This window comes from Aplidium turbinatum, chromosome 2, assembly GCF_918807975.1.
Source record: "Aplidium turbinatum chromosome 2, kaAplTurb1.1, whole genome shotgun sequence".
Classification (NCBI taxonomy): Eukaryota; Metazoa; Chordata; class Ascidiacea; order Aplousobranchia; family Polyclinidae; genus Aplidium; species Aplidium turbinatum.
This window is the reverse complement of record NC_137473.1, coordinates 7,419,503-7,563,681: the sequence shown is the minus strand read 5'-3', so window position 1 is coordinate 7,563,681 and position 144,179 is coordinate 7,419,503. Positions and strand designations below refer to the sequence as shown.

Genomic DNA, 144,179 nt, shown 5'->3' with positions numbered 1-144,179 from the left:
AAAAACCATATATACTGCATGATTGATTAAGGAAATGGTATCATACAGTAAGCTTTAAATGCTTTTATATAGTTACATGCATTGGCTGTTAATAAAAGAAAAGCTATGTTTGAAGTGTGTTACCATCACACCTAAACTTGATGTATCTGTTTATAATCATTTTATACCTAAAGACGTTTAGACAACTTTTCCCGAGTTATTTCTGAAGCCTGGTTATCTTTTAGCTTTAGATATACAACACAAGCCTACCAGAACTTTGCATTTACAATACTGTATTAGTTTTTTTACATAAGGAATTCAAGGCGGATATTACTTGCTATTGGAATTGTTCATTTATTTAGAGAACTCTCAATAAAGACAAACAGATAGCCTATTTTACAAAATCTGTGAAACCAAATTTCAGAATTACCTAAATGTAGTAGAGGAGCACGTGAGAGACAAAAGTTTTTGGGGAAAATAACACATCAAATAACTTTTTAGAATTGAAAATAATTTCATGATCGACAGCATACTTGTGGTAAACATCTAACAACTTTTGTAAGCCATGCAAACTGGGCGAGATGCAGCAAATATCTTCAGTAAACATAACATGATTTAAACAAGAGTTTATAAGAATTTGGCCGAAAAGTATTAAAAATCTTGAAAAGTGAAGATGCAAATGCTACCAGACAGCAAACACCTAATAAGAAATTGGTTCTCAAAATAGCGATAACTTGGTTTGCAAAATATTGAAACCTTGAAAAGTGAAAATGCCAATGTTACCAGAAAGCAAACACTTAATAAGAATATAATTTGTAGAATATTGACATCTTGTGTAATTTCAACTGTTTGTGCATTTTGACCAATTCATATGCTTATGCAATATGCATATATTATGATGTATTTACACTTGCACCACTTACAACAACTATTATTTTTGAAATAGAAGTTAACACCGATAAAACTAGAACACTTAACCAAACGCCACCCGATCACACCTTCCCGGAGATCAATATCAACAAAAGATCTCTAGGTGATATAGATTAATTCTATCTTGGTGGCATACTATCAACAGCACCAACATATGCAAAGGGTATTAAACACCGCATAAAAGCAGCACATTGTGCCTATGGAAGACTTAACCGTTGCGTTTTCAACAACCACGTTATATCTATCCGCAGAAAACAAATTGTTCAAAGAAAATAGGAAACAAAAAGCTCAGGAACAACAAAACATTAGAAAAAAAAAGCTCTAACAACCACGTTCCCTACCCTCCATACAATGGAACTTTTTTCCACGTCTTTTCTATTATAGACTGGGACTCCAAAGCCACATCCGACATCACTATTTAAAGCCAAATCCGACTTGAAGACAAAGCAATGCTCGGACACGAGCTGGAGGCTACGACAAGATAATGTATTTAGATGGCAGTCTAATAATGAAAAAAATAAACATTCTCACTCATGGGTATACTCTGGTATGTGGTTCCAGCTGTTATTTGCAGTTCATTTGTAATTGCATTGTAAACCAGATGTGAATTAGAAATGGATACGAATAAAAATGACTGGTTTTATTACATTTTTAAAAATTTTATCCATATTTCATTAATCGTGAACTTTGTTTTGTGACGTTGCATAGGAATACATTCTGGAATGGAATGAATGCACGTGACATCAGACTAAGAAACATCAAATTTCGGAATCCTTGAATTTGCCTGTTTTAGTAGTTTACAATTTTGCATGATTTTAACCACTGGTTGATCGAAGTTATGAACGCAAAAGTTGGGCTATACTCTCATAAAGCCGGATTTAAACACCCCAATCCTTCTAATTCCCGGATCCATGGTTGATCATTTGATTTCAGACTGTCCGTGGACTGCACTACTCTGTGGTTTTAACACAGTTTACCAATGAGATAATATATTTAAAAACTAGCTGAAAGACAACGGGCTTCAAGTGTGAAAACGCCAAACAAAACTACTACTAGCTCAATGTCGTCATTTCTGGTTAAACCAGTGGTTCTTAACCGAAGGAGCACGCCCCCTTGCGGGCGTCAACCACTTTTAATGGGAAGGCAAAGGTTTACAACGATATTGAATCTTTTTGCAGTGATTTCAATGCAGTAAACTTTTTTTTGCAATTTCTATAATATAAAAAAAAACTGAGAATCACAGGTAGAGCTAATCAATGAGATAATATAAAAAATGGATAAAAACAATAAGCTTCAAGTGCGGAAACGTCAAACAAAATTACTACTTCTGTTGTCCTACGCCGGGGCTACTCAACTGGCGGACAGCGGTCCGACTCCGGACCTTCTGGGTGTTGATGGTGGACCTTGAGCTTTAGGAAGAATAACCTCATTGCCACGTTTCAGGGCTTCTTTAAACAGATTTCTACTGGGAGGAAGCAATTGTTACTGTGATTATCCTAGTTGCTGGGGGACTTCGACTCTCAGACTCCCAAACACTTTCTCAGAAATCCACTTCGAGTTACATTTTACCTAAAAAAGTGGTTTGGTAGAGATAGTTTAACTTTCGTGGTTGCTTGTGAAATAACTTATTCACCGGCCGCTAAAAATATTCAACTTGTCAAACTGGACCTTTGTTATGATTAGTTGAGTAACCCTGTCCTACGCTATAGTTTGGTCAGTGAAGATTTAGATTAAGTTGACAGAAGGGGGAAAGCTTAAAAAAGTGTCCACTGTCAAGTGTGTTTATAAGTGCCTTGCCAAATACACATCCGCAAACTTTTTATAAGTGTTCAACTTACGTCCCTCCAAAACATCGGACCAATGCCTTCACAGCTCACCAAAGACATTAGCTAAAAAAAAACATGGCTACGGGGATTAACTTTTTTGCAAGATCAAATTCGTTTGATGTAATTTGTCTACCTGGGTGCCTGTCAGGAAGTTAATTGCAGTATGTGGTTGATATAAAAACCGATTTTATTTCGTAACATGGATCAAATCATAGACACTGGTGTTTTGCGGGACATGTGGCACGAACAACAAATCACTAACCTTAAAACTGAGGTTTGTTTAATCCTAATTTTGCTTGAAGATATGTTTAACGGCATCTGTTTTAATAATTGTGTGTTCTAGCATGCAATTTTCAGTTCTACAAAACTTTTACGTTCTTGATAATTTTTATATAGCCGTTTTGCATTTCCTTTTTTGTGCAAAAGTTCAGTAATGAACTTAGCTTGAAGATAACCTCTACTGTATTGCAACACAACTGGCCATAGGCATTTATCAGAAAAATCTATCTTTATCTTAAAACGTGTGGGATATAACCTCAATACGCAAAGCCTGATATTATAATGACGCCGATAATAGAAATACTTTATACCTGGCCTGCCCGAAAAAGACAACCAAAACGTTTTGCAACAAGTTAATCAAACAAGGAACTCAATAAAAAAAAAGCTTGCCCCGATAGCTCTGTTGATTAGCGCGTGTCTTCGTGAACGAAGAAGCTTCAAGATCAAGCGGCGCTGGTTCGACTCTCGGGGTGTGCGCTTGAGTAACGCACGTTAAGGACTGCTCTCCATTCAGCGGCATCGAATGGATGAAATAATTCCCCGGCAACAAAACTTCAACAATCGGAAACCTCACTCTGTCAATCTGACCGGGCCTGTGTCAGTGCTTCAAAGCCTCTAAAAGTATGCGAAACTGCCAGGATCAAGCTCTGCAGGAAACTTTGTCAGTCCGAGGATAAAGATTCAATCAATCAAATTAACTCAGTTTCTTCGACACGTGTTTCGAAAAAGAAAATTTGAACACCTTTACTCGCAGGCAACATGAAAGGGAAGCGTGTCCCAGATAAGGAGCAAAGGTACATGTGATCTCGAGTCAGCTGCTCTTATTTTGGCTTGGCTTTTGGCCAATTAAGTGTCTTTGCCGAAACACAGTCTCGTGCTCTCGAGCGGTGTCAAACCCACGTCGTTTCGAACGTTACGACGTTCTCACCACACAACTCTGCATCCCATGCACAATTGAAAATACTAACAAAAGAGTTCCAGATGTCACAAAACACACTGAAAGAATGAGATGTAAACAACTCAAGTAAATGTATATCTTGACAACAGAGGTGGGCACCCGCTACTTTCAAAGTAGCGCGCTACCCGCTACCGCTACTTGGACCAAAATAGCGCACGCTACCGCTATCCGCTACCAATTTACAAAAGTAGCGCGCCACCCGCTACCGCTACTCGGACCAAAGTAGCGCGCGCTACCGCTACTTCTTCCGCTACTTTTGTCTAAAATGACACTAAGTTAGGAAACACTCTTCAAGTCCCTAGTGACGCAAAATGACCTTGAAAACGAATGTTATCATTGGTTTACAATGTCATTTTAACGTCGTTATAGAAAACACATTCTAAGGGAAATGTGTTGTTACGTATCTTTCAAAAACACGAGCATTTCAAAATGAGAGTCACTTAGTCCTGCCCGCTTTGGCTTAAGCACATCTTTTCCAACAGAGAAAAGTCTCTCCACCGCAGCACTGGAAGGAATGGGAGTGTTGTATTTAACGAACAGATGTTTTAACTCGGTATTCGAAAAGCTCAAGGACTTGCTTCCGTCCGAAGAAAAGGCGTCCACAATTGCTGTTTCCTTCTGCATCGACCTTTCACGGGATGGCGCCAACACACCAAAAAATTCATCCTCGGAGTCGCGACTGGTGTTGGTGTCACTCTTCTCAGTATCAACCTGGCTTGATGTCTCCCGCAACAGTCGAATTACATCTGTCTTGACTTTTTCTCGCAGTGCGTCAGCATCATCCGTGGAAACGTAGTGCAGAAATTGTAGCCACGAAGTCTTGAAGGAGGGATGAAGACATGATGCCATAACGCATTTCATGTCGTTGAAGCACTTGTTGAATCGTTTCTTCACCCCTTCAAAGACTTTCACTCTCAACTCCTCACAGCTCACAAGATCACTGATCTCGGTCAACTTCTTCGCGCAAATTGTAATGGTTGGAACTTGGAAGCAAGACTCCGTAATACGCCTTACTCGCCCTGGAGAATGTCTAAAGCCTGGCAGATTGGCTTCATCACACGGAGATATTCGCCGAGGAAGTTGACGTCAGCTAGAAATAAACGAGCTGTTTAGAAATAAGACAAACTATGTTGTAACTTCAAAGTTGTAAGAAAAACAAATCACACAAAATTGCCCTGTATTGATTTCTTTTAACAAAAACTATCGTGTAAGAAAATTTTATCAGCAACAAATATCTTAGCTAACCATTTGTCAACAGTTTTACTTTAACCAATACGATAAAACCTTATTTTTGGACATCTTAGCATATAGGTGATGACTGATGAGGCAATGCTCACTGCATGTAGTCTATATTCTATCAACCATATACAACTTTACTTCGGCTATTATTAAAATGAACAATTGAACATTATCGATTTCATACCTTGATCGCAGCTCCAGACCAGAAAACGAGATTCCCAAAAGACCGAAACTTTGCAACCAAACCGATCATATAAGATTATAGGCTATATAATATAACTGTTTGACTACGCCAGTGTTGCGAAAAAAAACGAGTATTATTTTTACTTTAAATTAAAAAGTAGCGGGTAGCGGGAGTGCGACTGAAAAAAAGTAGCGCCTCTCCCGCTACCGCTACTTTGGAAAAAAATAGCGCCGCTACTGCAGCCGCTACTCCAACTAAAAAGTAGCGCCGCTACCGCTACTTTTACCAAAATAGTAGCGCCGCTAGTAGCGGCGTTACTGCCCACCTCTGCTTGACAACGACACACATAAAGCGTCATGTAACGAATCGCAACCTCATCTAGAAATTTCAAATGTTCAAGTTTTTCTGGTTTAATTCAAATACACCTAATGGTTTATTTAAACCGACAGTTCATTATTGAAACATATTTTGATGAGTAGGCTACAGATGATCTATTACAGCAGGCATGCACAACTCAAAACAGTACACGAGCCGTTTTAGGAAAAAAATATTTTTCGCGGGCCGCGTGCTAACGTTGTTGTAACTAGCGTGTAGCCTATTTTATATAATGTGACCGATTAACCGTCGAATAAGAGAAAATGCTGACACCTCAACCAACAGTAAAATTCTGATGTGCACTGACACCTACGGTACCAGACACTACGTTTTGAAAATATTCATCCGCGCATTTTGTGCGGAAACAAGCAACAAAGGTTGGATTGTTGTTGTAAAATTTTTCAGCCAAAATGAGCAAAATCACGGAATATCTCGCGGGCCGCATGCGGCCCGCGGGCCGTATGTTGTGCATGCCTGTATTACAGGGTTAAACTTCTCCACTTGAGATACTGTCGCTTTTACATGAGCTTGACTTTGTTAATCTTAACGTCGTCCCGCAAATCTGACAGTCCATCTTTCGTGATTTTCTTTTTGATTGCGTTTTTTGTTGAATAACAAAAATTTGTTTTTAAACCATAAAAGCTTTTGAAGCAAAACGAGTCTTATTTGCAAACAATTAGGCCAACAGAGAAGTATGTCATATATTTTTTCCCTAATTCTGGATTCATTGTTTACTTTCTACTGCTGCACGACAGACGCTTACGGCTGCACGACAACACGACAGACTGCCCGGTGCTTAAAGGGACGTCGGTTCGACACCGCTCCAGAGCACACGGCTGTTTCTCTGCAAGACACTTAAAGGCATGCAAAAAGAATGGGAGCAGCGGACTCGAAGACTATAATTTCCTTCGCTGTTTCCTGTTTTTTGTGATGTCGCATCTGTAATTGCAGTGTATTGTATATTGTCGTAATGAACGCAAAATAAAGCATTACAGTATTATTATGATTTGCATTATCTACGCATTCATTTCAATTCTCAAAATTCATTTCAAATGTTTTTGTGGCTAAAGCCTTGAAACAAAAACAACGAAAGACTGAGGTATTACGTGACTTCATCCCACTCAACATCCATGTGCTTTTTTGTTCGAAAAACTCACCTAAACGGAGCATCGGAAAGAGATACGTGTTGAGACTCTAAAAACCTAATGAACGAAATTAAATCAGCAAAGTCACGCATGTTTTTCTTCCAAAATAAAAAGATAAAAGTATAAAATATTTAAAAGCAAAACGTCTTTGTCTTGTTTTGATTAAGTTTTTTATTTTTCATTTAACTAAATTCTTTCTAATAGTTTTGAGAGAGGTCGAATATGTAATGTTGCAACTTTTTACAGTAGCTTAATATCATGGGCCTCATTTCTGGGTAAAGCAGAAAATAATTAGGTTTTAAGAGCACAATGCCGTGCGCTCAATTGAATTTGCAAGGTTATGGTATATAGGCTATCTGAGTTAGCACCGGTAGAGATAAGCTTAGCGTCACTTGGATTGTGAACTGGTTGAATTGATGATAGCAAAGTCTCTAGAGGCGTTATTCAAAAGAGAAACAGGCATGGGTGCGCCTCAACCGTCTTCGTACGGGCGTCGGGCTATTTCGCTCAACCATGCACCAATGGGGAATGGCCTCTTCCTCCTCTTGTGAACGTGGTGCCGAGGAACAGACCGCAGACCACATCATCAATGACTGTACCATCTTCAAGCCACCTAACGGAGTGGAAGGTCTGCGCGTCATGGATGATGAAACCAAAGACTGGCTGCTCTCTAGTAGCCTTCCAGTGTAGTCCGGGAACATGGGGTGGTAAAAGGATAGACCCTCGGCCCCAGAGGCTCACACGACGACGACAATCATAAAGAACTCCGCAAAAAAATTATTGAAATCAGCTGTAACGTTTAGTCTAAGGAACAACAAATTTGCTTCAAGTCTTAAAAATCTTTTGGAATGCAATAAAAATAACAACCTAATAGTATTTATATAGCTCTAATGCTCTGTCGGCTACACAAAAATAGCAAAGAAATCTATTTCACAAATACTCATAATGGCCCGTAATATAAAATGTTTTCGGTCAAGTTTTAGATTTATTTCCATTGTTATTTAGCGTTTTTTACATCAATTGATGAATGATTCTAATAACTAGCAACAATAAAGCACAAAAGAAAATAGGCAAAATTAGAACAATATGACAAACGCAACAAAAGACTGCTCAATTCAAAGTATGATTTTACTTGAATATAGATTTTCTAACAATCTTGTCAAGCGTGGAACAGACTTAAAAACTAAAAGTCAAGAAAAATCAGCTTTTTGGAGCAAAATTTCTTTTATGTAATATTTCAAACTAATTTAAGACATTTTTCATCCGTCCAAATGCCAGGTGGGTGAAAGTAACTACAGTTTATATACAGTAACTGCAGATAGTTTTCGCCTAAATCCTCATTTGTGCAATACAATGGAGTGGGTCCTTTGTGCAGAGAAAAACGGTGGCATGAAATGTCATGTTGGATTAGAGTGAAGAATGAAAGAAAATAGTGGCAATGTTTTGGAGGTAATTTTGAAATGCTGTTGTACCATCATGATACTCGAATATCTTCAAATGATCCATTGAATCTATTGATATATAAGCTAGTTGGGCTGTTGGAAACAAAAATAGTTTAAAAATATTTTAAAATTTCGAAATGATTTGTTTCGTTTCGAAGCGATACTCTTTATCGTATTTCCTCTTTATCTTACCTTATTTCGTTTCGCAATAATTTCTAAGTGAAGAACTTCATTTCGTATCATTTCGAAATCCAAGCCATTTTATTTCGATCTGCGTTCAAAACAAAACGAAACATACAAGAAGTTGGAAATTTAACAAGTGTCGAATACCCATACTTTAAAGTGGATTCCATCACGTTTTTCAAAGGTTAGATCAAAATTGCAACTCACAAAGTGAGAAAATCTAAGCTTACGACGTGCTCCTTTTTTCTCTTTATTATATTGACCTCAGCCCGGGTTCAATTTTCCATTAGTGTTGCAAAATAAGGAATGTTATTCCCAATTTAGCAAAATTTGCAAAAGAAAAACTTTAGCGTCATTTGAAAGAAAAATTGTAGAATGAAGAAATTTTCAAATCTACAGTAGAAAGTTTTATCCAATAAACGTTTGAATATTTGAATAAATCAATTAAAATGCTCAAATATCCTTGTACAGACAAACGGCCTCAAGCTGCCACTGCTGTCAACCCAACATTTAAGTTGATTTTGTTTGATAAAGAGTTCATCAACGTGTCTAAAAAACACTTTTAGAACTACGTCACAAAATGGAAGGATATGTATCGGACTACTATAGCGATCTTCAAAAACCCTTTATTTTGTTGTAAGATGCATGAAAATATAGACTTTACGGTTTGGTAAAGTGAGTCTAAAATACAATGTCACAACACTTGATGTGAGCTGTAGACACCAATTTGCATTTTCAAGCTTTACATTTCCAGTAAATTTTTTAAACTTGTTTAATTTGAAAATGTGAATTTAAGAACTACTTCTGGAAAAAAAAGAGTTTTTAGTTTTTGAGAAAAAGGGAAGTTAGAGTTTGCAAAATTGAAAGACATCACAATTTATACAATGTTGTAGGTTACGGATTTATGCGACGGATTAAGACGTTGGCGAATAAAACTTTAACATGACAAGATACTTTGGCCATTAGTTGTCCATTTTTGGTTTCAATGTTGACTTAAGTCGTTTTCAACCTCAAGCTTTTCTTCTTTTTGTTTATGGCAAAATGCAGAACTGCAATTCGTTTGAAATGTAACAACATGGTACCAAAATATATTTCGCACTGGTCTAAGCGTTTCCACGAAACATATTTAAGCCTTAAAGCGTGAGGAGCCTGCACGATTATATCCAGACGAGCGATATTGCAACGTTATCATCAACATAATCTGCAATACTTTCACTTCCGTTTCTGCATTTCAATGCAGAGTTGAAAATATTAGCAAGCTAGTCAAAGATATTGCAACAATATTCAATCAGTGAATTATAGAAGGCCATGTCCTTTTAAATTTATCACTTTATTGCCAGAATAAGTAGGTTAATTGATTGGAAAAGTATCTGCTCTTGAACTAAACAAAGTGTGTTTTAAATTTCGAAGAAATTCGAAAGTGTAATCGTTTTTTTAAAAGAATGCTAAAATATAACAACGACAGTTTCTTGAACATATTTTTGTTTTTGTACCTTTTTGTACAGTTCCTATAAATCTTTGTAGGAACATTACATTTTTTATGGATGTGTTGTTTTATGCATTATTGAACTGTTTTTCAACCATTAGACATTATGAGTTGCCCATTTTCTTAATAAATGTCAAGGCAAATCTCAAATACAGCTTTTTTTTCTGTTTATATTAATCGCAACTTTGTCTTTGCAAAAAGCTTATTCAAAAAGATGATTTAGATGATGATCAGTTTAATGGATGATCAGTTTATGATGATTTGAACTAAATATTGAATTATGCTTCTGAGCTTAATTCTTTATTGTGTTCAACCAAATACAACAGGAAATTTGCTAGACAAGTAAAATTTGAACAATAAACTGAGTTCATTCAAATATCTAAGCGAGTGATTTTGAAAATTTGCAGAGAAATTAAACCAACCACAAGTTATAGACTGTCGTTCGATTTTGGTGAAAGATAAGTTAAAATAAACATATCGAGAATTTTTTTTCTTTTATGCAAATGCGCAAGCTAACTTGACACATAAAACCTTTCTTCGATTTTTTTTCTGGTTTGTCTTTAAAGTTCCAGCGTTTGTCTTTAAAGTATCATTTTTGCTCTCACGCCGGATTGAAGATGGAAGGGTAAGACATATTTTACTCGTTTAATATCAACTACACAACGCTTCAGTAATTAAGCAGCATTTATTTACAATCTAAAGTATTCATTTAGAATTTTCTATTTCATTTGTTATATGTTGCTTGCACTACTACAAAATTCTAGAATTGAAGACACGGAATCATAGAATCGATTGTAGCAAGTTCTGACCTACATTCCCTAAATCTTGTACCTAATGATGAAATGATGAAGAAGCTTGCTTGCTGCTTTCAGTCATTTAAAAAGTTTTATTTTTGCTACATACACACTCATTATTTGGGTGTTATATGTTATATAATATCTGTTATTCAGATTTTGTTATATAATATAACGCTCTTTTGCTGCTCTATCATGGAGGGTATTTTTTATTTATTTTTTCCCATTTAGTTTTTTTTTTTCATTTAAATCTTTTTTTTTCAGGTCAAAGGTTTTCATCAACAGAATGGGGTTTGGTGAGTACTGCATATTGTATTTTTATTAATACAAAACAACATATCTAATCGTAACATAAAATAAGTATATTTCAAAATACTTTGTCTATCAGTTGTATAAAAGTTGCTAGTATCTGACGGCTTTTAACAAAGAGACGAAACTATTGGTTTATCCCTCATGACTTTTCAGTGCAGTTCCTCTTGAAATTGTAAACATTTGCCTGGGCTAATAAAATGATAAACGTTCAACCTGTGTGTACACAAAATCAAATTTAAAACAGAACATAATAAACACAAACTTTGCCACTAAAAATGCAATCTCATAAAGGTCTGAGAAGTAATTGTAAGAACGGAAAGCGAATAAAAAAGTAATGAACTCAGAATTTACTGTTTTATCTTTAGCGCTTTTGAACCAATCGTAAAATGAATACCGTCTAATTTTTAAAACATTTGCTGAACATGAGCTTAGTATATTTTACGTTTTGGACTTTTTGCTTTTTGATTAGATTGACCAAGCGTTCCAATCATTATGGAACCAAATGGTGAACTATTCTAACGAGTAATTATCTATTTCAATCAGTATCAATTACTTATCTATAGGCACTATTTTTAAATATATATCATATCACACTTCAGACTCTACTTATTTTGATTCGTTTTTTATCGCAATAGGTTTTTGCAATATTATTGAAAAAATATAAATTGAACAAACCAAAATTTTTCACCGTAGTTAAATATTTTTAACACAGTCACTAATTTCGCGCAATGTTCAGCTTGCTTATGACGCCATAGTTGGAAAAGGGGCTAGAAGTATTTTCAAGAGTTAGCAACACTGATTTTGGCCATGTGTTTTTGAAAAAAGAAACACCCCAGTAGGAAATAAAATAAAGACAAAGACACTGATCACACTGACACACAAATGCATCGTATCGGTAAATCTGGGAAATACTGATTTTAAATAATATCGTCCTTATAGCCTGTCATACCAATGCTGTCGGCTGCATAGCTGAGTGGTGACAACCCTGGAACGGCAATCACAAGGGCGCCGGTTTAACACCGCTGAAGAGCATGTGTCTTTGGTAAGACACGGCAAGAAGATTGGCTTCCTTTCCGTCAACTTAATCTAAATCTTCAACCACCGTGTGTAAGCCTGGATACGACAAAAAATGCCAATGCTGGCAGATGGCCTCCACATACATTTCTATACTATAGTATGTTTTTCGCTGTTCTTATCCTAGTTATGCCAGCATTTAATGTAGTGTCATCCGCTATCTTCTTTTTGGTCTTCCCCTAATTGTTCTCGCATGTCTTGGTGTCCATTTTGTGGTTTATTTTTACCGTCTATTATCTGTCATTCTTCTTACATGTCCGCCTATAGCCACTTTTGATTTGATTTTGTTGTAATGACATCTTTTATACCTGTATGTTTTCGTTTCTTATAACTTAATTTCTAATCTTGTTATTTCCATTTCTATTTAATACTAGTCTTTCCATGTTTCTAAAGCATCACACTGACACACCAACGCGTTGTATCGCTGATGCTGGAAACAGTTGATCTTGGGTGGAATCGTCAATAAAAATCATAAAAAAATAAAAATGCAACAAAACAATTTGTTTCTCCACTTGGCATTACAATATAATGTAAGCCTACGACCGATGTTATTTACTAGATAACACTATTAAACTCATGTGCATAAACTGCATATACAATTTTTCAAAAATATTTAATAGCAGTTAATTAATATTAATATGATTATTATTATTTACCGACTTAATTTGAAACAAAGTAATATTTATATATTTATTGAAATAATAATTATTATATAATAAAAAGTTTTATTAATTAATAACTTTGAATAATTTTGTAATAAGCATAGAATGAAATTAAGTCAGGCTATAGAATATAGTAAATATTCGCAATGACAGTAGCATAAAAATAATCACCCACGTTATTTTTAAATATGTCATACTTAGGAAATATGTTTTGAGAACTGAAATATTGAAAATAGATTTCAATCGATTGTTTTCAAATCTAAACACGCAGAATGTATTTAAAATCGAAAATACTTGAACTAATGCAATTCAAATTGTGGTCTATTGAATAATATACAACTTCACAAATGTGTTTTCCTATTATTATACAGTATTTTGAATTCTTTCTAACAAAATTAAAAAAAAAATTTTGAACTCATTAAATTACCAACATTGTTGTAGTATTTTATTATTTATATGAGTCCTTAATAGCTCATTTTCTATCTAAAAAAAAAATTTTGAAAAGTCTATTTTTTCATTGCTGATATAATCCCGTTCAATGTTTTCTTTGATAAAACCACGAAAAGATCTAATAGTAATTTATATTCTTTTGGTTCATCGGTGACAAAATATCATAAATAAACAAGACAATGTCTCGTTCTTTCCATATTTGTCGCAAATGTTGTTTCCAAATATTCATGACTTTTTATTAATAATATCGAAAGGATAAACGGCCGCAATATCTGGGAAACACAATTCGTGTTTCCCATAAATTTATTGTATAATCATTAAAACCGCAAACTAGCAACCAATCTGGTTAACACATTTCAGTGCACAGTGTGTCACAACCACCATTTTAGTTTTGTAAAATAGCAGCAGCCATAAGAAGGTTTATTTGAACTGTATAAAATTTTGCCATTATATCCCTCTGTAAAAAGTGACTTGGTAGATAATTAATTCGGTCATTATGTACTTTTAGGAAAATTTTTAGTTTATATTTTTTGAAGTTATTGATTAGACTATTTTATTTTCATCGTAGAACTATTACAGTACCTTTGGTGGCTGCTTAATTAATTATTAGTAAACAATCGAGATATTTTTTTTTGAGAGCCTAACCCTAATGCATCCACTTATAGTTGTAAGCCTATAAGCTTTGAACCAGTTCTGCTGCCAGTTCGCCGGGATTGACAAAGTACAGTTTCCGCTTATTGTTGAAGTATCGTTGTATATGATACTGTAAATTTTTTCATTTATCAAGTGCCGCTGAACGGAGAGTTATCCTTGCATGGGTTTGTTTAAGTTCCTACCAGTAACCTTAACATCTCTAGGCTCTTATTTCAACCGAATTCCCAAGTGGTGCTGATTCAGCACCAAGTTGAAGCGCTTATATTATTACATTACATTATTTTATTACAAATCACATCATTGTCATTTTTTGACAAAAGATAGAAAATTTATTTGAAGTTGTGAAAATTGCAAAGTTGTCATTGTTTAACAAAACTCTTGCTTTGAAGCAATACACAAACAGTGTTTTTTTTCAAAATATTTATAATATAGTTTCGGGAGAGAGTTTGCTTTTTTATACTAAAGACAGGCAAGACACAACAATAGCACAGGGTTGAGCATTACAACAGTATATTACATATTTACAAATAGTTCAACATTCAAACGTTTTCGGCTTTACTTAAGCCCTCATCAGGAATCTGCAAATATTTATAAACTAGAATAAATTTCACTTCTTGACAGTAACTACCGTAACTAACTAACTAAACAACTAACTAAAAGCATCGAGAAATTTTTTTCACTGCCTTGCGTCATCAGGGTTTGCGGTTTTCTACAGTATACTCTTGAAAGATTGAAAGCTGACAATGATTTTAGGATTTCAGTGTCTGCGGTTTTTCTTGCTGGCGTTTTAACAGTAACTCACAAAATCAGAAAAAGCTGTTGATTTTATAAAGTATCAACGTTCAAAAACGTTAATCCGATTTAGAAGAACGCAATTGTACATATTGCATTTTCCGATAATATTTCACTATTCCTTTTTACGATAGTCAATGAACGGGTGTCTTGTTTAAAACTGTTTTGGCTATAGACCTATGTGGTTCACAATTTTGTATTGCAAAAACATACATTATTTTTTGCAAATAAAACGAGTCTTCAAAATTCAGAACATTTTTTTACTAAAATGAGCCTTTTGTTCAACTTACCAGAATGAGAATTTTTTGTTTTTTTATATGACTATTTTGACGACGGCAATACTTGGTTTGATGTGCATTGTGCAGTCAGTCATTGATTGGTACAAGTCTTGTTCTATGGTGTATTCTGAACTCTTTATTCGGTGATATTCTTATTTCATTCTGTTGTCTTAAGTTTTGTTTCATTTGTTAAAAAATGTTGCATTGGGTAGGACCGTTTGTTACAAAACAGATTGCCAAAGCAAAAAAAAATATAAGTTTCTATACTCCACCTACAGCATCACAAAAAAATGTATTGTCAAACTCAAATAGGTTTTGAAGTCTAGGCATGCCTGCCTTGCAATCTCCAGAGACTAAAATTCGTCCTTTTTGCATTGATTCAACGTCTGGAGACTTTTTCTTAGTGCAAAAAGACAAATTTTACTAGTTGTGAAAATGCTTATAAAAAACTGTAACAGCATTAATTTCATAATTCAGCCACTTCATGTCTTCAATCAGGAACAAGATCAGAAAATTATTAAATTTCTTTTTGGAATACGGTTTATTTACAAGTTTAGCTGAAATCGCTCCCCCCTATGACTACTTGCTGGATTCGCCCCTGTATTGGAATACAGTACAAGTTGTTTATAAATATTCTGTAGTTCAACATTTCTATTTTAGTTAGTGGTATCTTGTATTGCAAAGAATTGCTCCTTGTCGACAAAAGAATACTTGTTTATTCAAAAATGCTTATTGTCAACTTTGCTCATGCTAATCCGTTTTTATTACATTAGTTAAACGTCTACAAGCGTTAAATCGGTACAAAAAGTAACAAATTTGCTGACTGAGGAACGCCAACAAGCGCAAAGATGCAAAGCCAACAGCAAACAGAAAAATCGCTCACTTGATGGACTGACAAATTTAGCGTTTGCGTTGAAACGATGAAACGCCGAAACCCAGCTTTCTGGTTATTAAATCAATAATAGAATCCTTTCTTGCAGCAATTACACCTACCCAATTTATTACATTCTGCAAAGAAGAGAAAGCTTTTTTTCAAATCCCATCATTTTACACTATTCCCAAGTCTATAAACAATATAAACATCTGTCTACAAACTTTAACTTGATGAAAAGAAGGAAATATTTGCTGGCTAGGGAACGGGTGACAAGCGAATTGTGACTAACAGCAAACCACAAAAATATTTCACTTGGTAAATTGAGGGGATTATGGTTTGCACTGAAACGATGAAATTAGTATCAAAAATTTTGATCAAAAAACATCGACAACTACGGAGAGAGTTTGGTTTCGTTTTGCAAGCGGCCTTTAAAGGTTTGCTGGGGAAAATTTAAGCTTGCAGCAATATGATGTTTTTGGATAAAAGCTTTATGTATAATTTTGGTAAAGAGGTCACTTTCTTCAACCACAGACATATACAACCAAGCAACCACACGGCATTTAACATAATCCATTAAAATTGAACATAAACTATAAGCTACAAAGGTTTTCGGCCATACACACGTTAGCCCTTATCAAGTAACAAAAAAAATAACTGCTTATCATATCTACAATGAAAATGAATAACTGATCTAAACACTGAATTGAAAAACGAAATGCGTAAAATGAAACGGCAGAGCATAGGAGAAAGGCACATCACATGGCGTTTAAATTACGCGAGGCAAAGGCGCATCATATGACGCATCAAGAAAAGACGTTGAGTAAATAAGAAGCGCTTGAGGCAAACAATTGTGTATTGAGGCGAGGATTGTATGATTTTATTAGCAAAGCTTTATGTATGACGTAAAATTTTTCTTTACCACAAACCTTTGATTGATAGCGCTATTAAATTTCAAGGAGAAAACTGGAAATAACAGAACGAGTCACACCCCAGACAACAAAATTAGTCATTTTCACATTGATTCAACGTCTGCAAATATTGAATCAATGTAAAAATGACGGAACTGAAACTGAAACTTCAGCTCCAAGTAAGTACAGTACAATCTCAGACAAACTCCTTCAAAATTGTTTTAATGTTTTTTAAGCAGAAATTAATTATTCGACTGAATTCAAACATTCTTTGCCCTATCATATTTTTCGAGTCACGCCAAACTTCGTTGAAAAGAAGTTTCATTGGCTCAAATTTTCAAAGAAAAAATTCAAGGTTTTTGTTGACCTCTTATTTCTTATCGCTGCTTGTTTTTTTGCAGTTATGCTTTTGTGTCTTCTTTCGATGGTAGAAGGTCACCGTATTTCTGCGGAATATTGCGATGATTATGACCAAATTTTAACCTTTGGACGTCAACTAAAAAAAACCTTGAATACCTTGGAATGCTACCAGGTAAGAGTTGCAATTCAATCAATCATTCCTCATCTAGAAAAAGTTTTATTTTTCATCACGTTTCAACATCGCCAGACGTCAACGTCTCAACGTCGCCAGACGTCAATGTTTCAACGTCGCCAGACGTCAATGTTTCAACGTCGCCAGACGTGAACGTTTCAAGGTAGCCAGACGTCAGGCGACAACTTTTGCGAATTGGGTAATAATTACTTTAACAATTCAACGTCTTACACCTCTGTTACGAACAATCGTTCCCCAGATCAAACGTCACATAAAACCGTTCAACCGTTAAAATCTAATTAACCTGGCGTCTTACGTCATAAAACATTGCTGAACATGATGAAATGTTGCATCATTCCGATTCACCTCATGTGGAATTATGCGACAATATGTTGACTGTTTCGTCATAGATTCAAGTTACTTGTGGGTTGAAATATTCCATTACTTTCGTTATTTTTCGATTGTCGCTTGAGAAGGTTGGTTGAATATTAAACTGCTCTGCTTTGTGCGTACCAACTGGACCAAATTTCCGTCCTTTATCCAGAAATCGGTTCTGCGGTGTCAAGTTTTTTTTTAGTATACCATGTTTCGCCCTCTTTTTAACAGCCTGTGCAGCGCTGTCGTTTTTTGAAATACAATTCGTGAAAAAGAGGCTTCAGAAGAGTGTTTCGCTCGGTGTCATCGCATACAGATAAAAGATTTGGGAATAAAAGATAAAAAATTTGAAATAACATCTTTAAAATTTTGGAATCATGTCAAATTGTTTGCACCCTAAAACATTTAGTTCTAACCGAGTGTAAGAACAATTTTGTAATTTAAAATTTTTTTGGCAAAATTTTTATTCTTTTTATTATCATAATTTGAGGTTTTTCACATATTTAAGAAAAACATTAGAACCAAAAACAACTAGTTACACTCAATATTGAAATTATTTTTGCATATATTCTCTCATTATGGGCTTATTATAAGATTGTATTCTGTTTTTTTAGCAATCTAAACTTGTGTTTAGTGGTTAAATGTTTAGCTTGAGTGAATGGGAAGGCAAAGGAATCGAACAGGATGAAGCTCTTTTTAAGCAAAACGATATTTGTCAATATAGTTTATTGATTTGCGCATAGAAATCCAAAAGTATGTGATATAGAGATATAAGATTATTAAACTGACATATCCCAGCATAACATATGAGAAGCAAGACAGAACGAAACCCGAAACTCCGCTTTTTCTGCAAAACTAGAAGACTCAAAACTCAATTTAACATTTTTATGCCTCGCTACAAGCTTGCTTCCAACAAGAATCGTTACATAGTTTTAAAAATAACTTCACCACTTCTGCATAACCTATAAAAAATGTAATACAACTTCTAAATGAGACAAAAAAACTTCTATAGTGCAAAGAAAATGATAAAAATGGTTATAGTTTTGAATTTCCTACATCTAAAATATCAACATACTAATATCGTTAAATAACATGATGCGTTCTACTGGTGCAAAATTAAGGTAATTTATCACACGATCTATAAAGTGACATAAAGTGTATCCAGTAGAACGCTTCATGTTATTTAACTAAATGCCTGGTGAACAGCTTCATTCAATTTTCAATACTAACATCGTGGTGCAACTGCACAGTGCACAACTCTTTAAAAAATAACTAATTGCTTACAAAAAGTATTATCTAGTGTAGTGTTACTGACAACCAACACCAAATGGATGGAATAAATCCTCGGTAACAACACTACAACAATCGAAAACTTCACTTTTCCAATCTTGTTAACCGGCCCTGCGTCAAAAGCTTCTACAAGTATGCGAAACTACCAGGAACATCTTATCAAGGCTTTGTCAGACCGAGGATAAAGATTTAAAGCCAAAGCAACCGAAGAAATGGCATCATAGATAAAACGTAGCAATTGTTTAATGCTGTGCGTTTGTAAACAATAGGCTACATTCATGCTATCCATGGAGAAAAAAAAACTGCTCAAGTTGACAACGTCCACCAGATTATCGAAACTGCTCGAAACATTGTAATCAATAAAAAAATATATGTATCGGTCAAAGTTTTTGATTTGGGAAAAAAAAAACAATTATTGAGACATGTGTTTTGGTGAAACGTGGATTTCAAAACTGACAGTTTTATGCAGTGTATAGTATATTTTAGCAGACTTTTTATCATGCTTTTTATTAACGTTCCACTTCGTTATTTTGAATCGCCTCTCAGTAGGTTCACTAAGATTTATATTTAGGTTCCACAATTTTATTCAGTACTTATCAGTATGAAATACAATAAGTAAACAACATATTTAAACAAGATGACAAAGTTTTCATTCAAAAATTTTGATTGCATGTCTACTGTACCTAAGTGCCTATAGTAAAGTAGTAATTATTGTATTATGATTGTGATTGTTTAATGTGTTTAATAAAGCCGCTAAGAGGATAGATTTGACCCGTTATCAACCATATCTTTGGGCTCAAAATTACGACACTTCTAAACAATACGCACTGTATTCAAAATGAGCTGTTTCTTGGAGACCCTCTGCTCTTTGGATAGATTACGCGCCCATAAAATCATCCAGATCCGGGTCCAAAAGTACCGTCTATACCCTGACCCTAACCATAGACCTCCTTGTCAATGCTATTATGTGCTTAAGTATTTAATTGTTTATATAACTGATGTTTTTACAGTATACTGTGGATTGTGAGGGAATTCATACTCCGCCTTCCAACATTGTGGTAAACTTGAGGCTTATCTATATCTATAGACAAGTTTGTGAAACAAAAGTATTTTTGTGTAAATTGCAAAACATACATAAAGTTTAGAAAGTATTCGTTTGATTATATTAAACACATTTCATTTCTTGAAGCCTTTAAGGTTGAACACCTTTTAGGTTGATTTTTAGTAGTTAAATTGCGCATTTGAAGTTTTAATATCAATTTTCAAACTATCCAACACATCCAAACTATCTAATACTATTCAATGCAGTACATTTTATTTTATTTTAACGTTTTGACGTATTTTATTTAACACTCTGTTTCAGACAAGTGATGACATTTTCCGTCGTTTTGAAGAAAATGCTACTGGACTTTGTAATGCAATGCGAAAAGAATGTCACTGTGTAAAATTTGAAAAGTAAATTAGTTTACTTTTTTTGTTTGGTAAATTGCAAGGCTACTATTACAATAGGCTACTATTACAATACGCATTAATTCAACTAGTCATACCATTTGGCAGGTCTGTTGAAGAAGATATTTTGGGCCTTGTACCAATGAAATCCTTAGATCCTAAATCAAGATATTTATAAGAAAAACACACTACTGTACATCCATGGAATACGTTGTGGTTTCTTAATGTTTTCGAACCCTTTGCAAATGTTCTTGGTCCATTAAATTATCCCTGGCCAGATCCAGAAGTACTCTCAGGACCCGCTTGTCAACGCCACAACTTTTTAGTCATAAGATCCATAAGATAATCATATTAAAGAAGATTTCCATAAAGTCATTTTGTCATTGTTTTTTGTAATGAATCTTTGTAACTGAGTTTTTGTGAAAATGTTTTAGGTACTATGGCCGAAAGTTTACGAAACTTAATTTGTTTACAAGTTTTGAATCAAACAGAAAATATTGTGCTGTTCAAAAGAAAGCTTGTTTAGTAATGCTGTTACATCAAAATCCTATATAATTTACCAAATGATAAATCTTTGGTAGAGAGTATGCTTTATTGAACCGTAGCCAAACAAAACAAAGTAAAGTTAGCGGGTTTAACAAGTTTTATTACCAAGAGATATAGGCTAAGCTAACATAATTTAAAAAAATCAACTCAACGTTTTCGACACATAGCTGTGCCCTCATCAGAAATTACTTAAATCTGCAATATACATAAAATGAAAATTGTAAGATAAATCTGACTATGCGCTATAACTGTAACGATACCCCGGACTGAAAAGTGAAAACTGAATAAGTGATACAAGCATGATTACGAGTAATTTTTACGGCGGAAAACTTTGAGTAAATTTATGTTTGTGATTACGTTTGCTGATGTAAAAAAAATCACTCATAATCATTCTAGTATCATTTGTTCAGTTTGTGCTTTTCAGTCCGGAGTGTCGTTACAGTTATTAGTGCATAGTCAGATTTATCTTATAATTTTCATTTTATGTATATTGCAGATTTAAGTAATTCCTGATGAGGACACACGTACGTAGCCTACGTGTCGAAAACATTTACGAAATCTGTTCAAAAAATTTAAAATTGTTATCATTTAGGGCTGACAACAGAAGATTTTGCCACGTAACAAAAAAGGCTTGCTCAAAACACTATGACGACTTGCGAAATGAAACCCAAAGACAAAGAAAAGTAAGAAAAGCTTTTTATGTTTGCAACTAGTAAACTAGTTTGGTATGTTCAATCTAAGCCTATTGCTGCAAAATATAGAGGAAATAGATGGTATGAGAATTTATGACAGTGAGATTTATAAGAATTCATTCGTGATTATGTTTTAAAATCTTACTCGTGGTCAAAAAATGGTTACAAAATTAGTGATTATCAAAATTATTTTAGCCAACCCAGTTTAAATAAACAAACAATCTTATCACTCAATATAAGATCATCTTAAATATGACTGATGGATATAGTTACTGTATGCAGATGTTTGTCAAAAAAGTGAAGGTCTGGAACATTTTAAAATTATTCTATGCGCACGTGGTCTGCAATTTTTTTGTATTTGACAAATGCGCATATGGATAGGCTACTCGAAACTCGATGTATCCGAGTTTATCCCACTTGGATATGGTATTGTTTGGGATGCCGTCACCACGAAGTCTCACAAAGCTTTACTAATCTTCTTTCGTATGAGAGGTTGTTTTTGGACTACATTTCATTGGGGTAAATGTCCGGGCATTCTTCGAGCAGCCACTTGATTGTAGAGTCCTCCAGCGTTGACAGGCCAACTGCCCGTGGAAGAGTAAACGTCGGGCAGTGGTATAGGATGTGATCTGCTGTCTGTTCCTCTGCACCACAATTGCATACCGCAGATGTTGATAGGCCCCATTTGTGCATCAAGTAAGCGAAGCGCCCAACACCCGTGCGGAGGCGATTCAACCGTACCCAGGCAGGTCGGCTAAGCTCCTTTCCTGGTGGCATGGGTCCAGCGTCGGGAACAAAGGTGTGGAGTCTGGAGGTGTTGTCTGTCCACTCCTCTTGCCAGGTATTGGCGATCCAGGATGAGGCACTGGTGTTGTGCTCCAGCAAGGATTGTGCTTGAGCGACAAAGGGGCTTCTCGATTTGAGGCGTTTCTTTATTACCGATCTGGTGATGTAGCTGTGGAGCGCGTGGTGTGGCTCCAGTGACCGGCGAGCCAAGGAGAGTGTGGCAGCTTTGCGGCGAAGCTCAGCAGGGGCGATGCCTGAAAGAACTGGTAAAAATTCAGTAAGTGTATGTTTCAGGCATCCCGATACAATACGCAAGGCGTCGTTGATGGGTTTGTCGAGCAAGTGAGTATGAGCACTACGACACCATACAGGGGCGCAGTACTCCGCGGTGGAATGGACAAGAGCCAGGGTAGTGGTGCTCAGAGTTGTTGCTATCGCTTTACTAATGTTCACACATTTTAGTAAATTTATTTTTAAATAATTTTTGGAAATGTAAAAAAGTACACCAATAAATTTTATTTGTTAAGCATTAAGTTTTGACCCCATTAACTACTGTATGCGCGTAAGCCTTATGACATATTAGCAAATAGTTCCAACCAGCCTTCGCTTTCGCCTACTCATCAGCAAAGTACCATATCCCACTATTCCTTCTTGGTGCCACACTTCTCGCTGTCACAACATTGGCATCACCAGCGCCCTGCGTACTGCGACTGATGCCTGCTGCTTTTCACACCAATACACAATCTGTTCTTTGCTGGCTTCCAGCCCACTAAGCTTTTTGAAGAAGCCACTCTGCCCTAGGTCGTCGAGCTTTGGAGGCAATACATAACTCCAAGATCTTTGCTTCTTTTAACAAGAAACAGCTTCGTTTGAAACCAAGGCACACATCTATGCCTACGGCTTGGCTTCTGTTTAATGAAGGTGACAAACCAAATATTCCCGAAACTAATTTGCTGGACTATAATGGAAATTTGATTAGAAGTCTAATTCTACCGGGGTTCGTTCTTTTATCGAGCCAAAAAGTCGTCCCATCGACCTGTGGTGAGCGCCATCTTTGCATGTGACTTCTGGACCCGGTAAACATAATATCAGCTGAATCAAGTATCCTCTTGTTCTTGCAATTTTGATACTACAGTAAGTAACAAACTGCAGACCATACTGCATCATCAATATTTTTAACCGACCACATGAAACTGAAAATACTGTAGGCGATGTGTGCCTAAGATGAGGAGACCGAAGATAAGACTGGCTGCTCTCTAAGTAACTTTTCAATGTACACCACATGAAACTGAAAGTACTGTATATATTATGTCTTGGACAATGAAACTAAAGACCGGCTGCTCTTTAAGCAGCCTTTCAGTGTAGTCCGAGACACTACGTCAACCTACAAGAGTAAAAGGACAAAATGTGGGCACCAGAAGCTCAAACGAAGAAAAAATTAGTTATCAGTATTTTGTTATGTTGTATCTTAGTCAACTTGCACAAAAATGGACTTGCAAAATTGCCACTAAAACTTTTGATTTTTTCCTACCTTATAGTAATTTACCCACAATTGCTGACCACTGCTCTACATGTGGCTTTGCCGTTCATATTTTATTCTCAATTCAATTCGTCAGATAGTTTTGAGAGTTAGGTGAGGCTTCTCGTGGCAAGATTGAGTTTTGAACTCTGGTCGACGGAGTGAGGGACTACTCCTTAAAATTTTGTTGATAATGTTTTCGAATTTTAAAACTAACTAGACATGTAATGAAAAATTTGCTTTTAAAATTAAGATGTTTTTTAATTTCTTTATTCACTAATTGCTTTGACGACAACATCCAGGCATGAATCGAACTCAGTTTAATGACACTGGGCGAGCCAATTCAAAATCGTGACTCATGGAAACAGATAACGCATGTTGATGCGCAATCTGCTTCAGGCGGAGATGGCGACTGAATATATTGTTCAAGAGCTTTGTTGTTGATGTTTTTAGGCTAACACTATGTAATATTAAATGTTTTATCAGAATACAAGTGGGCAGCTTCTTTTACCCTGGAATATAGAAGAGAATTGTGAAAGAAAGAAAATTTTCACTTTAAACAATGTGAGTTTTATGATGTCACAATAGTTTGTAAACTAAGTAAACATTTTGATGTCTAAATAGCAAAAATAATTAGCTAGGCAATATGACATCACAGAACAACTGCACGCCACAACATAAACAGTAATTTTTTCAGGAGTTCAGTTCAAAAGATACAGCAGTTTAGTTACTGTACTTAATTACTGTACCTGTTATAAAGTTGTACTGAGGAGAATTTGATATCCAAAATCGAGATACTGTATGCAACATGTCAACTTGGTGTAATTTGGACTCGTCGTAAATTTTCCTTAAATTTTGATGTCTGATGGTTTTTTTCACCTCGTTAGAGAAAGTGACAACATAGAATAAAATGTTTTAAAAAAGAATACAGTGCAATGAAAGCCCTTGTCAGAATTGATAAAATTGAATAATTTTTGCTTTAATACAGTAGATTAAGATCATCTTCAAAGAAATATAGTTTCTGGACAGATAAAAAACAAAATATCGCCACTACTCTTTTCTGTGAAGTACACAAACAAGAAATACATTCTTTTGGAACATTTTATCGGTTAAATCTTATATCAACCAAAATTCAACAAGATACCCACAAAACTTCTGCAATTTATAATCAGCATTTTGGCTTATTGTTTTAAAACTAAACACATTCCTAGACAGAAATTGCCAATTTTTTTGCCCACTATTTAATTGTCGTCGTCGTGTGAGCCTCTGGGGCCGAAGGTCTATCCTTTTACCACTCCAGATTCTGTGAAAACTAAATAATAAAGGCTACTTAATAATGAGGGTAAAACATTTGATGAAAGTAGCAAGCCAACGATTTCCATTCAAGTTATTCAGGTTACAATTATTTTCGTCTGCCAAATCCTCATCTGTCATATCCCTCGCTTTTGGTAATAAAAAGTGAAATTTTGCCATACTCTCTTTATCAAGCCCACTATATCATTTAGAATAAAGTATATGAATAAGTGTATATAAGAAGAACTAGAATTTGTGTAGACATCCGCTATGTTGGCATGTGTTACTATTATTATAATGGTCAGCTTTTTCGCCTTTCAATTCTTCTCATAATAAAAACAAAGTATGATCTATTTGTATATTAACCCAATAATTAAAAAAAAGTTTCATGGTGTAATTATGAGGTTATTGCATCATTCACCAAAGTTCACGAAGTTGAAAATGCATTGTCATATGAAAATTTTGGGAGCAAATTTCAGCGGCATGCTTGAAGATAGACACAAAAATTAGCTCTCTTGCCTTCTAATTTAGTTAGTCTGACATTTTTTAACTTCTCTCTTTTAAATGACATAAACAATTTTCCAAATTGTTTTCAGGTGATTTACATCATGGAAACCCTAGTGAAATTGAAGGAAGAGATTAGAATTATGAACGAGTTTGTTGCAACCAAAGGAAAACGAAACTGCCATCACCCAAAGTGGGGCCAGGATTAACAATGTAGCTACAATACATGACAATTACACTGAAACTTTGTGTCTAAGAGTAACAAACTTTGCAAAAACAACACTGAAAACAAGTTACACATTAAAACATTTCCATTTTAGGCTATATTTTGAAATTATACTGCACCGACAATAGCCTACTTTGTTTTTTCCACGTTTTTTTTTCACAAAACAAATCAATAGTTTATTTGAACCTTCCTTATTCTAACTCTTTCAAGCTTATTTGAACTCTGATAAAGCAACATGCGTGAAAGCATGTGAGCAGGGATGGGTAATCTTTTCACATGCGTTGGCCAAATGAAGTAGTGATAATGCTGAGGTCGGCCGCAACGATGCTTATTCAATAACATAATATCAGGCAAACTAGTCTTAAAGTTTTTAATGTCGTCGCAGGCCTCACAAATACTCCACGTATGTTGGGCCGTAGGTTGCCCACCTTTGGATTAGATCATCAACGAAGGAGAAAAAAAATTCCGCAAAACTAAAAAATCATAGATTAGCCTACAATCAGTAACGAATACAAGAGAGGGTTGAAGGAGCAATCGCCTTGCTCAAATTTAAATTAAAAATGTGTATCAATAAAGTTCGATTGAAGTAAAACCGTTTAGAGCAACAGCACGGATATAGACCATATGTAATTAGAAACAAAAAAGCAACACTGTTTCAATTTTTTAAAGTTGCTGTTCGATTTTTTTTTATGTTGTAGAAAGTATTTTCAGTCGAAGAAAATGAGACACAGTGAAGGGCTTAATCAGACCAAGGCCTATCACAAAGTGTTTGTTTTGGAATTAAACTCCAAAAAAGCTGAACATCCACTAAACTTTATTGTGTAGTTTAACGTTAACGTTTAACGTTAGTTAACACATTTAACGCAGGTCAAGTCAAAGTTTTGCTATAAACCAGCACTCTAATTTGGAGGCGGTTACATGCCATTTCTTGCCCATACCGAATGTTAATCCGAGAAGATGTGACAATAAATGTTGAAAATAGCTCATAGTTTTAATTCAGTCCAATTTATGTGAAAATGTACCCTGGATTGGTAACAAGTAGAAATGTTTTTTTCAATGTAATGTTAAGTATTTACAACGTTTCACGGTCAAAGTATTCATCACAGAAAATCTGTAAACTAATTTTGAAGCTCTAATCGTTACAAATCCCATTGTTTATTGTTTACGTTTGGAAACACATTAAAAACTCCTCGATTAACTGAATGTTACATTTTGATGTATGGTAATATTGTGAAATATATTCCATGTCACATGTTTTCTCTGCTTGAAACACGTTGATGTAATTATACAGGAACATCCAAAATCGGTTTCGCCAAACAGCGCAAACCAGATTTTATTGGACACTTGTGTTACCTATCGAAAAATTACGCAGCCAGTGCATTGAATGACCAAAAGCATGCTCAATAAGTTGATTATGGTAGTTTGATTATGTTGTTTATGTTATTTCTATGTAAATGAAAAAAGACGTAGTGTAAGTCAGTACCAGCTTAATTGTCCAAACTCCTAAAGTCGTCTGAAGAACACAGGCAGCTTTAGGTTGCAAATTTTGCCAATGCATTGATCACTCTTACTACAAGAATTGCTTTGTGTCTGTCTTTGCTGGTGTGTTGAAAATTGTAGCCTATACATTCTCACAGAATTGACGTCATTGTATAATCTTAACGAATAAAATTCATCTTTTTCATGCTGCAAATAATGCTCTGGTGGTGTTGGAAATGTCAGTGTTTGTTGTTGTAGGTTTATAATACAGCTTAAAGTTTGAGGTTTTCTTGGTTATATGCTAAATCTTGGAAAATCCCAAACGGTCAATCCACTGTGCATACGTAGACTGATCAGACCTTTGGATTAAAAAGGTGTGTTTTGTAGTTATCCAGACTGAAGTAGCCTACTTTGTGGCTCTACGTAAAATAAGAAATAAGGCCCTTTATCAGAACTGACGATGCACTAGCAAGTGCGAAATATATTTTCTGTTACATCTACTGACAACTGATCCCTGTTCCTTAGCAATTGAGGTTTTAGCTTAAAATAAGAATTATTATTATTATTTATTTGAGTCAGACAAAGCTGTCCATATCCAAAAAAAAAAAAACGAAATAATACATCAACTGCAAATAATACACTTTAGATGTCATCCGTTTAAGAGCTCACTAATTATTTATGTTACAAATTTACATACAAAGAGCGTTGAAAGAGTTGAAAGTATTCAGAATAATAAAAACAATCAGATGACTTGAAACTTGCATTGAAACTTCAAATTTCAAAATTGCAACCAAGACAAGTAAAGCCCTGTTTCAAACATGTTCGCCATTTTGTGACTACCAAGGAATTGAAACCTTATCGCTTGCTAAATCTTTGTAAAATATAGTACTTGAGTGAGAACTCAGCTTTTTACTCGTGACCCTACTATGTTCATCACGTGATCTCACATTCATCACAAGATTTTACATTTATCACGTGATCTCAGATTCATCAAGTGAACTCACAATCATCAAGTGACCTCACATTTGTCAAGAAAGTAATGAAAATAGTAAGAAAATGAAAGCCCTTATTTGGTGTTGATAGGCCTGCGTGATCGTGACGAAACAAGTATTAAAATACTTTGTGGTTAAAGATTTGAATCAAGCCACCGGGAAAGCGAAAACAAATCTTTTTAATCACACCTGAAGAATTCTCTAAAGAGTTTTACCCAGACATACAAAATTTGCATTTGCTTGTGGTTTTAACAACAACACAAGTTCTAGTCATGTTCAAATAAAATCAACCGAGTTCAGAAACTTGTATGATTTATTGATAAAGCTTTAGCCACAGTGATGCAGGGGCGTTGACAGGGGGGTCTAGGTGGTACTTTTGGACCCAGGCCCGGAATATTTAAGGGGCCCGGATTTAAAAGATTCCCCGCGACTTCAAACATTATCAAGATCTTAATATAATCAGATCTAAAGGAATTGCCATCAGAGGTTAAAACAGCCACTTCAGCCGTCAGATGGTAAAGTACCGGGCCCCCTTCCGGGTATATAGTGATTTCCCTAACCACGATTTTTTTTTCAAAAACACGAAATATTTTTCTGCACCTACTCTTTAATTCTGAATATATATATTTTTTGGTGGTAATCACTTCTAGCTACTTGCAAATCATAGCCCTAGGAGGTGGGTGGGCAGGGGGGTGGGGGCGGTTGCTCCCCCGCTGAAAAAAAATGTCGCAAATTTGGGCAAAAATGTCAAGTTATTTGGGCAAATCAATCTTATCACAATGTTTCGATGTCTCACCAGTTAAAAAACTTTACATAATTGTTGAAATTTATGAGATACCAATACATTAATATTTTCCAATGAATGTAAATGTATTATCACCGACTTTGAAAACTGTTGCATGTGGTATTGCAATCTGGGCAGAATAAGTTTCGATTCGACAACTGAAAAATAGAACACTCTGTAAAAATACAGTTGGGAAACAGAGGTAAGCTTATTACTGATATTCACAAACATGTAAGGCTGTAGGCTGCATTTCTTCATGGGTAAGATTTAAAAGCCTTGGCTACTGTGTACTGGTAACTTTACGAGGTTTTTTGTTTTTTCTCAATATCCTACTAATGTAGTTGATTATAAAAATCATTTGGGCAAAAATGTCTAGTTATTTGGACAAACCAATTTTTACCATAAGTTTTCAACATTCTACCAGTTTAGTAACTTTATAGTGTTGCATTTGGTATAAAAAATATTTTGCTTTGAATGTAAAACAGAGTATCAACAATTTAAAAACTTTTATATTTGGTATTAAAATTTGGACAGAATAAGTTTCGATTCAGTATTTGCCAAAAAAAATGCAAAATAATGCTTCGACAAGCTGAGATAAGCTTATTACAGATATTCATTAGAATGTCACACTAGCCTACATTCTTTCATTGGTAGAATTTTGAAACCTTGCTGGGTTCTGGTGAACTTATGAAGTTTTTGTTTTTTCTCTATATCCCACTAATGTAGTTGTTTGTAAAAATATTTGGGCAAAAATATCCAATTATTTGGATAAGTCAATTTTACCATGAGTTATGCTATGCTCGCAAAACTTGACTTAAATACTACAAAGATAGCTTATCATTTTTAGATATGGTCAAACAAAATAAGCATTTGTTATAAACTTTAATAAACAACAGTTGTGAGGCCACATACTGTATACAACACTTTTGTGAGCATTGATCCCGGCCACTAACTGTAGTTATGTACAAAGTGAAAAAGTATATTAAATGAAAACAACTTGTGAATTTTCCTGGATTTAATTTCATGTTTTTGTGAGCTATATTTTAACTGTTTTCTGTATTGAATTTTTTTGTATAAACTGCTGTTTGTCTTTGCCAGTCCCAGGGTTGATATGCTCAGCTATTTACTATCTATGACACAGTAGGCTATTAGAGCAACAACAATCAAATATAAAGACACATGTTATGTTGTTTTGTCATCCAATTCATGCAGTTAATATATCAGGCAATGTAAACAGTGCTATTTTTGTGTCATGTTTTGGTAATGTGGTCTGTATTTTGTGGCAACGATTGAGTTTGAAGCTATTATCTGGGAGTCATTTTTCTTCAGTGCTTGTGATTTGAGTAGGCCTAGCAGCTTCATTGTGAAGTAAGATTATCTTTGTAATGATCTTCTGAAAAAACATTGACTATGATTATATTGTAATATAATATCAATATTTTTGGTATCAAAACTAGTTTTGTTCAAAGGTGGAAGTTTGATGCACATAGCATGGTAAACTGTCCAATTCTTTTCAGGCTGTAGGATTTGAAGCAGCATGGATTAAGTAATGTTACTGGTTTGATACGTAGGCCTAAGCGGATTGTCATTTTAGTATTTTTCAATGCAAATTTACAAATATTGAGTCTTTGGACTATCTTTGAATTGAAAAGATTGAGCTACTTTTGGTCAGGCCTTTTATTGAAGTTGGGCTGGAGATTTTCATATAATCTGGTGACATGAATATTCAGCAATTATTGTTATCCAGTTATTGCTGAAGTCTCAGTTCAAATTTTTTTGAATCCAGTTAGGCTTAATATACTGTATATTTTTTGTGATACATAAGAATGTTTTAATTTGATGGTTCATTTAATTGGGACACAGGCAGGTCTATGAACGTAGATTAAAGTAAGTTCAGCCTTGTTTTGCTGTTGTACGTATTTTTTTTGCTTGTATTTCGTACACGGCCAAGTTGATGACTCTCAGAGGTTGTGAATAATTTTGTATTTTTGAAAATATATATGCAAAGACAAAATTTGGGAAAATTATTTTCGCCCCCGAAAAATGTTTTACTCTCCTACGGCTACTCTACTTTACAAAGAATTAATTTCAGTCGAAAACTCCAACAATTTTAAACATATCGACGAAGATCGTGATTGAGAGCAAGGATTTTGCGGTTTATGGAGAAATCCCTAATGCCTAATTGCACAGTTGGGGAAATTCGTGGATACAACAAATCTTTGAGAATAATTATATAAATGATATTCCTTTTAATTTTCTACATTGAACGGCATGTGTCATCCTCATTTTAACAGCACATCAATAAAATTTTGTACACAACCTTTATATTCATAACATTGTCAATGAAGGGGGCCCGAAAATAAATGGGTGCCGGGCCCGAGAAATCCTGTCAACGGCCCTGCTGTGATGGTGGGGTATTTAGTATCTTGTTCTGATAGAATAAATTTGAATAAAATACGAAAGGTGAAACAAGCCGTTTTCAATTAATTATACAAGTTTTTTGGCTGAGCTTTGCCTGGCTGATTTTATTTACTTGGTATGTTCAATCTTTTCGTTGCATTATAAATGGTGTTTGATAAATTACCGAGCGGCGAGAGCTCTGGTTCAACAGTTATTGTAAAATGGCGCTTGTTCGACACTACTCAGGAGCATGCCACTCTGTCTGTGGCAGGAAATTTTGAAGCAGTGGTTCCCAACCGGGGTGTTCTTTACAATACTTCTCATACTTATCGTTTATCTGTCTTCTAAAGGACAGCTGGGATTATGGTTGAAAATCGAGTGAGGCTGTTCACCAAGCATTTAGTTGTTGATAAGAATTTTCATGCATGATTGTTTTCGTTACATCATAAAGGGAAAGTTTTTGTCATCCCGTAACCTATGTGATGTTTCGTGGTCATAAATTCTTAGTGTAGCACTTTAATATGGCTGTGGCTTTGTAATGTCAATGTCTGTACAAGTTGTACTGGTTTATCAATTGTAGTTCAGTAGGTGAATGCTATGCATGGAAAGGTTTTTGCCGATTTGGTATATTTCCCACTGACCAATTAGAAGTAAACTATCTATTTTTTATCTTCAATTTTCAAGTAAAATTAAGTATTACTATTATTATGCTGATTTCTGAAGGTGTTATTTTCAATTGGTTTTTCCGATGGCACGCACAAAAGACGAACTTGCCTACTTTTCTCCACACTGCTTTGGATCTGAAAGTCAAGCAGAGGAGCTATGAATACCACTAGTTCCAACAACTTGCTGTATAGCCAACAAAAGTTAGTTTCAACAACTTGCTGCATTCGAGGTAAAAAATCGTAGGTTTATCACGGGTTGCCACAAACTATATTTCTTTTCTGGAGGGTGCTGTAAGACTAAAACGATTGGAGAACACTGTGGCACGCCTGAAGGTAGACACAAAGTTGGCTTCTTTGTCTTTCAGTCCACTTAACCTAAATTTTAAACTACTTGGCGTAAGCCTGGATAAGATAGATTAAAAAAAGGATAGATTAATTGTAGCCTATCAATTCTCCGTAACATCGAGGAACCTGAACTAAAATTGCGAGATTGAAAGTCAAAGACGGAACAAAACGCTCCTAAAATTGTTGAGTCAATCCCGAATGTATTTGATCAGAAATTACGCTAATACCCCGTTTGTAAAGAACAAAATAAGTGCCATTATTGAGCTAACAAAAATTGAAGCATGGGTAAAAAAACGAAAGAGGTTATGGATGGAAGACTCAAATACAAACTATTCTGAACGGCTGTTCTAGTGAGTACTCAACTAAGTGCTGTCATCCAGGAATAACACTCCTTTCTACATACTGCATTCTGATATTATTATATTTTTTGGAGAATGTGAGGAATTTTATTTGTTGTTAAAATAATAGAAGTGACTTTTTTAATTTCCTTACATTGAAATAAATTGCGACTTTAACCTACTGCTTCCTTTCCGACCCATTTTTCAACAGGCTCTTGGAAACGCCAATGCAATATATTTTAGACGCCAGCACTAAAAATATGTACAGACTAACACATTTCTGGGGGAAAAGAAAATGGTTGTCACAATCAATGTGCAAGGCCTCGCGTCGGGCTGCTTTGCGTCTTGACGGAATGTGCTGTTTTCATTATAAAATTCTTGAGCGGTATGTTATTATCGGTCAATGACCGGTAGTAACCTCTAATTGTGAAGTCGTTGTTCTGCAACGTAATTCTAGATTATTCTGTATCTGGAACGTTCTGTTGTTTTCACAATTGCCAATATCGTTTGTCATGATGTCACAAGGTTGTTTACGAATGGACCTCTGATTACGAAATCTGTATTATGTAACAGTCTTCTACTCCTACGTGACATTCTTTAGACTTCTTTAAACTTGCTTGTTTATGCCGCTCAATGCTACGTGACCGACGATGAGTTCGTGTGATGCAACACTACGTAACCTCCTCGAAGTTACTAGACCAAACAAACCTTTTATAAATAGTGGTGTAATTTGCGTATGGATTATTATGATGATTATTATGAGTTGATTATGAGAGTTGTGCTATGAGTTGTGGATTGGTAGTTGATGCAGAAATTATTGGTGATTGAGACTTGAAGTAATTGAATACAAGTAGATGAGAATTGGTGCTGATATAAATTGTGTTCGAATTTAGAGTTATTGAGAAGCCGTTCGTTAAAGTTCTTCAAAAAGTCAGATTATCATTTCACTAGTAGAATTATTCGACATTTAATTGACTGCTTTTCGGTTTGACCCATTAAACTACGTCATTGAATCTTTCCAAGTCTTTTTCCTGGTAAGAGATGGAAAGAAATCGTGACAATGGTACTCACACGGCACTGGATGCAGGAAAGACAAAGGAATTTGAAGGACTCATTGACTGAGATCTTTTTCTTCTATCGAGTCTTCTAAAGTTCGTTGATACACCACAAATTGACACATTCTTCCGCAACGGAACTATACACTGACAGGTCCCACCTACTGCACCGGGTGGCAAGCCGAGGACAAACAAGAAGGTGGTCCGCTGTTTGGGGCTCGGTGCCACACATACATGCAAATGGGCCCGTGTCGTAGCCCCACTCCACCATTGCAGACTTAGTGCGTAGAACACCGGTTCGGAGTCGATTTAATGTTTTCCACTTTGCCCAAGGAGCGTTTGCTCCTGGGTGGCTCCTAGGGGATCATAGTAGAAGCGTTCACGTCGCGATCCTTGTCAGCACACTACACAGTAGTAGCTGCGAATTCTAGTAAAACTTCTAAAGAGTGATTGACTGAGATTAAAACACTTTACACAGAATTTTTTTTTATGTTCATTGCACACTTTGTTTTCTGTGCAATTGATTGAGTTTCGCTTTTAGCAGCATGATCGTAGCTTACTTCACAAGGTACATTTAAACGATCTGTCTTAGCCTGATGCTGCGAGTTTGCTAGTTCAGGTTTGTTTTCTGTGTTCTTATTTTTCTTTATTTTAAATAAACATATTGTATCTCCATAGTCCAATGGGAAAATATATCATTCAAATTTTGATTTTTTTACTCTAATTTGCAACAGTAGAAATGTATTTCTTTTAATTAAAGTATTTTTTTTAAATAATTGCTTAATTAAAATGTGAAAAGTGATTAAAGAAAAAACACAATGAAAAGTGCTTTTCAATTTTTCTTTATATAATTTTTTCCACCAACTATACGTAAAGTAATTTTTTTTTAATTTTGAAACATCAAAACAGTTTAAGGCTTTGGAAATAGCCACACAACCACAATGTTCTGTTATAACTTAAAACAAAGAACTTTACAGAAAATCGAAGCTTTGCAAGTTGACTGTGTGGCAAGTAGCTCGACATTTTGATTACGTACATCGTTCAAGTTTGAGATAAGGTGATGATAAATGACAACAATTGTAGCTTATGCAAGAAATACAGCACATGTCAAAGCTATAAATTCAATAAAATCAACAATGAAAATGTGTTTTCCAATGCGCAAACAAACCTTTAGATCATGTACTTCAACTCACACAATGCATCAAATCTTCTATTGGAGTCTCTGACGCTTAGCCGGAAGCTAGACGTGTAGGGGGGCAGAAACTCCCCGCTGTCATAACACGTTGCAAAAATAGCAAGAAATGTACAATTATTTGGGAAAAGTGTGTTAAATAAAAAGCCGTACTTTGCCTTTATAAAAAGTAAAACTTGCACAAAATGTGTACACATTTAGCATAGTCACATTGATAAGCTGATTGCTTGGTTACAAAGTAAATTTGTTTATTTGTACTACTGCAACATATTGATTTGGGCGCCATAAAATATGACAGTATTTCAACCTGACCAATTCTTCTATGAAACTGCTCAAATCAATATCACGCGTTGTCTCATAATTTAGTTTGTTTCTTGATACAACTGTAACCTAACGTGTTGATTTGGACAACCAACAAATACGAAATTATTTGAATCTGGTTATTCGTTCTATGAATCGATCCATATTAACATGCAGTTGTCTCAAATCTAACAAAATCTTATTAATTTTGCTTGTTCATACAAATGTAGCCTGACATGTTGCTTTGAGTAAATACAAAATATAAAATTGTTTGAATCTGATTAATGCTTTTGCTGTACAGTATAAAATTGTCCAAATCAATATCATGCAGTTGTCCTGAAACTGAGAAAACCTTATGAGTTTGCTTTCTTCATATAAATGTAGCCCATCATGTTAACTCGGAAAACCAACAAATATAAAATTATTTAACTATATCCTAGCATGTCAATTTGGGTAACCACAAAATGTGAACTTTATTGATCTTTCTACAAAAGCATCTTTTATACCAAAATGTTAAAATCTTTGGCATGTGTTCTTCAGTTGTGTCTATACTTAGCTCATTGCATACTGCAGTTATTTTGTTAATTTATTATCAGTCTTTACAATCATTGTTTTGGTTTTGTTTAGATGTATTGTGTCAATTCCTGACGAGGACAGAAAGTCTTGCCAAAAACGTTCAAATTTCGCCTGTGGCTCATCGTTCCTTTTGTGTGTGTTCTAATTGTTTGTCCAATGCCCGTAATTTACACCTCATGTCATCTGTTTCCCACGGTAGTCAAATTTATCTTAACGAATTTTTCATTTTATGTATATTTGCAGATTTAATTCCTGATGAGGACACACGTAGGCTAAGTATCGAAAACGTTTGAATGATTAGGCCTATGTTAAATATTTTTAAAGGATGTCAACAAGTAAATAAAACAATGAGGTTTGGAAACTAAATAAAATCTATTAGTAGAGCTTTGATATTTTAAGGAGCTGAATGGAATAGCTTGATGATGAACAGCAATCATTATAAGCACATTTATACCGATTTTAAGTTTTTCCATTTTAAGGTTGATTTCTTGTGATTATTTTAAACCCAAATAGTGAGTTGTGAAAAAACTGGTTGTTTTAGTTATTATTATTCTTTCGCTAAAAGTGGTTTTATCAATGAGAATACAATGTTTTCAATATACAATACAAAAATATACAGTTGACCATTGCTAGTATCCAGTATCATGAGATTGTAGGTACATCACTAATACTCAATTACAAATTGATTGCATTTTCAACTTTCCTTTTGGAAACGTTCCCTTGAAATATGAAATTAAACAATAAGGCTTTGTTCGGAGTAATCACTGAATGATATCAGTGATTGCTCCTGCATTAATGAAAACAATGCACATTGGAAAGTGCAAAATTGCATATTACTAAATGACTAAAATTCACTAATGAGGAAGTACAGTATTATCCAACTTGTACTCTTAACAAAATCCTGTTATAAATTGTCAAAAGAAGAAATTGAAATATTTGAAACACATAGTACGGAAAAATGTATCCCAAAGATCATGATCAATAGAATAAAAAAAGAATCAAAGATAGACTAAGAATGATTTAGAAATCAAATATTTAAAATTGGACAAAAACAAAATTACAAAAAGTGCTGTACGTAGAGCTCAAGGTCGTAAACAATGGCGCATTTTTTCCAACTCGCACCACAAAGTAAGAACATAATGATGTTGAATGCTGATGTGTATATATACAGTATATGTACCGGCATGTCAAAACAGTGCCATGCCTACGATTATGAATAACGTTCTCCACTCATGCCAATTGAGCACTTTGCTGAAAGCACATTGTTTCATTGTTGTTGACTCATAGCCGAGTAGGCTGCCCACTAAACCAGCGGAGCGAATCAGAAGATACTGAATAATCTTTACAAACCTGTTAAAATCTTCGACCACTGCTCCAGTTGTTATGCAACAAGAGAGGTTTAAGAACTACCACAATGACCAGCACTTTTTGTTTTTTGCACAATTTTCGATTAAGTCCTGTAATTTAATTTTCTAATAACTATAAACATTAATAACAGTTTAACGGTGAAGACAATTGTCAAAATATCAGACAACCACAATGTTCTCGTTCTGCGTGGTACAAAAAACTTTGTTAAAAACCAAAATTAGGATTACTGTAGTGGTGTGGCTAGAACGTTAGTATTTTAGTTTTGTAACTTATTTGCATTGAGATAAGCTGTGACGACAATAATTACGTTTGAACTTAATTCAAAGTTAATTAAAGCTGCGGAAAGCATAAAAGTAGGCTAATTGATGAAAAACATTCTCAAAAAGTATATTGCTACAAAACAATTTTGCAACTAGCTTGCATACAGTTCATTCGGTTGTTGCGATGTTGTATCTAGGGCGAGCGTCGAAACTTTCTACTGGTACTTAATACTACGAATGCTTTATTGGGAAGAAATGAGCGTTCTTCACGGCTATCAGCACAAGGCTGAGCACTCACTAGTACAACGAGCAGTTGCGATTCGCTAACCATAACGGTATAGCTTCCACGCTAGCCATTAAGACCATCCAATCAACTATATATTTCTCGGCAGCCGACCACAGCAAGAATAGCGGCGGTCGAATACCCTTGTGGGAAGAATACGGTGCGATACTGACGAGCCCAGCCTCATGGGCGGGGCGTGGTGTCTGTTGCTGTCGATTCTTGCTGCGGTCGGCTGCCGAGAAACAAATGCTTTATTGTTTTTGAAACTTTTGAAAAGGACAATGCTTTAGTAAGTTTCAAAATATTAAAGCACTGCTAAAAATATTTCTGCTTTGCTAACTTGGAAAAGATACTTTTCACATCAAAATGCCATAAATATGTTTGTATAAAAATGTAATTCAAATTCTAAATTTCCAACTTTATTTGCAATGAATATAGAGTAAAGAGCAAAGTTTGATCAACTACAATCGTAACTGCAATCGAATGTAATTAATTACACATTTTCATGTAATTGTAATTGAGACTTTTTGCTGTTGTGTGTATTGTAATGTAATTATAATTACTAAAAATTTTTTGATAAATTTACAATTAGGCTACAATTACCTTCAGGGCTAACTGCAACAACATCCCTATCAGAAAAAACTTACTTCAATCGCGAGTTACTCTTATAACGCAAAAGAAGGTTACTATGGGTCCGGACAATTTTCGCATTCTACAGTATATTTCATCAAATAAAATTTTACTGTTTTTGATATAATCAAATTAAAAAAATCATTGATGAACATAAATGTTGTAACATTTATTTTTTTAATTGAACTTTGTAATTATTTATGTTTGGAAGTAATTGTAGTATGAAAATATCACAACAATGAAATTATTGCAACACAAGATAAATGAAAATTTTAATGATGCAATTGCAATGTACTTGAATTGAGACTATGTAATTGTAGTTTAATTGATCCAATTCTGAAAGCGAGAAATTTGAAGGGACGGGAAACGAAGTTGAAGGGGAGGTAATTAATAGTTTTTTTTCAAATCCAACTTTGGCCCTAGTTTTAGAATACAACAGAGCATTTTAAGACCTCAGGAGAATAAAATTGAAATTTCCGTCCAACCTCCCCTCCCCTGCTCTGAAAATTACTTTTTGCGTTTAATTGCCTAATATTGTATGGACGTCACTTTTTGTTTATTGCATTTAAAGTTCAAATATTATTTGTTACTCCACTAAAACACATTAAATGTGTTGCAAGACTGCTGTAAACATTTTTCTGGTCTTGGTTTCATCGTAAAACACAATAAAGTGGTCATTTTGATTTTTGCGCATGACTACGCGCATGCGCATTAATGCCAACAGCTTGTATGAAGCTGGTGATAGTTGAGCCGATGTAAATTGACCAAAGCCTACCTTCAAAAACTACTTTTAAAAAATACGGTTGCTTTTAGCTTGTTTTGTTATGGTAACTGATTTAATTGTTAAAACGTCTTTGGCTTCTGTCTACAAAATTTACTTTGTATTTTAGCTTCAAGCCCTCATTCTGCGACTCCGCTCCCTCAGACTGACAACAGCTGCTCAAGATGCTTCTCAACAGCAAGTTGTTGTAGGCTAATAAGATGTGTTTGTCGACGCGATGTGATTGTTGAGAGAGCTCTATCTAAACGACACTAGACATTGCGCTGATGCTGTGAAGTGAAGTTTCAGAAGTTTTTTCCTTAAATTTTCTTACAGGCATTGCACTCCAGGCAAGAAAAGGCAACATTAATGAATGAACTGTTTTTTTCTTGAAACCTACCGTGTTTCCCCGATTGTTTTTTGACCCAAAAGCCAAATAGGCCTATGAAGAGTTTTGGCACCACGGCTTTTGATAAACCTGCACACCGGTAGAAGCCCAGCCAGCTGGACCTTATATCTAGTCCTATTTTCCACCGAGCCTTGGATATTGACCCTATATCCGTAGATGCACAATCCATTTGTTTCATAATGACAAGTAGACGATTGACATCACTATCTGTTCTAGTAATAGTAGCAACCATCACTAATTTACTTACATTAGGCCTACTCCTGGACATGGCTAATAAAAGATCTTGTCATTAAACTTTTCACTGTGTCTAAAAAGTAATTTTATGATGCAACATGATTGAACAGCTGTAGTGTTTTTTTTTGAAAAATCCTAGTAAATACTTCCATGCAAAATCCAATGTTCTTGTAGGCTACGAAAAATTATTTTTGTAGGAAGGCTATTTCTATCGTGGGAGAAAAATATGCATAGGCTAGGCCAATTATAAACGTTGTACCGTCAGGGACTTTAATCTGGAGTAGATTTTTACATGTAGTCTATTTGCACAAAAATAATATAAGCCTACAGAAATATTCATGTAGCCTACTATACGAAAGTAGAAAAGTCTTGTGAAAGTTTTGAAATAGATTTTAAGTGGATATGGTTATACTTATTTTATTTGTTAATTTGGCCGGCTCAATACAAAATTCAAAATAAAACTTCATGAATGAACTTTTCAACCTTTTTTTGAATTTACCAATGATCCAAATGGACGCGTAGTGCGATCAATCCTAATCAAAGAAGTAGAGAGTAGGCCACCACAGTAAATTGATAAATTCAAGTATATTGTGAGGCTTTCGCCACACACTTCATCAATGACTACATTATTTATCGTTTCTAGCACTAGTTGCAACGTTCATCTGATGAAATTGAAAGTAAAAACAACAACAAACAGGATGGTTTATTGCTTCACTGACGTTTCGCGCACCATGACAATGCTCATCCTCAGAGCGAATAACCTACAAAATAAAATTTCACAAGGTTATGCGCATTGTCATGGTGCGCGAAACGTCAATGAAGCAATAAACCATCCTGTTTGTTGTTATTTTTACTTTCAATTTCATCAGATGAACGTTGCAACTAGTGCTAGAAACGATAATTGTCCTGATGAACACCCAAATTTTTCAGTATACATTATTTATCATGTTCAAGAAAGCTTAAAGTTTTACTTTTGTAAGAGTGATATGTGTAGTAGGCTGTGCCAAAAAATGGCGAGGTTCATGGATTTTTCTTTAACTTTCTGAAAATTTGTAGTGGACTTTTACAAATACAAACGTAAAAAAAAATGAAAATAATGACGTCACACGGTCGCGTTGGGCGTTTCTATGGTTACCAGTGCCCATTTTCATAAAAAATGTCATATTTCGAAAACCACTGGAGATAAAAAGATGAACGCTAAATCAGAAGCTGCAGAAGTGGCATGTTTATATCTGCTCTAAGAACACTTTTTATTCTAGGACTACTTGAAAAATATTTATAAGTAAAAAACTCGATTTTATTATTTTTTTGTAGTAGGCTAGGGGAGATACAGCACCTATTAGACATTTTTTTCTTTTTTGCTCTCATTTCTTCAGCTTATATCAAAATAATACAAATTTTTTAGAGAACACGGTCATGGTCAATGTTTATTGACTGTGTAAATATCTTGACAATCGAATTTATTTTTATGAGGTTAAAGCTTATACAAACTTTTTTAAAAAGTGTATAATCGGTCCTGCCCGTGAAGGACCTAGCAATTTTGAATATTCTCGATTGCTTGAACCTTGAACTGCAGCTAAGGTTAAACCAAACCTTGCCTAAGTCGATCACAGTCAATATCGTTTTCTTTGTCAAGTTTTCATTCTGATGAAATTATAGATTACCATATAGGCTATTGCTGCTCATTGAGCTCGTCACTCATTGCAGCAAAACCGTGATAAAGTCTTACTTCAGGACAATTTGCTGCAAATATTTACAGTTTCAGTCTATCACCCATTTACATAACTTAGAATAACTGTTCCTCTGGGAACATCATTCATTGAAGCAATGTGATCATAAATACACTTTAGTCAATATGCTGTATAGTGCTTTTGCTCAATTCGTCATTAGTTTACAACTCTAATTTTAAAATGGATAAAATTCGTGATTTCACACATGTCTCAAATGGCGATATCAATTTCCAATTTTCGCTTTTAGTTATTCCATGATCGCTGTGCAAAATCAAGTTTGGTACTGTAGATTAAAAGATGAGATTGGATTTATTGCTAAACAATATTGAAGTATTTTTGCAATAACTTTTGTGGCACGTATTTCACAACGCTCTGTCAATAACGTGTTTTTCTCACAAGCCAACGAACACCAATTAAACTCAAATTCACCTTGTTTTTATCAAGCTAAAGCGGCTTGCCTGACCACAGTGTATGAAAATAGCTTGATCGTGACTGATACTTTCATTTTAAGAATGTCCACAAGACAAACGAGGTTAAACTCACCCATGAATTGAAAGCGGCCGAGGAATGTTTATCTTCGATTAAGTGTAACCATTTAAAAAATCCGCTTGCTGATGCTATTGCTTGTCGTTCCATACCAGTGTCGACGAAAACGTTTTTTTGGCGTAATGCAAATTGCTGTTCCTCTGTAGTATATAGTGGTCAGGTACGTTTATTTGTGCATGAGCTTACAATAGAGTGGTTTAAACCTATCAGGCAAAACATAATACCCACTTGGTGAAAGTGTTAAAATATTCTTTTTGTTAGAGCTAATTTTTCTTGCACCCTCAAAATGTTTTGTTCTGTTACACCTATGTATTTTAATATGATAGGTAAGTAAAATTTAGTATAATTGTAATTTTACGGAAAAATGGCCTTTAAATGCAGGTAACCAAATTAAAATTCATCTAATTTGCAGTTTTAGTCCAATTAAAAAAAATTAAGTCAATTTAATGAGCACACTAAATTTTCATGCTAGCTTCTACTATGTGATGTAGGCTAAGTTCTTGGTTGAATGACCCCATTGTTCATGACCATTGCCAGTATTTTTTGATGAAAAATCTTTAATGCTTTTGGCTTTCATTCCGAGCAAAGTACGTGTAGCTATAACATTATAGACTTGTGTTTGCTATCAATTAGCCTAGCCTACATTTGTGTTGTTTTTCAAACTCGTAAAAAAGTCTACTGAAGTGAATCACTTTTCCATACTGATACAGTGAAAAGACACACTTTATTATCTTAGATTTTCTTGCCTGTAGGAACCCAAAACTATTTTGGCCTAGGGCCCATGAAGAGCTTAACACAGCACTCGGGACAGATTGCAGACCACATCATCAATGATTGCATCATTTTTAATCTACCCAAGCAAGCAGAAGGTTTCTGCGTGTCTGATATGACGAAACCAAAGACTGGTTGCTCTATACAGTAATGTGGGGCTTCGAGTGTTACGGTTAACTTTAATGGCAGCAGAACCACTGCTGAGCATAACTGCATTTCTTCAATGATGCAAGGGTAGAAAATGAGTCTCAAAGATTTTTTATTGAGTTTGTTTGTTTACATTTTCTTGAGAATGAAAAAATCATAATAATAATACCCAAAATTTGTTTGTGTGGAGGTTGCCTCTTCAATTAGTCTAAGCACTTCCAGATTAGAAGAAAGGCAGCCTATTCACGTAACCTAGTTTAAAATTTCTAACTTTTAACAACAATCGGTGATTTTGCAACAACAGCTTTGATTAAATCATTGGCATGCTCATCATAGGAATTCATTCAGTGAAGTCATCATAAAAGATCAAACGGTTCTGGTTCGACTCTCAGGATGTGCGTTTGAGCAACGCACGTTAAGGACTGCTCTTCATTGAGCGGCACATAATGAATAGAATAATTGCCCGGCAACAACACTTTAACAAACAAAAGCTTCACTCCTTCAATCTCGGTGACCGGGCTGAGAATTTTTTTTCCCACAAACTTTCTGTCTCATTTACATATTTCTGTAAGTGTAGCCATTACTGGTTACCGCGCGCGGTAACTTATTTTTACCGATTCATTTTTTTCGCTCGGTTTTCAAAGTCAGCAGCCAATTTTCGCCCTCCCGGTCCAAATCTAAACATTGAATTTGAAAAAAAAAACAAAGCCTGGAGACACACCTAGTCAAGTCAAGTTTTAAAAATTTGAGTAAAGAAATTGATTCTGGTCATTCTAAAAGTAAGATTTTCCGAATTGATTAAGAATTAACCCTAACCCTAAAAATTAACCCTAACCCTACGTTTTTTGAAAAGCTTTTGTGCACCGCAAAGATTAATTAAAAGAAAAAAAAAAACTTGACCTCGATGGGCGTCTAACCGTTGTTTTCACGAACAGTAGACACAAGACGAAGCCACTGAACTAAACATGCCGACGAAAAAATGTTTGCATTCACACGGTATTCATACAAACTCTATGCGAAGTAACCGACTGATAAATTTACCGCACGCGGTAACCAATAGTGGCTACATTTACCGAAATATGTAAATGAGACAGAGTTTGTGGGCAAAAGTTCGTGAGTTTGTCGGAAAAAATTCGCGACCGTACCTGCGTCAGTGGTGCAAAGCCTCTACAAGTATGCGAAACTGCCAGAAATAAGTTCTCAAGAAGCTTTCCCAGTCCAAGGACAAAGATTCAATCAATTAATAAACATTTTGGTCATGACTCATGTGAAAAACTAACTTCCAAGGAAGTAGCCTAGATGTCAAATAATTGTTACATCAGAGTAACTTGAAGCCGACGCATTCTGCAAATTGTGTTTGATAAAATCACCAAATACGATGTGACAATATTTCCCAAAGAAATATTTTTCGAGGTTATATCTAAAACTGATGCAATTACAAACTCATCAATGGTCAGTAGGCTACTCGTTAGACTCACAAAATCATCGGAGAAAGCTGCTGATTAGAAAACGTTTTATTGACTAATTTCTGTTCACAAACACATGAGCTTTGAAAACAAAAATATTATAAAGTTGTAAACAATTGGTTGGTTGGTTTTGAATCTTTATCCTCGGACTGACAAAGCCTTTGAGAGATTCTTTCCGGCAGTTCCGCATACTTGTAGCGGCTTTGAACCATTAACGCAGGGTCGGTTGCCGAGATAAACAAAGTTAACTTTTCAATAGTTGTTCAATCAATGAATCAATGGTTTATTTGCCAGAAACAGTACATGGTCGAAATATGCAAGTTGTAGCCTATAGCCTATAGGCTACACTGCAAAAGTGGTACAAGTTCCCATATCGACAGGGATACAACAAACGACCATTCGATCTACTTGTCAATTGCCACCCTACAGAAATTATGATTTTGTGTTATTTGAAGTGTCATTGCCGGAAAATTATTCAATCTAAGCAAGTGAGTATGAGCACTACGACACCATACAGGGGCGCAGTACTCCGCGGTGGAATGAACAAGAGCCAGGGTAGTGGTGCTCAGAGTTGTTGCTATCGCTTTACTAATGTTCACACATTTTAGTAAATTTATTTTTAAATAATTTTTGGAAATGTAAAAAAGTACACCAATAAATTTTATTTGTTAAGCATTAAGTTTTGACCCCATTAACTACTGTATGCGCGTAAGCCTTATGACATATTAGCAAATAGTTCCAACCAGCCTTCGCTTTCGCCTACTCATCAGCAAAGTACCATATCCCACTATTCCTTCTTGGTGCCACACTTCTCGCTGTCACAACATTGGCATCACCAGCGCCCTGCGTACTGCGACTGATGCCTGCTGCTTTTCACACCAATACACAATCTGTTCTTTGCTGGCTTCCAGCCCACTAAGCTTTTTGAAGAAGCCACTCTGCCCTAGGTCGTCGAGCTTTGGAGGCAATACATAACTCCAAGATCTTTGCTTCTTTTAACAAGAAACAGCTTCGTTTGAAACCAAGGCACACATCTATGCCTACGGCTTGGCTTCTGTTTAATGAAGGTGACAAACCAAATATTCCCGAAACTAATTTGCTGGACTATAATGGAAATTTGATTAGAAGTCTAATTCTACCGGGGTTCGTTCTTTTATCGAGCCAAAAAGTCGTCCCATCGACCTGTGGTGAGCGCCATCTTTGCATGTGACTTCTGGACCCGGTAAACATAATATCAGCTGAATCAAGTATCCTCTTGTTCTTGCAATTTTGATACTACAGTAAGTAACAAACTGCAGACCATACTGCATCATCAATATTTTTAACCGACCACATGAAACTGAAAATACTGTAGGCGATGTGTGCCTAAGATGAGGAGACCGAAGATAAGACTGGCTGCTCTCTAAGTAACTTTTCAATGTACACCACATGAAACTGAAAGTACTGTATATATTATGTCTTGGACAATGAAACTAAAGACCGGCTGCTCTTTAAGCAGCCTTTCAGTGTAGTCCGAGACACTACGTCAACCTACAAGAGTAAAAGGACAAAATGTGGGCACCAGAAGCTCAAACGAAGAAAAAATTAGTTATCAGTATTTTGTTATGTTGTATCTTAGTCAACTTGCACAAAAATGGACTTGCAAAATTGCCACTAAAACTTTTGATTTTTTCCTACCTTATAGTAATTTACCCACAATTGCTGACCACTGCTCTACATGTGGCTTTGCCGTTCATATTTTATTCTCAATTCAATTCGTCAGATAGTTTTGAGAGTTAGGTGAGGCTTCTCGTGACAGCATTGAGTTTTGAACTCTGGTCGACGGAGTGAGGGACTACTCCTTAAAATTTTGTTGATAATGTTTTCGAATTTTAAAACTAACTAGACATGTAATGAAAAATTTGCTTTTAAAATTAAGATGTTTTTTAATTTCTTTATTCACTAATTGCTTTGACGACAACATCCAGGCATGAATCGAACTCAGTTTAATGACACTGGGCGAGCCAATTCAAAATCGTGACTCATGGAAACAGATAACGCATGTTGATGCGCAATCTGCTTCAGGCGGAGATGGCGACTGAATATATTGTTCAAGAGCTTTGTTGTTGATGTTTTTAGGCTAACACTATGTAATATTAAATGTTTTATCAGAATACAAGTGGGCAGCTTCTTTTACCCTGGAATATAGAAGAGAATTGTGAAAGAAAGAAAATTTTCACTTTAAACAATGTGAGTTTTATGATGTCACAATAGTTTGTAAACTAAGTAAACATTTTGATGTCTAAATAGCAAAAATAATTAGCTAGGCAATATGACATCACAGAACAACTGCACGCCACAACATAAACAGTAATTTTTTCAGGAGTTCAGTTCAAAAGATACAGCAGTTTAGTTACTGTACTTAATTACTGTACCTGTTATAAAGTTGTACTGAGGAGAATTTGATATCCAAAATCGAGATACTGTATGCAACATGTCAACTTGGTGTAATTTGGACTCGTCGTAAATTTTCCTTAAATTTTGATGTCTGATGGTTTTTTTCACCTCGTTAGAGAAAGTGACAACATAGAATAAAATGTTTTAAAAAAGAATACAGTGCAATGAAAGCCCTTGTCAGAATTGATAAAATTGAATAATTTTTGCTTTAAGTACAGTAGATTAAGATCATCTTCAAAGAAATATAGTTTCTGGACAGATAAAAAACAAAATATCGCCACTACTCTTTTCTGTGAAGTACACAAACAAGAAATACATTCTTTTGGAACATTTTATCGGTTAAATCTTATATCAACCAAAATTCAACAAGATACCCACAAAACTTCTGCAATTTATAATCAGCATTTTGGCTTATTGTTTTAAAACTAAACACATTCCTAGACAGAAATTGCCAATTTTTTTGCCCACTATTTAATTGTCGTCGTCGTGTGAGCCTCTGGGGCCGAAGGTCTATCCTTTTACCACTCCAGATTCTGTGAAAACTAAATAATAAAGGCTACTTAATAATGAGGGTAAAACATTTGATGAAAGTAGCAAGCCAACGATTTCCATTCAAGTTATTCAGGTTACAATTATTTTCGTCTGCCAAATCCTCATCTGTCATATCCCTCGCTTTTGGTAATAAAAAGTGAAATTTTGCCATACTCTCTTTATCAAGCCCATTATATCATTTAGAATAAAGTATATGAATAAGTGTATATAAGAAGAACTAGAATTTGTGTAGACATCCGCTATGTTGGCATGTGTTACTATTATTATAATGGTCAGCTTTTTCGCCTTTCAATTCTTCTCATAATAAAAACAAAGTATGATCTATTTGTATATTAACCCAATAATTAAAAAAAAGTTTCATGGTGTAATTATGAGGTTATTGCATCATTCACCAAAGTTCACGAAGTTGAAAATGCATTGTCATATGAAAATTTTGGGAGCAAATTTCAGCGGCATGCTTGAAGATAGACACAAAAATTAGCTCTCTTGCCTTCTAATTTAGTTAGTCTGACATTTTTTAACTTCTCTCTTTTAAATGACATAAACAATTTTCCAAATTGTTTTCAGGTGATTTACATCATGGAAACCCTAGTGAAATTGAAGGAAGAGATTAGAATTATGAACGAGTTTGTTGCAACCAAAGGAAAACGAAACTGCCATCACCCAAAGTGGGGCCAGGATTAACAATGTAGCTACAATACATGACAATTACACTGAAACTTTGTGTCTAAGAGTAACAAACTTTGCAAAAACAACACTGAAAACAAGTTACACATTAAAACATTTCCATTTTAGGCTATATTTTGAAATTATACTGCACCGACAATAGCCTACTTTGTTTTTTCCACGTTTTTTTTTTCACAAAACAAATCAATAGTTTATTTGAACCTTCCTTATTCTAACTCTTTCAAGCTTATTTGAACTCTGATAAAGCAACATGCGTGAAAGCATGTGAGCAGGGATGGGTAATCTTTTCACATGCGTTGGCCAAATGAAGTAGTGATAATGCTGAGGTCGGCCGCAACGATGCTTATTCAATAACATAATATCAGGCAAACTAGTCTTAAAGTTTTTAATGTCGTCGCAGGCCTCACAAATACTCCACGTATGTTGGGCCGTAGGTTGCCCACCTTTGGATTAGATCATCAACGAAGGAGAAAAAAAATTCCGCAAAACTAAAAAATCATAGATTAGCCTACAATCAGTAACGAATACAAGAGAGGGTTGAAGGAGCAATCGCCTTGCTCAAATTTAAATTAAAAATGTGTATCAATAAAGTTCGATTGAAGTAAAACCGTTTAGAGCAACAGCACGGATATAGACCATATGTAATTAGAAACAAAAAAGCAACACTGTTTCAATTTTTTAAAGTTGCTGTTCGATTTTTTTTTATGTTGTAGAAAGTATTTTCAGTCGAAGAAAATGAGACACAGTGAAGGGCTTAATCAGACCAAGGCCTATCACAAAGTGTTTGTTTTGGAATTAAACTCCAAAAAAGCTGAACATCCACTAAACTTTATTGTGTAGTTTAACGTTAACGTTTAACGTTAGTTAACACATTTAACGCAGGTCAAGTCAAAGTTTTGGTATAAACCAGCACTCTAACTTGGAGGCGGTTACATGCCATTTCTTTCCCATACCGAATGCTAATCCGAGAAGATGTGACATTAAATGTTGAAAATAGCTCATAGTTTTAATTCAGTCCAATTTATGTGAAAATGTACCCTGGATTGGTAACAAGTAGAAATGTTTTTTTCAATGTAATGTTAAGTATTTACAACGTTTCACGGTCAAAGTATTCATCACAGAAAATCTGTAAACTAATTTTGAAGCTCTAATCGTTACAAATCCCATTGTTTATTGTTTACGTTTGGAAACACATTAAAAACTCCTCGATTAACTGAATGTTACATTTTGATGTAATATTGTGAAATATATTCCATGTCACATGTTTTCTCTGCTTGAAACACGTTGATGTGATTATACAGTAACATCCAAAATCGGTTTCGCCAAACAGCGCAAACCAGATTTTATTGGACACTTGTGTTACCTATCGAAAAATTACGCAGCCAGTGCATTGAATGACCAAAAGCATGCTCAATAAGTTGATTATGGTAGTTTGATTATGTTGTTTATGTTATTTCTATGTAAATGAAAAGAGACGTAGTGTAAGCCAGTACCAGCTTAATTGTCCAAACTCTTAAAGTCGTCTGAAGTGCACAGGCAGCTTTAGGTTGCAAATTTTGCCAATGCATTGATCACTCTTACTACAAAAATTGCTTTGTGTCTATCTTTGCTGGTGTGTTGAAAATTGTAGCCTATGCATTCTCACAGAATTGACGTCATTGTATAATCTTAACAAATAAACTTCATCTTTTTCATGCTGCAAATAATGCTCTGGTGGTGTTGGAAATGTCAGTGTTTGTTGTTGTAGGTTTATAATACAGCTTAAAGTTTGAGGTTTTCTTGGTTATATGCTAAATCTTGGAAAAACCCAAACGGTCAATCCACTGTGCATGCGTAGACTGATCAGACCTTTGGATCAAAAAGGTGTGCTTTGTAGTTATCCATTAAGTAGACTGAAGTAGGCTAGTTTGTGGCTCTACGTAAAATAAGAAGTATTATTATTATTTATTTGAGTCTGACAAAGCTGTCCATATCCAAAATAAAACAACGAAATAATACACCAACTGCAAATAATACACTTTAGATGTCATCAGTTTAAGAGACTAATTATTTATGCTACAAATTTACATACAATGAACGTCGAAAGAGTTGAAAGTATTCAGAACGGTAAAAGCAATCAGATGACTTGAAACTTGCATTGAAACTTGAAATTTCAAAATCGCAACCAAGACAAGTAAAGCCCTGTTTCAAACATGTTCGCCATTTTGTAACCACCAAGGAATTGAAACCTTATCGCTTGCTAAATCTTTGTAAAATATGGTACTTGAGTGAGAACTCAAGTTTTTACTCGTGACCCTACTATGTTCATCACGTGATCTCACATTCATCAAGTGAACTCACAATCATCAAGTGAACTCACAATCATCAAGTGACCTCACATTTGTCAAGAAAGTAATGAAAATAATAAGAAAATGAAAGCCCTTATTTGGTGTTGATAGGCCTGCGTGATCGTGACGAAACAATTATTAAAATACTTTGTGGTTAAAGATTTGAATCAAACGACCGGGAAAGAAGAAAACAAATCTTTTTAATCACACCTGAAGAATTCTCTAAAGAGTTTTAGCCAGACGTACAAAGTTTGCTCTTGCTTGTGGTTTTAACAACAACACAAGTTCAAGTCATATTCAAATAAAATCAACCGAGTTCAGAAACTTGTATGATTTATTGATAAAGCTTTAGCCACAGTGGTGGTGGGGTATTTAGTATCTTGTTCTGATAGAATAAATTTGAATAAAATACGAAAGGTGAAACAAGCCATTTTCAATTAATTATACAAGTTTTTTGGCTGAGCTTTGCCTGGCTGATTTTATTTACTTGGTATGTTCAATCTTTTCGTTGCATTATAAATGGTGTTTGATAAATAACCGAGCGGCGAGAGCTCTGGTTCAACAGTTATTGTAAAATGGCGCTTGTTCGACACTACTCAGGAGCATGCCGCTCTGTCTGTGGCAGGACATTTTGAAGCAGTGGGTCCCAACCGGGGTGTCCTTTACAATATTTCTCATACTTATCGTTTATCTGTCTTCTAAAGGACAGCTGGGATTATTGTTGAAAATCGAATGAGGCTGTTCACCAGGCATTTAATTGTTGATAAGAATTTTCATGCATGATTGTTTTCGTTACATCATAAAGGGAAAGTTTTTGTCATCCCGTAACCTATATGATGTTTCGTGGTCATAAATTCTTAGTGTAGCACTTTAATATGGCTGTGGCTTTGTGATGTCAATGTTTGTACAAGTTGTACTGGTTTATCAATTGTAGTTCAGTAGGTGAATGCTATGCATGGAAAGGTTTTTGCCGATTTGGTATATTTCCCACTGACCAATTGGAAGTAAACTATCTATTTTTTATCTTCAATTTTCAAGTAAAATTAAGTATTACTATTATTATGCTGATTTCTGAAGGTGTTATTTTCAATTGATTTTTCCGATGGCACGCACAAAAGACGAACTTGCCTACTTTTCTCCACACTGCTTTGGATCTGAAAGTCAAGCAGAGGAGCTATGAATACCATTAGTCCCAACAACTTGTTGTATAGCCAACAAAAGTTAGTTTCAACAACTTGCTGCATTCGAGGTAAAAAATCGTAGGTTTATCACGGGTTGCCACAAACTAAATTTTTTTTCTGGAGGGTGCTGTAAGACTAAAACGATTGGAGAACACTGTGGCACGCCTGAAGGTAGACACAAACTTGGCTTCCTTGTCTTTCAGTCCACTTAACCTAAATTTTAAACTACTGAGCGTAAGCCTGGATAAGATAGATTAAAAAAAAGGATAGATTAATTGTAGCCTATCAATTCTCCGTAACATCGAGGAACCTGAACTAAAATTGCGAGATTGAAAGTCAAAGACGGAACAAAACGCTCCTAAAATTGTTGAGTCAAACCCGAATGTATTTGATTAGAAATTAGGCTAATACCCCGTTTGTAAAAAACAAAATAAGTGCCATTATTGAGCTAACAAAAATTGAAGCATGGGTAAAAAAACGAAAGAGGTTATGGATGGAAGACTCAAATACAAACTATTCTGTATGGCTGTTCTAGTGAGTACTCAACTAAGTGCTTCTGTCTACAAAATTTACTTTGTATTTTAGCTTCAAACCCTCATTCTGCGACTCCGCTTAATCCCTCAGACTGACAACAGCTGCTCAAGATGCTTCTCAACAGCAAGTTGTTGTAGGCTAATAAGATGTGTTTGTCGACGCGATGTGATTGTTGAGAGAGCTCTATCAAAACGACACTAGACAATGCGCTGATGCTGTGAAGTGAAGTTTCAGAAGTTCTTTCCTTAAATTTTCTTACAGGCATTGCACTCCAGGCAAGAAAAGGCAACATTAATGAATGAACTGTTTTTTTCTTGAAACCTACCGTGTTTCCCCGATTGTTTTTTGACCCAAAAGCCAAATAGGCCTATGAAGAGTTTTGGCACCACGGCTTTTGATAAACCTGCACACCGGTAGAAGCCCAGCCAGCTGGACCTTATATCTAGTCCTATTTTCCACCGAGCCTTGGATATTGACCCTATATCCGTAGATGCACAATCCATTTGTTTCATAATGACAAGTAGACGATTGACATCACTATCTGTTCTAGTAATAGTAGCAACCATCACTAATTTACTTACATTAGGCCTACTCCTGGACATGGCTAATAAAAGATCTTGTCATTAAACTTTTCACTGTGTCTAAAAAGTAATTTTATGATGCAACATGATTGAACAGCTGTAGTGTTTTTTTTTGAAAAATCCTAGTAAATACTTCCATGCAAAATCCAATGTTCTTGTAGGCTACGAAAAATTATTTTTGTAGGAAGGCTATTTCTATCGTGGGAGAAAAATATGCATAGGCTAGGCCAATTATAAACGTTGTACCGTCAGGGACTTTAATCTGGAGTAGATTTTTACATGTAGTCTATTTGCACAAAAATAATATAAGCCTACAGAAATATTCATGTAGCCTACTATACGAAAGTAGAAAAGTCTTGTGAAAGTTTTGAAATAGATTTTAAGTGGATATGGTTATACTTATTTTATTTGTTAATTTGGCCGGCTCAATACAAAATTCAAAATAAAACTTCATGAATGAACTTTTCAACCTTTTTTTGAATTTACCAATGATCCAAATGGACGCGTAGTGCGATCAATCCTAATCAAAGAAGTAGAGAGTAGGCCACCACAGTAAATTGATAAATTCAAGTATATTGTGAGGCTTTCGCCACACACTTCATCAATGACTACATTATTTATCGTTTCTAGCACTAGTTGCAACGTTCATCTGATGAAATTGAAAGTAAAAACAACAACAAACAGGATGGTTTATTGCTTCACTGACGTTTCGCGCACCATGACAATGCTCATCCTCAGAGCGAATAACCTACAAAATAAAATTTCACAAGGTTATGCGCATTGTCATGGTGCGCGAAACGTCAATGAAGCAATAAACCATCCTGTTTGTTGTTATTTTTACTTTCAATTTCATCAGATGAACGTTGCAACTAGTGCTAGAAACGATAATTGTCCTGATGAACACCCAAATTTTTCAGTATACATTATTTATCATGTTCAAGAAAGCTTAAAGTTTTACTTTTGTAAGAGTGATATGTGTAGTAGGCTGTGCCAAAAAATGGCGAGGTTCATGGATTTTTCTTTAACTTTCTGAAAATTTGTAGTGGACTTTTACAAATACAAACGTAAAAAAAAATGAAAATAATGACGTCACACGGTCGCGTTGGGCGTTTCTATGGTTACCAGTGCCCATTTTCATAAAAAATGTCATATTTCGAAAACCACTGGAGATAAAAAGATGAACGCTAAATCAGAAGCTGCAGAAGTGGCATGTTTATATCTGCTCTAAGAACACTTTTTATTCTAGGACTACTTGAAAAATATTTATAAGTAAAAAACTCGATTTTATTATTTTTTTGTAGTAGGCTAGGGGAGATACAGCACCTATTAGACATTTTTTTCTTTTTTGCTCTCATTTCTTCAGCTTATATCAAAATAATACAAATTTTTTAGAGAACACGGTCATGGTCAATGTTTATTGACTGTGTAAATATCTTGACAATCGAATTTATTTTTATGAGGTTAAAGCTTATACAAACTTTTTTAAAAAGTGTATAATCGGTCCTGCCCGTGAAGGACCTAGCAATTTTGAATATTCTCGATTGCTTGAACCTTGAACTGCAGCTAAGGTTAAACCAAACCTTGCCTAAGTCGATCACAGTCAATATCGTTTTCTTTGTCAAGTTTTCATTCTGATGAAATTATAGATTACCATATAGGCTATTGCTGCTCATTGAGCTCGTCACTCATTGCAGCAAAACCGTGATAAAGTCTTACTTCAGGACAATTTGCTGCAAATATTTACAGTTTCAGTCTATCACCCATTTACATAACTTAGAATAACTGTTCCTCTGGGAACATCATTCATTGAAGCAATGTGATCATAAATACACTTTAGTCAATATGCTGTATAGTGCTTTTGCTCAATTCGTCATTAGTTTACAACTCTAATTTTAAAATGGATAAAATTCGTGATTTCACACATGTCTCAAATGGCGATATCAATTTCCAATTTTCGCTTTTAGTTATTCCATGATCGCTGTGCAAAATCAAGTTTGGTACTGTAGATTAAAAGATGAGATTGGATTTATTGCTAAACAATATTGAAGTATTTTTGCAATAACTTTTGTGGCACGTATTTCACAACGCTCTGTCAATAACGTGTTTTTCTCACAAGCCAACGAACACCAATTAAACTCAAATTCACCTTGTTTTTATCAAGCTAAAGCGGCTTGCCTGACCACAGTGTATGAAAATAGCTTGATCGTGACTGATACTTTCATTTTAAGAATGTCCACAAGACAAACGAGGTTAAACTCACCCATGAATTGAAAGCGGCCGAGGAATGTTTATCTTCGATTAAGTGTAACCATTTAAAAAATCCGCTTGCTGATGCTATTGCTTGTCGTTCCATACCAGTGTCGACGAAAACGTTTTTTTGGCGTAATGCAAATTGCTGTTCCTCTGTAGTATATAGTGGTCAGGTACGTTTATTTGTGCATGAGCTTACAATAGAGTGGTTTAAACCTATCAGGCAAAACATAATACCCACTTGGTGAAAGTGTTAAAATATTCTTTTTGTTAGAGCTAATTTTTCTTGCACCCTCAAAATGTTTTGTTCTGTTACACCTATGTATTTTAATATGATAGGTAAGTAAAATTTAGTATAATTGTAATTTTACGGAAAAATGGCCTTTAAATGCAGGTAACCAAATTAAAATTCATCTAATTTGCAGTTTTAGTCCAATTAAAAAAAATTAAGTCAATTTAATGAGCACACTAAATTTTCATGCTAGCTTCTACTATGTGATGTAGGCTAAGTTCTTGGTTGAATGACCCCATTGTTCATGACCATTGCCAGTATTTTTTGATGAAAAATCTTTAATGCTTTTGGCTTTCATTCCGAGCAAAGTACGTGTAGCTATAACATTATAGACTTGTGTTTGCTATCAATTAGCCTAGCCTACATTTGTGTTGTTTTTCAAACTCGTAAAAAAGTCTACTGAAGTGAATCACTTTTCCATACTGATACAGTGAAAAGACACACTTTATTATCTTAGATTTTCTTGCCTGTAGGAACCCAAAACTATTTTGGCCTAGGGCCCATGAAGAGCTTAACACAGCACTCGGGACAGATTGCAGACCACATCATCAATGATTGCATCATTTTTAATCTACCCAAGCAAGCAGAAGGTTTCTGCGTGTCTGATATGACGAAACCAAAGACTGGTTGCTCTATACAGTAATGTGGGGCTTCGAGTGTTACGGTTAACTTTAATGGCAGCAGAACCACTGCTGAGCATAACTGCATTTCTTCAATGATGCAAGGGTAGAAAATGAGTCTCAAAGATTTTTTATTGAGTTTGTTTGTTTACATTTTCTTGAGAATGAAAAAATCATAATAATAATACCCAAAATTTGTTTGTGTGGAGGTTGCCTCTTCAATTAGTCTAAGCACTTCCAGATTAGAAGAAAGGCAGCCTATTCACGTAACCTAGTTTAAAATTTCTAACTTTTAACAACAATCGGTGATTTTGCAACAACAGCTTTGATTAAATCATTGGCATGCTCATCATAGGAATTCATTCAGTGAAGTCATCATAAAAGATCAAACGGTTCTGGTTCGACTCTCAGGATGTGCGTTTGAGCAACGCACGTTAAGGACTGCTCTTCATTGAGCGGCACATAATGAATAGAATAATTGCCCGGCAACAACACTTTAACAAACAAAAGCTTCACTCCTTCAATCTCGGTGACCGGGCTGAGAATTTTTTTTCCCACAAACTTTCTGTCTCATTTACATATTTCTGTAAGTGTAGCCATTACTGGTTACCGCGCGCGGTAACTTATTTTTACCGATTCATTTTTTTCGCTCGGTTTTCAAAGTCAGCAGCCAATTTTCGCCCTCCAGGTCCAAATCTAAACATTGAATTTGAAAAAAAAAACAAAGCCTGGAGACACACCTAGTCAAGTCAAGTTTTAAAAATTTGAGTAAAGAAATTGATTCTGGTCATTCTAAAAGTAAGATTTTCCGAATTGATTAAGAATTAACCCTAACCCTAAAAATTAACCCTAACCCTACGTTTTTTGAAAAGCTTTTGTGCACCGCAAAGATTAATTAAAAGAAAAAAAAAAACTTGACCTCGATGGGCGTCTAACCGTTGTTTTCACGAACAGTAGACACAAGACGAAGCCACTGAACTAAACATGCCGACGAAAAAATGTTTGCATTCACACGGTATTCATACAAACTCTATGCGAAGTAACCGACTGATAAATTTACCGCACGCGGTAACCAATAGTGGCTACATTTACCGAAATATGTAAATGAGACAGAGTTTGTGGGCAAAAGTTCGTGAGTTTGTCGGAAAAAATTCGCGACCGTACCTGCGTCAGTGGTGCAAAGCCTCTACAAGTATGCGAAACTGCCAGAAATAAGTTCTCAAGAAGCTTTCCCAGTCCAAGGACAAAGATTCAATCAATTAATAAACATTTTGGTCATGACTCATGTGAAAAACTAACTTCCAAGGAAGTAGCCTAGATGTCAAATAATTGTTACATCAGAGTAACTTGAAGCCGACGCATTCTGCAAATTGTGTTTGATAAAATCACCAAATACGATGTGACAATATTTCCCAAAGAAATATTTTTCGAGGTTATATCTAAAACTGATGCAATTACAAACTCATCAATGGTCAGTAGGCTACTCGTTAGACTCACAAAATCATCGGAGAAAGCTGCTGATTAGAAAACGTTTTATTGACTAATTTCTGTTCACAAACACATGAGCTTTGAAAACAAAAATATTATAAAGTTGTAAACAATTGGTTGGTTGGTTTTGAATCTTTATCCTCGGACTGACAAAGCCTTTGAGAGATTCTTTCCGGCAGTTCCGCATACTTGTAGCGGCTTTGAACCATTAACGCAGGGTCGGTTGCCGAGATAAACAAAGTTAACTTTTCAATAGTTGTTCAATCAATGAATCAATGGTTTATTTGCCAGAAACAGTACATGGTCGAAATATGCAAGTTGTAGCCTATAGCCTATAGGCTACACTGCAAAAGTGGTACAAGTTCCCATATCGACAGGGATACAACAAACGACCATTCGATCTACTTGTCAATTGCCACCCTACAGAAATTATGATTTTGTGTTATTTGAAGTGTCATTGCCGGAAAATTATTCAATCTACTAGGTACCACTGAATGGATAGCAGTCTTGATATGCGTTGTTCAAGCGCTCACCCGAGAGCCGAACAAGCGCCTCTTGATCTTCAGTCCGGCGCTAAAAGTAGCGTAGCCTACCTTGCTCTTACGAATATTTTCTTAATGACTTTTTGAGGTGGGAAATTATTGATCAAACTTGACAGAGATGCAACAAAAATTACAGAAAAATATTTCAAAAGCTTAGATTGTGAAAGCGTACAAGGCAAACAAGAGAAGACTTGCAGCACAGATAAGATCACGCTGCTGTTATGTAGCTGTTTCGTGATAGGTTGTCGCGTTTTTCAAGTATTTTCTGTGCAGTTTACTTATGCTTGATATACAGACAAATGTTTACGAAATCTTTTGCCCAAAGCAAAATTTCTGCTTGGCATGTTTAAGCACTGTTGAAAAAGCTGATTATTCAAACAAGCGTCATCTTGCTTTCAGAATGAATATGAAAAACACATGTTGGTTGTGGCAAATCGTGGTCTAACCTGCAAAAAATTAAGCCAACTTGAATCAATTTCACAACTTCTCCCAGACTCTAATAAAATTTGTAAATATAAGAACAAGCCTACTGATCACATTCATTTGTAATTTGTTTCGTTTTATTTAAACATTTGTGATTTACTTTTCGACTTTGAATCTTATCTCAATAGCAAATGATCAAATGAAGTATAATACAATTCTGCTCGTGTGCAATAAAGCAATAAATGTTTAAGTACAGATTCTCAATATACTGTAGTTTCTGGAGAGAGATTGCTTTTTTTGTATCAAAGACAGGCAAAGCAAGCTAAACAATGCAACAGGGTTGACCATTATAACAATATTGTATATTTTGCATGTTTACAAATAGTTTTAAAAATCTAACGTTTTTGGCTTAACTTAAGCCTTTATCAGGAATTTGAAAATAAATTAAAAAATGTAGCCTAATAAATTTAAACTTCGTGAAGATAGGGCTACCATATGTTCTCTTTTAAGAGGGTTTGTCCTATTGTCTCATTAAAAATAAACTGTTCTCGGAAAACACTTGAAAGTGCTTAAATGTCCTCTATTTTGCATTTTTAATTTTCTTAATTATGTTTTTAATAGGATTTTATTTTTAAGTAAATTGAATCACTGTTACCAAAGTAACATTTACAATCTGCTCCAAAAAAATCTGTTTTCTATGGGTTGTTACAGAAGTATCTTTGTTTAAGAAAAGGACTTATTTACTTTGAAGTAGAAAGTGTTGCTTGCGGATGTAGTACATTTATTTCTGTGGCAAATAAGGGTAATGCAAGCCTTGATGAACATATCAAAAAGATTTTTATTGTATGACTCTTGTGTTGCCTACTTGGATTAATAGACCAGCACTTCATTTGCTGAGTTTAATGTTTTGATGAAATGCTTAGGCTTATGTCCCAAACTAAAGAATAGGACAAAGTTTAGCTTTGTGTAAAGTATCTGGCAGAGCAAAATGTTGGCATTGATGATGCTAAACAGTTTGATCTACAACAAAGCTTGTGCAAAGGCGCATTGAAACTGATACATTCATTTTTTAATGGTAGTACATGAAAAATGGATAGAACAATTCGAACATTGCAGAACCAATAAATATTTTTTCAGCTGTTAAATTACACAATTAAATCTCTACAATAAGCTTTAGCTGATAGGCTATCATAATCTCAACGTAGAAAACAATTTTCTATGCTGCAGCCACACTAGCGCAAAAAGGAGACAGGCTGAGTCTTAACTGTGAACAATTTCTATTATATTCCTTGGAAGCAGTTTTATGATCTCATTAAAGTTGAGCCTTATTGAAAAAAGTCAAGAGAACAAAAAAGTACTCATGAGCGGAATTTGACAAATAATTTTGTTTTGTTTTTTAGCTGAAACTTTTATAGCATAGACTTATATTGTAGTTCAAGGGGTAAAAAAAATTTTTCAAACGTTAAAATGTAATTTCATTTTATTTGTTTGCGAAACATGTCCTCTTTTTGGGTGACGAAAATATGGTAGGTCTAGTGAAGGTAATTTCTTTCAACTGTTAAAAATATTTGTAAATTTGTAAAATATGTCGTTATACTGCTCAATCATGTTGTATTGTTATGTCTTGTTTGTTTTAGATACCCGTTACTTTGTACCTAAGTTTTGGCATAATAAAGGCAATAACAGCAATAATAATTATTAGAATTTTTTTTTAGCTTAAAATGTAAACACATACAGTTTGCTACTTGTGAATTGCATATGATTGACAAATCCTAGTTGATAGCCACGATAGAACGTGAGTTAGCTGCTCCCACTTATTGTGGCACTGCATTCAATAGCGAAGACCCAGCGCGTGTTTTAGAGCGGTATAAAATCAACCTTTTTATGAGGTTTGAGCAGGTACCTCATCATTCGGACACGAAAGCAATCATGTGATATACAACGTTTGGCATTTTGCGTTTCTAAGCCTATGTATTGCTGTGTTGCCACTAGTGCGTGACAGCGTCAGCAATTTTTTTTTTTTATCTTGCATTCAAACGATAAGTACGACTTATATTGCATCCCTGCATTCCATTAAATGCAGTTGGTTTGTCGGAAAAGGCAACCAAGAATATAGTTGACAGAGGGGTCCAAAGAGTTCTTTCGAAATCGATTCAGAATTAAATTTAAGATACCCAAAACTTTACATCATTTCTGAAAGCTTAAAAAAATGCTGAAAAGGTTTTGCAATATTTTACTGGTGTTTTATTTTAAGGTCTAGAATTGTTAATGTTACTGACCCAAATTAGCTTTTCAAAACCCTAATAAGTAAAAGTGAAGACAAAATCATGTCCTTGCAATAGTGCTGTTTTGACTACTTGTAACTTTCGTACAATCGATTTCCATTTTAAACGTTGGTTCTGATGTATATAATTTATCTATTTGCAACTTTACACTTGATTATTTATGAAAAAAGAGAGGATTGAAACTAAAGTGATGACAGCTCAAATTCTATCAGTGATCGCCATTTTTATTTTGCCCCTGGCAAAAATATTCTTACACAGCAAGTAACTGAACATTTTACCACAAAATTAAGTTTAAAGGCTAACTTTTTTCTACGCAAAAACATACGAGTTCAACATGATATCACAAGTCATAGTAAAGCTTTATACATTGCTTGCTTCTTGGTAAGTCTCCATGGATGGTAATCTTGTTGACTTCTGTTAATATTCGATAACATGTCATGTAAACTAATTAAAATGTAACTGCATAGTCTAAAAACACAATCTACATTTTGGCTTTTCATTTTTTGATAAGATTAAACGGGAGTTCCAACCTCTTTGTTCTAAATGTCATGGAACACTGTATAACTAACTTCCAGTTAGCATTTTGAACTTCAAAATTGGTAACTTAAACATACAGTATTTAACAAAGTTTTGATTGGTTGTTTGGTGGTCCGACGTCGAAGTCCAATCAAGGCAGTTGACAGCATCATTATCCTTAAGTAGTGTAATTCACATTGCTGGTATGGTTGTGTTTTCTGCATCGTTTTTGTACTGTATACAGAATATATTTATGTATCGCATTGTTTTTGTAGACGTAATGTTTTGTTTTGTAAAATACAAATCAAAATGTATTGATCAAAATTGATTGAAGTCGATTATTGATTGAAGTCGATTTTACGAAGCATAAGCAAGATCCACCTTATAGTCTTCCTAATAATAGCATTAAATTCTTTATTGCGGATTTGTTTTTGCCAGAGGCTAAACAAAAATGGCGGCAGACATCAGTCTGAACAAACTCGACAGGTTGCAATGAACAAAGTAGTTAAATATAGCCTATAGCACAAAGATTAATCACAAGAGTTAATAAAATTTTATTTGGAGAGCAGCAAAGTTAATTTAAAGTAAAAACAAAGCAATTAAAACGAAATGATATTGGCTCATAAGCCGGGCTCAATCTGATGACGCTAAATGAACTTTTACAAAGCCAATGCTAGCAGAAATGGCTACAAATGACGATTGAAAATTACAATCTTCCAAGATCTACTTACGAAGCCTTTGAACTTATTACGTGCACGTTTGATTAATACAAGTGTCTTTGAAATGTTGGTAGGCCTACTGTCAACATATTATGCTATTCATTTACTTAGCTTTTTTCAACTTGTTTTAGGTGTTTAAGTTTTTTATATTTTTTTCGTTCCAAAAGTTTTCCACATTTGTTCTGTTGTTAAAACACTGTCATTTTAAGTGAGATTTACTTCTTGTTCTACTGTTGTCATGAGAAAAACAGTCAAGAATCCATAATTTAGTTTGTTGATTTGTATCAATGGTGAGGTCGTTCCCAAGTATTATATGGTCAAACCGTAAGAATTAATAATAAAACGTAAGAATGAAAATGCATTTTGTGTCAAAACTAACTACTTTCATATTCTGAAATATTTTCGAAAACATTTTGTTTTAAACAGTCTACAACACTACATCAACATCTTCTTTGAAAAAACGGAAAAAAAGTAGAAAGTTCAACAAAATATTAAAAGTCTACTTTACAAACGGTGGACAAGCGGCCAGAATTTCCAAAAATTATCTGACTAGATAAAAATACCAAAAGGACTATACTTCAATGAACTGAAATTGTAAAAAATGCTTAGAATCTGAGCAAAATTCGGTAAGTGTAGTCATTATTGGTTACCGCGTGCGGTAAATTTTTCTATCGATTACTTCGCATGGAGTTTGTATCAGTGGCGTAGCCAGGAATTTTGAAAGGGGGGTGGAGAGGATTGACGGAAGGCGGGCTTTGCCCGCCGCCGTGTTCGCCTGAGACGACACCCAGCGGCAGGGGGTCTGGTGGGCCTCACCCAGAAAATTTTGAAAAATTACTTTGAATTTGGTGCATTCTGAGAGCATTTTCAACAAAAATGTGGGTATGAATATTCCTGTAAAATGGTGCTGTCCGATGGCATAGCAAAAGGATAAGATCATATTTTCTTCAGCATTTTTCGGAAATATAGTTAAGTCTCTATGTTGTCTTGTTGCTAATTCCTGGCTGAGATATTTGAATGTTTGGTATTGGCAAAACTCGCTCTTTTAATGCAGTTTCGTTTAAAATTAGGCAAACTTTGTTTTAGAGACATAAAGAGACTGAAAACATCATTCTCAATATCGTGACGTCACATGCGTGCCAAAGGGGGGGTTGGAACTCCCAACCCCTCCCCCCCCCCCCTTGGCTACACCACTGGTTTGTATTAATACTGTGTGAATGCAAGCATTTTTTTCGTTGGCTTGTTTAGTTTAGTGGTTTCATCTTGTGCCTAATGTTCGTGAGAACAACAGTTCTACGCCCATCGAAGTCAATGTTTTTTCTTTAAATTAATTTTTGCGGTGCACAAGAGCAGTGCACAATAGGTCTTTGAATTAGGGCAGCATGGTTAGATCGCCTGCACAACCTAACCCCATGAAATGTGGAGAGAGGTTAGACCAGACGTTTCGCTATAACCACCCGCAAAATATATAAACACCGAAAATCTGGTACCCGGACATTTTGCCGAAAGACATTTTGCCGAAAGACATTTTGCCGAAACCCATTTTGCCGAAACCCATTTTGCCGAAAGACATTTTGCCGAATGGACATTTTGCCGAAACTCATTTTGCCGAAAGGACTAATTGCCGAAAGGACTAAATGCCGAATGGACAAATTGCCGAAATTATACAAATGCATTATAATGTATTATCATAACCTAATAACACATAAATGTCATTCACAAACAGATTTCACTCACAAATTATGTGCGACAGCGCGTAAGTATCCGACAGAAGTGTTATATAAGCAAACGTCTAATACTGATCTCCAAAACCTGTGGAGACTGCATATATACTTATAGATGGGACTTGGTGTCACTTAAACTAATACTGATTTCCAAAACTGTGGGGACTGTATATAAAGCAATTTTTAGGCAAACAACAGTAGCAAAGTAATTACTACTTCAAAGCCACTGCTTGCATGGTAACGAGACTTGGTGTCACTTCAAAATAATTACCAGTTCAAAGGCACTGCTTGCATAGCAATGAGACTTGCGACTTGGTGTCACTTCAAAATAATTACCAGCTCAAAGGCACTGCTTGCATAGTAACGAGACTTGGTGTTGCTTCAAAGTAATTTTTAAGCAAACAACAGTAGCAAAATAATTCTATTTCAAAAGCACTGCTTGCATAGTAACGAGGGTTTGTGTCACTTCAAAGTAATTTTTTTCCAAATTGTTTCGGCAATTTGTCCATTCGGCAATTAGTCCTTTCGGCAATTAGTCCGTTCGGCAATTAGTCCTTTCGGCAATTTGTCCATTCGGCAAAATGTCTTTCGGCATAATGTCCTTTCGGCAAAATGTCTTTCGGCAAAATGGGTTTCGGCAAAATGTCTTTCGGCAAAATGTCTTTCGGCAAAATGTCCGCGCACGGAAAATCTTACTCAAATAACGTTTATCCTCTGAACATGAAGGTTGACAATTTTGGCCATTTCAAAAAATGAATCGGTTAAAAGAGTTACAGCGCGCGCTAACCAGGAATGAGGCAGAAAGTTCGAGAGAACAAAAAGCTCGCTGCCGGGGAATTATTTCATCCATAACGTGCCGCTGATAGAGATTAGTCCTTGACGTGCGTTGCTCAAGCACACATATAGTAAAACTTTTGCTCTGGGCAATTTACTTCATGAACATGCATCAAATTCAAGTTGAAGATACAGCATACAGTATGGAGTAATGTTTGTGACTATGTGATCAACAACAACAAAAACTATCATGGCAGAACTGTAATATCTAACCACCAAAATAAAACGAGATGTGGTTACATTTTCAACAAATTTTCAGTTTGCTTAGATGTTGCAACTTTACATTAAACTTCTTCGTTTTGCAAAAAACAACCATTTTTGTAAGTCAATCTCAGTTGTATACTTTCATGCATCTGAAATTGAAAAGGGTTTTGTTTAGAAACGAAATGTACAAGGATCTCAGAAAACAAAAAGTCTTACAGTAACAGTAAGCCTGAAGTAAGAAACGAAGATTAACTTAATTGCGTTTTTATTTCAGAACCTTTAAATATTTACCAACGTATGTGAGATGTGAGCCTGAATATGACAAAAGCTGCATGGTTTGGTTCGGTAAATGTATTAGTGTAATAATTATGTGTTTTTTTGGTCGCATGAAAGCTGTAAAGACACCCATCCTGTATCTACTGTGCACTATCCACAACAGCACTCTGCCTTTACGAAATTGTTGTATATCACCTAATATTACTAGATTTAAAATAAATATTGTAATGTGCTTTGTACGTTTGTCTGAAGTGTTTTTTTCATACAAATTGGTGACTAATTTTGTAGCAGGGAAAATGAAAGCTAAGAGAGTAAAATATGGTCACAAAAGGTGATTTAACAGAGCTGGTGTGGATTATGGAATTGATCAACGGTGATAGACGTTGACTTGCTCTCGTACGCGATTGTCCATTAAAGGTAGGTGATTGACCTGTAGGAGGGCCGTCAATGCACTTTTTTTGTCAAATCTTTTAGCAAGTCGGCTCAGATAGGAGGCTTAGGTCACAAACAAATAATCTGAAAACTTTTTTTAGATCGGGCCGCGGGAAAACGCCCGATCAACGAAAATGATAATTTTGTGTTATTTGAAGTATCATTGCAGGAAAATTATTACATCCACTAGGTGCCGCTGAATGGATAACAGTCTTGAAATAGGTTGCTCAAGCGCTCACCTGAGAGCCGAACAAGCGCCTCTTGGTCTTCAGTCCGGCGCTTAAAGTGGTGTACCTTCATCTTACCCAATATTTTTTTAATGCCTTTTTGAGGTGGGAAGTTATTCATCAAACTTAACAGAGGTACAACAAAAATTACACAAAAAATTCCAAAAGTTTAGATTGGTTAAAGCGTACAAGACAAACAAGAGAAGACTTCTAACACAGATAAGATCACGCTGCTGTAATGTAGCTGTTTCATAGTAGCTTGTCGCTTTTTTCAAGCATTTTCTGTACAGTTTACTAATGCTTGATATACAGACAAATGTTTATGAAATCTCTTGCCCAAAGCGAAATTTCTGTTTGGCATGTTTAAGCACTGTTGAAAAAGCTGATTATTCAAACTAGCGTCATCTTGCTTTCAGAATGAATATGAAAAACACAGTGTTGGTTGTGGCAAATCGTGGTCTAGCTGGCAAAAAATATATGCCAACTTGAATCAATTTCACAACTTCTCCCAGACTCTAATAAAATTTGTAAATATAAGAACAAAAAAACAATAAGAACAATCACATTGAATTGTTATTTGTTTCGTTGTTTATTGTATTTAAACATCTTTTAAACATCTTTTAAACATCTTTTAAACATCTTTTAAACATCTTTTAAACATCTTTTAAACATCTTTTAAACATCTTTTAAACATCTTTTAAACATCTTTTAAACATCTTTTAAACATCTTTTAAACATCTTTTAAACATCTTTTAAACATCTTTTAAACATCTTTTAAACATCTTTTAAACATCTTTTAAACATCTGTGATTTACTCGTCAACTTTGAATATTATTTCAATAACAAGTGATCAAAAAATGTATAAAACATTTCTGCTCGTGTGCAATAAAGCAATAGGCTAAATGTTAAAGTACAGATATCAATATAGTTACTGGAAAGAGATTGCTGTTTTTGTACCAAAGATAGGCAAAGCAAAGCCAAACAATACAGCAGGGTTGATCATTACAACAATACTGTATATTTTACATGGTTACAAATGTTTTAAAAATCTAACGTTTTTGGCTTAACTTAATGCTGAAGCCCTCATCAGGAACCTGAAAATAAATTAAAAAATGTAGCCTAATAAATTTTCAACTTCGTGAAGGTAGGGCTATCATATGTTCTCTTTTAAGAGGGTTAGTCCTCTTGTTTCCTAAAATATAAACTGTCCTCGGAGGACAAAGCGTCAGCAAATTTTTGTATCTTGCATTCAAACGATAAGAACCACTGATCTGGCAAACGTGTATTCCATTAAATGCAGTTGGTTTTTCGGAAAAAGGCAAGAAATAATATACTGTAGTTGACCGAGATGGGGTGCAAAGAGTACTTTTGGAACCTGGACAGGATACATTTTTGGGTACCCGAAACTTTACACCATTTCTGGAAGTTCAAAAAAAAAGCTGAAAAGGTTTTGCAATATTTTACTGATGTTTTATTTTAAGGTCTAGAAATGTTAATTTTACTAACCCAAATTAGCTTTAAGATTGGTAAGAGACTTTTCAAGAGCCCTGATAAGGAATAATGAAGACAAGATGATGTCCATGCAATAGTGCTGTTTTAAACTACTTGTAACTTTTATATAATCGATTTCCTTGTAAACTTTGGTTCTGATGTATATAATTGATCTATTTGCAACTTCACACTTGATTATTTATGAAAAAAGAGAGGATTGAAACTAAAGTGATGACAGCTCAAATTCTATCAGTGATCGCCATTTTTATTTTGCCCCTGGCAAAATATTCTTACACAGCAAGTAACTAAACATTTTACAGCAAAATTAAGTTTAAAGGCTAACTTTTTTCTATGCAAAAACATAAAAATTCAACATAATCACACAAGTCATGGTAAGGTTGTATGCATTAATTGCTTCTTGGTATGTCTCTATGATCTTGTTTCTTTTGTGTAAATTCGATAACATATCATGTAATCCAGTCAAAATGTAATTACACAGTCCAAAAACAACACAACCTACATTTTGGCTTTTTATTTTTTGATGAAATTCAAGGGATGCTTCAACACTTTGTTCCAAATGTCATAGAATATTAAAGATTTGGTAAAGAATTTAAAGAAAATGAAGGGGTGTACCAGCAAACATCTATAGGATTGGCCCATGATAGTAGAGAAGAATCCACAAAGGATACAAACTGATATGATAGAATCAACAAGTGAATAAAAATCAACAGTTAACCTCTCAAGTACATGTAGCTCCACACAAAGTGAAATTCACAAGGCTTTTGACTCTTTTTTATTTCTTTAAAAGTAATGTCTAAAAAGACATTACTGTCCAAAAAGAATGTCTAAAAAGACATTATTAAAAGTAAAACTAACACTTTGGTAACACTTTGGTAAAGAGTTACATTTTTAAACCATAAACAAGCTTTTACTTGTCTATGGTTTATAGAATATTGTATAATTAACCAGTGCCGGTCTTTGGGGTGTGCAACCGTGCAATCGCACAGGGCCCGCAAATTAGGAGGCTCGCAATTTACTCAGAAAATGCAGTAAGTTTTGTCATTTCCAATGGAAAAATTCAACAAAAGAATTAGCAACAAGAAAACATAAAGACTCAACGGGTGCAACCTATTTCATCCCCTGAAAAGATCGAGAAAAAAAAAACAACAGAGCCGAAGTCGCTGATCGGAGTTGCCACAAACATTTCAAAATTTCTCTCGATGTTTTCATGGGACGAAATAGGTTGAAATTCAATTTTGTTGACAGCGAACAGCACTATTTTACAGTAACATTCATACCCAAATTTTTGTTGAACATGCTCTCAGAATGCCCCAAATTCAAAGTAAATGTTCAAAAATTTCTAGGGGAGGTCCCCTCAGACGCCCTCGCTGCTGGGTGTCACCTTCGGCGAACACACCATCAGGCATCGCCCGCCGACCGTCAAACTACCCCCTCCCCTTTTAAAATACCTAGCTACGCTATTGAATTAGATCATTGTCATTGGGGCCCTCAAAGCATATTCCGCACAGGGCCCGAAATATTCTAAGACTGGCACTGAATTAACTTCTAGTTAGCAGTGTGAAGTCCAAAATTGGTAACTTACACAAAGTTATTTGACAAAGTTTTGACTGATTGTTTGTGGGAGTCTTTGTGGTCCGACTGCGAAGTCCAATCAAGGTAGTTACAGCATCATTATCTTTAAGTAATGTAATTCACATTGCTGGTATGCTTGTGTTTTCTCCATTGTTTTTGTACTGCATACAGAATATGTTAATGTATCGCATTGTTTTTGTAGACGTAATGTTTTTGTTTTATAAAACACAAATCAAATTTTTTTTTTCATAGCAGTCAGAGAAATTAGGTGAAACCCTGCTACAAAATAGAATTAATTTCCACCGTTAAATCAGCATACTTGGGTTTGATACTGCATTGGATCATAACCAAACGTTTTTAAGCGGAATTGGTTTTAACTCTTGCTTACCACTTAGCAAAGTAATGCAATCAAGGTCATAATGTATTCTGGCTGCACCTACATATGACTGCACTGACACAGGCTTCTTGTAAAACGTTGGGGGAAACTTAGACTTGCGTGACACAGTAATAAGCATTTGTTTAAAATGCATCAAATTCAGTTACCACTCAATAAAATCCTTAAGAGGCTGTTTTACTTTATCAGGATCATCAGAAGGAACTTATTTAAATTGAATCTTTGTGTACTCAGTTGCGCCTCTATGAGGCTGGATTGACACTGTCTGTTTTGTAAAGCGTTGAGCAGTAACGCATTCTGCGATGGATTCAGCGCTATATAAAAACAAACATTATTATTGAAATACGTTAACATGACTAATATAATATGGATGTTATGATGATCTTTCAATTTGTTGTCATTGAATTAAAGGCAAAAACATTGGTTTTGCTGGCTGGCTGTGCTCACAAGAAAGTAAAGTCACACCACAGTGATCGAGTCGTTTAAAAACGGTTTATCTCTTTCTCAACAAATGTAACTTTCTTGTTATTCGAGCACTAAGTGAAAGATTTCTGTGATCTCAAAATTATCAATGTACGACGCTTAATCAAACAAAATAAAACATCAGAAATGAAAGGAAAGTTTCGATAATTTGTTGTTTTCGTAACATATTGCAAAAATGGATGTAGTCGATTTTGCGAAGCACAAGCAACATCCAATTTCTGGTCTTCCTACTGATAGCATTAAATTCTTTATTGCGGATTTGTTTTTGCCAGAGGCTAAAACAGATTAAACGACTCGATCACTGCGGTGTGACTTTACTTTCTTGTGAGCACAGCCAGCCAGCAAAACCAATGTTTTAGCCTTTGACTCAATGTCAACAAATTTAATTTTTGATTTGTAGTTATTTAAAACAAAACCATTACGTCCACAAAAGCAATGCGATGCATAAACATATTCTGTATACAGTACAAAAAAACGATGCAGAAAACACAACCATGCTAGCAATGTGAATTACATTACTTAAAGATAATGATGCTGTCAATTGCCTTGATTGGACTTTGCAGTAAGACCACACAGATTCCCCCAAATAATCAGTCAAAAGTTTGTTAAATAACTTTGTGTTAATTACCAATTGATCCCACAGTGATCGAGTCGTTTAGAAACGGTTTATCTCTTTCTCAACAAATGTAACTTTCTTGTTATTCGAGCACTAAGTGATAGATTTCTGTGATCTCAAAATTATGAATATACGATGCTTAATCACACAAAATAAAACATCAGAAATGAAAGGAAAGTTTCGATAATTTGTTGTTTTCGTAACATATTGCAAAAATGGATGTAGTCGATTTTGCAAAGCACAAGCAACATCCAATTTCTGGTCTTCCTACTGATAGCATTAAATTCTTTATTGCGGATTTGTTTTTGCCAGAGGCTAAACAAAAATGGCGGCAGACATCAGTCTGAACAGACTCGCAAGGTGGCCATGAACGAAATAGTTAAACATAACCTATAATACAAAGATTAATTCAAGAGTTAGTGAAGTTTTATTTGTAGAACAGCAAAGCTAATTCAAAGTAAAAACAAGATAATCAAACAAAATGATATTGACTCGTAAGCCGGGCTCAATCTGATGACACTAAATGAACTTTTACAAAATCAACGCAAGTAGAAATGGATTGAAAATTAAAATATTCCAAGATCTGTCTGTACTGATTTTCCCACATGTATTCTGTTGTTAAAAACACTATCATTTTAGGTGAGATGTAACTCTTGTTATACTGTTCTCATGAGAAAAACAGTCAAAAAATCATAATTTAGTTTGTGAATTTGCATCAATGGTGAGGTTGTTCCAAAGTATTGTTTGGACAAAACAAACTTCTAAAAAATAAAATAAAATGTTCAGAGTGAAAATGAATTTTGTGTCAAAAATAACTACTTTAATATTCTGAAATATTTTCAATAAAGTTTTGTTTTAAACAGTCTACAACACTACATCAACATCTTCGATGAAAACCAGAAAAAAAGAAAGTTAAACAACACAAAAATTTTACTTTTGAAATGGTTGGCAAGCGGTCAGAATTTCTAAAAATTATCTGACTAGATAGAAATACCAATAGGCCTAATTCAATGAACTTAAAATGTAAAAAATCCTTAGAATCTGAGCAAAAACTATTAACTGACAACACTGAATTTGAGTTTTCAAGATTAATTGATTGATTGATTGAATCTTTATCCTCGGATAGGGAAAGCTTCGTTGAGAGCTTAATCCTGGCAGTTTCGCATACTTGTAGATGTTTGAATCACTAACGCAGCCTCGGTCACCGAGATTGACAATATCGAGTTTTCGATTGTTAAAGTGTTGTTTCCCGAGAATTATTCTATCCGTTAGATTCCCTGAATGGAGAGCAGTCCTTAACGTGCGTTGCTCAAGCGCACACCTCGAGAGTCGAACCAGCGCCGCTTGATCTTGAAGTTTCTTTGTTCCAGAAGTCACGCGCTAACTAACTGAGCCATCAGGACGGACATCGCCCAGAGTGTTTAATTTATAGTAAAAAATTTGCTCTGGGCAATTTATTTCATAAACATGCATCAAACTCAAGTTCTAAGATACAGCATACTGTACTAAGCAATGTTTGTGACTAAGTGTTCAACAACAACAAAAAACTATCATGGTAAAACTGTAATATCTAACCACCAAAATAAAACGAGATTTGGTTACATTTTCAACAGATTTTCAGTTTGCTTTAATGTTGCAAATTTGCATTAAACTTCTTCGTTTTGCAAAAAACAACCATTTTTGTAAGTCAATCTCAGCTGTATACATTCATGCATCTGAAATTAAAAAGGTTTTGTTTAGAAACAAAATGTACAAGGATCTCAGAAAACAAAAAGTCTTAAAAGCATGCCTGAAGTCAGAAACAAAGAATGACTTCATTGCGTTTTATTTTCACAAAATTTAAATTTTTAACCAATGTATGTGAGCCTGAATATGACAAAAACTGCATGGTTTGTTTCAATAAATGTAATAAGCTTAATGTAATATGTGTTTTTTTGGTTATGTGGAAGCTACAAAGACACCCATCTTGTCTCTACTGTGCACCATCTCACTGCAGTACTCTGCCTTTACGAAAATGCTGTATATCACCTAATATTACTAATTTTAAAATACATATTGTAATGTGCTTTGTGCGTTTGTCTTATGTATTTATTTTCCTTAAAAATTGGTAACTAATGTAAGAAAATGAAAATCATAAAATGAAAGCTGAGAGAGTAAAATTTTGTCACAAAAGATGAACTAACAGAGGTCGTGTGGATTATGAAATTGATCAACGGTGAAAGACGATTGATTTGCTCTCGTACACAATTGTCCAATGTCCATTAAAGGTAGGTGATTGACCTATGCTGGTGGGTGATTTTCCAGTTTTGCGCTTACGCTTGGTGGTTGAGGATTTAAATTGTGGACAGAAAAGCAAGGAAGCCAATTTTCGTGTACACCTCCAGGGATGCCAAAAACACAGCTGCATGCTCTTGAGCGGTGTCGTACCGGCGCCCTTTCGAGTGCCGTACCAAGGTTCTCACCACTCGGGTAAGCAGCCAGCGCTAGCAGGTGATTGACCAGGGCTACGCAAATTGTAGCCTACACATACAAAAATAAAGCACTGCGTTTCGTACCGTACGACTCGAACAGTTTCACTGAATCTTTTTCGATGCCTCAAAGTCATACAGACATACATAAAAGTTTGCCAACGTCATTGTGACATCACTGCTTGATCCGCCAGCTGCTCTGTGTGTTGAGCTGCTTTGTGTGAGTACGCCTTCGTGTTTTCTGTCTAACATGATCACTACGCCAATTCATTTCCTTCTGTCACACAACGCTCCATTCGATGAATAACCGTTTCAGTTATGCCAGTTGAATGAAGAAATAAGTACTAAAGTAACAAGTGTAAAAGTACAGTTGACAAAAAACAATTAGAACTTAAAAAAACAATACCGTAACTCAAAAAATAAAAAAAGTAAGCAAAATGGACTTTGTTTAAATTCAAACACTTTCAACTGCTGGAATACCAAATCTAAGCTGAACAAAATACTTTAGTTTTTTTTGCACAAAAAGCATGGTGGTAAATTAAATAAAATCTTATCTTTGTGGTCTTCTTTAGTTGATTGTTTGTGGTTTATATTTAAGCAAATCGTTAATCGTGTTACATCTTACCGAGGTTGAGTCTGATGACTTAAGGTTTGTATCAGGTTAGAGGGAAGCCAAGGGAGCCAAACCTACTTGTTCACTTTGAGCATGTCATTCAGTATTTTGCCAAGACAGAAGATCTCGGTTAGATTCCAGGTAAGGTGAAACCAAAAGCTTCAAAAATTTTATCGATTGATTAATTTGATCTTTATCCTCAGACTGGGAAAGTTTCTTTCTTCTGTATATCAGTTAGGGTAGATAGTTCTGATGATGTTTTTAAATTTTAAATATGATCCAATTTACACCAAAAGATGTAGCCTAAATTGTTTCAAATATATAAACCGTAAATAGAAAAACATTAAATTACATAAATCATAGACTATGATTTTATTAATAGTAGCGTACCATTGCTGAACTTCGAACCAACCAATTTCGGGTGGATTGACTGATAGCAACGAAGCAATAAAATGTTTAAAGCAACTTAACGGGGTTTCAGATTTACGTGACATTGGTTCGCTGACGAGCCAAAAGTGAAAGTTTCAGTTTTGTTAATATTTTGTTTTTGAGCATGCCACTGGGTGCAAACGAAACTTGTTATCCGCAGAAAACGTGTCTTACATAATTTGGCACAGGGAAAATTGGCTACATTATAGGCACCAGAAACTGCAGTCACAGTGCCAACAGTATAAAGCTAAGCTCTGTAGACAGACGTTTCGTAAAACTGAGTTTATTTCCTTGTCTTAACAAGGAAGTAGCCGTACAAAAATGAGTGATCTACAGCCTACATTACAGTACGCAATCAGCTGCTGTTTGGTACAAGCAGTTTTCTAACGTCTTAGTTTAGACATTAAGTTAAACAACTTTAAAAAAGAGAGGCGTAAATTTAAAAACGTTAACTTATAGAATATAAAATAGTAAGAAAAAGAGGGGGAGTACCTGCAAATATCTGTCGGACTGGCTCATGATGCAAGACAAGAATCAACAAAGGTTATATGCTGACATTAACAAGTCAATAAGTGAAAATAAAGATATCAGCAACCTCTTAAGCACATGTAGCTCCTTAGTATAGACATTAAGTTAAATGATAGGAATGAGAGGCGAAAACTTAAAACGGTTAACTTGTGACAGATTGTTAGGAAATCGTTTTTGAGATACTTACAGTAACTAGGTGAATTAAAGGCAGTTGGGAAATTTTTTTTTTTGCTTTGATAAACTTGGATCACTCGGATACTGAACTCCGTTGGCTGAGTATATAGATGTACTTTAAATGTACTGATACTTTAAACTAGGCTCAAAATTAAGCTGGGATTCTAATAACTCACCAGAGATAAGGAGAAGAATAGCGCTGGGAAGAAATGCATTTGTTGGAATGAATAGCATTTGGAAGAGCAAGGATATAAAATTAGAAACAAAAAAGAAGCTGATCAAAACTATTATATTCCCAATTGCAACTTACGGATGCGAAGCATGGACAATGAACAAACAGACAGAAGAAAGATTGACGCATGTGAACTGCGTGTTCCTTGGACAGCCAAAGTAACAAATGAGAAAATTCTCGAACAAATTAAACCGGACATATTTCTAGAAGCTAGAATCGTCAGGCAGAAACTTTCATATTTTGGCCACATAATCAGAAGCAAATCATGGAAAAAGACATCATGCTTGGTTTGGTCAGCGGAGGAAGAGAAAGGGGGCGCCCAAAAACAAGATGGCTTGACACAATTGTAAATGACAGTGGTATGGGAGTGCATGAATTGAAGGAGGCTGCGTGGGATCGAGAGATGTGGAGAAAGATGACGTATAGAGTGACCGAGAGTCGTAAACGACTGAACGGATGAAGAAGACTTTAAATGTACAGACATTTTTAGAGTAGGCTATACCAGAATTGTACATACAAGTGATTGTTGTTAAAACTTCAGGCATGCTTGAGTTCAGCTTCAAGTTGGGTTAATGCGTTCAAAGAGTCAGATTGATAATCAAAACTTTTAATCCAAGTTTTTATTCTGACGCTATACTTAAAAACTCACTGAAGTAAATCTAACATTAGTAACCTAACCCAATGTACTGACAGTGCATAGATCTGACTTTACAGTTGCAACAAAAGTGCAACTAAAAATGCCTATGACTTTTAAACGGGTAGATTCAAGAATGACTCAATGCATTTAGTAAAATTGCTTTTGGCGCTGATACAACAGTAGCATATGGTAATGAAACGTTGTAGCACGACTGCAGATTCTTTTCATGTTTGGCAGGAAGTTGCAAACACTGCGAAAGCAAAAGCGTTTAAAGTAAGTGCCTGAACCCAGCACCTTAATGCACATTCAGCATAGCAACAAACTAAAATGTTCAGCAATGGCAGTTTACTTAAAATATCAATAAAAAGGAAGACTTGACATAAAAGTATTATCAACTAGAATCGAGTCAATGTCTGCATACGCGGAATCGATGCAAAAAAAAAATTTTCAATGAAAAAATGGTTATTTTAAAAAAACTCTGGTTCTATAACAATTTGACACCCCATAAAGCCGTAAGCCTTGAACACACCAAAACTACTTGGTCTTGTCGACTGCCTTAAGAGTTACTAACTAGCAAAGTTAACAATACGAAATCATAGATTACACTGGTCTACAAATTTCAACTTTTTTTTTCAGGTTTGGGTTTTGACAACTGATTTTGGCTAATTTTGGGGCGCTGAATCCGAAAATGAACTCAGATTTTCTCGATCACATCAAGTTTTCTTTCTATCGTTGCCATTATTTTATGAAATTGACCAATTTTACCCTTTTTAGTGCAGTAAAATCTCAAATATAATTATTTTCTGACAGCTATAAACTTTCAAACATAGAGATATTTTTACACTAAATTCATAAATTGGTTCAGATTTCCTCCAAAATAAAAAAAATTCCTGTTATGATAATCGTAATAGGACATAGTGGAGATTGGTAGCGTTGAGTTTTTCCATGCTGGCTTGAACTCCCTGTCTTGGCTTCTCAGGCGTTATCTGTGGATCAGCTGCTATCTCTGTGCAGATGGAATATCGTAGGAAGACAGCTGGTGGGAGTAGATTTGACTTAGTAATAAATTCTTGCTTAGTAAGGAAGATTTATTTAGAAGTTTCATAAAGCACATGTACATTGTACATACCAACATCAGAGTTCAAGCTGAAAAGTGGTTTGTAGAAGGCAAAGGTATTTTCATACTTTATAAGTTTGAGTTCAAGTCGGTTAGAGGTTTTGGTATAGTGGTGTTTCTGTGGAAAAACTTGCTCTTAGAAAACTACTAACAAAGAAAGGTTATATTTGATCTCAAGCTATGTCTGCTTCCAGCAAAAGAAGAAAATGTTGTAATGATCCGGATATATTTTGTTACATTTGTGGATGCTTCATGTTGAAGTCTCAACAATGCAATATTACCACGTTTGTAAAAAGGGCATTATCTTGCTTACTTTAAAGTCAAGTTGGGAGACCAGGACAAAAGCTGGGCTCCTCATAAAGTGTGCAAGACCTGCCTTGAATGTCTGAGAAGTTGGTCGCAAGGAAAAGGTTCACAAATGAAATTTGGAATACCCATGATTTGGCGAGAGCAACGAAATCATGTTGACGATTGTTATTTTTGTCTTGTTAGTGTGAAAGGGTATAACAAAAAGAGTAAACATCGTTTGAAATATCCAAATCTGGATTCGGCATTGCGGCCAGTTTCTCACAGTGATGAAAAGCCACTGCCAGTATTTACATCACGTCCAGAACTACACGAAAAGGCTATTTCTTCTTCAGAAGCATCGTTTAGTGAAGGAGAAAGTGAAATTTTTCAACCAGCACCCGAGGATCTGTCAGACAAGCCTTCCCAGTTTAATCAGATGGAATTAAATGATTTAGTGAGAGATTTGTATTTGCCTAAGCAATTTGCGGAGTTATTGACATCAAGGCTACAGGAAAGGAAACTTCTCAAAGCTGGTACAAGCGTGACATTTTATCGCAAACAAGAAGAAGAACTGCTTCCGTATTTTGCTTCCCACAATGATTTCGTTTATTGCAACAATATAGAAGGGCTTCTTCTAGAAATGGGATTACCACAGTATGAGGCAGACGAATGGAGACTTTTCATTGTTAGCTCCAAATGAAGTTTGAAGTGTGTTCTACTTCACAATGGTAACGTGTACGGTTCTATTCCGATAGGACATTCGGTGACAATGAAAGAAGAGTATCAAAACATCAAAACCGTTCTTGAAAAGTTAAAGTACCATGAGCATGGTTGGCTCATCTGTGTAGATTTAAAAATGGTGAACTTTTTGCTGGGGAAACAAAGTGGCTACACCAAATACCCATGTTTCCTATGCTACTGGGACAGCAGGGCCAAGGATCAGCACTGGAACAAAGAAGAGTGGCCTCCAAGGCTCACCTTGACGCCTGGAGACAAAAATATCATACGTGATCAGTTAGTTGATATCAAAAAGATCCTCTTGCCTCCTCTTCACATCAAACTTGGTCTCATGAAACAGTATGTAAAAGCTTTGGATCATGAAGGAGAGTGTTTCAAGTATATATGTTATGCTTTTCCTGGTCTCAGTGAAGAGAAAAAAAGAGCTGGGATTTTCAATGGACCACAAATCAGGCAATTGTTAAAGGATGAAAATTTTGTAAAATCAATGTTGCCATTCGAGGCTAGAGCTTGGAATGCTTTCGATGCTGTTGTGAGAAATTTTTTGGGAAACAGAAAAACAGAAAATTATAAAGATCTCTTAAGGGAGCTACTGCTTAGTTTTGAAGATTTGGGATGCAGGATGAGCATCAAAGTTCACTATTTGAAGAGCTATACCGATGAGTTTCCAGAAAACCTTGGGAAAGTTAGTGAAGAACAGGGTGAATGTTTCCACCAGGATATTAAAATTATGGAGGAGCGTCATCAAGGTCGGTGGGATTGTCATATGATGGCCGACTATTGCTGGAGTTTTAAAAGAGAAATTCCAGATGCTGCTCATAAAAGAAAGTCCCTCAAAAGAGCATTTTTAAGCGAAGTATAGAGTTCATATTTCATATCGTATCGTATAAGTGAAGAGTTCATATTTTATGAAAGCTCTTTTTTTGACTGTTTCTGAACTCGCCCTGTCCCTTTGAGTCAATCTTTATTTTGGCACTTTGCTATTTCTGTGTGTGTCTTCAGAATTTCTGCACTTCATTGGAATGTCTATGTACATATTGTGTGAACTGTAGGCTATAATTCAGATAATACCTTGTCACTGTCCTATCGACATGTTCGTCAGCATAATGTAGCGTTTGATGTTATTATGGTTGCTCTTTTGCATGCCTATTTTTTATTCCAAGGCATAAAATTTTAATAAAGACAACGAAAATTTGTGTGAATATAATATAGAATGCTTGCTTGCTAATTAAAGCTAGATTATTGTAGGTAAAACAGTGTTTATTGCATCAGAATTCCTTGTTTTGACAACAGAAGGGGGGCAAAAATTGATTTTTTTTAAAAATTAGGGATATTTCATATCTCAAAAACGTGATGTGATAGAGAAAATCTGAGTTCATTTTCGGATTCAGCGCCCCAAAATTAGCTAAATTGAGTTGTCAAAACTCAAACCTGAAATTTTGTGTAGACCAGTGTTATAAATCAAGAAAAGTTATGTTAAAGAACACCAAGTAATTCCGCACTACGTTCTTTTCTGTTCGATACCGTCTAAGAAAAAGCTGTATGTCCCATGCGATAGTTCATAGAAAACGTTAACACTCGTTTCTCGATTGAGTTATGACCTGTTCAACCAGGAAGCGTGTGGTATTGTCATGTAACATAAAGCACTGACGCGTAGGATTTTCTGCCAAACTGTACCAGGCCAAATTATCTTCATCGTATAACAAAAAGCTTGGGACAGTATTTTACATGACGCACAACTTTGCCGTTTCTACAACAGTACAAGAGTCAATTGCCAATTTGACATTTTTTACGCTTTGCCACTGGCTTGCTTTTAACTAAAAACTTTAAATTACTTTGAAACCAACTTCACTCTTTTTACGTAACCCATAAAAGTACATTACTTTGTAACAAAAACGTAACCTTGTAGTGTTGCGGATAAGCCATAAGCCAGGCGTGTCCAAACGTTTCCCCAGGCTTGTCACATTTGATAATGAGGAAGTGCCCACGCCAACAATCTCTATTAATCTTGTTTTGCGCAATAAATGCATTAATTTAGGGGAGAAGGAGATAATTTTAATTTCAACTTTAGGATACAACAGTATTATACTGAGACCTCTGATATAATTTTTTTGTTAAACTTTAGTTTCTTAAAGTTTCTAGCAAAGATACGCCAGAGAATAAAGTTATGAATGCATTTGGTCACGCATCGCGCCTTCGATATGTTGTATTCGACGTGACGTTCAGTTGCAAACTAGCATGACTCACTCATGCATTTCGAGGCGTAACACGTCATAACATAATTGTGAGAAATTTTGATGAAAAAATTATTGTTTTAATAGAAACAAGAAAACAACAGCGTTGCTTTGCACTTCATTTTCGTGTATGCATCGTCCATTTTTTCTTCTTTTTCAACATGTCTAAGTGCTTGTTGTATATGTTGCGTGTCCTAACTAGTCCAGTTTTTAATGTACTTTAAATCAAATTTTCTCTTCTTTACATAGCTTATAGAAATCAACAAAATTAATTTTTTAATAAGTTTTTTACCACCACAACCACAAAATGCTATGTTGCTGCAAAAGAAGAGATTCAAGTCCAGAAGACAAACGCTTCACACGCGCCGGCACTGTGTCGTATGACCCTCAGCCGAACGTGGCACAGCAACAGCGTTCACATCCAATGGACTTCAATGCGAGCCGAAATCAAGGATTTGGTCAGCAGCAGCATCAACAACAACAACACCATCTACCACTGCAATCACCACCCCCTGTATCTTCACGTAAGTTAAATCCAGAATCAACCTTCCAGCCTGAAAAATAGTTCCATTTTTACACCCTTTCACGTTGTTTTCCTAGCTGGGTTTTTCTTGTTTTTGCAGGGTGTATTAAAATGCATAGGCCTACCTCAACTCAAAAGACTCGTACTTATAATAGTCTGGTCAGTTATGCACATTTCGGTGCAAACTTGGGTAGACATTTTTCACCTATATTTTCGAGTTGCTTAGGTGCAATAGATGTAAAAACCGTCTGGAGCCCGAAAATTTTGGGGGTGGAAGGTGCCCAAACGGCCGCTCCCACTTTTGGGGCTACAAGACAACGAAGCGTATACAAGAAAATGTCAAAATGTTTTAAATTATAGCATGTGGGTAATCAATTTGAGGTAATTTGGCCCAAAAAATCGTTTAAAAGCACCTATTTTCATCTAAAATCATCACAAAGCCAGCTATTTACATTAAAATAGCGAAAAACTGCAAAAAAAAAAATAAAAAAGCACAATATTTTGCAAATGGTTAGTTGGTTACCGTACGTATATAATATAGTTGTTGTTTGTTTTACTCAATGAAATAACCTTCTTCAATGTCATATGCTACACTACACATTGTCTCTTACAGGTACAAAAACTAAGGCATTGCAACCCTAATTTTGCACATTGACAGGTGTCACATTTAGCCATCTTGCACTTACAAGTCTTCGTCAGTCTTTGCAAATGTTGTGCTCTTGCATCTGTTGTCCACTGAATGCTCAGCTCATTCTGCAATTTAACCCAACCAAATGTTCAACAGATGGACAAACAGACTGATTTATAGTGTTTCCCCATAATTATCCATCCTGCCAGATAAGCGCTGCGATGAACATGTAGAATCAGGGCATCAAGTGTAGGTGGAAGGTCCCTTAATTCATTCGATGATGATGAGACGAACAGCTCATACTGAAGTCGATTCAAGTTGGCCTCTTTTTTGCATAAGCAAATGAAACAAAATCAGCAATATCTGACATGCTCTCAGTCAGACATGCTCTCAGTCAGACATGCTTTCAGTCAGACATGCTTCTGATGATAGCCAGCTGAACCTTTGGAAAACTCTTGTGAGTTGTTCCACTTTAGGATATTGCTTCCACATATGGCACCAGCTGCGTTTAGAAAACTTGTAAAAGGAGCTTGTTGCATCTCCTCCAGCAAATGCATGAAAAAACAATATACCCAAACAAACAGCCTCTCCTAAATGATTGTACGCAGCATTGATAGAGATTGTCTGCCTGTGTTTTCCGGAGCCAAAGTCGACAGGTAGTTGGGTGTTGGTATTCCAATCAATAAACTGCTTCATGAAAGCAAGGAGGGTGATAATTACATCTGTATCCACAGTCCGTACGATACACATAGTGTTGACAAACCTCTTCGCAACATATCCTTCATGTGGCAAACAATCCTGTTCATCAGCCTCTTCCAAGGCAAAGTGATCACCATAGCCTGTATCATAATTGCCAATATTGGCCCAAACACTACTACCGCTAGTGATGCAAAAGTCTTTTTGCCATGACCAATGATGCTCTTTGCTGATGTCAGCAATAAGGTGGTTCAATCTCGTTTTGTTTGCCGAGTTTGTGAGATATGAGCCAGAAACTTTTGGCGGTAGGAGATCCTTTTTTTTCAAAATTAATTTCTGGGTAAGTGTCCGACGCACGTTGTTTCCTTGTAATGCTCTTTATGCTTAAGGCGTGGTATTGATCTGCAACCAAGTCAATTCTGTGCTGCTTTTCTCCCATGCTTTCTGTCTCATTTAAGACCATTAATGCAAATTCCGCAAATGTAAAATTCTTTTCCACGGTAGCAGCTTTGGCTCAAGTGATGACAGAAAGATCAACCACAAGCCCATCTGCCTTTTCTGGATAAGTGACTGACTTGCTTGTCAAGCAATCAATGATCCTTGATTTTGGGTTGTGATATAGTAAGCCATCTTTGGTTGCCAGACACTCTGGTAACCCTAAAAATACAGACATTAAGAATTGTGCACATATTACGAAATACTTTCAACTAATTTGCTGGCCAAGAATAAAACAAAACTACAGAAAGGGTAAACATAAAAAATCTAAAAGGCCTTCTTTCAAACCTGTAAATTCGAACAAAAAACATCCATTGCAAGTTCTTTCCTGTTCCAACAGGCATCACGAAGCTTGTTCAGTTGTTCATCATTGCAGGCTTAAACATCATTTTGGGGCATTCTATTTGAATTTTCCCAGCAGTGCTTGGCAACTTCAAAGCGTTCTTTCTGTTTAGTGTTTTTATTACATCATCTGTCCCTTCAACAAAATGGGTCTTCTTGAAGTTGTTGTACTGTGCCTTTCCCAAGTCAAAGATTTTCTTACAATCAACAGTAACCTCTACTGGAAAATGGACGACGAGTTCAGCTTTGTAAACTGTTGTTGACTGCTGGTTAATGTGGAGCTTTTTGTATATCTTTTTACAGCCCTGCACAAACTGCTCGATAAATGCCGCTGAACATTCTTTGTGTTGCTTGGCCATATTCTTACCATCGACTTTCTCCAGGTAGTGAAGCATCTCAGGAAGAGATATCTCGATCTTGAGTAGAAAGTCTAGATCTTCCTTAACCAGATTGATATATCCTCCTTGGGATGCTTTTACTTGTTTGTTGTTTTGCTCGTGGCGCTGGTTAAACGCTACTTTGGAGAATTGCTGTCCCACAGAATTTACAACATACTGACCAGCCATAAAGTGTTCAAACAATGGACTGTGTAACGCTTGGATTCCTTTTAAGTCTTGTATGAAGACTGACGACCACCTAGCATAATTGATGTGATCCAATGCAAAACAATAGAGTATTAATTCTTCCATTGTGCCTATGAAAATTGGAAGGTTAGCCTCTCGCAAGGATCTCACGTAGCCTACAATAGAACTGTTTTTATGATTTGTAAAATGTTGATTCAATACTTGAACAATGAACATTGTACTTTCATTACTTTTAGACAGCCAATCTTGGAATAATTGTTGTTCGTCTTCATGTTCTGATAGTTCATAAGCATCCTTTGAAAGTTTTTTCAAGCATACTGCTGTCATTTGCAAAGTGTAGCCTATCTTGCTTTTTAATGTGGTTCACATCACATACGGCATTGGCCAATCCGACAGTATGTAAAGCAGTCGAGTTGATAATCGTATCAAGACCGGTGCCTTTCAGCAGCTGTCCAACATAGAGTAGAGCTGTATGTTCAATATGCAATCCACCTAGGAAACAAAAGTAATCGTCTTGGTTTGGACATAACCAGTAACCACTGTATCTGTTTCTTCATTGCGTACAGCGGTTGATCTGAACAGTGAATAACCAACAGCGACCTGGCCTGGACTCAAATATGCTGTATAATCTTTGGCAATGCTCATAATGTGCAGTTGGAAGAATGCTATTGATTGTTGTGATTTTTGCAGTTTGATCTCTTGCTTTAGTTGTATGGTATGCAACCCATAAAGGAGGAGTACCGGTACTGTAATCTTCTTCTTCCCTTTGCATTGCAGTAATTGCTGACAGCATCCTTCACCTTCAGCAGTAATCTTCTTCACTGTTTTGTTGTTGGAGTACCAGTTGAATGTTCTCTTTAAATGATTCTTCAAAGTCATGCATAGTGTATTTGGGGCGTTGTGCATATATAGGCAGATTTGCAAGTGATACATTGAGGAATGTATCAAGCGAACATGTGTTATTTGACTTCAGTTGGTGTACCTCGTCTGTGGCCATGTCTGCATACTTTCTTCTGACCGGCTGTTCACCTTGATCATTATGCAATTGAAACTGCATGATTGAAACGGATGTTCCATGCAGATGATGCAGGTGATGAGTTGCAGCAGAACTGGAGCTGTTTTAGTCGATGTTGTCATTAACTACCACAGTAAATAGTACACCATGTCGTAGGGCAGTTGGCAATACTCTTCCACCTGATCTGCAGTAAAGGTCTTGATAAGGCAAACAAATTTTGTCATATTCTGGCTGCTTCTGACAAATTAGTGTAATCAGGATGGTGAAATGGTGAAACAACGTTGACAACTGTCGTACAATTACAATTCAAGCAAGTCAGAATCACAAAACTGATAGCTTGTTTATTCTAACACTAATCAGTTTTGATAGCCTAATGGATAATTCTAACACTGCCTGGTTTGTACCAATATTAGGTCATATTATTGGAGACAAACAACTGTGCCGTAACTAAGAAAGATTACAATTGTTGCAATGGTGTGTCAATTGACTGAATAAACGAAAGTCAAACTTTTCTATTCCCTGCTGGGAATAGACTAAACAAAAGAGGAATCCAATTTTTGTATTCCCTGTAGGGGATAGTATAGTTGTATTTCTCTTTGTGACTGACCAATCTCAATGTTTCCCCGAAGACTGACTGCTTAACAATCCTACTCTTAAAACTCAAAAGTTAATCTGTTTGGTGCAAATGCAATTCAAAACTAAATTTGCATCCCTTTCACTGCCCAGGTTGCTGTAAACTCGCCTCCCGCTTTCACGTATTGCCACGTAGCGTACACAAAAACGGTGATTTTATCCATACGATTTCAGTGTTTTGGACAACTGTAGTCCATTATCTGGTTCAATGATTGTTTTGGGTTAAAACTGATGCTTCCAAACGGTTTTTCAGGCCAAATTACCCTCAAACAAGTACTCATATGCCATTTTTAAAATATAAAACAATTTTTCTACATGCGCTCTAGCCATCACTACCCCCCCAAACGGGAGTGGCATTTTGGGGACCTTCCACCCCCGAAATTTTCGGGCTCCAGACGGATTTTCAGTCTGATGTGTCTAAGGAACTCCAAAATGCATATGAAAAATGTCTACCCAAATTTGCACAAAACAGCCCTAAAACGTGCATAACTGACCAGACTATAAATGAAAAGCGCTCAATTTTAAGTTAAAACTTATTGTAGAGGCATACACATGACAGACAGAAAACAATATGTACAATGAACGATCAATAAGGTAAAGTGTAAACTACCAGAAGAACTTGAAACACTGGCTGACAGCAGGGGCAATGCTAAGAGTTCAAAACTTAATATTTATTTCGTTAAGGCATTGGGGCTATGAAACGCTTTGACAATTTGTCTTGGTTTCGTATTTCGTAAATTATATTTGAAACCTTAAAAACTAAGATATGCTCATTATTTCAGCACGTTATTTTGTGTCAATTTATGCATTTAATACATTTCTTGCTATATCGGAGCACATCTCGATTAGCATATACTTTTAATAACATTTCTACGCAATTGACCTTATTTTCCAAACTTTTCTCAAATTCTAAATAAATTATACATTTATGTGTTATCCTTTGCAGTCTTAAACATATACAGTACATTGCACTGACGAAACTGTTATGATAAAGTCAATCAGTTAATTTTTGTTTGTTTTTAGCTGGAGCCTTAAAATATGTTGCGTTGTACGACTATGACGCAAGAACGAATGATGACCTTTCATTCAAAAAATCGGAAAAGATATATATATTGAACAGGTGAGATTTAAAAATTTATAAAAGTTGCAATGATTATTGCGGGTAAACGCACTGATTTTTGACCAATGGAGCTTAGTTTCGAAAGTCTCTCCAATTTAATATGATCACATCTGCTGAGATAGCAAGAGAAGGGCGTTGCGATGGATGGGCTACATTAGTGTTTCTTTGTTTGTGCAATGTGGATTGATGATCTATCCTTTTTCACCAAATAATTGGTGATGTTTGCTCGGATTAGACTTACACAGAAAGCGAACGGAGAGCAGCCAGATTTTGATTACATTGTGCGAGACTGCTATTTCGCAATTGTACAGCTAAAGCGAAAAAATAGTGGCTAAATTAATCTTAGTCTGAAAGTGGCAATAAGTATACAGCAGGAAGTACAACGTCAAAGTTAATGCAAATAAATCTGACTTTTATTATTAATTTGGAAAAATGTACCGCTGTGTATGCTTGCTCAGACAACTTGATTGTCTTTTGTCCTCGTTTAAAATTGTTCATCAGCTTTCCATCTGGGCCGAGAGCATAGAAAACCGCAAACGCTGATGAACGAATATAGGCTACAGCAGCAGTGTATATGTTTTTTTAAACACGTTAAAAAAACACTATTTGCACATTGCTTTGAAGCAAAAGTTTTTGACGCATTTGAGTGACTAATTTTCAATTTACATAATCCAAGACGAAATTTCAATCTGTTGGCAAAAGATGACAATGATACAAGTTGTAATAATACTAATGGTTGTAATAATATAATATCTTAAACTTGATGCCAATTCAGTACCATCTAAAACTTCAGTTGGACTAAAACCTTGGAGTGTTAGTGGGATTGTCAATTATCACATCTGTAGGCTTGTAGTTTTTTCCTCATACCTGTCACTTGATTTTATTTTCTCGTAAGTGTTTCAAGTACTTTTTTCCTTATTTCCTGTTCACATTTTTTCTTTCTTTTCACTTTATTCTTCTTTGTTTTTACGCTTTTACTTGTTACAGTGAGGGAGATTGGTGGCAAGCGAGATCAGCAGAAACTGGACAAGAAGGTTACGTGCCCAGTAACTACGTGGCCCCAATGGGTGGATTGGAATGTGAAGAGTAAGATTGCTATAATGTATAGATACCTACAGATAAAACCAAGAAAGTGTGAAAGATCCGCACTTAAAAGATTTTACAAATCAACCATTTAAAGAAGTAAATAAAGTAACAGCATTTTACCTATATTATATTAACTACTTTCCATGGGTGTACTGTATGCTTCAATAAACAGCGCAACATGCCTTAAAAGACAGTGATCTTATTTTTCGTTCTTTACATTTAGTTGGTTCTTCAAGAAAATCAGCCGTAAAGAATGCGAAAGGTTGCTTGTGCAGAACCACTCCAGTAGAGGGACATTTATGATAAGAGAAAGTGAAACAGCACCAGGTAAGTTTCATCTTATTGGCAAACTTTGAGAAACAATCTGGATTATTTCCTTTCATTATAATATTTTTTCTGTATATTTTCTGTTATTGTCTATATATTTTCAAATATTCAAATGTTTACATTTAACCAAAATCAGTGTTTTAATTAAAGATAAGTGCAGTGTTTACCAAACAATTTTACCCAATTTTCCTCTTTTATCACTAGGCATAGCCCGAGTCTTAAACACATCGAGTTTGGATAAATGTATTATTGTCACTGCATGTATCGTTTTAACTTTGTACGTTTTGCTGATGTATTAGGTACATATTCTCTTTCCATAAGTGACGAAGACCCTGTGAAAGGCGTCATTGTCAAACATTACCGAATCAGACAGCTTGACAATGGAGGTTTCTACATCACCACACGCGCGCAGTTTCCGGATCTTCCAGGGCTTATTGATCATTATCGAGGTAAGATACATGTATCTTGTATGTAGTTAGCTGTTTCATACGAGGAAGTAGATGGCGTTCATGCTGGAGTAGTAGCGCAGCATTATATAATGGATTCCTGAAGTAGGAAATACCAATTGCATACCGGTTTTGTTACACATTGGACTATAAAGTTATTACAGTAAGTTCACCTGTAACGCAATTGTCGTGGTGAATGTAGTTTTGTCCCAAAAGGTAAGTATAGTTACACATTTTTGTCTTCAGATGCCACAAATACCGTATTTTGAGACAAAAATAAAAAAGTTCTATTTTATATAATAAATTAACTTTATTTATTTGCGACCAGCACCCGTGGCTCAGTGGTTATCGCCTTCGGCTCTGGTACTGGTAGCCCTGGGTTCGATTCCAGATCGGGTCATACCAAAGACTTTAAAAAGGGTACCGATTGTGTTCTTTCTTGCATAACGCAGTGAAGATAAGTTGGGTAATAATCTGGTGACATAGCACCCTCTTCCAATCTACCTTGAGCCAGCATGGAAGCAGTACGGCTCATAAAATCACATGGAACCCTGTCAAGTAACCCATGTTGATGAGCAATCTGCTGCAAGCGGAGATAGCAAATGATTATATATATTTACTATAGCCTACTTGCAGAGCATTGGTTCTTAACCCTATCTTAATGCGAGCTGTTTTCGTACGCGGAAAGTACGTCACGGGCTATCTTAGCCCCGTGCTAATTAATCGCTAATAACGGGAGCTATGAAAATCACAGAGCCAAAATATTTTACAAGACAATTTACTAGACAAATAGCCATGTGTATTGTGCATATAGAAATTAAATTCTTACCTAACAGATTCATTGAAATAAATTGTTTGAGATGAAAAAATGTCAGAAAGTCGGTTTTTATTCTACTTTACCAAAAATAGCTTCAAAATTGAAATTTTTGAATTATAACATAAAGTAATGCTAAACTAATCAAAAAATACTTTTTCTCATAAATATAAGCCATTTTTGGGCATTTTTACATTTCAAAGTAATTGCACTAACATTTATATTGCATGTGAAGAAGGGACGTTCTTGCTACAAATCGGCTGTCAAGAAACTTAAAATTTATATCGCACTTACATTAACATATATACACTATACAGTGTATAACTAGCATTGCACGAAAATGTCTAGCCACCTGAGACAAAATGCTTATTGTGAAGGGCAGGAAGGTAGAAAAATGACCAGTGTAGATTTAGAAAATTCGCAAAGAATAAAAACTAAAAGTCAAGAAATTTCACATTTCTAGCATATTTCCTTCTGTGAAATATTTCACTACTAGAGTGGGGCGTCCTCATAAAGCCCCGTGTCGCTACAGATAGGGTTAACCTTTTTCGTTGTTGGCATTATTATCTATATCTCGTACCAATTTTATCTATTTAAATAACCTTATTTTGTATCTTTTTAAAGTATAACTTTGTATTTTTCACATTATTATTTCTTTTTGAATACTGGTAGGCCTACATTACTTGTGGTTGCAGTTGCCGCTGACGGGTTATGTTGTCGATTGGCAAGTCCATGTCCTCCTGCTGACACTCCAAACACAATCACAATGGCGAAAGATGTCTGGGAGATCGATCGTGACCAATTGACTCTGCAAAAGAAATTAGGAGCCGGGATGTTTGGGGAAGTTTGGAAAGGTGAGTCTTTTAAGATGCTCTGTGTTCTTTGTAGAAGTGTATGCCATATATTCTATGTTATTTGGTCTATGCTATATTCTTTATGTTACATAGTGTAAGCAATATGCTCTGTAAAAACAGAGTGAAACTGTTCACCAGGCATTTGATAATTAAAGTAACTTGCGTTCTTCTGGTGACTATAGGCTACTAGGTTACCTCCTGATGTTAAAGATGATACCTAGCTTTTATAACCGATGTTTCGTCAGTCAGCACGACTGACTTTATCAAGGGGGCTGAAACAGGTAAACACAACCAGTTCAGCACCGATGGCACAACACAAAAACATACTGACGAAATGAATAAAGTAGCAAGAATTAGAGTTAAAAAACGCAACAGGATAACCGCTTGTTTAACTGAATGCAGTGAACGGCTAAATCCAGTAGGCTACTTTCTTGATAAAGTCAATCGTGTTGACTGACGAAACGTCGATAATAAAAGCTAGGTATCATCTTTAATATCAGGAGGTAACCTAGTATAGCCTATAGTCACCAGAAGAACGCAAGTTATTTTAATTATTAATATGCTTTGTGTTAGCCTATATGGTTTATGCTATATGGTCTATGTGAAATGGTCTTTCATGTTCGGTTTATGTTATTTGGTATATGGTCTATGCTATAGGGTGTAGTATGCGTTCCAGCTTATGCTATATCCATTATTCTATGTTGCCTGTACTGTATGATCCAACCCACGGTTTCTCGCCTCGATAGCTCAATTGGTTAGCGCGTGATTTCGTGAACAAAGAAGCTTCAAGACCAAGCGGCGTTGGTTCGACACTCGGGTGTTCGCTTGACCAACGCATTCTAACGACTGCTCTCCATTCAGCGGCACCTAATGGATGGAATAATTCCCCGGCAACAACACTTCAACAAACGGAAACTTTCACTCTGTCAATTTCGGTAATCAGCCCTGCGTCAAAAGCCTCTACAAGTATGCGAAGCTACCGGGAATAACCTATCAAGGCTTTGTCCGAGGATAAAAATTTAAAACCAACCATATAACATGTAGACCAGCCATGGTAAAGCGAGTTTGTAGCTGAGTCATAAAGACGAAGAATGTATTGAGATATGAAAATGACATGGGAAGAATGGAGCAATAAACATTACGTCTATTTCGAAGTTTAAATTTTGAGGTTGGTGCAGATATCCCTTTGAATTTAGCTTACTTTACTGCTGTATACCTGGTCCTTAGATGTCCGAGGATCTTGTAGCAAACGTTTGTGAAATAAAGCACAAGAAAACTTGAAGAAAGAGCAGTTTTCAATAACGGATGCGCTAGTTAGCTTTTCAAGCTCATTATCTAGTTTGACATAGGCCCCATCAGCTACACAGTAGTCTCCGCTTATTAAGTCCACCTCGAGACCGAACGTTTCAGGCTTATTTAGCGGGTGAACCTTTTAACTGAGGAACGATTCTCCGCGACTTTTATACATTCAGTTATTCCGAAGCGGAGCAAATTGGGTTTAATAAGCGGATGGGCTCAGTAACTATAGGCTTGATAAGCGAGAAGTACTGTATTATATCATACAGTACATGATGACGATGCAGAATTTTAATCTTAGCCAAATACTACAAAGTAAAAAGATTAGATTTTAAGGAACGGTGGTGATACGGTGAAACTGACTGTTTGGGTTACAGGTTTGTGGAATCGTACAACTGAAGTTGCTATCAAAACCTTAAAACCAGGAACAATGTCCCCACAGGCTTTTCTTGAAGAAGCTAAAATTATGAAAATGCTAAGGCACGAGAAACTAGTGAATCTATACGCTGTGGTAAGCATAGCTAAATGCTGTCATTGCTTGATAACAAAATGCGAACATTGCTGAATACAATTACCGGGACCCGGGTCATGTGCACTTGATTTCATTGTGCCTGCCCATGGCTACAAGTAGTTCATAATTATTGCAGCGAGACTTGGTAACTGCACAGTGATTTTTTAATGTACCCATAGCTCTACTCGTGTTAATACTTTTGATCGATTCCTTTGCGTTGTTGTGTTTACTGTACAGTATGTAAACTATTCTGTAGTATTTAAAAATGTAATACCTATCACGGACTTTTATCCATTTGGTCAACATCAATACCAACTGAAAAATTCTTTGCAGGTTTCCTCAGAGCCAATTTACATTGTCACAGAGTTCATGTGCCATGGCAGCTTACTGGATTACTTGAAGGAAGGAGATGGAAAAAGATCAACTCTTGTAGACCAAATTGACATGGCTGCTCAGGTAATACTGTAAAAAATTTATTTTGACTTGTGCAATTCAAACAATCCGAATTCAAGTCAACAGACCTCAAAGACTTTCAATGATGCGTTCCAAGTATTTTGACAAGTGTGCGTGCTATAAGCATGAAAACTATAATAGTCTCCCTTGACAATGACACCAGGTAATGGCCAACCGACGGGTGCCCTGACATACAGTATAATGACAACACGCGATAAAAACACTATAGGAAACCTTGTAATGTAGATGGAAAAAAGACTAAAAGCTCTTATATACGTATCTACTGGATATTTCTACAATAAAGCACATAATATCAAGGGCAAACCGCTAAGCGTTGAATGGATCAACAGTTGATATTTCACAGATTAAGTCAACAAACCGATTAGGAAATTTAACTTATAAACTGTTTTTTTTCTCCCAACGAACCAACCAACCACAATTTTTTGATCAAAATCGCCGATCATTGATCCACAGATGCACTTCACATAAACAGATTTCTGATTAACTTTTCAGACGGTTAGTTAAATCGGCTTCTGCACAGAATCCGGCAATCCGCTGTTGGTGCATCTTGCTTTAGTATAAAATCAAATAATGAAAAGCACAGACTTTGAATCAATCCAAAAATGATTTGTTATTATGGAAAGCTAGTCCCAGCAGGCAAAATTCAAACTTTTTACATTGATTCAACGATTACAGACAAAATGTGCTTGGTGAGCTTGGTGGTTTATGTGTTTCAAGCCTTCTGAAGCTGCATATCTGCTTTTCTTAGCATAAAACCAAACAATGACAATTTGTATTGTTCAGATTGCCGCTGGAATGTCGTTTATTGAACAAAACAATTACATCCATCGAGACGTTCGAGCTGCCAATATTCTAGTGGGAAACAATCAAGTCTGCAAAGTTGCCGACTTCGGCTTGGCCAGGCTGATTGAAGATGACGAATACAATGCGCACCAAGGTAAGGAACGGCTTAAACTGCAGTAAAACGCCAATTAGATCTTTAAACCAGTACCCTTCAATCGGCAGCACTGTTTACCCAAGTAAATACCATACAATGAATAGAGCATACAACTAAGAAAAAGTATTCAGCTTACTTCCCGGTTAAGAATGTCATTCTTCATATTTATGGAAAATTAATAAAGTGAAAATTTTGCTCAGTACATTGGGGAAGGCTTCAATCCAATTTTCAAAAGAATCCATTTTCTTACTTATTTCCAACTTACAGTAAAGTTGTGTTGTGGCAAAACGTTTTGAAGAAATGATCAGTGGTTTTAACTAATGCAGGAAACACATTTCGCATTTTTATAACACTTAGCAAAAATTTACGCATTTTTTTAAATCTTTTATAAAGATTTAACGGATGGTTCAATTTAGGAGCGAAGTTTCCGATCAAATGGACTGCTCCAGAAGCAGCTAGTTTCGGACGGTTCACGATCAAATCGGATGTCTGGAGCTTCGGGGTCTTACTCACAGAGATTATCACAAAAGGAAGAATTCCTTACCCTGGTAAGCAAACAATAAGACAAGTACTGTAAAAGTTGACACAAACTATTCAAAATATCTTTTCGAGAAATATTTCTTTAGCGTTTCTTTAATGTAGTTGTTTGTTCAATTTTTTCGAAACTACAGTCTCTGCGTTTGAAGAGGCGGTACTATGCTGCAGATTATCTAAAGGCATATGGTTTGCAACATGCAGTAGATGTGGAGCAACATATAGCCTATACATACTCTACAAGTACATGCAATCATCATTTTATAATTAATCAAAGAATATTTTAAAACTACATTTTTTATCGAAACTAAATTTTATGTGGTTTCTTATCGTGCAATGAATAGCCCAAGTGTTAAAATGCCAGTACAAAACATTAGTATGCTTTTTGTGTCTTTAACCACACGCCTTCACATCTATTCTCGAGCGATGAGCGTAGCAAACGCTTAATGCTAACATTTTGGCCACCAGACTCTTTTTAGTTGAAACATATTGTTTTCTGTTGAACTATAAATATTGAAGCTTTGTTTTTTTAAATCATGTGATTTACTTTGTTTTAGGTATGATGAACCGTGAAGTACTCGAAAGAATTGAGGCTGGCTATAGGATGCCGAAACCCACCATTCCACCCCCTCACCCCCCTTGCCCTGATTCTCTGTATGAGCTCATGTTACAATGCTGGCACAGAGAAGAGTCAAACAGACCCACGTTTGAGTATATACAAGTATGTATGTTCCAGAAATAAGTTGCAGCAATTGTAAATAAAGTACACAATGCAGCAAGCAGAGCTAAAACAATTACAAAATACTAACATAATAAGTTATGCGCTTCTATTTTTTATCCAACATGAAGCCTTAAGTAGCGTATAAATTAATCGTGTTAGTTTTTTTATAATTACAAGTAGCCTAGTGTATCTGTACAGATGTACTATAGCTGGAAGATGTGTACAAGTCTGTAGCTTAGTGTATATGGTAACCGGAAGTGTGAAAATGGGTACATGTAAAAGAAGTAGTTATGAACAAAGCGTAGGCTACATTGCAAACGCACGTAGAAAAGCAATCACGTATGCACGAAGGCTCGGGTTCCAAATAGCGACTGTCAGAACAGCGACTGTCAATAGAGCGACCACACGACAGCGATTCATAACAGCGACTGTCAATAGAGCGACTACACGACAGCGATTCATCAAAAACAGCGACTGCCACAACAGCGACCTCACTTCTTTTATTAAATCCAAGGCTTACGCGCACACGCACTCTTTCACCCCCTCCACACATACCTTCCATCCCCCACACCTCTCTACACACGTATGTACGCACAAATAGGCAAACACTGCGTAGTGAAAGATTGAAACCAAAAGGGACTTTAAAACAACATTTTATTTGGACTATCCATAGAAGTCACATGATTTAAAAAGAAATAGGCTAGTCAAGCCAAACAACAGAAAGTCGTCAAGCCTTGCAATAAAATTCAGGGTCTAGAAAAAGATTGAAACCAAAAGGGACTTTGAAACAACCAAAAGTCTTGCAATAAAAATCAAGCCACGTTTATTTCTAAATTGTGAGCAAGGGCTCGAAGGAACTGCCGCAAATCATAATTGTCATTGTCAAGCTGGTGCCATACAGAACCACCCAATTTGGCCTCCAAGTCAAAACCTGCTGACTGGCATGATATAAATCCAAAAACTTCTCGCTATAGCTAAATTGAAAACTAGTTGTGTTCAAATTTGGCATTTTTATGGCACTTAAAGTGTTAAGTCGCTATCATAACAGTCGCTGTTTTAATGCAGTCGGCATTTATACAATCGCTGTTTGGAATGTCGCTCACTTCATTACGTCGCTATTATGAAGTCGCCATTATGACAGTCGCTGTTTTGACAGTCGCTATCCGGCCTGGATGCCATGCACAGTATATATGTAATGTAGGCACATAAATCATAACTTACAGCGTGTGAGACACAATTAACAAATATAAACAAAACAAACATAACTTTATGGTCCAAGTTGGTCCTCTAACAGTAATACAATGTTCATCTTTGAGTTTCTCGTTTTCTATCTTATAATTTAATGTCATATTTGTTGGATCTTTAATCTTTTCTCAAACTTCAGATATGATAAATGTCTTTTGTTGTTTTACACTAGTCAATTTTTTTGGTTCCAGGGTTTCCTGGAAGATTACTTCACAGCCACAGAGCCTCATTACCAAGAATCTGGTCAAGGAGCATTTTGAAACAAGCCAACCGATTGTTTCTTAAATAATGTGCATGGCTGTGATGGAAGAAAGCAGTCATTTGTGATTATCTATCCACATATGAGGCCCTTTAAAAATATCATTATATGTCAGTAAATAAGTGTGTCACAGACATGCTGTGAACTCATATAACTCAATTAAGTATCTGCAACACCCGGGAGTTATTTTCAGGAGAGAACGATAAAGACATCCCCCTAACTTTTCTATGTTTGGAAAAATATGCTTTGTGATCATAGAGAAGTACTACTTTGCAACTGTCATAGCAAACAAATTTATATCCATATCATATTGAATGTTGTAGTTGCTACAGGTTAACAAGGTTGCTGCAGTGATGTATCCATTTTTTAACCCTTAATCATTTTTTTATGTATTCTTAGTCACGGCTTAAGCGTTTCTTTTCTATGTTACGGATTTGTAGTAGCTCAGAATAAGCATGGTAGAATATTTTCTTGGCGTTTGCTTTTCAAAAGTCACTGTAGTTGTTATTTGACCTGTTAAGTTTTGGCGTTGATATACTCTTGTCATCATAAGTTTTTACTGGTGGAAGTACGTGGTATGTTATATATGAAATCATGTGAAATTGTGACATGGTATAACTATTGTCGTATATTTTTGTAAATATTTCATTCATAAAATAATTTTCGTGTCCACGTGTATTTTTCGGCACCAAAACGCTGTCTGTCAACCGAATAAGATATCAGGGATCCATTTTGTCTTGTAGTCCACTGCTTCGATTATTCGATCACTTCTTCTTCGTCGTATGAGCTGTTCTTCCGGTTCGATTCACTGAGATTCGATTCACTGAGTTCTTCCGATTCGATCACTGAGCATGTACAAAGATGTAACTGTTTGCTTAGTATAGTGAAACAGCTAATTTATTGTAATGAGTTGTTTGTTAGAACAGCTCCTCTTTTCATTGGATTCGTTGATGGTCCATGGTAGGTACTGATTGCGACGTAGCTAATGCAAAAAAGATGCACATAAAAAAGTATCATGTCAAACTCATCAGTTCAACTTAGAAATTTCATCGTAATTGCGGCTTCATCAGTCAATGCTTACTCAAATAGAATAATCCCAGACAGTCACTTTATATGGTCCAGATCTTAACCAGATCGGGCACGAATCTGATCAGATGTTTACCAGATCTGGACCACAAAAATTTGCTGTCTGGGACGGAATTGATTTTATTTGAAATACATTGTCTGAAATCACGTTTGTCTTGTAATAGTAGGCGAAACGTCTTGTAATAGTAGGCGGAAACATCAGTGAACCAATAAAATAACGTATATTTTTGCTTTTACTTCCGCATTCATCAGATCAACGTTGCAACTACTATTAGAAAAGGTAGTAATCCTGTAGAACACCCGAACTTTTCAGTATTCAGTATAAACACGATTAGTATTCATATCTTTTATATGACTTTTTAACCGTTTCAGCTAGAGTTAAAAACTTGTGAGATGAAAGCATTTATATTGCAACATCTATTCTCGGCTTAGTTATGGTAGGCTCCTTTTGTAGTAGATTTCATGTTCTATACTGCATGTTACGTTGATCACCCATCTAAAGATCAACAATGAATACAGTATTTTAATGATTTATGCTTTGTAAATTTCCGACATCTTCGATTGTAAAAGTTTTGATCTGGTGTAATATAAAGCAAATAAACCACCCACTGTTTAAAACATGTGATTGCACATTAAAATACGTATATCCACAACAAGAAGAAATATCTTTTCATGATCTTCCTGTTTTTTCAGTCATTACATGATGTTTTAGTTGCTTGTCTGAAAATGAAATAAATGAACACAAGCAATTATAATTTTGCGTCTTCGTTTGCATTTGAACATTCACTATTGCTCAATTAAAGATATTGCATTGGTAAACCAACTTAATAATTTTCTTATAATAATGAATGCTTTCGTAGTGAAAAACCTAATGGACATAGAATTCAATTACTGTAGTCTAAAATCATTTCGTCTTGAATGTGCTTTTGTGTCATGCATATAAAGTATTTCGATGACTTTGTAATTCTTCAAGTTTTCAAATTAATTCTACTGTATAAATTTTTGTGATGCTAATTAATTTGTTTATACCAACAAATCAAATGAAAGTGTTACTTTTGCTTCATACACTGTACATTTACTTCAAAAGTTTAACATTTCTATCTTCTGTAGCTTTTCGTTACACTTTGAAATTGTGCATTAGTAAATAGCACTGTGGGAAGGCAATTGTACGTATGAAAACAAACCATAGCCTTGCTCCACGTTAAGTGTGGTAGTTAAAGATGAGGAATCAAGGGGAAGGGTAGGAAGAAAAGCTTGGCAAAAATGTTTCTTTCTGTATCATATTTATGATGCAAACAACCTATTTGAAAGCGCTTGAAGTAACATTGAGGAAAAGGAAAATGTTAAGTATAAGCAGGTTTACAGCCGTGACTTGACCAGATGAAGTTGTCACCTTACCTCTTATTGACTTACGACCTTGACACAAAAAAATACTTCGCAAATTAGTTTTTCATCACGAAAATCTGTTCGAGATATTATTGAAAATATTAAGCAACTCTTAGAGGTTGCTTATAGTGCCTTCTATCAAGCTGTTTTCTAAAGCTATACTTTTGTAATTTGCGTATAGATTATCGCTCACATCCGTTTTGAAATATAGAAAGTTGTTGTTATTATAGTTCTACCATTGTTAATCACCTGTGTCATATTTTTTCATTTAACCGTTGTTGTTCAGTTATGTGCATGTGGAGCCTATGCATCTTTAGCAACATAGAATTTGTTAATTGAACATAATCGATGCTTTCATAATGTCATTGCGCTTAAAATAAAAGTTAAAAAATTTTTGAATAGCATACGATTTTTATTGTACATGTGAGTCGAAATTCTATATATTCAGCACGGTATAAGCTCATAGACAAACTAACCTTATCAGATTTAGGTGGTAGATTCAAATATTGTTACTTTGTTGAGGTTTACAATTTTGGTAGAGAAGTGATTTTTTTAAACATAGACAAATAAAACTTATTTAGATTAAAGCTTGTTTATTGTCGAGGTTTGCCAACTTTTTTTTAATGCAGACGTTGTACTCCGCAGTTGAAAGTTGTAATTCAAGTGAAGAGAACGGCAAGAAAGGAAATCTTCATTTCTAACCTTAAGCGTGTATTTGAATAGTTCCAAATGGAGCAAAACTACACATCGACGCAATCTCGCTTGGAATCGAACCGGCGTACTTGCATTCTTACCCCTTTGTCTCTGCAGCTGAGAATATTGATTTATCATGGTCAATATTATTGATATGTTACTAACCATTTGGATTAGAAGAAAACGAAAAAAATACACCAGACAATCTCCGCGTTGCTATTTTCTGTCTGGTTTGAGATTAAGTAAAGGTTGATGGTGATCTAGAATAGATCTAGTTGTTTGTCGTATCCAGGCTTACACCTGGTGATTGAAGATTTAGATTAAGTGGATGGGAAGGCAAGGAAGCCAATCCTCATGTACATCTTCAGGTATGCCTTAACTGTGTTGCCAAAGAGACAGCCGCATGCTCTTGAGCGGTGTCAAAGGCTCTCATCACTTGGCTATACAGACGATGTAGCGCTAATGATGGTAATGTATTCGTTTTATTTTGATGGTTTGGTTTTTCTTTGTGGTTTGATGGTGGTCGTCGTTTTACCAAGATCGTTGTTGTCTTCTATTTTATGTAGTTAATCCGCCAGCCGCGGTAAGCTAGATAGATGAAAATTGCAGTGTTTGATGTTTATCCTACTTTTCTAGGGGCTTCTCCATGTAATTAATGTCACTACAATTCATTGGGAGACTATCATGATCGGTTCGGTCCCTCACGAGTTGTTAAGAATACGTCTAGCTTTCAGCCTGGGTTTACATCTACACCACATTGATGTATCTCCAGAAAGATAGAGATGAGCAAAATCAGCTCCCTAAACACTCCGATTTTCCTAGATGGTTTTGCCAAGATACTATTATCATGCAATCTTGATAGTCGTCAAACAGAAGTCATTTTTAACAGAACACATGCACTGTCACAACTAGACTACGCAGCCGAAGCATCAATAGCATGATTTTCGACTATCTAATATACATGCTTTTAACAAATTTATATTATCTCTTTTATGGGCTTAGGTATTTAGTCCATCTATTCAATCAAAATCACAATCAAACAGTGATTAAAGCAGCAATAATTTTTTCGATGTTGTACGTTTAGAAGTAACAATGGTGCAGCCAAGTGCTTCATAATCGTGCATTTGATTACTCGATGGCTTTGTCTCATATCTAAGCTAATGCGTGGTGGTTGAAGATTTCAAGACATCTACAAAGTCAAACCAATGCACTTTAGATTCTTATTTTTACTTTCTGCAAAGCAATTTAGTTAGTCAGTATTGATTACTGAGCAGCAAGTAAAAAGCAGCAGTTAAAGAAATATAAATTGGAAAAAGATTATATGCAACTTGTTATGTCATCAATAGCTGCTATTAGAACATTGCATAACTTCATGCATATTTGTCATAAAGTGAAAAGTTTATTATGATTCATAACTTTTTGATATGATTAATTATACTCTTATAGGTGAGATGATAGATGCACTGTAAGCAGATAATAGTAAACTCAAAATACTGAGCAATTGCATATCTGTACAGATATGCATCTGTACTTTGCATCTGTACAGATGCAAAGTACTTTGCATCTGTACTTGTACTTGCAAGATGTACTGCATCTGTACTTGCAAGATGCATCTGTACTTTGCATCTGTACAGATGCAAAGAACACTCGAAAATCCTAGCTACAAAGTGAAATGTAGTCTTATTCTTGGCTACCAAAGCTTCTGAATAAAGAGATAAGGTCCATATTATGGTATTTATGAGATGGTAGTGCCAGTTTTTTCACTGCTTTCCTTCAGTAAATTCTTTCGTCTGTGATAAACACAGAACGTGTATAAAAAGCGAATATTGTTTTTCTATACCCAAAGTAATCATGTGCTCTATCAAGTACACATATTTGGAAGCTAAGAGTCGTTACATATCTTCCTCCTTATTACAGTAATTATCCCTGCAGTATTTCTATAAAAAACAATAGCAGAATAATCATAGTTTTTCAGAGCAGAACAGGTAGGATGGTAGATTAACACACTCTAGCAGCCCCAGTCTCAAAAGTTCAAATAACATCACATGCAACGAACCACTTTGCAAGAACAGTTCAGCATAGAATGAGATAGGCTTCTACACACAATCATGTAGTTTTGAAAATTTTGGCCAACGAAACAATGTCCTATGCCAAGAGTAGAACAGGTGATAGGTTGTGACATACAAGCAAAGTTGCTGATGCAAACATTCACAAGCAAAAAGGAAGCATGAAGCTTCTGGTTTATTATTGCCTAATAACCGTGTCTGGTTTCAAAAATATCTATGGTAATTTTTAATGGATCTCATATAAAACTAAAGCAACGTTTGACAACATGATAAAAACAATCACAAGAATCATCAAAAAATCACTCATGATAATGGTTACTTCAGTGGGCGTTTGAAAAAAAAAACTACTTCTAAGAATTATCGTTAACCTATTATTGTGGATTTGCGTTTTTATTCACTAACCATTCGATGTTCTGATGGTAAAAGCAAACTGTCAAGTAAAATTATTCTTCAATATTGAAGACTAGAACAAGAATTCCTCTGATTCACTCCTCAGCTTAGGAGTTTAGAAAGTAATTCGGAGACGACATTTCACACACAACAATCAGAAAGATTATAAGAAATCAAAATCACAGCATCGAGTAGTTTACAAGAAGAACTTTAATGTGGACTACACAAACTGACAATCAAATAGTTATTTAGCATAGATACGCAAAACTAGTGTAACCAACCTTTAAAATTGTTTTCTTTTTTCTACTTTATCATCCACTTTAGGTGGCTACAATTATCCAAGTGTGGTAAACAATGTCTCTTTATATGTAGTGCTTTGATAGATACAAGATGGGACTGTTCACTAGGAATTATAGATTAATTTTATTTAATTTTACAAACGTCGGAAATAAAAAGCTAGTTATCATTTCAACATCTTGGGATAGTCTAGTCTACAGTTAACGAAGAACACAAGAAATTAATCTACTGTGCCCTAATAGGTTGGTACGTTGTGTCTTTGAAGGTTTTTTTCTGACTTTGGTAAGCAAAGGAAGTTTACATGAAGAAGATGAGAGTTGCTTTTTGTTTAGAAATGCCAAACTAATTTCTTAATCATTTAACTGAGTTAGTACATTTCAGAAAGCGTAGGATTTCTCACGTCGTAGAGACTGAGGGTTAATCAATTGACAATAGGATGCTGCGGAAACGTCTTAAATCTTTATTTTCTAAGCGTGGAAAAAAAGAATCCCCCCCTCCTATACCCCCAAAAAGTCCAACTGTGCCTGAAAAATCTCCTGCAACACCTTTCAGCCCAACATATTCTGAAAAAAGCTTAATAGCATTTACTTTTACAAAACCCGATGTTAGTCTACCTGCCTTGCCCCCTGTAGACCACGGAAAGCTATCAACACCCGAAAAATATTCTTCAAATCTATTATTGGCATCACCGAAAGTAATCTCTTTACATCATTCATCACTGATATCAAATTGTAAGTATTTCCTCAAAGACATTTAGCCTACATAATTAACAATATGAAGAACAGTAGCGCTTTTCATTGTCTTTTATTGGAAAAGATTCTTATCAAAAACTTCCATTTAAACCTTCAATGTATTTTGCATAGAACAAGTGTCTTCTTGTGATGTTTTATGACATCATGCGTATCTGCAACTAACTGTGTATAAATACTGCAGAAAAAAGTATCTGGGTCTGCTTTCGGCCAGTAGTATCACTGCATTGTTTTTGCTGTATGATGAGCACTCATTTTTGAGCAATAGCTAGTAGATTCGCCACAAAATACGCACTACACACTAAGGCTATGTTAGCAAGTAAGTTGTGATTCGCACAAAATGAGTTCCTACATACTTAGTTTTTATCTACATCAAAGGCGGTTACTAGTCACTAAAATCCTTTACAGGCTGTTCCACTTACTTGAGATCATCAGAAACATCTTATTCAAATAGAATGTCTATTTGAAGATTTTATTTCAATAGCAACATTCTGATGATCCCAATTAAAGGTGAAACAACTTGGAAAGGTTTTTAGTAACTGCGTTTGATATAATCTACTCTGCTTGGCTTTTTTGGTTGGCATTGAGCACTTATTTATAGTATTAATAGTATTTATTATATTTCGTATCTATATAGTTTGTATTTAACTTGTGATAAAGTATTGGGTTTTTGCCAAAAAATTGGAGTAAATTTGGTTAAGGTTGAAATTATTCATGAAAGCTTGGTGTCAAAAACTTTATTTGATGCAATATTTTTAAAGCAAAAGGCAACCAAAGTGGACCGAGACAGTACACTTAGCTTTCCTTGAGAGATAGTTTGCCCAAGTCTTTTGTCAACTCGGATTCCACAATGCGTACATCTGACGCATGGCAATGTATACGCTATGACGTATCTATGACGCAATGCTAATTATGAATCATTTGTGCAGGTGACTTCGAGCAGTATGTAGGTCTTTTTGACTACTTTGCGATGTCCGCAGATGATCTTACGTTTTCCAAAGGCGAAGAACTTCTCTTGCTTGCAGCGTATGTACAGATACGCAAATATTTGCAATAGGCCTACAATTAATGGTAGTGATTAGTGAATATTAAAATCGAATTCTGCAGTAATTTACGCAGGTGTTCAAATAACCAACAAAACACTCCGAGCATATTCCTACCTGATGGTTCCAATTAACTACTTATTGGTACGTTGAATGTTGAAAGAGTCTCTTTTGCATGGTGGATTATTTGGATAAAATGCATCAAAACAGGCCATTAGTTACATTTAAAAACTTTTAAATGCCCACAGAATGCTCTTAGGCTGTCATTTAAACTTGTTTTTAAATCAAAAACATGCTGCACTTTTTGATAAGAAAAAATAGTCCTTTAAACAAATTATTATATGATTAATCATTTTTTCTTTTATCGAGACCTTGTATGATGCGTATACGTAGTTGAAGATTATAAGCGTAGCAGAGTTGAGCAGAGAGAGAAAGTTAATCTTTGTCCCATGAGCCAGAATATAATCGAAGGGTTTTCTAAATGATGCTCCGTGCTTTTTTGTACGATTGAATTTGAAAGGCAGACAGGTGGAATGTGTTTTAAAGAAACGCATTATCAACCTGACAAACGCACTTTCAGATCATAAAATTGACTTTAACATTATTATTATTATCATTGATTTGCATCAGACAAGAATGTCCATATTCGAACTAACAAACTAAAAAATACACAAAAAATAGATGGTACACAGTTGAACACAAACAGGAACGGCGTAAAAGCAGCCAGAAGACAATTCAGAGCAATCACTGGCAGATGCAATGAACTTCGGTCAGTGTTTAGTTTAGTGGTTATAAAAATGAAATAGTTAACTAGAGTATTATTATGTTGCATGTGTTTAGTGAAGGAGATTGGTGGCTTGTCAAATCTACTTCAACAGGACGACAAGGATATGCACCAAAAAACTTCATTGCTCCAGTTGGTGCGTTGGAAACAGAACAGTACGTAAAAGAAAATTTAAAATTGTGCATTTGATTTCTATTCTAAACTTACTATATAGGTTTAATTAAGTTCATAGCGACAACGAATAGATCACAGGGACAATCAACATTTATTCATTTTAACCAATATTGAAAACAAAAGACGTGCGCTTGATTTCAAGACGTGGAAAATCAAATGGCAAATACTGCACTCAGCAGGCTACAATCTTTGTAGCATTTTATTGCATTCATGTATATCGTAGACGTAGGCTACTATGCTATTTTTAAAGACAATTCGAAAAATGTACAAAATGTTATAAACTACCATTTAAAAAGATTATTGTAATGAAAATGTTCTGCTTATCATTTCAACAACGAATTCCTGCCGTTGCCACTAAGACGCAAAACATCTGAAAGCGCAAACTTAGGTTTTGACCTTTTGCCTGGACAGTAGAGCTAAAAGAAGACATAAGATGACTTTCGGACGTTAACCTGTACAGATTGACTCATCAATAAGACCCTCACTTGTCCTTCATTGTGCATGAAAATGATGTTATACACTGGTATGACCTAACAAGCAAAATTGTTAATCACTTAGGCACAAGTCACAATCACACATAATATAGACAATGGAATACATCGAACTTACTTTCCATTTTGCAGTGAAGCAAAACTATTTTTAGATACGAAATAAATCTAAACTTGTTGCTGTTTAACACCACCATGGAGAGTTATAGAACAATAACTTACCCGGCTTGATTCTGTGTTACTGTAATGAAACTAGTTAGTGGTAAAAGAAACGCACAACAATGATAAAATGCATTTCATGACAACTTGTGGGAAAAATAAGTAAGTCATATACAATTACAGTCACGTACATTACAATCGTATATATAATTACAAACAGTATTTTAATGCATAATTATTGTTCTTTACGCAGTCCTCTCTTTTGATTTGTTCACAGATGGTACTTTGGGGATAAATCTCGGAAAAACTGCGAAAGAATTTTAATCAACAACAATTCACCAAGTGGAACTTTTTTGGTTCGAGACAGTGAAACTGCACCAGGTATAATATTCAATGCAATTAAATATACTCATGGGCACCTAGAGATGCGGCCTGATTTGTCACATTTTGCAGATTTTGATTACAGCTACTGTTGGTGTTTGACTGACATTTTCTAAGATTTTTTTACTTTTTGCTGTCTCCTATTGATATAAAAGCTTTTTGTTGCCTTGGGGAAGCAGTAGAAAATGAGAAAATGTAAGTTGAAAAGCGCTAAATCAGACTGTTATTGAAAAATTAACAGTCTGACTAAAATCTTCGAAATCAAATTTTCTTTGTTTTTCAACATGTGAGGATGTTAAAACCTATTGTGTCATCTGGGGAAGACAGTAAAAAAAGCGTAAAAATATAATTTTTAGAAAAATTTATACATTTGCCAAAAGTTAGTAAAATCTGGAAATTTCTGCAAAATGTGACAAATCAGGCCGTATCTTTAGGTAGCCATGATATACTCTAGAAACATTATATTTGCCTAATATGGTATGTATGAAAGTTTCAATGGGGTAAATAAAACTAAAAACAAAATCATCTTCTAAAGTTGAAATGAAGTTGTTCCAAATAAAATCCTTTCGTAACGGATTAAGTGCCGTATTTCAACAATTTTAAGTTGACTTGAATGTCATGACTTAACCCTATCTGTAGCGACACGGGGTTTTATGAGGACGGCACACTCTAGTGGTGAAATATTTCTCAGAAGGAATGCTAGAAATGTGAAATTTCTTGACTTTCAGTTTTTATTCTTTTCGAATTTTCTCAACCTAAACTGATCATTTTTGTACCTTCCTGCTCTTCCCAAGAAGCATTTCGTCTCAGATGGCTGGACATTTTCGTGCAATGTTAGTTATGAATATGTTCATGTTAGTGCAATATAAATGTTAGTGTAATTACTTTGAAATGTAAAAACGCCTAAAAATGCCATATATTTATAAGCAAAAGTAATTTTTTGTTTAGGTTAGCATTACTCTGTGTTATGATTCAAAAATTTCAATTTTGATGTTATTTTTGGGAAATTAGAATAAAAACCGATATTCTGACATTTTTCCTCTCAAACAATTTATTTGAAATAAATTTGTTGGGTAAAAATTTAATTTCTATACACACAATACACATGATTATTATCTTGTAAAATATTTTGACTCTGTGATTTCCAAAGCTCCCGTTATTAGCGATTAATTAGCACAGGTTAAAATAGCCCGTGACGTGCTTTCCGAGTACGAATACAGCCCGTATTAAGATATGGTAAATGGATTTTATTATTTTTTATTACAAAGTTGGTTGTAAACGATGTCACAACATTGCTGGTTAGAATTACAACAAGTCATGTGTCTTTGCAGGGAACTTTTCTCTTTCTATTGTGAAAAGAGACGAATCCAATGACTTTTCTGTAAAGCATTATCGGATTATAAAGAACAGAGATGGCTTTTATCACATCACAAACAGAATTCAGTTTTCAAATTTAAGAAGGCTTGTTTCCCATTACAAAGGTGAGAAATGTTTCAACTGAACCACCGCGTTGTTTGAAGCTTAAGATAAAGTAAACGTAAAGGCAAGGAAGCGGTTGTTCATGTTCAGCATATCAATTGCTGTCTTACCAAAGCATTGTGAAAATATCTTATTATCTTCTTTGTGTGATATCTTCTCAGCTGCGCCTCTATACGGCTGCATTAATACTGCCTGCTTTGTAAAGCGCTGAGGAGGAACGCATTATGAGATGGATACAGCGCAATATAAAAACAAATATTATAATCTTTTTTGGGCCGAGGGTCTTTCCTCTTTCTTTACCAAGTTAAGAAATTGTACTGGATTACACTGAATGATTGTTATAGAGCAGTCAGCCTTTGTTCTCGTCATTGAAGACACGCAGACATTCTGTTCCATTTGGCAGGCGGTGATTCACACATGTGCCTCATCATGACGACAGAACAGATAAATGTCACAACACGCTATATATAGTGTTTTCTATAGTTGTTCACTGTCACACCAGTGTCGAAGCCAGATAAGAGTATTGTTTGTGTTGTTTTTTAATTCAATGTAATCACAAGAAGAGAGAAGGGGACAATTAATGAGGATGTGCTTTATCGTCTGATTGTTAAAACACTTTAAAGACATGCCATGCCTGAAAGCGGGAATAAAGATTGGCTTTTTTTGCTTTAACCTTCTTTTAATTTAAGTTTCAATAACGGGGAAGACGCCCAAAAGTGCAACAGGTAACTGCAGAAAAAATTGCTTAAAATGTAAAAAAAGAAAATTCATTTCAGCTGCTGCCGATGGTCTTTGTCATAATCTAATCTATCCATGCCCAAAAACTGAACCTTCGTCGACAAATACATTTGGATCTGATCTTTGGGAGATTGATCGAAGCCAGCTTACATTGGAGAAAAAATTAGGAGCGGGAATGTTTGGAGATGTTTGGAAAGGTGAATTTTCTGAAGTACATTATAAACATTTTATACTGCAGATCGCGGCTTCTAAAAGATTTTTATTGTGCGACTCCATTTCAGAAAATTGTTTGCAACTTCTTGGTGGGCAGTGCACTGTGTAGTGTGTACACCACCCGTTATTGTCCCACTTTTAGTTTGTTTGGCAATCCTAAAGTTACAATTTGCAACTCCGTTTTGGGTTTCAATCGTGAAAGAAACCCTGCTGTAGATAACCATTTTTTCATATTGTATACTTTTTACCAAATTTTGAAAACAGACGAAAAAACAATGGGTGGGAATTGTTTAGTGCCACATCTACGACTTAGCAATGAGATCATTTTTTTTACGAAAATAAACAATTAGTTACATTTTGTATTCTGAATAACATCTAGAGACCGGACCAGAAGTTAGTACGTCAGCATCTAATTCATTGCATCATTCAACGAGTTTGGAATTGTGAAACTTTCACTCAAATAAATTTCTTACTTTTTAAATTTATTCAAAATATTGTAAGACAATTCATTATTGTTTCTTCAATAAAATAGAAAGTTTTTACACTGATCCCATCTAGTAAAAGTAATTCTTTTTACCTTAGTCCAACGTGTGCAGACGTTGAATTAATGCAAAAAAAATGATTTTGCTGTTCGGGATGAAATTGTTAGATTACTCAACTAATGTCCGCTCCGATAGCTCAGTTGATTAGCGCATGAATTCGTGAACGAAAAAGTTTCAAGATTAAGTGGGGCTGATGGTTCGATTATCGGGATGTGCGCTTGAGCAACGCACTTTAAAGGCATACTAAAGGAAAATTTCAAACCGGAATTAAGCATTAAAATGAGTAAACTGAACATTCAAGAATACATTTCAAAAACAATTACCCAAAAAAATTTGTTTTCAATGGCGCTGGCAAGGCCCAAAGTCCAGTGTTTCATTTATTTTCATTTTTTTCAAAATGACCAAAACGTGCAAACACAGCTCAAGAATACGTCATAAAGTCCAGCAATAACAAAAACCACGTTACCAATCTGATGTTTTGAGCAAACTGTCTGCTGTTTTGATGTTAAAATGTGCTGTTTTGATGTAAATACATACATAGCCTACAGTCAAATCGCCCGCAGTAACAATTATTGCGTGATCGGTTGATTGCTAGACTTTATGACGTAGACTTTATGACGTTCTTTACAGTCGCACGCTTCGTTGCTCAGGCCAATCTCATTTTGAAAGCTCTGACAAAAGCACGCGCACAATGGTGGTCAGACCGCAATGGGGCAAAATTTTATTGAAAATCGTTTTATGGTAGCATGTTAAACACAAAGAACGTGGAAAATCGCCAAGTCAGGTTTTTCCTTTAATACCCCTTTAAAGACTGCTCTCCATTCAGCAGCACCTAATGGTCGAAGTAATTCCCCGGCAACAACACTTCAACAGTCAGAAATTTTACACTGTCCGTCTTGGTAACCGGCCCGGCGTCAAAAGCCTCTACAAGTGTGTGAAACTACTAGGAATAATCTATCAAGGCTTTGTCAGTCCGAGGATGAATATTCAAAACCAACCAACCACTCAAAATTTCAAACATTTTTTTAAATGGCATAAAAATGAATGTCTTGTTTTTGAACCGTGCATTTTTAGGAATATGGAATTCATCTGTCGAAGTTGCCATTAAAACTTTGAAGCCGGGCACCATGTCAACGCAAGCATTTCTGGAAGAAGCTAACATCATGAAGAAACTTCGACACGAAAAATTAGTCAATTTATATGCAGTGGTAAGGATTCCCACTTGCCCTGCTTGTGGTACTTTAGCTTTAGGATACAATGATATCGTTTGCATGGTTTGCAAAACTGATTTCTACAGTTGGAAATGTAAAAACACTTTTACTGCCCAGAAGTTCATTGAAGATCTTTAGTGATATATGTTTGTGAGAAGTCTTTACTGTTAATATGAAAATAATTTACCATTAATTGCTCTGACAAAGTAACAATATCGTAGGCTACATGTGAAAGTAATAACGCCCAAAACATATGAACTAAGTTCATAGTTCAGCAAATGTTGCGAACAGCTCAAATGAAATAGTTAAGCCGAGCGCTTTTTGCAGTTTGATTGAAAAACCCAAACGGTTCTGCAATGATCAATTTCTCATACAATTTCATAAATCATGAACAATTTTTGAATTCCAAATTTTTGTCCCCAACAACCTTGATATTTTCCACCTAACATCACTGCATTTTAAAAGGAATCAGTAAATTTATAGATATTCTGTTGCAATCAAACCTTTTTGATTTTTGACGAGGATCATTTTTAAATCATGCTGGGCGCGAAAGAATTAAATTTTATTTATAACTGGAATAAAATATTACTTGATCACTTTGTTTTCCCACTCTACTCCTTGGTTGGGTTATTTATGGCCAGTTTTATAAAGCTCTTCTTGTTTGATTGCCTCAGTCACAGCTAATTCATCATCTTTATATCAGGTTTCTACTGAACCGATCTACATTGTGACAGAGTTGATGTGCAACGGATCTTTGCTTGATTATTTGAAAACTGGAGAAGGAATGCATACACGACTTGTCGATCACATTGATATGGCAGCACAGGTTAGAATGAGCTATGCTAAAATTTAAGCAGATGTTTTATTTTCACTCAAAGTAGAGGTTATTGAAGAGTTTGTGAATGTTTTACACGAAAACTTGTGTTCTGATAAGAATCAAACTTCCGATGATGTTGTATTAAAGGATGCTTATATAATTGTGCAAACACTCAAAAGATGATATTCCCTTATAATTATCACTCTTATAATAATCTTATATAAATGTTGTATAAATCAAGCGCTATGTAGCATCAGTTTCTGTGGTCACAAATCATGGTTTCGATTGTTTGAGATGTTGTGGCGAAACTAAATCATCCATATCCTTTCCCCTAAATTTTCAAGCCCTTGACTTAATTATTTCTGCTTCGCTGAGTTTTACGTTCTTGCTTATCTTCTTTTTTTTTCGTTTTTGTTTGATCAGAATCTTACTGACTTTACAAACACTCACACCACTTTAATTTAAAAAAAAGTGTATGTATTATTATAGGCTAGCTTGTAGCTTTTGTTATTTGTAGTTTATTTATTTTGGCTTATTTGAATAATCTTGATTGAAGTTGATCTTTGTTACAAATCGATATTTAACTGAAGTCGATTGGACGAATAAGCCAAACAAAAGTTTAAATTGCATGAATAAAACAGATTTGTAAAGAATTGTATAAAAATCAAAAAAACTCTTCACAATGTTGATATTAACGATCTGTATAAATTTGCAATTATTATACGTTATTGCACAGGTTGTGTGACTTAACTGTCACATATGTTTACATAGGTTATATATCTGCAAAGTAACGTTAACGCCAGACACAGTTTCCTTTAAAAACATCAAATTTGTATTTTCGGTCAAGGAAGGTCTATACCGAGAAAAAAGATGGAAAAAATACTGTATTATTATTATACCAGATATTCGATAACTCGTGGATTGTCAATTTGAAATAATTCAAACTCCATCTGACATGTGTTGTTTAAACATGAAGGACTATAAATTTCCAGTTGAAAATCTTGTTCTAATCATTCCTTAGAACAAAAATTGAATTTTAGATTGCAGAAGGAATGGCGTACATCGAAAAGAACAAATATGTGCACAGAGATTTGCGAGCGGCAAATATTCTGGTGGGAAAGGACCAAATTTGTAAAGTTGCTGACTTTGGGTTAGCACGTTTGATTGAATCCGGTGAATACAACGCAAAAGGTGAAAATATTACAATTACATCTTATGCTTTTACCCACATTTATATTATATTTTTGCTGTATAGAAAAGACCCAGGAAGTTAACTTTTGCCTTATTACTGATAGAAAAGCAAGATTTTCTGAAAAAAGCCTCATATGAACAGAATTTACTGTAAAAATTAACTAACCACACACAAACTCACTTAACTAACGAATATATTTGATACTTTGGTTTTGGATTTCTCCACTAATGCAAAGGAGATATATGTAAAAATTCATTCTGCTGCACTTTCTGCTTTGAAAGATATGGATAATTATGATTAAAGTTGGCTAACTAGATTTCTTCTCCCCCCGCTTTGTCTCTTGGAGCCCTACCACACTTCTTGAAACTTTTTGGTGACTCAAATAGCCTACATGGAACTGTTTAGATACAAAACTTCGTAAGGAAAGAGCTTTGTTTGATATATATTTTGTATGAAAGATATGTGTTTTAATGTCTGTTACGATAGTTCAGTTGGTTGAATGCCTGACTTTACAAACGAAAAAAACTTCAAAATCAAACAGCGCTGCTTCGAGTTTAGATGTATGTGCTTACCCAATGCATTTCAAAGACAGCTTTTCATTCAGCGGAACTTTAGTGAATGGAATAATTCATCGACAACAACACTTCAACAAACGAAAACTCCACATTGTCATTCTTGGTGACCGGGCCTCGATCAGTGGTCCAGAGCTTCTACAAGTATGTAAAAATGCAAGGATCAATCTCTCAAAGAAGCTTTCTTAGTCCACAAATAAAGATTCCCACAATGAATCGACATGGAATTGCTTTGTTGATGCTTTTTTTTATTCGTATTTATTGAAAATACGCCCTTGGTCAAACATATCTATAAAATAAAAAACTTTTTACAGAATCTAAGTTTCCAATTAAGTGGACGGCTCCAGAAGCTGCCGAATATGGAATTTTTTCTATCAAGTCGGACGTGTGGAGTTTTGGAATATTACTTTCTGAAATAATTACAAAGGGAAGGATGCCATACGCTGGTAAGTCACACGCATTTTTTTCATAAGCAAACACACCATACAACAATCGCTGTAGTTATCATACAGTAACAATAATCGAGTGATGAGATCCGTGGTAAAACGCTCAAAAAAAATAAGACCTTATAGAAATCACTTAAAAGCAGGCGTTTGTGTTTTTGGAAGGGCGTTTCAAAGTATGCCCGAAGATAGATAGTTGGATTAGCTTCCTTGGTTTCCCTCTACTTCATTCCAATCTCTACGATCTGGGTATCAGCCTAAATAGGACAAAAAAATCAAAATGCCACTGATTTCGTTTGTTTGATTGCTATATAGCCTACAAGTTACATTCTGTGAGAGTGATTAGTCGGTCTGTTCCAGTTGTGAAGTAGTACACTCTATTGGCCTACACATTTAAACTCAGCGAAAGATAAACCATACATATACTGACGTAAAACTCAGAAACTTCATTCAAAATATTAAACGCCAAAGACACATACAGAAATATTTTATAACACTGGAACACTGTGTGGAACAATAGTAAATAGTTATTGCAACTTATTGCTTAATGTTATAATTCATAGCATCTTGTGTGATAGCGGGTTGAAAATCTAGATTATATTCACTAACCAAGTTTTATCTACAGGCTTTAAAATACTTTTTAGTCATAATATTGTTTAGTTACCGGATTTTTAAGTTTTTAGTCATACATTTAAACAATGTAGGCTTTTTTGGGGTAAAAGTTAAGCAGAAGTTTCAAAAGTTGTGATCAATGCTGGAATTAGAGCAAATGTTTCATAGCAAACTCAGGTTTGTTTCAAGTAAAGTAAAGGCCTCAATAGATCCCTTATTGTTGTTTCGCTGATCTAAGGATATATGATAAAGTTTACAAACATTTCAGGTCTTCCCAAATCGGAGCTTTTAGAAAAGTTGCACGCTGGATATAGAATGCCCAAGCCCCCAACTAAGCACCCTGAGCCTACCTGTCCAGATTCTTTGTATGAGATGATGCTTAATTGCTGGAAGAGAGAACCTGAAAAACGACCAACATTCTATTATTTGCAGGTCAATTTAGGAAATATGTTGAAAATTTAGCAAAAATTGCATTTTAGGCCCTGAGAAAGCATTCCTTTTTCGGCATAATAGATCAAAACGAAAGCAAAGATCACACACAGAAAATTGTGTGATATGTTTAGCTATATCGCAAAATTTGTTTTTTGTAAATAAAATTAACCAGGTACGGAAACTTGTACAATTTATTGATAAAGCTTTCGCCACCGTAATTGTATCTTAAATGAAGGATCCTTGTATAACTTTTCATCCTCAATAACATCGAGAAACCAGAACAAAGGTTGAGAGACATTTGCGTCCATTTTATTACTTATTTCTTTTTTGTGTAAGAAAAGTTAGTAATCTTTGTAGGCCTAAAAGTCAAAGTTGAAAAAAAAAATCAGATTAACTCAAAATTTAGCCTACTTTTTTGTCCACTTGCCATCAGTTGTATTTTTCTCAACAACAAAATACTATTCAACAGGGATTCTTAGAAGACTACTTTCAAGCTACGGAACCACAGTATCACGAAAACGAAGATTTATCCGGCTAGCATCACTTACAACCTTCTTCTACTTTGTGGAATTGGATCACTAAAGCTGCTCCACTGAGCTGCAGTAAAAGGGTTTCATCGATCGCCAAGAAAGAGTATCAACATCAACATTCAACAGTTCCGTTATCAAAAATATTTTTCAATTTGGTTGCGAGGTCATCTTTTGCTTCCAGTCTGTGCAACGTCCATTTTGTTCAGATGATGAAACCTTGATTCCAGGACCTATAGAAGCTTGGATTGAAATCACAAACAATATTGTGCGGTCGCAGTACATCGTTTACGTGCAACGTAAATGATGCGAAATAGTGATTCACGTTTGCTTCGTTGTTAATATTTCTTCAAAGGTTTGTAATGCACAAAGCAAATGGTGATGAAAGATTCGGCTTAATATTGTAGAAAAGTCACTGACTTGTGGACAGGCATTTTTAAACTGTTATAAACATTTCACCAACCAAATCGATGCAATGTATACACTTGAATAAAATGTTTACTTTAAGTTTAAAAACTACTACGTAACCATTTTAAAAAACCAAGCAAGGTGAAAATTGAGTATTTTATATGTTAAAGCAGCTTTCCATTGAGAAACATTTTGGTGAATAGATTTATGTTGTCACACTAACTCAGACGATGTCATTGAGCTACGAGACTTGATACAACTTCGTAAAACTTTAACCTTTTTTTTCTCAAAAACTAGTTTTGCCACTACAGTAAGCTAGTGCTTAAACTCAAGCTGTCAATTGTTAAAAGTAAACTTTTAACAATTTTTAGTTTAACAATGCATAATATGAAATGTGTTCCTTTATCTATATTGTTTTAAGTAGCCTATTTGGTTAGTTCGTGATTTTAAGCGTTTGGTTGGTTCATAACATTAAATAAATGGCATCCTCCATTTATCAGAGGCGAACGAATCCAATATTTTTAAGATCTGGATCCGCATTAGCTTATTGAGATCCGGATCCGATACAGATCCGACAATTTCTAGATATCTCAAATATGAATTCGAAATAGATCCGAATAATTGTACTTCAGAAAACATATAAAAAAAATTATTCACTGCAACAAGTTAACATAATTATTCATATTTATTGTTAAAGGTGTAATTGCAAAACGTTTAAGGCGTAACGTTAGCTTGGAAAATAGGAAAAAGCATGGCATGTACATGTAACACATGCAAACGCCATGGTTTAAAATTTTCTCCAGGTTTGAAAATTTTACCATGAGCTTATATGAAATCTAAGTTTTTTTTTTTTTTTTTTTTTTTAATTAAAAATAAAACAGAAATCATGCAAATAATGGAATCCCGCTCCGGCTTCTATAAAAAAAAGCCATTCATGCAATTAATTTGACTGTTGGAGTTTTGTGAGAGTGGACTATGTTTCACTACAAGGACACTCATTAGGGCCTTTATATTAAGTTTTATTGTACAGTTTCGTTAAGAATAAAGTTTGTCGTTTTTACTGTGAATAATTCAATAATGACTCCGATTATAAATTGGACTTTATTGAAGACATGAGCTGTTTTAATAATATGTTTCTGAAATAATTGACTTTTCTTTTTTGTTGCTGAAACATAGCTGCTCGTATATTCTTACTTTTAGGATATGAAATGTTCACATGATGTTTTCAGAATGTTGTATTATTTCCGAAAGTATACTTATTGCTTCAGATTCTTCAGACAGCCTGTGCTAACGATTGATTAATTTTATCATCAACATACCAGTCATATTGCCGGCACCAATAAAAATTTTACCAACCTTTTTACATTTCTAACTTCTTTATTTTAACTTGTGTCCACCACGAGAGGCGGTGGGATGGCGCAGTTCGAATTCGCTTGCTTTCCAATCATGCAATCCTAGTTCGGTGGAATAGTTCAGAGCGGGTTTAGTTTCTGAAGAAACGGTGGACGAGAGAAAGTAAATAACTATACCTTACTCTCGTTAGTGCCAAAGGCTTAGGGAACCTTATCGTCTCATCTCCTGACGCTTAGATTCAAATAAGGGACCACCTTTACTTTGCCTACCCCTAAAGCTTAGTTTCATACGAGGAAACGTGCCTACAAGGAAAGATAAGTGCCTGGCGTTTCATACAAAGAAACGTTGTGGTCAAACAACCCTGGTTGATTCTCGGGATGTGCGCTCGAACAACGTATTTAGTGGATGGAACAATTTGCAAAACATAACATTTCAACAACAAGCAAAAACTATGTCGATTTCGGTGGTCGAATCAGTTTCAGTAATGTAAAGCCTAAAAAAAGATATGTGAAACTTCCTTGATTAAGCTGCCAAAGAGACTGGATGAACCCAAGGTGTAAATGAAAAAAATATTCTTATAATACACTGATTACAACATGACAGTGAAAATATCACTTGAATGAAAAATCATAATAATGAGATTAATTTTTATGGAAAATTTTGATTTTAAAATTGTCTTAACGTTCCCAACACACGTAAGAGTTTCAGCTTCAGAAAAAAGTGTAGGAGCAGAAAAACTAAAACGTTCGCTTGCAATGATTTCATCTGGTGACTCATATCGAATTCGAAACGGCAGGAAAGAAACTCTTCGAATGAAGTATTGTGGCAGCGTCATTGTCCGGATATACGTCATAATCACAAGCAGGCTACACAAATGAGTGACACGAGATGTCACCACACATGAAACAATCTTCGTTTGTTTAAACCAGGGGTCATCAAACTTTTTTGTCTGAGGGCCGGATTGCTGCGAGATTAACAGCTGCGGGCCAGAAGCAAATTCCAAATTTGGCCTATTTGGCAGGTGGCGCGTAGCTCAACAGCAACGTCAATCCTTTACAAAAATTTTGGTAACTTTTTTCCTTAACAGTTGTAGTGCAGCTGTTATTTCCGCAGCACGTGGCGGGCCAATTCCGGCTGCGGGCCGTAGTTTGGTGACCTCTGGTTTAAACGATTACACATCCAAGTTTTGAACTTCTGAAAAGTTAGCATGGTTGCAAGCAACAAACCTACATCTGTTTTACATCAATATTTTTCATTTAATATTAAAGATTTATTGTGAAAGGTGTTGTAAGGTGCATGCGTGTTGTTATTATGCCTTTAAACACACCTGGTAGGTGTCTTAGTTTAAAGCTGATTGTAGAAGATTTCTTTAGGCTTTTAGGCTTATTGCCAAGTGAACGTTAGGCTACTGAAAAAGCAAACTTTAGATCACAGTAATTGTGGTCCACCAATTATTGGTGGTGCAGTACCTGATCTTTATTTACCAAACTCTGTCTCAGTAACTTAATAGAGGAAACCTGGTATTATAGAATAAGTATGTGGGTTCAATGTTCGGTCTGTTAATACAAAGGACGGTAAAAGTGTTTTCAAAAATAAAATATTATTGTTTGCTATAGTATGTTTCGTTTTGGCTTAGCACTCAGCATAAAGAAAAGGGATGCATGACTATAAATGAAGCGTATTCAGGGTCCTAATGGAACTGTTTGTATTGTAAAATAATGAGAGCAACGCATGCAATAGCGTTGGTAAGGGATTTAGTGGACACTTTTGAAGGGAATCATTTTAAGGACCCAGAATTTTTTCATTTGACTTATATTGTTTTCTTAAAAACTCTCTTGTTTGGGTAGATCCTTTTATTTGTACCGGGCCCAAGTTCTTTTCTCAACGGCCCTGAACGTATATCGGCATCAGGCCATGCATCGAAGCAATAAATTTCAGTCGACTGTTTCTCCAATTGAAAAAACAAATTCATTCAGGAAATGCACATCTGCCATTCCGTTTTTCACTTCATCATTTTCGTCTGCACGAATTGTCTGATTGATTGTTATTGCCACTCGAGTCAGCTTGCAAAGTTAAATTCGCTAAAAACGTAGCTGATGCTATCTTGCTGTAGCGGTTTGTATTTTGTATTTGTTTTGTTATTATGTTATAACTTAATAAATACATTATTTTAAAACATGATACTGGCAAGCCAGTTCCATTTGAAATGCTTTAGTTGTTTCTAAACGATTTATAAATACAATAATAGTTTAACATTCAATCACATATCTTTTTATTAGACTAGATAGTTATTGAAATTATTCTTGTGAAAATTCTTTCCATTTCATTGAAGACCTCTTACACGATATTCTTGGGAGTTACATGCCGCGTGCACTCGAAACAGGCTTCCTGAAGAAGTTCTTACCACTCCACTACGCAATCGACAGCAAAATGAGCCAACAAAAGTGCCGCTCGTCTTACTAGCTTAGATGGACGAATTCAATTCGGCTACCTATACGCGGTTGTCCGCAACTATCAACTTGGGAAACTGATCTTGCTACAACTGTAGCTATAAAGCAATCGAAGAAGATTGTTGAATAACGTTAAGCCCAAAACTTCGTACACGATGAAACCGCAAAAGCAAGCAATGGTGGTTCGGCTCTCACGGTGTGGTCTTGAGGAAAAAAATTTAAAGACTGTCTCCATTGTGCGGCACTTATAATAGGTGGGATAATTCACAAACAACGATGTTTTAACCAGAGGACAACACTTATTCTTTCAATCTAAGTGACCGGGCCTGCACCTGTAATTTAAAGTTTTTACAAGAATGCAAATCTATCAAGATTGAGTTCTCTAAAAAGCTCTCTTAATTTGAGGATAAAAATTCCAGCAATCAAATATTAAAGACTTTTCACACCATTATAAATATTGACACATTTCCTGAAAATATTATTCATGATTCAAACGAAATAAGAGCTTATATAGGACCAAAAAAGAACCCCAATTATCTTGACGTGTTTTTTGTCCCAAAACGTATGAAATATAATAAACAGTTGAAGCCTAAGGTGAAGTATAGAAACAAAACAGTGAGTGATATAAAAACAATTATTACACTATTGCATTTTATTTTTGTCTAAACGGGTCATAGATAAAAAAAAAAAAAAAGCACCACCTTCAACGTGCTCTAGGCCTGTTCGAACACGACAATGAATGGAGAAAGGTGGCAAAAACCTTATCAAGTTTGCAACATGCGTAAAACAGTTGCTTGAAAAGTAAAGTGTATAAGGATATGCATGTTGCTAGTGCGGCCGCAATGTCCACGCTTTTCGTGTCTATTTTTGGTCACCATGATTATGGCTTGGCAGCACTTGCGCAGACAAGGCTCATCACGTATAAGAGGTTGTAACTACACAAAATAACTCGTGTGTTTTGACAATGCAATACTTTGTTACAGGTCAGCAAAGTAGAAAATAGCACCGCATGTTGAAAGGTGATGTTCTGGTTACCCAATTCACAGAAACATACACTATATGAGCAATTTGTACTACAACTAACGACAAAAAGAATTACTGCATTTTCTTGTAGTTTTAGAAGTAGCCTACTTGTAATACCTCATTCTTTCAAGACCGCATAGTTGATAAAACAAGTGTTCCTTTTTTGTGAAAAGATTTGAAAATAGAAATGAAACTCACAAGTTATTAAGAAAATTAACATGCTTTTGAAGCTAGAAAATCTTTTGCAAAATTTTGGACTAAAGTTCTTTCTGAAGACTGCAGTTTTTGGCTGCTGGTGCAAAAAATAGATGGTGAATCCGGTTTTGTGCGAACTTACTTCCATAAAAAATGTATCATGAAAATTAATTTGCCAACTAGTTAAAAACAGGAACTTCGTTGCAATAGGTCCGATATAATTGCTTTCTGTGACGTATGACTTTTATGGCAATTCAACTCATGATTGATGAATGATGAACAGACAGAGACAGAAATGATCCACTCAATTAAATTTGAAAAGAAAATGACAAAGGTTAATAATCGTGAAAAAGTTTGTGTTTAAAGCGGTCCTTGTAAAAACTAATGCATTACATACCGTTGAGAGTGTTACGAAAATATAACAATTTATATACTGACTTTGTAGTATAAAGTGAGGATAAAGAATAAAGTAAAGTGACTTGGTAGTATAAAAGTGAGGTAAACAAAATAAATCTAAGCAGGCTGGCTACAAGGATGTATATTTATTTTTCAAAAGTAGCTAGGCTTATAGCCTATAAAAACACAGCTTAAAATCTCTTGACTTAAAACAACTTTCAGTTGACATCTGAACAATAATTTTGCATCTGCAGAAATTAGGCTACGTGTTGCTGATAAGAACAGTAGCATTATAAGCATCAGGCTACTTATAGAGCACTATTGAGCGTTAGATATGCCTCGAAAGTGGCTTGGTTGTATATCTTGTGGCAGGAAAACTAAATGCCCTGAAAATAAACCAAGAACTCCAGAGACCATTACCTTTAACAATATAATTCCAACTCCAAAGCAGTCAGCCAGAAAGACCCTAAGCACGTGCTCTTCAATCAATGGAGGTGGGCTTAAACTACTGTAGATTCAGTTTATATTATTATAGCCTACTATCATCATCATCATCATTAAGTTCCTTCCTTTCGTCGAAGGTTGGAAGCAATGAGGCGCCAAGTTTCTCTATTGTGAGATAATTAAGCCCGCAGACCAGTCTTTAATATCATTAGTCCAAATTCTTGGTGGTCTGCCCCTATTGCGTTTGCCGTTCATTTTTCCTTGTAGTGGTTGTCTTTATACTATAAAAAGCAACAATGAATAAACAGCAGCATAATTATAAGTAGATTTATACAGAACAAACTTTCATCGTTTATTGTCGTACAAACATGAGCAAGCAACTATTTGTCTTTCCACCAACCGTTCTGGTGTGACTACTATCCAATTTTGGTATGCGTTGAATCAGTGATTTTACGGTCAGAATCAGTAATCATCAGTTATAATCAGTAATCGTAAGTTATTTTCAGTAATCGTAAGTTACGATTACGAAAATTATGACATGCAGCTATACCAAAAGTGCTTCAGTTAATGAAGGCTTCTTTTCTTCCCAGTGAGTTATCCGAGATATGTCGCAATGTATAATTATCAAGCCAGGAATCAAGATGATCTTTCTTTCTCAAAGGGAGAGGAACTCATTATTCTCAACTTGTAAGTTTAGTTGAGTTTTTCTTTTTGAGATTGGTATCGACAATAACTATACATGTGATATACTATTGAAGACCTGAGTTGTACTATAAAACTACTGAATTATCATAAAAAGTGTGTTGTATGTGGTGGTAGCCTACTGGTCAATGCCTGTCCTCGCTCAAAATGTGATTTAAAAAACGACTTAATTTCGTTATACACACGCTGGTGTTTGCATCATAATAAAATCTTAAACAACGTTGAAGCAACTTTAACTAGCTTTATCTCGCAAGTCGTATTTTTATCTTAATTAGTTCTTTAACTCAAGTGTTCAATTAGCCTAAAAGCAATAAAAACTATTCTTCAACGACTGTATCAATCGCAAATAAGTAAAAATGTATTTGTTATTTAGAAGCGGCTGCTAAAAACCGTAGCTTCCATAAAATCTAGCTTGAAAATTCTGTCGGTATGTCTTATATCGTCTGCAGTTGATACTCAAGTGGGTTGCAAGGCTAGGAATTGTTGCATCCACCTTCAAAAACGTCACTAAGTGCCTTGCCAAAACACATGTTCGATTTTGAGTTTGTGGCCAATTCCTCACGCATAGTCTGGCCCCACACATGATATCGAGTTTGCCGCAACTGCATCAATCTTATCGCTCAAACCATTGACAAAATATTTGATTTTACACTGTGAATGCGTTTTTCAATTAAATGCATTATCTTGCTTACAAATATTTGAAAACAATGATATGTACTGTAAATAGTTGTTTACACGGGACACTCTTGGCTTATGCCGATTGAGCACTTTACTGGAGGCACCTTGCTGTGCATTGCGCAAAGCTCACTGCTTGCAATTTGAGCACTTTGAACCACTTAAAACCACTATTTTACAAAACTTGACCATAAAATTCACACTGTGGGCAACTTGTCGGCATTAATGGAAAGTATTAGACCAAGTATCGATTCTAGAAAGACCACTTTGCCATAGTTTCATTAAATCATAAAACTTTGTCAAAAATGTTGTTTTAGTCTTTCTTGATTCCAATCAATTTTTTTAATTAATCGTCAAATATTTTTGCAGCATAGGAGACTGGTGGCATGCACGGTCAGCTGTTACCAAGCAGGAGGGATATGTACCAAGTAACTACGTGGGACCAATGGGAGGTTTAGAATCACAAGAGTAAGTAAAATCCAACTCACAATAAAGTGTGTGTGTTTTTATTCGATCTGAGTATAATTAACTGGTTAGTTGTTGTCCCGGGACTGAGAAAACTTCAAATAGTAAATCGTAGAAGTTTTGTTTAGCCTACTTTAAAAGACTTTGATTCAATGACTCAAGTCTAAGCAATAACGTTTCCAATATAGGAAAACATTGGGACAAAAAATTCCAAACTATTGTGGTGCTTCCTGATTTTAATACCACGGTTCAAGTAGCAAAAATTGCAAAAAATAACGAATTTCGTATTAATTCGGATGAAAAACACCTGAGCATCAACTGAAATTGATGAAATGTAGTTTTCTCTTCTTGCTGTTAACCTGCTGTTGCCTGTAAAATCAATCTATGCACCAAGTGATATTGAATAGACAGCCATCTTTGAAGGGTGTTGTTCAAGCGTACACCCCAAGAGTTGAAGCAGCTCCAGTTGATCTCGCTGTTGCTTCTTTGACAAAGTTGGAAGCTTATCCAACTGAGATGTTGGGAGTGGACTGTATTGCAGTGCCATCACCCGATTAACAATTGAAAAAACAAAAAAAATTCTAGGCAACCTAGCGAGATGGAGCAACCTATGTGCTCCACAGAATCTGGGAGAGTATAACTTTGTTTTTTTTTCGTTTTTTTTGTATGCATTTTAATTATTGTTGTGTTAAATTTAGACTTCTTATAAAAGAGCAGTGATGTTTTCAAATTTTATTTTTATAATACTTGACTTTTCCAAATTCAAATAAAATCATTATCTTTCTGGTATTTTTCCTTTTTCATTGGGTTGTAGGCCTACTTGTAACTGATTAGATTAATTTGTTCAATAGTTTTCAGCTCTAATTATTTCCGAGAAGCAACTTGAACGAAAAATCATATTGTTTTTTTGTTGTCTATGCATCAACAATAAAACTTTGACATTGTGGCTATTTTTGTTTTACTAAACATGTGTTGTTCTTGTTTTCATAAATAAACATGCGATTGATTGTTTACAGTTGGTATTATGGAAAAATGCCAAGAATAGAATGCGAGAGAAGACTAGGCAGGCATAACGTCCCACAAGGCACCTTTTTAGTTCGTGAAAGTGAAAGTTCGCCTGGGGTTGGTGAGTCATGTCTTTCATTTATTTCGTGTTGGCTATAACACCAAACACGGTCAAGGTCCCATATTTAGATGCTACAGCCGCTTACTGAGTTAAAGGTGGCTTTCATATTTTATACCCAGCATCGAGAAATCATAAGAAAAGGCTCTTTTTATACTTAGCCCTCCAAAGTGTGACGATTGTAGAGTGGCCAGTTCCTTTCTGTTGGCACCTTTTCTTCAGCAATTACATCCACCCAATTAATTACACCTGGGTAGAAGTGGACGCTAGTTTTTCAACAACCAGCATAAGTTATGTCTCGAGATAACACAGAGTAGCAAATCCATATATTTTGTATTTGTTTGAAGGACTATGCAAATGCATATGGCCTTTGATAGACCACTTTGTTGTTTTGCTAATTTACTGTAGATAGTGCATAAGAAACTTATGGAGGGAAATTGATCAATGACATACACTGCAAATTTTGATTTCGAAAACTGTTTTTAAAAACCTTTTTTATCTGATTTCAAGTTTTTATTTTATTTATTTAACAATTTATTTAAAATCTTCATTTTCAAAATTTATTCATTTCGATTCAACTTTGTGTGCATTCAGTTTTGCATTGCAATTGAAAAAATACTTTCTTTATCTGTTGTCCAAAAAAAAAATGAAATTTTTGACTTGAAAATGAATTACACAAAATAGACCATTACATCATTGCTTTGTTTAGGTGTCTATTCTTTGTCAGTTACTCACGATGACCCAATAAAAGGAAAAAATGTGAAGCATTACCGCATCAAAAAGTGCGAGAATGATGACGGTTATTACATCACAGCCAGAGCGCAGTTTCAAGATTTGTTCGAGCTCGTGACACATTACAAAAGTTTGTACTTTAAATGTTGAAACAAATTGATTTTTTTTTTCAAATTGTTTGCTACTCTTCACGGACCTCGAATAAAGATACAAAAAATTATTCTTGAAAACACATTTGCAAAGTTTAAACTCAAAACTAAGTGTGAAATTTTTATTTAGGTTTGTTATTATTTATTATCAGAACAAAATACTTTTATTTTTTTCCAATGCTTTATAAAATACTTTTGGGTACATTTGTACCTTAATAAAATGAAACAATAATGTAGCAATAAGCTGTAGGTGTATTAGCATTTTAAAACGTGGTTGTTTACTGTAAACCTAAAGAAGTTACAAAGTATGAAAAAAAACATTGGAATAATTTTAAGTATTTCTTAATTACTTTGCATGTTCATATTATCGTCTGTACGATGTGGATTGTATTTTTTCATATTCATATTTCGCCATGAAATGTGGTTGTACAATAAACATTAGCTTTAAAATTATAGAAAAATGCAGGAATATATTGATTTCTGATACTTCTCTCATCCTGATTTTACTAAATGATCTGATTACTTGATCGTATGTTTTGTAGTGGAACAAGACGGCTTATGTTGCAAGCTGGAACAACCTGCGCCAAAAACGCCTGAAATGATAACGATGGGAAAAGATGTTTTTGAAATTGATCGAAGTCAGCTTACCTTGCAAAAGAAACTAGGTTCTGGGATGTTTGGAGAAGTTTGGAAAGGTACATAACGATAGGTGTGAAATGAAGTGTTTGAGAATTTACTCACTCCGATTGAGATTTGAGAATTTTCTCAGTAATGATAATTTAGTCACCAACATAAAATCTAAAGCAATATCTTTACAGCCAGTGTTTAAAACGACATTTGTATTAACCTAACCATAAAGTTGTTGGTTGATTAAGATTTAATGTTTTAAAAAATGCATTTTGAGTTTGAATCTCTCCAACTAATGTTACAGACGTGTGTGAGCAAGTTTGGCAGTTTTTCAAATGTTCAGATTAGATTTTTAGACAATATTTAATTGCTATACTGTATGTATGTGTCTTTAGCATTTCTTATATAATATGTTTCATCTAAAGACTTGATAAGGGCTATATGCATAGCCGAAAACGTTCGATATTTTATTTTCGTTTTTATAATGTGAAATGTTGCTTAGTTATGTCAACTTGATATGAAAAAATTCTAACACATAAAGCGACATTGAAAAAGAAAGTACTTATCCTACTTTCGCAAGGGTAATAGGCCTCGTACAATAAGGATAACTTTTATTATATTCTCTTTCCATTACATTTCCTGTAATATTATTTAATTTAATCTGCATTCAGGTTTATGGAACCAAAATACAGAAGTGGCGATTAAAACTCTCAAAACAGGAACTATGTCGCCAGAAGCCTTCCTCGCTGAAGCAGAGATAATGAAAAAACTTAAACACGAAAAACTTATTCACTTATATGCAGTGGTAAGAAATAGTGTAGACATCAGTGTCATCTGCAATTTATGAACATGAAACTTCAATGCGTTTTTGTCACTTAATCAAGGGTTGTTTCAAAAGTAGACGCTTGCAGCTATAGCATTACTTCAAGCACCGAAGGCATTATTATTGAGTTGTGGGTGAGTATAGATTCTTACATACAGGTCACGATATCGAATATGCTTACTGATTAGGAGTTTTCCCCAATTAACTCATAGAAGAAACGCTTGCTTTTTTTGTAAATTTAAAACGAAAAAATTGAGATATATTTGAATATATTCAATTTTTATCCTTTCTGCTGTTTAGTCGATTAAGTCTGTCATTCACAAATTTACTTGATAAACTAAAAAGTTGCAGGTTTGAACACGTACAAGAAAAGTAGCTGACTATTTGACACTTTGACTGTCTTCGATTAAAATCAAGTTTCACTTTGACTGCATAGTAATATCTTAATACTTTCGGTATCGGACGTACGATACCTTAATGTAAAAACTGCAGAAAACTTTGTTGTAAATTACCTCTGTGACATTCTACTAAAGTCAACTAATTGACCTGCAGTTGTTTCGTTGTTTAACCCTTATCAGCACATGCGTTGACATTTTGTCAACATCGACTTTTTTGTGTGAGATTGCTCTCGCCCCTTATGCACTAGCTCAGCAACATCCAGTGACGAAGGAGAACTTTTGAGTAGCTTACTGCTGTAGCGATTTCAAAACGTAAAATTGCTTCCACAATGAGTTATTTGCGTTTTAACTTAATCGGCACATCTGTTGACAAAATGTCAACAATCAGAAACAATAGGAGTTTGGAATTTAAAGCCACTATGCAGTATCTAGCTATATCACAAAGTGATAACCGGCGACTTACAGAAAAGTTACAGGTGTATTTAGTGAATCGCTGTCTGACTAGGTCCTAGTCTAGTATAGTCTAACTCCTCCTAGTCACTAGGAAGAGTTAGACTGCCTGTTGATATAACTCAGAAAAATACTGTCTAAGCAGTTGTGTCGGAAACGTTTGCCTTAGCTCTAACTAGCTCTTTCAAGATCTTACGTGTGTATTAGCTCTTACATAAAATACTATGGTAACTATTTGAAATTCAAAAATTGTTTCGATTAATTACAATAAGGTGCAAATTTACTGATAGACAGACAGAGAAGATTTTCATTTCAAGAGGCCCTAAGACAACTGCAAATAACTTCTGATGTTGATAGCGACTGTAATGCTGAGGCTACAAATAGTAGTGAGTGTGAGCTCATACCAGATGCTGATGAACTGCCTTTGGAAGAGGAAGAACTGTCCGGTATAGATTGTCTTTGAGGAAGAAAGTGAAGATGGCGAGACTGGTAGTGATGCAGATCAAGAATCTAATGATGGTTCCTCAGAAGATGAAGATGAAGTATGAATAACAGCTGGCAATGCAATCTATTATGCAAATCCTTTTTCGGGCAGGCTCAGAAGAAGAAGTATATTGACGCAACAGCCTCGGATTGATGCTGCTCCTGAACTTGAAGTGGATGCCTTCAAATTATTTTATCGACCTGAAATTATACTTAGATAGTATGTGAGACAAAGAGAAAAGCAAGGGACGTAAGACACGAATGTAAGCTGTTGCATAATTCTGTACACGAAATCTTCACAATCAAAAAGAAGTTGAGGCAGGTCTTGCAATTATGATACGTGCTGGATTGGACAGTGATAATTTCATCGATTTAGTCGATTGTGGGATCCTTTTGATAGTAGGCCATTTTATAGAGTGGCTATGGAACTAAATCGGTTCAAATGTTTGCTACGATGCATGCGTTTTGATAACTATTGCAATCGACCAGAAAGACAAAGAAACGACAGGTTAGCTACTATTCGAGAGGTATGGGAAGCTTTCAACAGTAGTCTGCGCAACGTCACCATCCCTAAGAAAGCATTGACTGTGGATGAACAATTGGTCGGATATCGAGGCAAAATTCCTGAAAGAACATGCATGCCATCGACACCAAGGAAATATGGTGTAAAGTTCTTTTGGCTGTGTGATGCCACATCAGGTTTTGCTCTAAATGGTATTCTTTATTCCAGAAGAGAACCCGACTCGGCTCCTCACAGAAATCTTTCCAATGATATAGTGATGAACCTGTGTTTTGTTTACTTTGGTAGTGATCGGGATATATACGTTGACAGATATTTTACATCTCATGGTCTGGTTTGTAATCTTTTGCTTCAAAAGCTTACATTGGTAGGAACAGTAATAGTTAATCGCCGTGAAGTTCCATCTCAGCTCAAATTAGCAAGGAGAAGAGAGGTGGAAGGCTATTGAAGCGCTGTATGACCATTTGAACAAGATTCTGCTATTGTCTTAATTACCAAAACGAAACAGGAATGTTCTCATGATGTCTTCTTCACACACTTCTGTTTCCATCACTGACACTCACAGAAAACCTACAGTTATCATAGATTATAACAAGCATAAAGGTGGAGTTGACACTCTTGATGAAAACTGTAAAGAATTCAGTTGCTTGAGGAAAACAAATCGTTGGCCAATGGTTACAAATTACAATTTGATAAATGTTGCCAGTTACAACGCATTTCTCATAATGAGAGGTAATGGGAAAATAACAAAAAAAAAAAGATTTTCTCAAACAACTTAGCTTTCAGCTTGCTCAATCGCATGTCAACAAAAGAAAATCGGCGGAGAAACTAAACTACTTGCCGAAAAGTTGTTGTTCATCGATGTTGCTACTTCAAGCACTTTCAATCGTTACAGTTCAAAGTATCAAACGGGGAGGATGCTAGAGATGCGCAAAGCATACTCGATCTGCATGTGTCACTTGTAGCCACCGGGTTTGCACACGACACAGAAAACTTCAGAAGAACCAATATTGCTTAGAATGCTGAACAATTTGTTGTAGTGCACGTTTCTTCGATTTTGTGTTTAAAATGTACGTCGCAAAACTTCGCTTGTTAAGATTTCTTTGCATTTTATCTGAAAGCTAGTAAGCTAAAACTATGTCCTGGGTAGGAAACAGACCTTCCAATTAGAATTAATGGTTGTTTTGTTAAGGTTTTATCAACATCAAATCATCTAAATTAGCAACTTCACTTTGAGACCAGCGCATTTGTATCGAAAAACACAAGGAAATGCCATGTTGACAATTTGTCAACATCTGTGCCGATTAAGTTACCTAAAATCCCTGTGCTAATAAGGGTTAACTCAATTTTTGAAAGGCTCTTAGAGCAATAACTTTCATGCTTGCTTTACAATCTTTTAGGTTTCTGAAGACCCCATTTATATTGTGACAGAATACATGTGCCATGGAAGCTTATTAGAATACCTTAAAGATGGAGAAGGAAAAAATACACAACTTGTTGACCACATTGACATAGCAGCTCAGGTGAACCTTAATTGTTTACGAAAATCGTCATCACGAATCTTTAATTTTGAAGCTTGTGCCTATTGTAACAACCTGCGAGCTTTACATGATAGGTTAACCTACCGCTGCCAATGAACAAACTCGGCTATAGTCCCACAAAATACGTTGTTAATCGGATTAGTAGATGTTTCATGTACATGTTTATGTTGTATATTACATAGGAATTATACTAAGTGTACTTCTCTATAGTTGCAACAATGCACGCAGTTGGCTTACAGGGGCTGTGTTATATAGGCAAGAAAACAGTATCCTAAGCTTTGTAGCCTAAAAATTTGTTTTAATTGCATTCATCTGTTTAGGTTGCATCTGGAATGGCTTATCTTGAGCTTCATAAATACATTCACAGAGATTTGAGAGCAGCAAATATTCTTGTCAGGGCGGACCAAGTTTGTAAAGTTGCAGATTTTGGATTGGCTAGAGTGATTGAAACCGTATACAACCCACAACAAGGTAAAGCACTGTCATATGCGGAAAGGTTGAGTAAGACATAATAATTTTTTTTTATCACTTTTCCTGTTAAAGCATTTCTGGGTTGCATACTCTGAAAATACCCAGGTAGCAAATCAGTCTTTTTTTGCATTGATTCAACGTTTGGAGACGTTGAATCAATTGACAAACGTCTTTAATTCGTTTCAGTTTTGAAAACGAGCGTTCCCCCGAGCAATTCGTAACCATTACAGACAAGTACATTCTAAGTGCTACTTCAGTGTTCGGAAAGGCATTATAAACACCAGTAGTGTGCAGCATTTTAAACATCTTCTGGGCACTTCTGGTTGCAGTTGTGTCATCGCGTCTTTGCTCTTTATAGTCTTTATACCAGCACATAAACTGACGAAATTCTGATGGGAAGTCGGAAGACAGGTCCTGTCCTAAATACTTATTAGTTTAGAAAATAATTATTTTGAAAACATGACTAAATTTCTACTGATTTTAGAATGGCCTGCATTTTTGACTGGCCTGTAGGCACGTGCCTATTTTGCCTAATGGTTAACCCGGCACTGTGTGTAGTCAATAGTCATAAACCTGAAGCTCAATCGCCTGCGGACTGCGGTGGGCCGTTTCAAAAGCAACATGTTCCAATGGGGCCTCGTCGATTCATCACCTTGTGCGTGTGGCTTAGATTCTCAGACTGCACACCACATTATCTACCATTGTCCTGTATATCGACCCCAGGACAGATATGTGGACCTCAAAACGCTCGATGAACACACAATCCATTGGCTGCTGCGCCTGGATCTAACAACGTGATCTGAGGTGGCCTCAAACGCAAGAAGATAAACCTAATATAAACAAAATTTTGCATGGTTCTAGCCGCAAATAACAAACTAAAAAAATTAGTACAATTCATTTATTTAGGTTCTAAATTTCCTATCAAGTGGACTGCTCCTGAAGCTGCGATATATGGACAATTTACAATCAAATCAGACGTGTGGAGTTTTGGGATTCTTCTAACGGAAGTTGTCACAAAGGGACGAACACCTTATCCGGGTAAAGATTACTATTACGATTACATCTTTTATTTAGAGTCTTTTTAGACTATTATAGCTTTGGTAGAGAGGTACTTTTTAAAAACCATAGACAGACAATCGATAACAACTTAATAACATTGAATTGCATAATTCAAAATTAATACAGAAATGAAATAGATACATAATTTCGAACGTTTTCGGCAAAACTTTCTGCCCTCTTCAGGAAAATATCTTAATTCATCTAAACAAAACAATTATTCGTGAAATGTTAATAATAAATGACTGAAATTCAATAAAACTGCACTGACCTGCGTACAAGCAACAACTGACGAACAAACACAAAAGGTGGTAGCAATCTGTCATAATTATGCGGGAGTGTGGTCATGAGACGAGATGGTGAGCGGACAACATAACATAAAATAAACGTAAGCTAATACAAATTAGACTATCTTACTACAAATCTATATGCTGCATAGTAGTCCCACAAATCTTATGGTTATTATTATAATTATTATTCCATGTCATTGTTGATGTTGTTCAACATCCATTTACAAATCTACATAGCATTGTGTAGTGGTTAGCACTCAGCTGTTAATAAATGAAAGTGAGCTGTACATGAAGCAAGTAGCTGTTACTGCTAGGCCAACCTGACATCAAATATGTACTATCACAATTCGGTTTACTATGATAATGTAATGTTGTTGTGGCATAGTTTGTATTGAAAGAAACTAATTGGTCATGTAACTATTAAAAGTCTATCTCATACGAAATAAAAAGTTAGAAAGTAAAACAAAGGACATAAAAGTTTGTAACTTTAACTAAATTTAAAGGGAACGCACATTGCCGGAATCTGTTAACATTATAGAAAGAAAGTTAATATTAATTTCAGGCATGATGAATCGTGAAGTTCTTGAAAGGATCGAAGCGGGATACAGGATGCCCAGACCCCCCACTCGTCCTCCTCAGCCCGCTTGCCCAGATTCCCTTTATGAGCTCATGCTACAGTGCTGGTATAAGAATGAAAAGCAACGTCCGACGTTTGAGTATATAAAGGTGAGTCTATATTTGTATGAGAGCAAAGTTCTTAGAAATGTCAGAATAAACATAGGTTAATTTCGTCTATTTTCTTTAGGATGTGAAACTACTTCGAAATCTTTATTACAGCTTTTTATATGCCTAGTCGTGTAAGTTCAGTATATCATCTGAGAAGTTATAAATTCTTAACATTTGGTTCCATGGAGTACAAGGAGATGCATAACATGATTTTTAGGGGTATGGAAAGTATGGAGGGTATTAGGGAATTTTACAAAATTGACATTTTCTTCTTCAGTATGGTAAATTTTGCATTCTTGTAGAAATGGTAAACCACAGATAAAGGCCCGATCACGCAGCCTAATGGAGTAAAGTTTCCACTTCATGTTAAGGTGTTGTCGCCTGTAATTATTCAATGCACTAAGTTGTCCTTAAAATGCATTGTTTAATCATACATTTCGAATATTAAACTAGCATTGCATTTGCATAACCTTGCGGTTTGTTAGCTCACAATATCGTACGGAATTCCCACTGAGCTATCGCTGTCAAAAAAGAACAATTTTGGTTCATTTTAATTTGTTTCTTTTAGCTTTCAAATTGTTTACCAAAACGTTTCTTCACATCATACGAAGGGATACATTAGCTCACAGTGAACCATACAAAATTTTAATGATAAAAGAGTTAATTGTGTCTGAAACATTTCACAGGTATTCTTGGAAGATTACTTCATTGCAACAGAAACTAATTATCAAGAAACAGGAGAAGGAGCCTTTTAGAAGTAGCCTACTTTGCTTGTTTTTGACTTAAAGTGACTACAACTTGAAAGTGTTTGATTGAAAAGATACCCACATTTTTCAAGAGAACAAAGTTTCTTGGGCAGAGATATGATGGAAGACCTCCTCGTAAAATCTAAGAAACTCCTGCACGAAATCGAAAGAATATGCTGCAGGCTTAAATTCCTTTTTAATTTGAACAATATCAGCAGCAAAATTCTGATTCAAGTCTCATTACGCCGTCCAGACAAGACTAGTTATTTTACAATTTTATAAATTGCTTAATTGTGACTACTATTACTGTTATCACAGCTTCAGTTTCAGGACTTTAGATTACTATTTCTTTAACGATAGAGTTTGAAAGTACAAGTTTAAACCAGAAAATGAATTCGTACGACGACTAAAATCACAACTTCGAATGAATCATTTTATTCAGTAATTTTCAAGATGGCGCTTCACTTTCTGTGTGACGTTTTGCACTGTTTGTGATTGTGAATTTATGTAAATAAAGTGAAATAGTGACGCAAATGTGCATTGGCATAAACTTGATTTAAAATATAATACGTTTATTTCAAATTTACCCAAAACCAGCCAAAACAATTTTCCCGACAGACAGTTTTTTAGATGCTGAAAATTGAACGAGGCTGTTCACCAAGCATTCAGATAAATAACATGATGCATTCTACTGGTGCAAATTAAGCTAAACTATCACAAGATTGTAATAGCAGATTATCATTTTATACATTTTGTGATGGATTAGCTTAAATTGCACCAGTTTTTTAGATTTTATACAAACAGTCATTTCTATGCCATTCCAGTCATATTATTCTGCACCACTTATCTTTACTACATTGTAATAAAGTATTTTCGCTGCACTAAATGACAGTATTATTGTACGCCCTTCACAGAAAACTCGAAAAATACTCATCAATATCAGAAAAATTTCCTGTGAAACCAAAGCTATTTATAAATATCAGTTATTACAAGATAATGATTTTCTTGCTCCCAGCTTTCAGCATATTACAAACCACAAACTGTTTGCAATGTACAGCATCTGCTAAATTCACTGATGTTTCTTTAGCATAGTTTGTTAAAGGAGTCTATGCTTTGACGTAATAAGTTTATATAGCAAAGTACAAGAGAGAGCCGTGTACTTTTGAACTCATTGACAGTTTCAGAGATATGTTGTTTTATACATTTGGTAACATATTGAAGACTGGTCAGGACTTAATTACAAAGCTGCAGTAAAAAAATCTCACAACAGAGAAACTTGGCGTCTCATTGCCTCCAGCTCCCGACGAGAGGAAGGAAATTAATGATGATGAACATGCTAACTATACTGTGGAGAGAGGAGCGTTCTTCCCAGTTATCAGCCTAATGCTGAGCACTCACTAGTACAGCAAGCAGTTGTGATTCGCTAACCATAACGGTGTAGTTTCCACGCTAGCCATTCAGGCTATCCAATCAATTATATTTTAATTTTATACTGTTTTCAAGATATCTTTTAAACACATTTCTTACTACTTGTTATTTCTGAAATTTTTGACTATGATATGGCAATTGACAGTTGTGTGTGTGCCAAAGACAAGCTACAACGTTCTAATAGGTTCTTCTGTGCTATTCGTACTATATCCGAGCAAGGCATATCATTTGCTAGTTATTTCAGAAAAAAATATTATCGCAGAGATAATGCGTTTTTACAAACAACACAAAATGAGCCTTGCTTACACTTCAACCCCAAGATGCACAACCAGGGTTAAATTGACACTGCACGCTTAACACTTTTTCATATCTGTTTATATACCAAATTTTATAGTTATACCTGAATTTGATATTCTAAAAAACTGATAACTGATTGGTTGGTTTTGAATCTTTATCCTCGGACTGAAAACGCTTTGATAGGTTATTCCTGGTAGTTTCGCATACTTGTAGAGGCTTCTGGCGCAGGATAGGTTACCGAGATTGACAAAGTGAAGTTCTCGATTGTTGAAGTGTTATTACCGGGGAATTATTCCACTCACTAGGTGCCGTTAAATGGAGAGCAGTCCTTAGAATGCGTTGCTCAAGCGCACACCCTGAAAGTCGAACCAGAGCCGCTTGATCTCGAAGCTTCTTCGTCCACGAAGTAACGCGCTAACCAACTGAGCTACCGGAGCGAACAATATTCAATATTTCAATATTTATTAGTTTTACTGTAGTTTCACAATATTAGGTTGTGTTGAGTCTGAGTAAAAAGGAGTAAGAGGAGAAAAGATAAAACCAAAAACCGTCACTCACTTATTGCAATAGGAAAGTCGGTTTTGCTGGAGTTTATATAATGTTCACAAATTATTCGTACAAAAGGTAATATGGAGGTATCAAACAGTTCTTTTGCATGCTACGATAGTTTCTGTAACCGGACCTTGTACATTTACCCGTCGGCTGCATTGCCGAGTGGTGAGAGCCCTGGAACGAAGTTCGAAAGGGCGCCGGTTCGACACCGCTCAAGAGCATGTGGCTGTATCTTTGGTAAGACACTTAAAGACATGCCTGAAGGTGGTCACAAAAATTGGCTTCTTTGCCTTCCCATCAACTAAATCTAAATCTTCAATCACCGGGCGTAATCCAGGATACGACAAACAAAATACATTTACCCCCTAAAACGCACTTTAACCTAATTGCATAGAGAAGTGACACATGCGAAAAGACTGTACGGAACTTGATTGAGTGAAGTTGAACTTGCAAAACAGTTTGCTGTGGATGTCATGTGAAGGCACCACCGCTACACTCTTGTTTTTAGAATCCCATTGAACTTTTGTTTGATGTCGAACGCTGCGCTTCTGAATGTCGTGCAATGGCTTTTATCATTCAGCTATAAAGTTTTTTTGCTAGAGTAATTAATATATAACATGACCGCATAGTGGCGCAATAAGGCAACATAGGGTAAAGTCTAGAGCAGGGGTGCCCAAAGTTTTTCAGCCAATGGCCGCATTCGGCTATTCTCGAGTCTTTGCGGGCCGCATTAAATTTATCCTTCATTAAAGTTTATTCTCAAATTCGGCCTTAGCTTCTAGACTGTAAGCTATATTTTAAGGAAAACAATCCCGAAACTTTTTTAGTTATACAATCAACTCGCATCGGCTCACAATTAATCGGACAACCCGCTTTATCATAGTAAAGTACCCAAGTCACCAAGTACCCAAGTCCCCAACGGCGGAACAGGCGGATGAAGCCAGCCAGGCTCAACGACTGTGAAGGCTGATGAAGGCTGCAGCATGCCACCAGCTCCAATCGTCTTGGCTTGCCTTGCCATTGGATAAAGCTGATGGCCTTGTCAAGTTTATGTGTGCTTGTTGAGTGTGCGCCAGCAAGTCCACGCTAATCAACTCACGCACAGGCGTCTTCGCAAGACACTCAATATTGCGAAGGCCATCATCCTCAAAGACGAGGGATAGCCATCACACCATCACCATTTTTCGCTGGTGCCGAATCTAATTGATTTTTCTAAGCCAACTTTTCTCGCTTAATCGGACGAATACCTTGCTCAAATGGTTCTTCTTCCGCGAAAAATAGGCTTGGAGATTAACGTTTTTTCGTTTTGTCATGCGTCAATGGCGAGATTACACGTCAAATCCAATATTAACTGAAAAGTAGCCGAAAAGTAGCTCAATCTATTCATGAGTTGAAACAAGCCCAAAGGCAACAATTTAAAAATTTACTTAAATTAAAGTCAAAAATGAAAGTTTTAGCTAGAAATCACATTGATTCTGTGAAATTTGTTATGAAATGAAAACAAACAAAATCAACCACCACATAACCTGCCACTGCAAAAAAAATTCTGACTGGTTAAATTTATTTAATTACTTTTATGCTTATTTTCCTTTATCTTGTGCGGATTAAGCAACACAAGAACACAGATCAGGAATTCACGTTGTTGCACGAGACGGAGGAATGTCAGCAAAACAGATTGGTTGGTTGGTTTTAAATCTTTATCTTCGGACTGACAAAGCCTTGATTGGTTATTCCTGGTAGTTTCGCATACTTGTAGAGGCTCTTGAGTGATCTTGACGCAGGGCCGGTTATCGAGATTGACAGAGTGAAGTTTTCCGATTATTGAAGTGTGGTTGCTGGTGAATTATTCCATTCACTAGGTGCCGCTGAATGGAGAGCAGTCCTGAAATGCGTTGCTCAAGCGCACACCACGAGAGTCGAACTTGTGCCGTGTAATCTTGAGCCGGGCGCGTAACCACTGAGCTAACGGGGCGAACTACGGAGACGTTATAACACACAAAAATAGTGAAATTTCTTTTTCCCGTTCAAATGGGCCAGTTTGTTTTGGTCTGGATGTGGTCCGATTAAGAGGGGTGGACTGCAAATTGTGCAAAGTGCAACTCCAACTTTCAAACAAATGAGAAATGATTATTAGGGTAAAAGAATAATTACAAACAAAAGTTAAGCACATAGACTTGTTTGCGTTAGTTTGACTTGTTGGTCTTACAGGTTAAAAATACCGTCATAGCCTACTGTAGCCTATTGGGCTACAAGTTTTGAAATTTTGGCAGCTTCAACTAGAAAATATCAAAAAATTCCGGAAAATCTGTCCACAACTACTCAGTCTTTGTTTGTCGAATAATATAACTTTAGCAGATTCTGAGTGTTGATGGAGGCCGAAGATATTGTTCACACTGGCCACAGTTTGGGCACCTCTGGTCTAGAGAAGTTTTTGAATATGGCAGGGAATCTGTACCATAAATCAACCCTACAATTCAATTTCAATTCAATTCAATTCAATTTATTTTTCTTTGCCAGAACGCAAAAAGAAATGATATTGTAAAAAAGAAATACAGTAACAAAACTAACAAAAGGAAAAGGTGGCAAAACCTTAATGGTTTAAGACGTGCATAAAAAGATCTAATATTGCGGTATTTGCATCGATAAGTGTAGTTAAGCACGGCCACCAAACCTGATACTGTAAAACAAGTAGCCTAGATGAATTAGTTAAGAATCAGTCGCCTCCTCGTTGCTGAAACAATTGAAGCGCCAATTCTTAAAGCAATGAGAACACGACTGAACCTAACAACATCACAAAAACAAACTAACACACATATTGTAATTAGGTAATGGACTATCAAAACATGGATTATTTACAGATTTTATACAGAAATAAAGTGTTCGCAGCAACGATATTAAGTAGCCTATAGATTGCAGAACAAATACACAATATGGCAGCTCATTATCAAGATAAAATAGTTAAAAAAGCTTTGTTTTAGCCAAATTTTGCTCATTGTGATCAACCTCGTTGCAAAAAGCATTGTAAATGCAGCGCTGTGTTTGCCCATTCTTTTTGCAAACAATAAATAGTGATGAATTGTAGTAGGTTATTGTCATTTCAAGGTACGCAAGTAGTTGCAAAAGAAATAAACTTGTCACGAACAAACACAACTATTTTATTATTGATTTACCTTGATGGTGAAATGTAGCCCAAGGGTGGGAAGTTTTTGTTCAATTAACAACAGTAACTTTTTGAATTGAAGGGTGTTTTGTTTATCCGTCACGGTGGTACACTTGAAAAAGGGCTTTAAGTAAATATTTTTATCATCATACAATAGGGGAATTCCACAGAACAAATAGCCTACAGAGTACACATATTGATGTGTACTGAGCAAACAGTTGATCCATAAAAGCTTCGTGAAACAAAACATTTGCCTGGGCTTTCTTTGAAAGGGGCTTTCAATTTGAAAACCTCAGTTTCTTTCAGAAAACATGTTTAATATCTTAAAGCAAACTCTCTCCCGAAACTATATTACCATGGATAAAAATAACAAAATGTAATTTAAAAGAACGGTTTTCAGCATTTATATTCAAATATTTTGGTAAAAAACAGAAATTATCACAACTAATCAATAATACAAAGATCGAAAAAATAAAACAAAAATTGTTTGTTTATTGCTCCCTTAGTTTGACAAGGTGGGTGAAAGTATTTAAATGTGGTTCCTTGCGTACCACAAATGGAAAAATTATCATGCTGAATTACTTATAGTGTACAGTGATAAAACGAGTACAAGTCTAGTCACTCTAGTGTACGTTTACTGCACTGATGGGACCTTAAGGTCCAAACGGTGACGTCCTGACTGCAGTTACTTTGCGTATAAATGTTCTAAACATCCATCGGTTACAAATGAGTTATACTGTATATTATATTAACATACTCACTAAAAGGTAATTGTTGAAGCAACGGAACGGGTTAACATATGAGATTCCAGTTTAGCCTACATATAGGCCATAAAATATCAGGTCGGCCACTAAGCCCAAATAAGCTAATTTAATTAATGCTACCTGCATATGCTGCACCGTCAGTTTTACATTAACTGAAACATTATTTTTTTTAAATAAATTAGTTTTAATTTCTAATGGATTGTTTAAAATCAGCATTCACTTTGCAAAGCAGAGAGGAGATGAAGCCCTTAATCTCAACAAGGAATTGTACACTTTAGAAGGAAATCTTTTTCTAGCTCACTTAGCAGTGGCGTATCCTGGTTGGTTGAGCAAGGGAAGCAATAAAACTCGTGGGGAATCAGAGCGTGCCGAAGGCACGTGTTTTCTAGGGGGGTCCGGGGGCATGCCCCCTCGGAAATTTTTTTGCAAAATTACACTCAAATAATGGATTATAGTGCTTTCTGGAAACACTTTTAGGGTAATATTTGTATAAAATTTATAAGCAGATAAACAGCTATTAACTTATTAAAGGTCGCTCTTACACACGAACGGGCAAAAAATGCGGCTAAAATTGGAAAGCACCAAAAATTCAGCTACAGCTACCTACTGATAGTAGCTTAAGCCAGAATTCACTTCAGTCAAGTTTAGCCTAGACCTCACATATCCGGTCTTATGCCAAAGTCTATCCAGCCAGGATAGCAGTGTAAAGCCAACATTTGGCTCAAACTTTTGGTTACTTTTGCTTTACCTGATATTATAACCATAACAGCGCTTTAAATTTTTTCATTTTTAGCCCACGGGCGCAATATCCAACAGAGCAGAGTTGCCAGACTATGATAAAGTCCAAAAACTAAAATAATACAAAAAAAGGCCAAAAAAAAGGAAAATAAATTAGACAAAAAGGCCAAATGGATATATTTACTTGTTTCTATCAAAAATAATAAAATGTACATACATTTTATGACTTGTAGCGGATTTCAAGAAATTTTATCAAAAATAATTCTGCAAGTATAGCACGAAAAATAGCAAGTATAAAAGGACTGTAGTGGATGAGTTTTAATCCGCCACATTACGAGTATTAAACAAGTATAGAACATATATTGAACAATTGTGAACATGGTTTTATGTGGTAAGGTTACAATATTTGAGAAATATTGATTATTATGCATTTTAAAGAATTAATTTAAAAAAAGCCTAATTTGTGGAATTTGGCCAATCTGGTAACCCTGCGACGGGGAAGCGATTGAAAAATTGCTTCCGTGGATTAGTTAAAAGAAAGGTAACTCGCGCAAACTTTGCTCTGCTTTTTTTCCTTAGTCTCTCACTTGTTTCTTAGTAGCAAAAACGAGAGCAAGGGAAGCGATACGAATCTTAGCTTCCGTACGCTTCCAACTTTTTTAAAATTAAAACCGAGCTGAAATTATACGGGGACATGAGTTAGAAACCGTTCTAATTTGTATTCAGGTAAAGAAATTACGAAACCGTTTTACTAAAAAACATAATTTTCTCTTTTTTCAATTTTGACAGGGGAAGCAATGCTTCCCTTGCTTCCATTGAGGATACGCCCCTGTCACTTAGATTGAGCCAGGAGCGAATCCAGTAAGTAGCCTTGGGGGGACAGAGAAGGATTTCACCAAAATACAATGATGTGTAGGTTTACATTAATTCTATCTTGCAAATACACCGTTAATAATATGTTGTTATTTTTTATGTTAGGAGGAGGGCGATCGTTCCAATCCCCTTCTGGATCGACCGCTTACATTGAGCATTGCGTCTGCGTTTATTTCTGTTGTAATGCATCACTTCATTTATATTAATTGCGTGTTATTGCGGGTCTCAGCTTTTTCATCAATGGTTTTTCAATATTGGGGTCGCTATTCTATCAAGAACAAGGTTTGTTAGTATGACAACAAAAACAAGCATGAAATTATTGGCTAATCTTTAAACAAAATAGCCTACGCAAACCCTTTTTTAAATGCAACTCTAATTCAACCATAACCTCTGTGTATTCACCCATAGGCTAATCACCAGTTTGGGATGCATTCACCCATGAATTTCTTCTTAAAATTCTTTAAAATATATTCCCGGAAAGGGGAACTGAAAAAAAATTAGTTCCTGTTTGCTAGAATGTTGAGTTCTGGGGAGATTTTGATCACGTGACGAGCGACTTGTTGTCTTTGTATTCTGTGCTTTTCAAATCGAGTGCCAAAAGTTCCTTTTCTATTCATTCTTAAATTACAGTGAAAAACAGTGGTAAGCCTATAATGCGATCATTTTTTGAATGTCAACGTTTTTTTAGAAAACTTCAATCACGCCCTTGGTTTGTAGTTTGTGGATTGGCTCTTCTAAATCTAACCATTCTAAAATAAAATGATTTGATACCATGTAAAGAGACATTGTGCAAACTATTGATCAGTTGGTTGAGGGCTCAACGTTTTGTCCAAAGAAAAGAAAAGATTAAGGGGCGCTGGTTCAACTCTCGGGGTGTGCGCTTGAGCAACGCATTTTAAAAACTGTTCTCCATTCAACGTCACCTATAATTTCCAGGCAACACTTCAACAATTGGAAACTTCACACTGTCAATCTCGGTGACCTGCCCTGCGTCAAAAGCCTCTACAAGTAAGTGAGCACCAAGTGCATGGAATAATTCACAATAAAGCTCATGAAAAAGTGGATATTTTACTCTGTCAGTCTCGGTAACCGGGCCTGCTCCAACGGTCAAGGCCTCTACAAATATGCAAAACTGCCAGGATTAAGCTCTCAAAGAAGCTTTCTCAGTCCGAGGATAAACATTGCCACAATCAATCAAACAAATGTGGTCACCCCACAGCACTGGAAGTCAACAAGCAGACTCCATACACACTTGGTCTTCTTAAAGTTGCTTTTTTTCTAATTACATAAATATATACAACTATTGCAACCAACAAAGATTTAATAATTTTCAACCTTCATGAACGATCGTGATCAAAGTTTCGAACTATATCAACAGTTGATGGTATAACAATAAAACAATGCTTCTTCTTTTTCAGACGTGTCTGCGCTTCAACCGTCGTAGCACGGGCTTTGGACTTTTTTGCTGAACCATACACCAATGAGGAATCGCCTCTTCCTCCTCCTGTGAATGTGGTGCGAGAAACAAACGGCAACCCACATCATTAATGATTGTACCATCTTCAAGCCACTTAATGGAGTAGAAGAACTACATGTCTTGGATGATAAAATTAAAGACTGGCTGATGCTCTCTAGCAGCCTTCCAGTGTAGTCCGGGAACATCGCGAATCTGGAGTGGTAAAAAGATAGACCCTCGGCTCCAGAGGGTCGCACGACGAAGACTAACATATAAAATCAGAAACACAAAACATTAGAAATAACAAGTTAGCCGCACTTAATTTTTTTTGTATTTTTTTTATAATATAAAAATAGTAAATAAAACTTTATTTTTTCTCAAAAATGTTATTTGAATATGATGAACAACTTTCAAATCAAATAACTTTAATAGGGTTGTACAGTATTTTGTTTTTATCACACAAACACAACATAATAAAGATTACGTTACTTTGTTTTGTATGTTTATGGGACAACAAAACGAACTCTACCAAATCTGAAAGAAAAATGGACATGAGCAATATTAAAATATATATGACCTCTTCAATAGGATGTTAGGATTGTAACTTCAGTAAAGTATAACGCGTAAATAGGGACTTGTCGTTTTATGAAAAACAAAGACAACACTTCATTTTTATATTTATGTTTTTTTAGTACACTGTAGAACCTATTTTACCTTAGCTCAGAAAAGCATAATGATAAAATCTTCCTACCACACATATCATCAAACAAACATGTAACTGTATATTTCATTATATAAGATTAGGTTTATAGTCTCTAGCAATAAGCTTTTTTTTTATTGTAAATTAATCCAGTTATAATGTTGTTATAATGTTGATAAGACAATAAAATAGATGACGATTGTTTGACCAAATAAAAAACGTAAAACTAGTTAGTGACATAGCTGAATATCTTTATACCATCTGAAATACAGTGAGTTAGTTATAAACAGTTTTAACAGGCCGTAGTTCAACAACATAGTAATACAATAAAATATCGAGCATACTATTGATTTCACCTGGTTTGTACTTACTTTTATTTAATTTAACTTTTAAAGTTTGACTAAAATATCTTCATATGAAAACACAATTACGTAAGGTTTCAACAAAACAAAAGCATAATTTCATCAATAAACTGGCATTTAAAACAAGATATAACTCAAACAAACTAAAACTGACAAGCTCAGCTGACAATACGTGGAATTCATTTGAAATTAAAAACGCGCATTTTAACCAACAACACACCCTCTACACCAGGGATGGCGAACCACTGACCCGCGGGTCACGAAGTGACCCATCACAGATTTTCAGTGACCCACTTGTCTTTTTTAAAATAATGAAATTTAAACAAATATTTCAGCAAAGAATAAATGTTTCACTAAATATTTGTAATAAGGCCCCGCCCTATTTTAATCTAGTACCGTACCGAATTGCCATATAGCAATCTGACACAACTAAAGCTGTAGTAGTGCGTTATCAGTATCACGGCAAGTTACTGCGTTCTTATGACGTAATAATTAAGTATATAAGTGTGGTAACACAAATAGTCAACTATATTGCATCTCATGCTCTTAATAAACGCTAGTTTGCAAATTTATTAAACGCGTGTGACAGTAAGTTTAATGGCTTGCTCATGTACAACAGTGTAAGGTGGTAAGTTGTGGTAATGTTTTACAGCGATTTGTTGAATTGTTGGAAGAAGTACAACTTTTTTTAGCTGAAAAAAATCAAAAATATCCAGAGTAAAGCGAAAGTACGTGGCTGAATGATTTACATTTTTTCGCTGATTTCACAATGCATTACAATAAGTTAAATACTAAATTGCAAGGCTGTGGAAATATTGTATTATCCATGTTTGGGCACATTAAAGCATTTGAGAAGAAACTAACTATTTTTTCTGTAGACCTTGAACAAGGTCAGCTGAAATATTTTCCTCAGTTGTTGAAGCACTTTACCAGCACCAATTTAACTTATGAACAAAAGCAAACTGCACTCAACAAGTATGTTTTACTGACGAAAGAGGCCAAAAATGTAATGTCAGAAAGGTTTACCCAGTTCCGAAAGCTAGATACTACATTGCAGTTCATTCTTTTCCTGCATGCAATTCAATTTGAAAATCTTGAATTATCAAACTTCGAATGGCTTCGTCTTTACAACTTGGAAATGGAAATGATAAACTTTCAAGAAAGTGCAGTTTGGAAAACAAAATTGTAGAGTTAAATCATCTCCTACAAAAAATTGAAATGAAAACGGATATGGATGGTTGTGACTTTCTTGCTGTTGAAAACCATGCTGAAAATATAATTCTTACAGTGTGGAACTCCCTGCCAAATTCGTTTCAAACTATGAAAAGATTTGCGGTAGCTCTGTTAACGTTGTTTGGTTTTTCATATTCGTGCGAATTTTTATTTTCGCACATGAATTTTATACAATCAAGCACACGGAATCGTCTCAGCTCAGATATGAGTGCTGCATGTGTGAAGCTAAAAACTACGGATTACCAACCAATAATAAGACTTGCAGAAAAGATGCAGCAGCAAGTTTCGCATTAACATGTAATTAAATGTATGACCCACTTTTGCTTTTTCAAGGATTAAGGTCTCTTTTGTGACTCATGCACTAAAAAAGGTTCGCCATCCCTGCTCTACACGTTCAAATACCGACCAACGCTTTACGTAGAACA

General features: G+C 35.4%; 5 protein-coding genes across 5 annotated transcripts in view; 4 read left to right on the top strand and 1 right to left on the bottom strand.

Annotated features, from left to right (window-relative positions):
• Window positions 1-10,635: 10,635 nt before the first annotated feature.
• On the top strand, window positions 10,636-27,723 carry LOC145765305 (uncharacterized). Its single transcript, XM_082577107.1, has 8 exons — window positions 10,636-10,651; window positions 11,085-11,116; window positions 17,226-17,356; window positions 20,032-20,079; window positions 20,385-20,476; window positions 21,609-21,699; window positions 24,500-24,577; window positions 25,903-27,723. Exons 1-8 carry the CDS (start codon window positions 10,644-10,646, stop codon window positions 26,017-26,019), a joined length of 597 nt encoding a protein of 198 aa, XP_082433233.1. The 5' UTR covers window positions 10,636-10,643; the 3' UTR covers window positions 26,020-27,723.
• Window positions 27,724-80,207: 52,484 nt separating this feature from the next.
• On the top strand, window positions 80,208-97,756 carry LOC145765115 (tyrosine-protein kinase Fgr-like). Its single transcript, XM_082576867.1, has 12 exons — window positions 80,208-80,455; window positions 85,871-85,967; window positions 86,955-87,053; window positions 87,277-87,380; window positions 87,680-87,829; window positions 89,336-89,494; window positions 91,168-91,301; window positions 91,635-91,757; window positions 92,559-92,712; window positions 93,129-93,260; window positions 93,804-93,967; window positions 95,404-97,756. The coding sequence occupies exons 1-12, from the start codon at window positions 80,239-80,241 to the stop codon at window positions 95,470-95,472; spliced, it is 1,602 nt and encodes a 533-aa protein (XP_082432993.1). The 5' UTR covers window positions 80,208-80,238; the 3' UTR covers window positions 95,473-97,756.
• A 4,691-nt stretch (window positions 97,757-102,447) lies between these two features.
• LOC145788283 (tyrosine-protein kinase fyna-like) lies at window positions 102,448-113,956 on the top strand. Its single transcript, XM_082600065.1, has 12 exons — window positions 102,448-102,457; window positions 103,068-103,164; window positions 104,022-104,120; window positions 105,064-105,167; window positions 106,499-106,648; window positions 107,423-107,581; window positions 109,214-109,347; window positions 110,054-110,176; window positions 111,208-111,358; window positions 112,246-112,377; window positions 113,255-113,418; window positions 113,888-113,956. The coding sequence occupies exons 1-12, from the start codon at window positions 102,448-102,450 to the stop codon at window positions 113,954-113,956; spliced, it is 1,392 nt and encodes a 463-aa protein (XP_082456191.1).
• Window positions 113,957-120,104: 6,148 nt separating this feature from the next.
• Window positions 120,105-132,200, top strand: LOC145788282 (tyrosine-protein kinase fyna-like). The gene is made up of 12 exons (XM_082600064.1): window positions 120,105-120,264; window positions 120,805-120,901; window positions 121,961-122,059; window positions 123,073-123,182; window positions 123,889-124,041; window positions 124,603-124,755; window positions 125,359-125,492; window positions 128,762-128,884; window positions 129,223-129,373; window positions 130,280-130,411; window positions 131,282-131,445; window positions 132,132-132,200. The coding sequence occupies exons 1-12, from the start codon at window positions 120,105-120,107 to the stop codon at window positions 132,198-132,200; spliced, it is 1,545 nt and encodes a 514-aa protein (XP_082456190.1).
• Window positions 132,201-142,221: 10,021 nt separating this feature from the next.
• Window positions 142,222-144,179, bottom strand: part of LOC145765191 (uncharacterized) — a 7,478-nt gene continuing 5,520 nt past the window's right edge. The window contains exon 6 of the mRNA XM_082576969.1: window positions 142,222-144,179. This exon is cut by the window's right edge and continues 1,490 nt beyond it. The gene's annotated coding sequence lies outside the window, so the exon portion shown is untranslated.

Bases quoted from the DNA above. Each gene is read 5' to 3' on its own strand.
- LOC145765305 (XM_082577107.1), top strand. The intron at 11,117-17,225 runs GTGAGTACTGCA...GTTTTTTTGCAG, and splicing joins CATCAACAGAATGGGGTTTG to TTATGCTTTTGTGTCTTCTT. The intron at 21,700-24,499 runs GTAAGAAAAGCT...ATGTTTTATCAG, and splicing joins AAACCCAAAGACAAAGAAAA to AATACAAGTGGGCAGCTTCT.
- LOC145765115 (XM_082576867.1), top strand. From the start codon at position 80,239: ATGCTATGTTGCTGCAAAAGAAGAGATTCAAGTCCAGAAGACAAACGC. The intron at 87,054-87,276 runs GTAAGATTGCTA...CTTTACATTTAG, and splicing joins GGTGGATTGGAATGTGAAGA to TTGGTTCTTCAAGAAAATCA. The intron at 91,302-91,634 runs GTAAGCATAGCT...AATTCTTTGCAG, and splicing joins TAGTGAATCTATACGCTGTG to GTTTCCTCAGAGCCAATTTA.
- LOC145788283 (XM_082600065.1), top strand. The intron at 105,168-106,498 runs GTATAATATTCA...GTGTCTTTGCAG, and splicing joins AGACAGTGAAACTGCACCAG to GGAACTTTTCTCTTTCTATT. The intron at 111,359-112,245 runs GTGAAAATATTA...AACTTTTTACAG, and splicing joins CGGTGAATACAACGCAAAAG to AATCTAAGTTTCCAATTAAG.
- LOC145788282 (XM_082600064.1), top strand. From the start codon at position 120,105: ATGCCTCGAAAGTGGCTTGGTTGTATATCTTGTGGCAGGAAAACTAAA. The intron at 123,183-123,888 runs GTGAGTCATGTC...TGCTTTGTTTAG, and splicing joins TGAAAGTTCGCCTGGGGTTG to GTGTCTATTCTTTGTCAGTT. The intron at 124,756-125,358 runs GTACATAACGAT...ATCTGCATTCAG, and splicing joins GTTTGGAGAAGTTTGGAAAG to GTTTATGGAACCAAAATACA.